Source organism: Phacochoerus africanus, chromosome 12, assembly GCF_016906955.1.
Source record: "Phacochoerus africanus isolate WHEZ1 chromosome 12, ROS_Pafr_v1, whole genome shotgun sequence".
NCBI lineage: Eukaryota > Metazoa > Chordata > Mammalia > Artiodactyla > Suidae > Phacochoerus > Phacochoerus africanus.
The window spans coordinates 22,702,227-22,824,122 of record NC_062555.1 but is presented as its reverse complement, the minus strand read 5'-3'; the positions used below and the strand labels follow the sequence as shown (position 1 = coordinate 22,824,122).

Below are 121,896 nucleotides of genomic sequence, written 5' to 3'. Positions count from 1 at the left end.
ATGAGAAGGTTTCAGGCTCTACTAGATCTCTACGTTTCCAGGACTAATGTCCTCTGCATGGCTGCCTTACTTTGGAGTTTGCCCTTTTTGATCCTGGTCCCCATCTCTGTTCTCACTTGCAGAGCTTTACTTTCCAATACTGTCTGTAATTTGTCCCAACTTCACCTCATTTGGACTTTGAAATTCCACCCTTTGCATCTTGTATACATTATCTCATTCCTTAATAGAAACAAATTAAAAAATAATTAAAAAAAATGAACACATTCAGAGACCGAAACCTGCAGATGGCAGACACCAAGTCACAGGAATACGTCGCTTGAGCCAGAGCGCTGCTTGGGAGTTGTAGTCCGACGCCCCGGCACGCACTTCCGCGCCTCTCCAGTTTGAAAAGCGGCCTTTCCCCGGCGAGGTGGGCGGGGCGTCGAGGCTGAGGCCCGCTTGAAGCCCCGCCCTCTCCCCTTTCCGCTAGCCGGGTTCGCACTGGAGGGGCGCGCCCGGTCGCGGAAGGGGCGTATCCTTTTCCTGGGGCGGTGCTGCCGCGGCCGGCGTGCGCGGGGAGGTCCTGGTGCCCCCCTCCCCGAGAGGGCCGCGGGGACGCAGGGCGGGGCGGGGCGGGGCGGGGCGGGGCGGGCCTGGCGGGAGGGTGGCGACCCGGCAGGCGGGGCAGGGGCAGGGGCGGGCTGGCTCTGGCTCCTTCTTCCTCCGCATGTGGCTGGCGGCGGCAGAGCAGTTCAGTTCGCGCACTCCCGACCGCCCGCGTCCCTTTCGGGCTCTCCTCGCGTCTCTGGAGCCATGGCGTTCGCCGAGACCAACCCGGCGGCATCCTCCTTGCCCAACGGCGACTGCGGCCGCCCCAGGGCGCGGCCTGGAGGCAACCGGGTGACGGTGGTGCTCGGCGCGCAGTGGGGCGACGAAGGCAAGGGGAAGGTGGTGGATCTGCTGGCGCAGGACGCCGACATCGTGTGCCGCTGCCAGGTGAGTCGGCCGGGCTCAGACGGGAAGCCAGCCCGGGAGCTGGGGCCCAGAACTCGAATCTACGGTCCAAACTAAGGTGTCACCTTGCCGGTCTCTCCTCATGTTATGACCTACAGCGAAGTGGAGAAATGGCGGGAGGTCAGAGACCCCTGACCAGGGGTCTTGGGTTGAGGGTTCGGGGAGGCTCTGGAGGAGAATGCAGGTTGATGCGGTGCCTTTGAGATGCGCGATGCCTGGAGAGTTGCAGTTTTCGGTCTGGGGACCAGTGCTCAAACCCGGGACTGGGTCAGGGTGGAGGCGGGATACGGTTTTGAGTTTGAGGATGTACCGCTCGAGGCCTGCCCCCGACTCGGAGCCGGAGACCCTGCGCGGCCGCAGAACCTTCCCCATCCTCACCCACCCGCCCAGGGGGACCAAGTGGGCCGAACTGCCCCGAAATCCAGACTCACCGCTCCTGCACCTGCAGGCCCCGAGCTTGAAGAGCTTTGCCGCCTCCGGTCCACTTTGTTGACGCGAGAACCCACCTCCGGGCTTAGAACTGTTTAATGGCCCCGTTTTCTTTTTTCCTCTGTACCCGGTATACTAACGGGAAATTATTTTTACTTGTTGGTCCCAGAGGAAGGAATCCTAGCTCTTTTACAGGTGAGGCAAGTAAATACACGGATGTCAAATCCAGTATTTAGAAATATTTACATTGTTACGCTCACATCTAGAACGAACCCGGGAAATGGAATAGTAATGTACTTCCTACCGGGAGACACGTGGTTTCCAGTGTAAGCTTTCTTCCTATTTGTCGTTTGCTTTGAAGCAGCCTAGAGGCTAGGCCTTTGTAAAGGCTCTTAAATAACTATTACCAATTTCAAAAATCGAAATAGTTGAGCAATAACCACTTTCAAAACAAATTCTAATGTAATATCTGAAGTTACCTGCTCTCTGTTTAGGTTGCAAGAATCTTTCTTCCCCCTGAACATACATGACACAACGTGATGACACTGTGTATGTTAACAAGTTTTTATGCCCACTTGATTGTTAGTTTTCTACCTAAAATGGAACACCATTTGAGCCTGCAGAAAAGCTAATCGTAGGTACAGCAAAAGTTAAAAATGCAAAAAAAAAAAAAAATCTTGTTTTTTTTTTTTTTGCAGGCAGAAATCCACCCTGTCCATTCCTTGGATAAGATAGCTGTTGGCACCAGTGGCCTCTTAGCACCACCACCTTCCAGTTATCCACCCCTCAGGCCACACACATACCTTGCTTAATGACACCCCTAAAGGGTTGCCTTTGAATTCCTGCCTCTCGCTGCTTTAGGAGCTGCTCCAGAAAGCTGGCCTTCACCTTCCTTTTGTCTTAAAATCAAATCTGGCTGTGCTGTGGAAAAAGTAGTATGGGGGCACCTAATTCTTTCTGGGTAGGAGGGGAGAGAGGCTGTTTATTTACTTCACTCATTTCTGACATCTTTCTTACCTGACAATAGGAGTCCTCAGGTTGAGCCACATCATGGCTTGTTAGAAGACTGGGGGAATGTTACCATTTTGCATTTATTCTAGAAGAACCTCAATTTTAATATCCCTTTGAAAAGTAGTAGAATCAGTCTGTTGATTGGAGACGGTGTTACTATGTTACTGTAAAGGTTGTCTTGAAGGAGGTCATGGACCAATCTGAACTGATGCCCTTGGAAAGGCTAGAGAGACATGGTTGAGAAGGAGCCAAGTTTGGCTTTAAAGTGTTAGCTGAAGATAAAGGCTTATTAGGCAGACTTTACTACCTATGTCAACTTTTAACTTACCTTCCTTATTTAATTTTAAAAATTTGGTATTCTTCTAGTGGCTTTTAAGAAGGGTTCTTATGTCTTATTAGTGCAGGTAAACAAGTAATGAACAGATTTCAGTATATCCCTTTTGTTTCACCTTGGTTAACTTTAGGCACTTCTAGTCGGCTGACGTCTACTTAGTGAAGTTCTCCTGGCGTAGAAAATTGAAGGTTATGGAATGTTGAAATTCTTAATGAGTATGTATAAAGAGCCGGGGAAAGTCAGCTTTAGGAAAGACATTTGGACCTTGAATTGCTTTGTTTAATGATTCAAGTTTTGTGTATTATTGAAAATAATATGTACTTTATTAGAGTTTAATCTATGTATTTTTGTCATATTCATGCCATAAACTCTAATTTTATACTGTGTTTCACCAGCAGTGGTATATATATATATAATGTATCTCTATTTCAATAATGGAATCATAAAATAAGGAATTTCTTCCAAGAAGAATACAATTTAAAAAAAAAAAGACACTGTATATATAAACTGTATATTTTAATATATAAAATGCTTTTTTGGAAAGAATAGATGCAAAACTGGTGTTGTTTCATCATTATAGCACTTAAGGGGTATATTTCAGATTCAGGATTTATAGAGCATTACTTATAACTTGTTAGATGCTCTAGGCCCTTAAATAAGTATGTAGGACTTGCATGAAAGAATGACTTAATTTTAAATCGATAGGTCTCTTAAGAAAAAGAGAAGAATGAATAATTAAGCATAGGACCAACTCCTTGCACTGTTCACTCATCCAGCAATGATATAGTGAGTATCTACAGGGGACCACTTAGCCCAGAATTAAAAGCTGAAAAGTGCAGGGCTTGTGCCCACAAGGAGCTTAGAGACTAGTGGATGACTTACCTAAATAAGTGTTGCCAGGGTAGGAATGAAGAAGGGTGCTAGGTCTTTCAAGGATTAAAGTATGGGAATAGGAAGGCCCTTTTCTATAAGGAACCCTATTAGAGTCCCCCCTATCCTCTCCAAGTAAACTATGATTCTTTATTTCCTTTATTTTGTTGAGTAGAAAGTACAAGAGCTTTTAACTTTGCAATTTATACCAGGCCTTAAGCAAGGGCTTATTTATTGTTGGGCAAAGTTAAGTTTGGTAGTCTTGGTTACATTGACAGGCATGAAGTTGCCAGTGGTCAGGCAACTTGAGCACTATTTCCCTCCTTTGTGTTTCCCCCCCAGGGTTTTAAAGTTAACATAAAGAGGAAATATTAACTAAAATTAATTATAAAGGGAAAGCATATCCTGTCACTTGCTATGTATAAAATTGGCCATCAAAGGAAACACACTGAAAAATCGTAAATTTATAGCTGGATACTGGTATATGCTGCAGGCTCTGAAACCAGTATTAGCAAGTGATAAAGACATGTAAAAGACAGGCCAGCAGCAGACTGCGACTTTCTCCTTGAAATAATCAGAAAGGTTGAAAGATAACTTAAAAGGAGTTAACATCAGTGTTGTTTAATGCCTTGACCTTGTACAGCTAAAATCTTCTAAACCATTTCTGTAATTTTGAAGATGGTGGAAAATTAGCATTTAAGGTAAGCCATTCTTGCATTTTTATAACAATTGCTGTTTCTGTGTCTCCTGACCATCAGGGTTCTTTCTGATGTGTAATAGTTCCCAAGTGAATACCAGTGTGTGGTTAAATCTTGCTTTCTTGGATTATTTTGCTTTCCTTACTAGAACATACTTTTTTCCCCCAAGAGGACGTGTTCCTTTTTTGTTTTTTCCTTAGCACCTTTGTGAGGCAGAAAGGAAGTAAATAAATACTCAACCAATATTTACTGGGGGACCTGGATCACCTTGAGAAATTTCTTCGAAATCAGTCCTCTAGCTCTTTCTTTTCAATTATTTTAACATACCTGGGACAGTGTAATTGACTGTTGGCCTAAGTTTTAACCGTTGTGGCGCAGTGGTTAACGAATCCAACTAGGACCCATGAGGTTGCAGGTTCCATCCCTGGCCCTGTTCAGTGGGTTGAGGATCTGGCGTTGCCCTGAGCTGTGGTGTAGGTTGCAAATGAGGCTCAGATCCTTCGTTGCTGTGGCTGTGGTGTAGGCAGGGGGCTACAGCTCTGTTAGACCCCTAGCCTGGGAATCTCCATATGCCATGGGAATGGCCCTAGAAAAAGCAAAAAGACCAAAAAAAAAAAAAAAGTTTTAACATGGAATCCCCAGCAACTGTGGATTAATTTTTGTTACTTAGTATTTTTAGCAAGTATTTTTTACCATTATGTTCGAAGGCTTTATTAGTTTAAAGTCTTGTATCTGTGAGAAAATTGATAACTGATATTTGTCATTTTTGTGTGTTTCCGCCTCAGATGTCAGCTGAATGCTATGTACTTCTAGTAGTTTATCTCGGCTGAGAGCAGTAGATCTCAAAGTATGATCAATAAGGATATCTCAAGTTGTTTACTGCTTAAACCTGTTGTATTAGTGTATATAATATACCATCATCTCTATTTTGAGGCATGAAGTTTTAAATTATACGAGATCATCTCAGTATCTGATCAATATTATTCTGTTTCTCTAATCTTGGTGAGAATGTGCGGGTTAGTTGGGTAGTTTCAAGTATCTAGGAAAGATTGTTGCCTCGAGCAGATCTAGAGTGAACTGGTAAATTGATATATACTTAATAACTTACTTACTGGGAAACTGGATGCAAAACTACTTATCTTTTGGGGCCTAGGTCAGATTTTGACATCAAGGATTAATGTGGATGAGTGAGTTACATACCTTTAAGTGAAGATTGGTGATGTTAGAATACTTTTGTCAGTGGGAAAAGGGGACACGAGTATTCAGTATTGTCTGGGGAAAGCAATTGAAAAGAGCAGTGAATAGATGATAGTTCCCATGGATACTTTGGCTACTCTGCAGATTCTTTAAGTTGAACCAATTTTTAATTATGTTTAATTCAATATAAAATTCCTGTTTAAAAAATAGGAGGTCCCAGGGAATTTTTTAAAGTGAGGTTTTTGTCTGTATCAAGTTTTTTTTTTTTTTTTTTGGCCATTTCTTGGGCCGCTCCCGAGGCATACGGAGGTTCCCAGGCTGGGGGTCGAATCGGAGCTGTAGCCCGCCGGCCTACACCACAGCCATAGCAACACGGGATCCAAGCCGCGTCTGCAACCTACACCACAGTTCACGGCAACGCCGGATCCTCAACCCACTGAGCAAGGCCAGGGATCGAACCCGCAACCTCATGGCTCCTAGTCGGATTTGTTAACCACTGCGCCACGACGGGAACTCCTGTCTGTATCAAGGTTTTTAAAAAACCTTTTAAAGAAAGAATTTTATGCATGAGAGAAAACTTTTTTGACTTGAAATCTGTGGTTCAATTGCAGTGTGTTTTTTTTTTTAAATATCTTTGTAAATGTAATGATTAGGTGAATTTTTATCAAGCAAAGAGCTGCATACCATTTCGGGTTTATGCATTTTTGTTGTTGTCGTTATATGTCTGATCCTCCCATCTATCCCTGGTCATCTATGCCCCTTGTTTAGTTAAGTGTGTATATTAGAATTTGGTACCTGGAGTCTAGAGTTTCCTAACTAGGAACCTGAGGTCCTCCAGGGTTTTGCCCTTTTCCATTTTCATTGTGAGAAGTTGTTTTCTGGTGGTAATTTAAGGTACAGAAATACAAGGTACCTGAGATTTTCATCATTTGTGTGACATTTGTCTGTATATGAACTGGAAGGTAACCACAATACTGTAAGGTAAAGTGGCTATCTTAAGCTTTAAAGAGGTAATTGAGCAGTGCACTTGGATACCTTTGCTAAAAAGAAATTCAGACACCCTGTATATGTTTTCTCTTCCTATCTAGTGTGTCTGGTTACTGTTGAATTGTTCAATTTGATCAACTTATGCTAGTGACTTAACTTGCTCTACTTTGAAATCATAGGCTAATTGCAATTAATTACACAAATGGTTTTATGAAAGAACAGTCATCCTTGTTTGTAATTGCTATTTATTTATTTATTTTGCTTTTTAGGTCCTCATCCATGGCATATGGAGGTTCCCAGGCTAGGGGTCTAATCGGAGCTGCAGCTGCCGGCCTGCATCACAGCCACAGCCACAGCCACATCCACGCCAGATCCGAGCTGTGTCTGCAACCTACACCACAGCTCACGGCAATGCCAGATCCTTAAACTACTGAGCGAGGCCGGGGATCGAATCTGCAACCTCATGGTTCCTAGTCAGATTCATTTCTGCTGTGCCACGATGGGAACTCCTTGTTTATTCATTTTTTTCATGTGTGGCATATGGAAGCTCCTGGGCCAGGGATTGAGTCCCAGCCACATCTGCAGCAATGCCAGATCCATCAACCCACTGCGTGGGGCCAGGGATTGAAGCTGCAGCTCTGCAGTGACCCGAATTACTGCAGTCAGGTTCTTAACCCACTGCACCACAGCAAGAACTCCTATAATTGCTTTATTGCTGTGGATCGACAGATGTTTTAGTTTCAGCAAATCTCCAAATGTTTCATTGGGAAAGGGCTGCAGGCCTTACAGTCGTTACCAAGAAACTGCACAGATTAATAAGCATCGACTCAAAAGATTGTTAAGTTTCTAAGAAGCTTGAACACTAGATAAGAAATAGGAACCCTTTTTTGGTTGCTGGCATAGTTCAAAGGCACGAGGTTCAAGGCATTGCTGCTCTCTGCTGTAATGCAGTGTTTATACTGACTTCTTGATTGATGTTCATTTTGAGCTGTGTGATTACAGTACAGTGTTGATGTATTCAGAGCACAAAGGACAAAGAGAAAATCCACAGACTATTTTAGAAGCCTAAGTGGCCTGAGAAATGCCTCTGGGCCCTGTGCATGAAATTGTTAGCCCTCAACACTGTTGCTAGAAAAGAGACATCATTGTTTCAGGTTTGTAACACTGTTAAGAGGCAGATGACTGCCTTTATTGCCTCTCTCACAGTAGGAACTCAAAATCAGGAGTGATTTTTGGGAGGAGGAAGATGGAATAGCAAACTAAGTTAAGAATCAGGAGACCGGAGTTCCCCTCATGGCTCAGAGGAAAGGAATCTGACTAGCATCCATGAGGACGCAGATTTGACCCTGGCCTTGCTCAGTAGGTTAAGGATCTGGTGGTGTTGAGAGCTGTGGTGTAGATCGCAGATCTGGCATTGCTGTGGTTGTGGTGTAGGCCAGAGGTATGACTCCAATTCAGCCCCTAGCCTGGGAACCTCAATATGCCACGGGTACAGTCCCAAAAAGACGAAAAAAAAAAAAAAAAGAATCAGGAGATATATATATTTTACCTTTTAGTATCGCAACCACGGCATTTGGCTAGGGGTCCAATCAGAGCTGAAGTTGCTGGCCTACACCACAGCCACAGCAATGCCAGATCTGAGCTGTGTCTATGACCTACACCACAGCGCACAGCAACACCAGAGCCTTGACCCACTGAGTGAGGCCAGGGATCAAACCTGCATCCTCATGTTTACTAGTCAGATTCATTTCCACTGACCCACGACAGGAACTCCCCGCTTCTAAACTTTTTAAAAAAGAAATCTCTCCTGGACCTTTGGAGCTTCAAAACTAGAAACTTCATACCTATCAACATCTCCTGATCCAAACTTTTATTCTAGAGTTGGGCTTGACAGCCTCTGGTTCTGAGAAGCCATGGAAAGAAAATTTAAAACAAGTTTCTTCTGACTTTCTTTGTTTTTTGTCTTTTTAGGGCCGCTCCTGCGGCATATGCAGGTTCCCAGGCTAGGGGTCAAATAGGAGCTACAGCTGTTGCCCACAGCCACAGGCATAGCAACGCCAGATCCAAGCTGCGTCTGTGACCTACACCACAGCTCATGGCAACGCCGGGTCCTTAACCCAGTGAGCGAGGCCAGGGATCAAACCTGCAACCTTCTGGTTCCTAGTTGGATTCGTTTTTGCTGCGCCACAACGGGAACTCCTGACTTTCTTAAGCTTAAAATCAAAATGGGAAGAAAAGTATACCTGGAAAAACTGAGAACAGTTACAAAATAACTAAATACTGTTATATCATCCCTGTATCCTGCAATACTGTGTATTTTTTTGGTACTGCGGGAAAGGTTTGTTCTTGACAGTGTAAATATTAAAATTTAGAAGTTAATCGCTTTTTAAAATTGAAGTATAGTTGCTTTATGATATTGTGTCAGTTTCAGGTATACAGAAGTTATTGTTTTTATATTCTGCTATTACTGGTGCAATATGTGAACTTAGCCAGCTGTATGCATACTATGTTCCAATGAGTTTGTTTTTTCGAGTCATTTGAATTTTTTGTTTGCAAGCCATGGCAAGAAACTGTCTTAGGCAAAAAGGGGATATGTTTGAGGGAAGAGCAGGATGACCAATCCTTAGAGTGGCCTGAGACAAAGGCAGCTCCTGGGATCCCTTGCAGCCAGAACTGGCAGCTTTTCGCCTTAGGATGCTCACTTAGGTGATAGGCATCTCCCAACTCCTAACTGCCTTCCTAGCAAAAGCAAATTCCCAAGAGAGTGGTGCTTGATTGGCCCAGGCTCGGATCAGGTTTCCTTGCCTGGATCCATTACTATGGCTGGAGGTGATGATTAGAGGATTTACAAAGTAAGGGGTGAGCGGGAGGGAGGTAGAGAGACTGAAGGTACAAAAGGCATAGCTGACCTACAGTGAATTTCATATGGGAAAATAAAGAGATGAGGAAACATTAATTCAGGGTTATTCTTATTTGTAATTGTTTTCTGATACACTGTAGACCTCTAGTGCTTTTCTAGAGGGAAGACTGGCATTAAATAGGTTTTTATTGTTTTCACTATAATTAAATTAGAGTTAGCTGTATTTTTTTAAAAAAACTAATTAAAAGTATATACAAGAAACTTTGTTCTTCATTTTTGAAAACATAGAATTTTAGTTCTGCTTTCTCCCTCTCCCCGTCATAATGTTCTCATTTATTGCAGTGAAATACACTGTTTTTCCTGGTCATTAAGAAACTTATTTAATATTTACGTTCAATATTAATGTAAGAATAATGGTCAAAGAAAATTGGTAAAATAAACTCCAAGTTAGGGGATGTTTTTGTGACTGGTGAACGCTCATTGGATGACTGCATTTTCTTTGATTTATCTATTCTGAATACTATTAATTTGGGTTTATTCTACCGGGGAGTAGAACAGCTTTATTTTCTAGATAGAGTAGGTAAATTTTGTTTTCTAAAATTAATCAGTCCATATCAAGTAAGTACTAACAATGTCATAGCACTTTATTGATCACCATGGGAGAAGCAAAGAAACTGAGTCCTTATACTTAAAGAATTTGTATCTATCATCTCACATCTATCCCTACTCAATTTTGCTTTTATTACTGTTATTTAATATAAGGAAAACATCATACAAGGCATTATAAACCTATATTTTAACTCAGAGACTTGCCCCAACATTCAACCACATTTTTGTTTTTTTGTTTCTTGGGGTTTTAGATGTTTTAATTTCAGAATTCAAAATGCTAAAAAAAATTAAAGACATCTGAGATTATTAAGAAATATATTCTGTTGATATAATCAATCTGGAAAACAACATTAATTGCTATTGCACAGCTCTTTGTCCGTAAAACTGTTAATTGAGCAGATTCTTTTTTTAGGTTAAGTAATATAAAACACACAACAATGAAGATTAAAAGTCACTGCTAAATACTACATGAGTGACTGGGGTCATAAAAAAATTATGGGAATTTAGCAAAGCAGCAGAAGGTAGTTACATATAACTATTAATATGAATATGTGATTAATATTATATCTGAGAGAATAGCTTACCACATTTACTTGGGGGCATCTCTGTCAAAAGTAGATCAAAGGATATATTTATCACCCATCATTTATCTGGCCTCCCCAGGGCTACTTAGGAAAACCCTTAAGTGTAATTAAACAAATATGTTTTTGCCACTTATCTTGGTACAGGCTCCATAGAGCTGCTGGGGTGAGAAGCAGTTCTGTCACAAATAGGAGGTCCTGCAACCTGAGAGGACATGCACATCCACAGGTTCTGCATCCAAGGATCCAACAACTGTCAATCGAAAACATGTGGAAAAAAAAATTCCAGAAAGTTCCAAAAAAGCAACCTTGAATTCGTTATGCTGACCACTATTTACCCAGCATGCACATTGTGTTTCCAATTTACATAGCATTTACATTGTATTAGGCATTGTAGGTGATCTAGAGATGATTTAAAGTGTGCTTGAGGATGTGCATAGGTTTTATGCAAATACTACACTGTTTTATACAAGGACTTAAGCATCTGTGGATTTTGGTATCTTTGGGGGTCCTGGAACCAGTCTCCTGTGGATGCAGAGGAAGGACTGGATCTGCCCTTGCAGTTTGCTGGTGGGTGGTGGTGGTGGTTGGTTGAGGTGATGGTTGGCAGTAGAGGTCCTGCTGAAACCTCTTTGATTTGCTATGTAATAACACATGATCTCTCTTCAGACCTGTGTTTGAGGACAATTTCCTGATCTCCCAAGACGAATTTTGTATATTCCGATCTATAAATATTTTAGGTAGCACCACTTAACACTTAACATTTGAAGCTTCATCTGTGTTTTTTTTTGTGAAATGACACTGCGCTAAAACTTACTTCAGGGAGTTCCCATCCTGGCTCAGTGGAAACGAACCTAACTAGCATCCATGAGGACGCGGGTTCGATCCCTGGCCTCCCTCAGCAGGTTAAGGATCCAACATCGCTGTGACCTGTGAAGTAGGTTGCAGATATGGCTCAGATCTGGTGTTGCTATGGCTGTGGCATAGGCTGGCAGCTGCAGCTCCAATTTGATCCCTAGCCTGGGGACTTCATATGCCGAAGGTGTAGCCCTAAAAAGAAAAAAAAAGAAGGGACATGTCTTCCTATCTCTGAGAAACCTGACTTCTTCCGTTTCCAGGTCCTGTCAGGTGTTACCATTCAAGTGTACCAGAAATAGTGGGGAGAGGAGAGGGAATAGCCAAACTATTGTAAAGCCTCTAAATAAGTGTTTCTGGTCAACAGTTAGGTTTTCTTAAGTTAAATTGGTATTTTAGCAGGAGATCATTAATTCACTTTGGGAGGAGATTATTACTTGCGTTTATTGTCAGGTTCATTTTTCCCATCTTGTGTTGCAGGGAGGAAATAACGCTGGCCATACAGTTGTTGTAGATTCTGTGGAATATGATTTTCATCTTTTACCCAGTGGAATAATTAATCCGAATGTTACTGCATTCATTGGTAAGTATATAACCTGAACTTAGGGATTTTTTTCCCCCAGAATGATAATAGTGTTCATTTTTCATTATCTAAACTGGTTTAATCTCTAAATCAAATGGTTCATTGATTGCTTATTAATATTGACAGTGATACCTTGGGAAATATACCTAACTTTGGCTGTTTTACAGTTTTTAGATCTTTTAGCACTAATACTTTTTGGAATGATTACTTTTCATTTATTTCTGATCACTGGCAATTTTACTTCTATAACAATGTTAGGTCATCAAGTCAGCTTTCCAAACAGTGTGAAGCATTATAAGAAATATGGGAGGTCTGTGTTTCATGGGTTGATTTTGAACTTTTATAATGTAAGATGCAATCTGTCATTTTCTATTTAGTTTTTTTATTTTTAAAAATGCTAATCGCAACCCATTAAATTGATTATATGGCCACTAATAGGCCCCCAATTTGAAAGACATGCTTTGGAATCTGCTGTGATCTGATTCAGTCTGCCGAAAACTCTGTAACTAGTTTCTTTCAAAATGACAGTTTCACTTTATTTAAAAGAAATTTCTAATTATGTTGAGTGTAGTTTTAGTGTTTTATATGCTATGTTATGTTCTCTTATGTATGTATTTGTATTATACTACTGTTTAAAACCTGGGATTATTTCTGTGATAACTCCCTGATAAATTGGAATGTCCTATTGATCAAAATACCTCATTGAGATAGTTATTGTGGACGTCTTTGTTTAAATACCACCATGTGTGCCTATATTAGAAGTACAGATGTTTAAATTTGAGATTTTTATTTGTGTTGTGTGTGTGTGTGTGTGTGTGTTTTTGTTTTGTTTTGTTTTTCTATAGGAAATGGTGTGGTAATTCATCTACCTGGATTGTTTGAGGAAGCAGAGAAAAATGTTCAAAAAGGAAAAGGTATGAAAGAATGAGTCTGCTTTGGCTGGTAATGAGTTATTATAATTGTAATAAATTATTATTTTTACTGAGATTTCATTCCAGAAAAGATTTAACATTTTGGTCTCCTACTTTATTTTTTATAGTGATTTTTGTTTTTTCCATTATAGCTGATTTACAAGGTCTCCTGCTTTAAAATTACAAGTTATTGTAGGACACATTTTTGTTTAATTTTTAAAATATTTTTATTTATTTTTAAATGATTTTTTTCCCTTATAATTGGTTTCCAATATAGTGCACATATTTTAATGTCCATTATTAACTTTAATTCATTGCAATTAGTATTTTAAACAAAAGGCAGACATAACAAGGTTGTTGTGTCAGTCCTGAGTTTTTGCACATTGGTCATCTGTAAACTTTATCTACAATTACCATGTGTTGGTGGCAAAACTCTAGGAAATTCATTTTGTCATTTGTGCTCAAGTCAGCATCCCCTTTTGCCAAAGTCAGAGATTAGCTGAAGGCACATCAGGAGCTCCTGGCCTCACTGTGTACATGTTCCTCTCCTTTCCTAGAGGATCTCGACTCCCTTGGTTGCCACAACCCAGGGATAAAAGAGGGTCGTTTAGGTCCTTCCCTCCAGATGAGGGATTAGTGCTCCTTCCATCTTAAAAAAAAAAAAAAAAAAGTCTTGATTTCCCATATTTTCTCATCTTTTCTGGATTTTTGGAATTCTGTTTACAGTCAATTTGGCTGCCTTGCCAGAGTTTGAGGAGAATGTGGCAGAGCCAAAAATATTCAATTGAGGATAATCAATTGTAGTTTCTCCTTAGCTCATATTTAAAGTACTGCATTCTATTATGTTGTTAAAGTTTATTTTTCACATTTAAAGGTAGCAGTATCCCCTCAAGTGTTCCTAACAGCTAAGTCTGACTTAGAATTCGTAGAATCCTGTCTTGCTGTGATCTCTGTTGTTCTGCCTGAATTTTTACCTATGTGCCTGTCATTTATTTATTTATTTATTTATTTATTTATTTGGGCTGCACTCGCGGCATATGGAGGTTCCCCTGGCTAGGGGTCAAATTGGAGCTGCAGCTGCTGGCCTATACCACAGCCACAGCAATGCCAGATCCGAGCTGCATCCGTCACTGAGCCATGACGGGAACTCCCAAATACTCGTTTTAAAAATAGGGCTTAGGGAGTTCCCATTGTGGCGCAGTGGTTAACGAATCCAACTAGGAACCATGAGGTTGCAGGTTCGATCCCTGGCCTCGCTCAGTGGGTTAAGGATCTGGCGTTGCTGTGAGCTGTGAGCTGTTGCTGTGAGCTGTCGTGTAGGTTGCAGACGATGCTCGGATCCCGTGTTGCCGTGGCTGTGGTGTAGGCCACTGGCCACAGCTCCGATTAGACCCCTAGCCTGGGAACCTCCATATGCCTCGGGAGCGGCCCTAGAAAAGGCAAAAAGACCAAAATAAATAAATAAAAAATAAATAAAAATAAAAATAGGGCTTAGTGGCTTGTCCTTAGAATGCATACAGCCTACTATGTCTTTAAAGAAAGATATTTAGATTCATTTATCTATCCACTCAACTATTATTTTGGGGGAACATTTATTGGATGACAGGGCCCATGCTGTGAAAACGGATGACCCCTGCTCTCAGGCATTCGTACTTAAATGGGCAGATATATCTTGTTATAATTCCATATGATAAGTACAGTAATTGATAGTACTTTGGAGGAATTAGAACATTTTGTTACTTTGTTTAATCACACTTTTTATAATTGCCTTTTGGAAAAGGTACCACTCCCAAAATTAACTTTCCTCTCAAAATGGTCCCTTTCTCTGCACCTCACTCCCTCGCCCCCTGCCGCCAACAAAATGCTATGTCCTACACTTTTGTTTTGGATTCCTAGAAGTATTTTATGTGGCTGGCTGGCCTGAGTTTGGAGCTTTTCATTTTTATTTATTTTTTTTGTCTTTTGTCCTTTTGTGGCCGCACCCACGGCATATGGAGGTTCCCAGGCTAGGGGTCTAATTGGTGCTATAGCCACTGGCCTACACCACAGCCATAGCAACACCAGATCCAAGCCACGTCTTTGACCTACACCATAGCTCACGGCAGCACCGGATCCTTAACCCACTGAGCGAGGCCAGGGATGGAACCTGCAACCTCATGGTTCGTAGTCGGATTTGTAGTCGGATTCGTTTCCGCTGCGCCACAACAGGACCCAGAGTTTGGAGATTTTTAGAGGAAAACACTTAGATGGAATTTGTGAATGAGTTTGTATAATGAATGACAGGTGACAAAACTCTTGTTAAACATCTTTCCTATGCAGAAGAAAAGATACTAAAATGATTAATTCAGTGAAAAATGCTAAAAATAGTGTATTTCTTAAGAAGTTAAGATTTAAAATTATTGTACAAAATGTTCAATTAAATAAATCTTTTTTTCCCCTTCCCTCTAGGTCTGGAAGGCTGGGAAAAAAGGCTTATCATATCTGACAGAGCTCATATTGGTAAGGGGAACATAATGCATTTATTTATAACAGTCTTTTTTGTCAGAAACTTATATGAAAGCATTTAGTAGCCAATTTTGGGTTTAATTTTAGTGAAAACTAAATAGGATGGATAATACGTTTCAAATACATGAAATCTTACTAATTTTTTTTTCTGATTTTGATAAGGACTAGGTTAAAATTTACCTATGTCTGAAGAATTAGCTAATCATATGAATAATTTGAGCAGCAGTTCATGAGACAGCTCTACTTCTATTAAAAAAGAAGCCAGAGTAAACTACAAAGAGCACAATTTATTTGCACATATTAATACTCCTGTAAAAGTAGATCTACAATCTGGCAGATATTTAGAGTGATTCTTTGTACCTAAAATGTTAATGATACTGCTTTTGAAATGATGTGGATTTTATTCACACTAGCCTCTCTTCCACTGGTTAGAACAAACTGGATTTTAAAGTTACTTTCAACCCTCAGCGATATATTTGAGACTTGTTTCCCTGTTATTATCCTGCCTGTGAAGTGATAGAATTTATAGCTAGCAGTGACATGATTAAGAGGCAATAACCAGAAAAGGTAAGGAACTATAAATGTTAGAAACTTCTATAATTGATTAGAACTCTTAAATTGTATTTAAATATGGACGTCTCTTGAAGTGCTGTAGTTTGAGGATTGATCTCCATTTAACAGACAACCCCATCAAAATTTTCTTGTGTATTTATCAGGCAAGGGTCAGAACCTCCAGATGACAATTACAGATTTGAATCCTGTGCATAATTTTAGGCACCCAGTAAAATAGCTTATTTGAAGCAAACTGTACTGAATTGACATACAGCTTTTATGTGAAAACTCCCTTCTCGTCACATACTTTGCCATGGGCTTAATCTATAAAATCTGAAAAGAGCAGTTTGTGGTTACTACTGCAAAACACTTTTTTTTTTTTTTTTTTTTAATTTTAGGGCTGCACCTACAGCATATGGAAGGTCCCAGGCTAGGGGTCGAATTGGAGCTGTAGCCACCAGCCTACACCACAGCCACAGTAAGGCCAGATCTGAGCCTGTCTACGCCTTATACCACAGCTCATGGCAACACTGGATCCTTAACCCACTGAGTGAGGCCAGAGATCTAACCTGTGTCCTCATGGATGCTAGTCAGATTCGTTTCCGCAGAGCCACAACGAGAACTCCTGCAAAACACTTTTATATTTGTTCACATTGTCCTATGTGTTGTCTGTGAGTAGATTGGTATTCTCCATACTGAAAACTTGGCTAGTTTTGAGTGTGACTAGCCAAAATGTATAGAATACGTAGTTTTTATAAATACATATTTTTTATAAACCGAAACAGGCTTGTGAGTCATTTATATTTCACCCGACTGTATTTAAACCATGAGAATATTAACTATCAGTTGTGTTTAAATTGAACCTTTTCTTTGAAGAGCTCATAGTTTTTTCTTTTTTAGCAAAACTGCAATAGGTATTTTCAGAATGATTAATAGCATAAATGCATAATTATACAAAAAAAGAAAGAAAGAAGCTTTGCCATCCCAAATAATAACATGCAGTTTGGTGAGGACTCAAGGGTTTCATTTTGTTTTTATGAGGTAGGAAGTTGTTAATTTGTCCTATGTGTTGGCCATTTTAAGTCTCTTGTTAAAAAAAAAAAAAAAATCAGCGAGTTCCCCTTGTGGCTCAGTGGAAACGAATCCAACTAGTAACCGTGAAGTTGTGGGTTCGATCCCTGGCCTTGATCAGTAAGTTAAAGATCCAGCGTTGCCGTGAGCTGTGGTGTAGGTTGCAGATGCAGCTCAGATCCTGCGTTGCTGTGGCTGTGGTGTAGGCTGGTGGCTACAGCTCCGATTCGACCCCTAGCCTTGGGAACCTCCACATGCTGCAGGTGTGGCCCTAAAAAAAAAAAAAAATCATGCTCAGCCTGTCAGCTTTGTAAAGTATTTTTGGTTATTTCTTTGTCTTAGTTCTTTTAAGCTTTTACATATCATCACTGTAGTGCTATAATAGAGAAAGCAATTTAGTGTAATTTTTATTACTGACAGTCTCTTAGGTAATAATGAAAATTACATTTTTGTGCGTTACTTTTATAGTGTTTTTATATGCTCACACTCACTAATCATTAATCTTATATATGTTCTATTCTTTACCATGAGTCATCTTTAACTTCCTAGTTTTTATGTGTAGCCTCTTGATACTCATTGCCTCTGTCCTGTGGATCAAGTAAGGCGTTGTGATAGATGATGAAAGCCTCTGCTTATCTTCAGAACTTTGCAGTGGTCCTCTGTCATCTGCCGTGTGAAATTCAATATCTTAATCTGAATAGCATTTATTTAGGACTGCAAAATAGGATCATACCTACCATAGTTACCCTTTGAGTAACTTATAACCTTAATATGCCTAATCAAATTCCGGACTTCCCATGTGGCTCACAAAATAGGCAGAATCAGATACGTTCAACCATGTAGACTTAATCGATGCTGATGATATCAATCTCTTGGGAAAACATAGTATTAAAAGAGATACCTGTGTTCCTGGATTCTCCACCTGTCTTTTTTTGTCTTTTTAGGGCCATACCTGCGGCATATGGAGGTTCCCAGGCTAGGGGTTGAATCTGAGCTGTAGCTGCCGGCCATCTGCAACCTACACCACTGGTCACAGCAACACCAGATCCTTAACCTGTGTCCTCATGGGTACTAGTCAGATTGCTTTCTGCTGAGCCATGATGGGAGCTCCTCTACCTTTCTTCATTACAAACGCTTTGGGTCTGTCACTTGACAGTTTGCATCCATGGATATAGCACAGTGGTTAAGAAAGTTTCTTAACTACTTTAGCGGACAAAAACTCAATAAAGAAGTGAGGCAGAAGGAGCCAAAGGGACCAGAGTAATAAGAAAGTAATGTGCTTTAAATCATAATAAATATGAATCAGTTTTATAATTTTTAAATAATTTCGCTGTGTTTCTTTAATAATGATGTTTCCTTTTCAGTATATGTGTGTTCTTAAAGGAAAGCATTTCTGATAGAGGAGAACTGAGCCCCTAGGGGATAACTCAGACAAAAGTTTAGATGTTACTAGTAATGTGTGTAATAATATCTGTATTCTTTAAAACATGTTATTAAAATGTCTGTAAGCACTATGTACTTTTAGTTCAATTCCGAAATGGTGAAAAGAAGTAAATAATGTTGGAGTTCCCCTTGCACCTCAGCGTTAACAAACCCGACTGATATCCATGAGGACACAGGCTCAATGCCTGGCCTTGCTCCGTAGATTACAGATCCAGCGATGTCGTGAGCTGCGGTGTGGGTTGCAGACACGGCTCGGATCCTTCATTGCTGTGGCTGTGGCATAACATAGGCTGGCAGCTGCAGCTCTGATTCGACTCCTAGCCTGGGAACTTCCACAAGTTGCACATGTGGCCTTAAAAGCAAAAAAAAAAAAAAAAAGTGAACAGCTTTATCAGAAAAATTAGCTAACTAACTGGAAAATTGCTGAGGATCATTGCTATGAAACCACTTCAAATTTTCACTCCAGGGACTCTTACCATAGGCCTGAAAGGACAATTCTCTAAGCTCCATTGTAATCATGGCATTTGATTTCTCATCTCAGAACTAAGCACATGACCTAGTCTGGTACATAGATGCTTAAAAATAGTAGTTCTTTCCAAGGATTTTAAAATTTTTTCATAAATCATGAGATTGTTAGTACAAACTAGGATGTGTACTAGAGCTTTCTTAAGATTAGTATTTACATGGTGTCTTTTTCTATCCTCTAATAATCTTTAGCCCATCTATGTCTTTATATCTCCTTTATTGTTGACAAAATATATGTGGGTCTTGCTTTTCATTCATTGTGACAATGTACCTTTTAATTGAAGAACTGAGACTATTTACATTTAGTATATTATATTAGCAATTGGGTTGAATTTGTATCTGCTTTTTGTTTTTTTTGGTTGTTCTTTGTGGTTTTTTTTTTTCTTTCTTATTTCCTTGAGATTGGATATTTTAAATATTATCTCTGCTATTAGCTTATGAGCTGTACTTCTTGTTTCATGAATTTTGGTGATAGTTCTAGGATTTATGATATGTATCTTTAAATTTTCATGATCTACCTTAAAATAATATAGCATTTAGCCTTAGGTCCTTATAATAAAATGCTTGCATTTCCCTTGTCCAGTCATTTGTGTTATTATTTTCATATATTTCATATTTACATTACTATAAACCCCACAAAACACTGTTAATGTGTTAGCTTTTTTAAACAATTTTCTTTTAAAAAAATTTAAAAATGACCAAGTCATTGGCTAGTTCTTTTCATGAGCATGCTTAAGCAAGTATTCAAGGAACCATTACATTATAATTGGGCCCTGTCCCACTGAATCTCATAGCAGAATTTGTAGTATAGGGATGCTTAATGAGAAAAAGAGACTGAGAAATGGCTGAAAAAATGAAACTTGGGGGGGAGTTCCAGTTGTGGCTCAGCGGTAGCGAACCTGACTAGTATCCATGAGGGTGTGGGTTCAATCCCTGGCCTCACTCAGTGGATCCAGCATTGCTGTGAGCTGTAGTGTAGATCACAGATGTGGCTTGGATCCCTTGTTGCTGTGGCTGTGGCATAGGCCAGCAGCTGTACCTCCCTTTCAACCCCTTCACTGGGAAATTCCATATGCTGTGGATGCAGCTCTAAAAAATTAAAAAATAAAATGAAATTTTTTAAAGCATTTGAAATCCAGCTTTACTGGATGTCTGTCCTCTGATTCAGCAAGTACCTATTGGATGCCTACTTTGTGTCAGGTGGGGTTGGGCACTGAGGACTCAGAGGTAGAAAAGACAAAAACCCCTTCGTGGAGCTACTGCAGGAAAGACAGGTAATGTACCGTGGCTTACAGTGAAAGTTCTGAGGAGAAAAAGTAAATCAGAGAAAGGAGCCAGGTAGTTTCAGGCATTTGGAGGAAGTAGATGGGGGACTATAGTTTTAGATAAAGTGGCCGGGGAGGTTTCACTGAGAAGATGACATTTGAGTAATAACCTGAGGGAAATACAAGATGAATAAGGCCTAGAGATACGCCATATGCTATTGAGCCGATAGATGACCATACTGTACTCTGACTTAAAGTGGCGTATTTAACAAAAAAAAAATGGTGGAGTTTCCATCTTGGCGCAGCAGAGATGAATCTGACTAGGAACCATGAGGTTGCAGATTCGATCCCTGGCCTCGACCAGTGGGTTAAGGATCTGGCATTGCCGCAAGCTGTGGTGTAGGTCGCAGACGCAGCTCGGATCTGGTGTGGCTGTGGCTGTGGCTGTGGTGTAAGCTGGTGGCTACAGCTCCAGTTAGACCCCTAGCCTGGGAGCCTCCTTATGCTGTGAGTGCAGCCCTAAAAAGCAAAAAAAAAAAAAAAAAAACCCAAAAAACCAAAAACAAAAAAAAGTGGTGGTAGGGGAGAAAAGACCTGAGGAGATATGAGAAGCAGCAAAATGGATATTACATGTCCTGAGGCTCACACTGGACCTTTCGATACAGTAAACAATAGTTTGCTGTAATAAAACCTAACTGTAATAATTAAAAAAAATAATAAGGCAGTGTTCATAAAACTTAATTACTGAAAGTGCACAGTTACCTTTAATTTTAAAAATTAGACTGAATCCCCAAGCTGGCATTTTGTTTGTGTGTTTTCAATGGCTGCTCTGTAGAAAATGGAAACGCTATTCAAAGTAACTTCAGACAAAGGCTGTTCTTTCAAAAATGGTAATTGTGGGGGCATGCCGGGGTGAAGCTTTATAAAAGTAATTATTCTGGTTCCACCAATAGCTTCTCGGAGCCTAGAAAAACCTAAGAAGATATTAGCTCTGTGGTAAGGTACTTGGCTCACCTGCTTTCCAACAGTTATTTGTGATTTGCCAGTTGCCTTGGTAACTTTGTTGAACATAGAAAATAAAACATACTAAAATGCACATTTTTTTTTAATTCAAAAGAAACAGCCTACTCCAAGATCTCAGTATTGTCTTAACTGATTTGCAAAATCTGAGTTTAATTGAAACCGCTCTTAAGAACTATTTTGGCCTTTCAAATGTAGATGAGAAATGCTCTTGGCTGGGCATCAAAATAGGAACACGATAATGAGCTAAACCCTATAGAATGTGATACCTATTTATAGGCCAAGGTTTAGAGTCCATGTCACAGAAAAATAAGTAAACATTTTAACATACCACGTAATATAGCAAAGTGCTGCATGAAGAGTATATACATACATATTTTACTTCTATAATCAGTGTTTACCTTATTATGTAGAGCCTTCTAGTGCCTGAAAAAGGTACTCTTAACCAAGGAGGTAGGAGACCTGTATACTGAAAACTATAAGACACGGCTGAAAGAAGTTGAAGAAGACATGGGTATATGGAAATGCTCATGAACTGAAAGAATTAATATCATTAAAATATTCATACTACCCAAAGCAATCTTAGGATTCAGTGCATTCGGAATTCATGCAATTCCAATGGAGTTTTCCACAGAAATTAGAACAAACAATTGTAGAATTTGTATGGAAATGCAGAGAACCCCCAATAGTCAAAGCAATCTTGAAAAAGCAAAATAAAGTTGCAGGCATTATGCTTCCTGATTTCAAATTATATCAGAAAGCTATAGTAATGAAAACAGTGTGGTATTAGCATGAAAACAGACACATAGATCAATGATATGTAATAGGGGCTCTGAAATAAAACCACGTATGTGGTCAATTACAACAAAGCAGCCAAGAATATACAGTGGGAAAAGGACAGTCTCTTCCATAAATGGTATTGGGAGAACTGGACAGCCAAAAGAATAAAACTGGACCACTATCTTAGTAACTCAAAATGAGATTAAAGACTTGAAGAACCAAGGAACTGAAACCATAAAACTCCTAGAAGAAAACATAGATAGTAAGCTCCTTAACACTGGTCTTGGCAGTGATTTTTTTTTTTTTTTAATTTGACAATAACAGCAAAGGCAACAAAAGCAAAAATAAAAAAATAGGACTCCATCAGACTGAAAAGATTTTGTATAACAAGGGAAACCATCCACACAATAAAAAGGCAAGCTACAATAGGAGAAATAGTTGCAAATCATATATCTGATAAGGGGTTAATTCCAAAATGTATAAAGAACTCATATAATAGGGGGAAAAAAATCCCATTAATAAAAGGACATCACAGGAAAAAAATTCAGTTAACCAAAGGACAGAGGAACTGAATAGATATTTTTCCACAAAAGAAAGATACTGCAGATGACCCACAGATACAAGAAAAGTGCTCAACCTCAGTACTCATTAGGGAAGCACAAATCAAAACCACAGGGACATTTTACTTCGCACACAGAATGTCCAGCATCAAAAAGACAAGAGAGAGGCGTTCCTGGTGAGGCTCCGGGGTAATGAACCCTACTAGTGTCCATGAGGATGTGGGTTCGATCCCTGGCCTCACGCAGTGGGTTGCGTATCCGGCTTTGCAGTGGGCTGCTCAGATCCGGGGTAATGAACCCTACTAGTGTCCATGAGGATGTGGGTTCGATCCCTGGCCTCACGCAGTGGGTTGCGTATCCGGCTTTGCAGTGGGCTGCTCAGATCCCATGTGGCTGTGGCTGTGGCATAGGCTGGGAGCTGTAGCTCAGATGTGACCCCTAGCCTGGGAACCTCCATAGGCTGTGGGTGCGATCCAAAGAAAAAACGGGGGCAGGGGCAAGAGATAATAAGTGTTGAGGATGTGGAGAAAAGGGAACTCTCGTGCACTGCTGGTAGGAATGTCCATTTGTGTAGCTGCAGGGAAACCAGTACAGAGAGGGGGAGGGAAGGGGAGGAGAAGAGGGAGAGAGAAGAGAGGGTGCAGAAGCACATTCAGACAAGAGAAGTACATGCCTCGGAGCCAAGGCCTTGGAGGATGCAGGTGTGATGGGGTGGGAGGGCAGTGAGGAGGCGGAGCCTCGTGTAAGGTCAAAGGCCAGGTTGTGCAAGGAGGCCTTGTAAGACTTTTGTCTTTTAAGGACTAGAAAGACATTGGGTTTTTAAAGATGAGAGTGGTGACCTCATATTTGTGTCTTAGAGAGAAGGCTTTGGCTACGTTACAAAACAGGCATTAGAAAGTCCAAGAGTGGGCATAGGCCCACTCATGTTAGGAAGCTCCTGCTTTCATGAGAGATGATGGACGCTTGGGACCAGTGAAGGAGAGGGAGGTAATCAACATAAAATTCCGATTTCTGGAGTCCAGAACTTGACAAGGATATGGTAGTAAACTGAGCTTTGTAGAATTGTAGGGTGAGGTATTCCAAAGTTGCTCTCTTAAGGACTCATTTTTAAAATAGCAGAGATTGCAGTAAATATGAGTGAGCAGGCATGTTTTCATATTAATGTATTCAGTTAGCATTATAATCTTCACTCCTACCATTTTTTCCCCCATTTTTGGCTGCCTTGGGGCATATGGAGTTCCTGGGCCAGGGATCAGATCCAAGCCACAGTTGCAACCTAAGCCACAGCGTTGGCAAATCCAGATCCTTAACCCACTCACTGTGCTGGGCCAGGGATCAAACCTGCATCCAAAAAAGCAACAATAATGGTGGGAGTGAATGGAGTTCCCGCTGTGGCACAAAAGGGTCAGTGGCGTCTCGGGAGCGTTGGATGCAGGTTTGATCCCTGGCCCAGCACAGTGAGTGGGTTAAGGATTTAGACACTTACATCGCAACACAACAGTGGGAGGAAAAAGTATGAATACATGTAGGTGTAACTTGGTTCCCGTGCTGTACAGTGGAAAAAAAAAAAAAATATATATATATATATATAAAATATATCTGTCCAGTTTGTCATAAAGAAATTAAGTTGAAGGGATTTATAACTTCAGTAATTTAAAATGCAACATGTTTTGCTTTCCTATATTTTGTTTCAACAACTGTGATTTTGTTTTTTTCCCCTCAGTATTTGATTTTCATCAAGCAGCTGATGGTATTCAGGAACAACAGAGACAAGAACAAGCAGGAAAAAAGTATGTTTTTTGTATGTGTTCTGTGTGTGCACGTGTGCACAGTCTTTTGTGTTTAAATTCTAGGCCAGAAGCTCAAGAAAAATAAGTATTTATGGAAGTTCCTATTGTGGCTCAGTGGTAACAAGCCTGACTAGTATCCATGAGGATGTGAGTTCAATCCCTGGCCTCGCTTAGTGGGTTAAAGGATCCGGCGTTGCCGTGAGCTGCGGTGTAGATCACAGATGCGGCTCAGATCCCATGTTGCTGTGGCTATGGTGTAGGCTGGGAGCTGTAGCTCTGATTTGACCCCTAGCCTGGGAACTCCCATATGTTACAGGTGCAGCCCTAAAAAGCAAAAAAAAAAAAAAAGAAAGAAAGGGAAAGAAAAATAAGTATTAGAATATCCTATTTAAACTTGAGAGAAAATAACATTGTGAAAATAAACTTACAGGAAATAGCATAAACAGAAAAGAATCATAGTAACCTCATCCTTTGTGTTGATCTGAACATGAGAACGGCATCTTTCTTGTCTAACTCAGAGCTTGTTTTGATTTATTTTTAAGTTTGGGTACCACGAAAAAGGGCATTGGTCCAGTTTATTCTTCCAAAGCTGCTCGGAGTGGACTCAGGATGTGCGATCTCGTTTCTGACTTTGATGGCTTCTCTGAGAGGTAACCACCTTGGGTTTCAAAATGGAAAGAATGTGTGGATTTTTAAGAATTTTTAAAGCCCAGGATGCAAATTGATAAAGTCATTATTCTAGTTGAGTAGTGATGGTTGGCTTTTTTCTCTGTTTCATTTGAAATATTAAAGGTATTTTTTTATTACATGCCAGCTAGTCCTCAATGTCGGGTTAAATAATTTCATGAAAAGTAACGTGATGTTGATATCACATCAGTACCCCCAAAAAAGACAAAGCCAAAATTGTATTTAAGGATTGTACCTTGGAATGGTTTACTGAGACACCGAGAGGGGTGTGGCAGTGCTGTGGTGGGATCACCATGCCTTAGGGTCTTGATCCTTAGATTTTCAGGTCCAAAGACTCCGTTAAAGATGCCTAGGAAAGGAGTTCCCGTCGTGGCTCAGTGGTTAAGGATCTGGCATTGCCGTGAGCTGTGGTGTAGGTCTCAGACGCGGCTCGGATCCTTCTTTTCTGTGGCTCTGGCGTAGGCTGGTGGCTATGGCTCCGATTAGACCCCTAGCCTGGGAACTTCCATATGCCGCAGGAGCAGCCTAAGAAATGGTAAAAAGACCAAAAAAAAAAAAAAAAGACTCCTAGAAAGAGGGAGTTCCCATTGTGGCTTAGCAGAAATGAACCCGACTAGGATCCATGAAGATGTAGCTTCCATCCCTGGACCCACTCAGTGGGTTAAAGGATCCAGTGTTACCAGGCGCTATGGTGTAGGTCTCAGACACTGCTCAGATCTGACATTGCTGTGGCTGTGGTGTAGGTCAACAGCTGTAGCTCTGATTGGACCCCTAGCCTGGGAAACTTCCATATGCCACAGGTGCAGCCCTAAAGAGCAAAAAAAAAAAAAAAAAAAAAAAGACTTCCTAGAAAGAATTAGGGTCTCAGGTACTGGTGAACTGCTGTGTATCTAAACTCACCCTGAAAAATAGAACTGTCATATGAACACAATCTCTGTGAGAGTCCTAATCATCATTAAAAACCCCACTATGCGATGATTCAGTTATGGGGAGTTAGTTGGTTGCATCTAATAACAGGTGTCATCAAAGAGCTCTCTCCGTTTTCGGTCAGCAGTCTGCCCTGCCGGGGCACCTCCGCTGAGAGTATCAGAGGCAATTGCTAATGTCTGCCTCTGTCTCTTTTTAAAACCATCACGTAGGGTGGTCCCCTTTTTTGGTCTTGCACACAGTACGCTATAGTTAGTTCCTATTTAAGTCTTGTGGTTACAGATCTCATCCTTTCCTACTCCTCCTGCCCCTCACACACCTCACCTTAATTATATTGTTGATAATCCTATTGGTAAAAAAAAAAAAAAATAGCATGAGTGCAGCTTTTGTTCATGTGACTGATCTCCTTTATCGGATTCTCTTTTTCAGCGGGTAATTTCAGTTTGGGGATTGTTATTAAGGCCACTTATCTCCAGAAGCCCTTTGGATGGAGTATTATTCAGACTATTTTAAAACCGAGCTAATATCTTGATTTATCTGTATTTCTTAGGTTCAAAGTTCTGGCTAACCAGTACAAATCTATATACCCCACCTTGGAAATAGACATTGAAGGTGAATTACAAAAACTCAAGGTAACGCTTTCTGATCTTTATCATTTCCTTTTCGTGTTGGCCAAATTGGCCTCCAGAGCCTTCACTCGTTCTGTCTTTGTGTCAGGAACTGAAAACATAAGAAAGAAGAACATGTGCTCTTTAATTTCCTTTATGAAATTACATTGTGACCGAGAAGATCCATAAACTATTAAATAGTTCATAGAATAATAAGTGCCACACATATTTGCCTAAAGCCTTATAGGTGAGAACTGGTAAATTGAATTGTTTGTACTTTTTAAGTCTAAAGTATGATGGGCCTAAAGGGGTGTGGTATGTCTAAGTAACTTCACTTGATGTGGCTTAAACGAAATACTGAGTAGGGAGCAGGAGTAAAGTACCTGAAAATAAAGTTCGACAGGTAGGGACCAACTCACAGGCCTTAGGGTGGTCTTATATGCAGTGAGAGGGAGTTTAGCTGTTGAATAGTTTTGAGCCAAAAAAAAATAAAACTAGATTAGTTGTTACATAAAAAACACTCACAGTGGAGTTCCCATCCTGGCACAGCGGAAACAAATCCGGCTAGGAACCATGAGGTTGCGGATTCGATCCCTGGCCTTGCTCAGCGGGTCTAGGATCTGGCGTTGCTGTGAGCTGTGGTGTAGGTTGCAGACATGGCTTGGATCTGGCGTTGCTGTGGCTGTGGTGTAGGCTGGCCACTACAGCTCTGATTAGACCCCTAGCCTGGGAACCTCCATGTGCCACAGATGCAGCCCTAAAAAGTCAAAAAGACCAAAAAAAAAAAAAAAAAACCACTCATAGCAATTTGGAGGATAAATCAACAAAGGGGCAAGTAAGAAGCTAACCACCCATTTAAGACTGGTACCCATTTGACTCTTAAAAGCACTGTGCAGACCAAGGTCTGTCCACTCACTGAATTCCTCAAAAAAAAAAAAGGGATGGAGTTTCCATTGTGGCGCAGTGGAAATGATTCTGCCTGGGAACCATGAGGCTGTGGGTTTGATCCCTGGCCTCCCACAGTGGGTTAAGGATCCGGCGTTGCTGTGAGCTGTGGTGTAGGTCACAGACGTGGCTCGGAACTGGCATTGCTGTGGCTGGGGCACAAGTCAGCTGCTGCAGCTCTGATTAGACCCCTAGCCTGGGAACCTCCATATGCCACAGGTGCAGCCCTGAAAAAAAAAAAAGAAAGAAAGAAAGTGACCTCCAAGGAACATTATAAGCCTTAGGTATTTGGATTTCAGTGTATTGATCGCTGCTTGGAATAACCTGCCGTTGTGTTTTCATCTGTCATGCAACACGTATTTTACATTTATTACTAGCAACTTGGAAGTATTTACGTCCTAAAGCACAGGTATATCTTTTCAGTTCTATTTTATATATATGTTCCGTGTGAATGTAAAGTAGATGAATAATGACCTGAATCAGGCAAGAAGATTCTTGGTAAATGATAAGCACTAGTTCCCTCTCCCCATCCTTGGTTTCACTTACCCGTGGTCAACTGTGAAACAACTCCTAAGTTTTGAATCTGAGATTTTCTCAGTAATGTGATGAAATCTCTTACAGTCCTGCTCCATCCCCCCCAAGGTATCAGTCATCCCTTTGTCCAGTGTCACCTGCCCATCCTCAGATTAACTGTCGTGGCATCACAGAGCTTGTGTTCCAGCGACCCTTGCTTCGCTTCATGACGGCCCCAAAGCACAAGCGTAGCGATGCTGGCAATTGGCTACACCAAAGAGAAGCCGTGAAGTGCTTCCTTTAAGTGACAGGGTAAACGTTCTCGACCTCATCAGGAAAGAGAAAAAAAATCCTATGCTTGAGGTCGCGCTAAGGCCTACGGTACGAATGACTCTTCTATCCGTGAAATCATGAAGAACAGAAAAGAAATTTGTGCTGGTTTTGCTGTTGCACCTCATATTGCAGAAGTGTGACAACGGTACATGATAAGAGCTTAAGCAGAAAAGGCAGTAAATTTGTACAGTAAGATATTTTGATGGAGGCAGCGATAGAGACCACATGTACATAATTTTATCACAGTGTATTGTCATAATTGTTCTGTTTTATTATTGGTTATTATTGATAATCTCTTACTGCACCTCATTTATAAATTCAACATTATTATAAGTATGTATGTATAGGAAAAAACTCAGAGTAGATGTAGTTTAGTCTTGTCTGTGGTTTCAGGCATCCACTCGGGCTCTTGAAACACATCCCGTAGGATAAGGGAAGGCAACACTATATGTTGAACCAGGTCTTTGAGAAATGCGGCACATGGTCATTTCAGGCATTAAAAAAGGAACTAAAATAGGAATGCGCATAATATTGGAAACTAGAGCCAAGGGTTTTTTTTTTTTTTTTTTTCCTTTTTAGGGCCACACCCATGGCATATGAAGGTTCCCAGGCTAGGGGTCGAATCGGAGCTGCAGCTGATGGCCTACACCACAGCCACAGCAACGTGGGATCCAAGCCGTGTCTTGGATCTACACCACAGCTCATGGCAACGCCAGATCCTTAACCCAATGAGCGAGGCCAAGGATTGAACCCACATCCTCATGGATCCTAGTCGGGATCGTTGACTGCTGAATCGTGAAGGGAATTCCAGGGGGATTATTCTTTCATCAGCAGGTGTAACATACTCTGGTGAGTTACGAGTCTGTCTTCGAATTTCTCTACTAGTTTGGCTAAATTCTTTTTTTTTTTTTTTTTTCCGGTCTTTTCTAGGGTCGCTCCCACGGCATATGGAGGTTCCCAGGCTAGGGGTCTAATTGGAGCTGTAGCCACCGGCCTACACCACAGCCACTGCAACACGGGATCCGAGCCACGTCTGCGACCTACACCACAGCTCACGGCAACGCCAGATCCTTAACCCACTGAGCAAGGTCAGGGATCGAACCCGCAACCTCATGGTTCCTAGTCGGATTCGTTAACCACTGTGCCATGACAGGAACTCCCTAGTTTGGCTAAGTATTTAAACATGGTTGAAACTAGATTTTATTGCAGAAAAATAAAAACTATAGGCCTTGAGGAAACTCTTGTTTACTTTATATTTTTAATTGAATATTGAAAATTTAGCTGTATTAATATTTTAAACATGTTTTGAGAAAGTTTTATCACATTGATGTGTATAATAGTATTTGATATTACCTACTAGTAGTACTGTTAAGATATTGTATTGTCATGGAAGAAATGGCAAAAAGAGTAGAAGAACATTAGTAATTATTAATATTCGCGTGTTTGACAAGGTCACTTGCGGCCCTCACCATATTTTGAGAAAAACCCCCTGATGCATTTTATAGTTATGGGCCATAAATTGCTGCTTTTTAAATAGCTCACAGACTATAAAAGCACAATGTTAGTTCTTTTTATTTTCCTGAAAGCTGGTTTATGAAGGGTGAGTGCTGGGCTCTTTGGGAGATTGTCTTCATCATTTGTAGTGAGGTTAACATAGAACCTTTGAAATTCATTGTATCTCTACTTTTCTTGAAATAGCGTCTCTTTTCTGGTTCCGGACAATTAGCACGAGAGACCACAGCCAATCCAGACCAAAGTCTCACCGTAGCGTGAGCACAGGCACCAGCCGCTCTCTCCTCTGCGTTTTGTCAGTTTTCACTGTCAAAGTCAGGCAGCTTTCACTCATATTGGTTACGCTGTAAGTTTCCTATTATATTGTTATACACTGAGCTTGGTTTTTGTCTTTGGATGTAGGGCTATATGGAAAGGATTAAGCCAATGGTGAGAGATGGAGTTTATTTCCTATATGAGGCTTTACATGGGCCACCAAAGAAAATCTTGGTAGAAGGAGCAAATGCAGCCCTACTAGATATTGATTTTGGTAAGTGAGATGTGACTTATGGAGCTTAACTTAGCCCTCAATTGCCTAAGACATAAATAATTAATGTTATAGCATTAAGGGATTTTAAAATAAGGATTTTATCTTGTATATTGAGGCATGATGGAAGTTTGTCATTTTACACTAACCTTTTTTTTTTTTTTTTTTGTTAAAGAAAGATTGTGGAAAACACAATACCTGTGATAAGTTCTGTGGTTCATCAGAAAAATGAAATCACTGTTTGTGTCCATGAGCTTGGGTTCTATAAACTGAAGTTTTGTTTGGTTTATGGTTCAATTCCAGACCTCGTTTCCTTGGGACTGTAATGACTGCATGAATCCCATGAAAGGACCTTTAATTCAGCCTTTCCCTCAGTATCAAGAACTAATTAACGTACCCTGTTATTTAACATGAGCATTCTAAGATCTATAGAAATCTGTTTAATTAACTCCCTGGACATGAGATTCTTTTTTTTTTTCTTTCGTCTTTTTAGGGCCGCACCCATGGCCTACAGAGGTTCCCAGGCTAGGGGTTGAACCAGAACTACAGCTACCGGCCTACGCCACAGCCACAGCAACGCCAGATCCGAGCCGCATCTGTGGCCTACACCACAGCTCACGGCAACGCCAGATCCTTCACCCACTGAGCAAGGCCAGGGATTGAACCCGCGTCCTCATGGATGCCAGTCAGATTCATTTCTGCTGTGCCACGACGGGAACTCCTGGAGGTGAGATTCCGAGTGGATGGACAGTATTCCCTCCATCTTCAAACAGTTTGTGCTTATTGTCTTCAAACTACTGCCCATTAATTTGTTGACCTTTCTATCTAAGCATGATCTCTCAGGATAAGTCTGATTGTTCTCAGCTCTTATTGCCAGTTTCATTGGCTTTTGACACCAAGTAAACCAGCTAAAGACAGTGTGTTTCTCTCTAGAAGATGTGGGGGTTTTTTGGATACCATGCTATGCCTATCCAGACTGGAGGAAAGCGGTGTCTCCTTAGCATAGTGAGCTGTGTGAAGCGGAGTGTGGGGCGAGGGTTGGGAGAAGCACACCACGCTTCACTGACCCTTGTCAGGTCCAGGATTATTCCCTGAATAGAGATCAAAAGGTCAGGAAAGGCTGAATACCACAACATTCTTAGCATTCTGTTGTCACTTGCTGCTGCAACTTAAATATTCCCGTCAAGGAAGTCAAATCTATGTTAAAGTCACAGAAGAGTGTTCAAAGATATGGATTGTAAGGCTCCATAGTAGAGGAACCCCAGAGTTTGGGCCTTAAATGATTCAGCAGTCCATTCAGCGAATACATACCCAGCATTGCGTTTCTGGCTCTAACCACTTAGGTTGTTGTCTCTGTACAGACAAAAAGAGTCAGGAATAAAGCCTGGAGGCTCTGAAAGGGCGATTAGCTGTCATGTTCCAGTCTGTTAAATACCTTGCATATCCTCGAATGTAGAGTTTTCATAGTAACTCTGTTTAAAAGTCATGTTTACTCTTGGTGTGTCTTTTACTGTTTGGTTCTGTTTTTAGGAACTTATCCTTTTGTAACGTCTTCAAACTGTACAGTCGGAGGTGTTTGCACTGGCTTGGGCATGCCCCCTCAGAATGTTGGAGAAGTGTATGGAGTTGTGAAAGCTTACACAACCAGAGTCGGTATTGGTGCCTTTCCTACAGAGCAAGACAATGTAAGCCTGTTTCTCAGTAAATCTCGTTCGAAAGTTTCAAAATAAAAACTCATGCTTTTTTTTTTTTTTTTGCCCCCTCTTAACGAATTATTATCATCCAGGCATATCACTTACTGTGCAAGAGTGATCAGAGCAGCATGAAAACAAAAGAAAACGCCTTTGTTTTAGGGGCAGCAGATGGGCAACGAAAGGGGTCCTTGTCCTTGTAACTGCAGGGCTAACTGGCGGTGGGTTTGTGAAGAGGATTAAGATGATGGAGGAGAAAGAAATAACAGCTACCTTTCACCAAGAGCAGATTAGGAGCCAAGGTTGAGGAAAGTGATCTCCAGATATTGTCTAATCACAGCCAGCACTTACATGGTGGTGACCTCGGGCCAGGCGCTGTGTGTGGCTGTCCGCTTAGAGGTTTTTTGGAACCTCCCAACCTCTCTGGGAGCTGGGGGGCTGCCGCCATCCCCATTCTACACAGGAAGAAACAGAGGCTAGAGAGCCGAGGTCACTTGCCCGTGGCCACACAGATAGACAGGGCTGGGATGCAGAGCCGACAGGGCAACATTTTAATGGTAATGATGTGGGAATACCTGGGGTGACGAAGTGATGGCTTTAATCAGAAAGGTGTAAATTAAGAAACAGATCGGTCATGGGTGGGAAAATTAGGTCCTAGGGGTGCTGTAGCTTAGAACTCGGAACATTGTTTTCAACCTTAATTCTCCTCAAAAGGGCATTGTGATAACAGCTACTCTTATTAGATAAGAGGTTGCCTTACGGTTTTTTCAGGAAAACCATCAAACTACAGTTGTTCTTTGAACAAATTGGCTTCACCTGTCTATTTTAACAAATACTATTTAACCACTCAGTTCTTTTTTTTTTTTGCCTTTTCTAGGGCCACTCCCATGGCATATGGAGGTTCCCAGGCTCTAATTGGAGCTACAGCTGCCAGCCTACGACAGAGCCACAGCAATGCTGGATCCGAGCCGTGTCTGCAACCTACACCACAGCTCACTGCAACGCTGGATCCTTAACCCACTGAGCAAGGGCAGGGATCAAACCTCCAACCTCATGGTTCCTAGTCGGATTCATTAACCACTGAGCCACGACGGGAACTCCCACCGCTCAGTTCTTCATACACAGCATTTATTTTTTTACATGTTAATCTGAAGTTTAAGATGTTGTATAGATGACATAAAAATGTTAGTTTTAAAATAGTGGTAAAAAGTGAAGGCAAAAGTTTATCTATTTTGCATAAACTCTTATCATCTCTAAGGAATTTTATCTTCAACTTAGTTGTTTTCTGAGAGAGGTTTATCTCTAAGAAACTTTGACTTGTTATGTGATCTTAAGTTTAATTCTATTAGATTTAGAGCATGAGTATTCTAATCCTGAAATTTCATTTTCTGTTCCTTAGGAAATTGGAGAATTATTACAAACAAGGGGCCGAGAATTTGGTGTAACTACTGGGAGGAAAAGAAGGTGTGGCTGGCTGGACCTTGTTTTGCTCAAATACGCTCATATGATTAATGGATTTACCGCGTGAGTATTCTCAGAAACATTTATTTCACAAATGACAGTTCATAACCACAGGTTAAATTTTGTGGAGGGCAAACTTGAGGTAGTGCCCTCGTAGAAAAATTTCACTCTTTATTTTTCATTTTTGTTTTTGCTTTTTAGGGCCACACCTGCAGCACATGGAGGTTCCCAGGCCAGGGGTTGAATTAGAGCTATAGCTACTGGCCTACGCCACAGCCCAAGCCAGTGTCTCTGACCTACACCTCAGCTCACGGTAGCACCAGATCCTTAACCCACTGAGGGAGGCCAGGGATCAAACCTGCAACCGCATGGATACTAGTCAGATTGGTGTCTACTGTGCCACGAAGGGAACTCTGAAAAATTTCACTCTCTAGCCTCCAAATGAAATTGTAGTTCAAGGTAGAAGTGGATCAAGCTAGAGGGGAAGGGGGACAGGAGGAGAGAGGGACCCCGAGTTATCATCCTGGACCTTGGAGGTTGGGGAAAAGAATTGTGATATTCTTATGCATACGAGTACAGAGAGAAGTGAGGGGGCAAGGTAGGCAGGTAGATGGAGTAACGCAGAGTATAAATATATACATATATACACACTGAGGGGAGGCAATACAACAGCATTTAGTGATTGACCTCTGACCTCTGGATTCAAATCCCAGATCCATGCGTTATGCTGTATGACTGTGGGCAGTTTAATCTTTTGGTGCCTTTTTTTTTTTTACCATCTTGAAAATCTAGACAGTAGTATTACCTGCTTTAAAGGGTATTTTGAAAACTGATAGAGAGCATAGAGCCCACTGTTGAGTCACTAAACACGCTCAGTAAAAATTGTTATCAACACATATACGTAAGTAAATGTAAAAATGTCTTCATCTTTGTATTCATTAGGCTTAACTTCTAGCAAATAACAGAGTAAAGGATTTAAAAAAAAAATCTATGGTTAATGAATCTGACTAGGAACCATGAGGTTGCGGGTTCGATCCCTGGCCTTGCTCAGTGGGTTAAGGATCCGGCGTGGCTGTGGCTGTGGCTTAGGCCAGCAGCTATAGCTCCGATTCGACCCCTAGCCTGGGAACCTCCATATGCTACGGGAGCAGCCCACAAATGGCAAAAAGACAAAAAAAAAAAAAAAATCTGTGGACAAGAATCTCAAACCCAGTGTTTTGACTGGTGTAGAGAGGTTTCTCCATAAAACTCTGTTTTCTAGTCCGTTTAGCAGACGATTTTAATGTATCGTGAAGGGGGTCCTTGACGTGGTTTCCTCACTCCCCTTTGACAGTTTCTGGGGGACGTGATGGTGAGGAGAGTGGAGAAACAAGGGGCGATAGCATATGTGTAAACGGACATATGTCTTGTCCCCCACGTGGAGTGGTCTGTTTTGCTGTGTCCCACAGCCACAAAATGCATCCTTTGTTCCAGGCAGCCCTCCTACAAGTATGTGTTGATGGATCCTGAGAAACTAAGCAGGAGGATGTGGGTCTATCAATCAGTGAAAGTCTGTTATAGTTATTAGGCAAGTAACCCAGGAGGGGATCAGTTAAGTCATTTTTTTTTTAATTATCAGGAAAATACATCAGTATATTGTCCTATGGTGTGTTAATGTGTGGCATGCTTCAAAATGTAATCCCCGCCAGTTTTCAGAATTTGGAACTTTGAGCTTTGTATGAATTTGCCTTTGCTCCCATATCAAGTTACTAGTTAGGGCCTTTAAGAATTTGCTGTTTTAACACCGCTTTTTCTTCCAAAATTAGGTTGGCACTTACCAAATTGGATATTCTGGACATGTTTACCGAAATCAAAGTTGGAGTTGCATACAAGTTAGATGGTGAAATTATACCTCATTTCCCAGGTACTTTCTTTTTTTTCTTTTTGTCTTTTTTATCCTCCCGGCAGCATATGGAGCTCCCCGGCCAGGGATGAGATCTGAGCCCTAGTTGTAACCTAAGCTGCTGCCGCCATGGCAATGCCAGATCCTTAACCCACTGTGCTGGGCTGGGGATCGAACCTGCATCTCAGTGCTCCCAAGATGCCACCAATCCTGTTGTGCCACAGTGGGAACTCCCCCAGGTACTCTCTTTTAGGCTATGTATAGAGAATATTAAGTGAATGTATTAGAACAATTCATAAAGCTTGCCCATAAAATTTATGATATATAGCTATAGACTTGATTGGATAGGATACTCCTTTGTGAATAGTTCAAGTCCATTCACTTTCATGGCTGCTATGCATTTGGGTGCTGGGTTGCAGGAAGCTTGTGCTCAAACTCAAAATAGGAAAGAAGAAACATGGTCCCACTGAGCCCAGTTATGCCGCTCCCGAATCTCAGCATCCTTATTGTCAGCCGGCTGACCAAGACCGCATCTCGTTTATTTATTTATGTATTATTTATTATATTATCATCTTATTTGTTTATTTACTTATTTGCCTGCTCCCGTGGAGAAGTTCTTGGGCCAGGGGTCTAACCTGCACCACAGCAGCGATTCAAGCCACGGCGGTGACCACACCGGGTCCCTAACCCGCTGTGCCCTAGGAAGGACTCCCAAGATCCTCTTTTAGAGCCTTCTTTCTCCCGACACTCCTGGTACCAGCAGTCTTCCTTTGGGTTCCCTGGGAAGCTGACCCTGCTGTAGAGATGTCCGCTGTGTAATTTGTTTGTACGTGTGCTGAGCAACAGTATCTATAAGGGACACTGACGAGCAAAGCAGGGTCAGGCAGAGCAGGGAGTGGAGCTGCAAAGCGGTCCCATGAAAGGCCCTGAACTGATCCCATGGGGAGCTCTGGGGCTAGAATGGCCCTTCAGAGTTATCTCAGATGAAGGTGAGTAGCCAGGTCCTTTCTGTCCATCCCCGCGTCAATAGGGCATGGGGACGTGGGCTGCTCAGGGAGGCCGCTCCCTTCCGTGGAGAGCAGCTCCTGGCGAGGTTCTGAACCGAGTTCCCGGTGGGCAGTACTCCCACAGCTGGGGAATGAGCATCTGACTCCTGAAGAGGCAAATCTGGACAGTGCACCGTAGCGGCCCCCTTCCCGTCTCCAGGCAAAAACCCTTTTTACTCCAGTACATGTTCAGTTTCTATCGGGGAACACTGAGACACTGGGAGGGGGGCTAATGAAGACAGTCTCCAGCAGAGCCTTTGTAAACAGTCACAGAAACACCGGAGGGTTTCCCAGGTGAAGGCAAATACACACCTCTTCTTGCTGCCCTTATACAGATCCCCAGCCCCTAATCCATAGTGCAGAAATCTAAAAAGTTCTCAACATTGGAAGCTCGAAGTTTGGCAGCCAAACTCATTTGACAGCAAGACCTGGTTCGAACTGATGTTAGTGGAACTACTAATCTACCCACTTAGAGTAAATAATCCTGTTGTAGAAATCTGTTTGATTATAAAATATGAGCTGGTGTGCACTGTTTTACCTTCCTAAACACTGAAAAATTCTAAACTCCCCACGTATCTGGCTCCCAAGTATGAGACTGCGAACCTACAAAAGAGCAACAGGTTGTTTGACAGTGGGCAGTGCACACCGTGGGCAGCTGGACTTGTTCTTTAACTTTCAGCAAACCAGGAAGTCTTAAATAAAGTCGAAGTTCAGTATAAGACTCTCCCAGGATGGAACACAGACATATCAAACGCAAGGACTTTTAAAGAACTACCTGTTAACGCACAAAATTATGTGCGATTTATTGAAGATGAGCTTCAGATACCAGGTAAATATAAATGCTTTCTGAACAGCTATCTTTTTCTGCTTTTGACTTGACTACTTTTGAAACCGGATAAAAACCAGATTATTCCTTTGTAGCATGCTTGTGATTTGCACAAATGCCCAGGAAAGTATAATTTTATCCCTTAGCATAAATATACTCTTTCTTTAATCCTTCATATGCCTGAATACAATATATTACCTCTTGCCCTTTTTGACCCTGTTTTAATTCTCTGTTAGTCTCTTTTTTTACTCTATGACATTCATTCTCATCCTCTCTCCCTCTTAGCTGACAAATCCTTTGTGTCTTTACTGCCATGAAAAATGGTTTCTGGTTTTGGTTTTTTTTTTTTTCCATTTGGAGTTAAATTACCCTTGGGAGTTGGGAGCATTTCTTGACTAGATATTAGGAAAACAATAGGTACAGGAAATAGGAAAACCAATTTGAAAAAATATAAGAGTAAAGAACAAAACATACATTAAAAAAAAAAAATGTAAGCTGGCCAAGGAATTAGTCATAACCTACGTGTATGGCTATGACTAGTTACGTGAAATCTTTCTTTGAAAACATTGCTTTTTTCCCTTTTTTTGCATCATTGGCGATTTCAGAGACAAAAAGTGAAGTGGGTGGAATGTAGCCTCATGTCAAATCTATTTGGCCCCAAATCTGATCTTGTATTGTTCATTTATATTCGTGGCTCATCTCCAAACATGAATCTAGTTTTCCATATTGCTAGCTTGGTTTCCTAGCTCGATAGCAAATTTGGTGAGCATGATTGTGCACTGCTCTTTAGTCCATGTCTTCTGAGTCATAAACAGTGAATTGAAATGCCATAAAGGTTTACCCTTGAGGTGCAGATGAGCAAAGCTGGTACAGTAGCCTAGTCCTAAGGCTGTGCAAGTTAAAACCATATTCTCCCCCATATTTCCTTTTTTTTTTTTTTTTTTTTTTTTGAGATGTGAAAGTTCCAGTGACTCTTCAGTGTCCTCTTAGTATTGTCCATTTATCAAAGATGCTTATCTTTTCTAGTTATTAGGAACTTGGTCAAAGGTTCTTTAGGTCCCTGCTGGTTTGGGCCAATGTTTTACTCTGCTAATCATTAGGAATTGAACACTTTTAAATATTGTGCAATTAAAAACAGGAAATGGCATGATAAAACTACCTGTGCTGGATGTTGATGGCTTGTTCTGTTTAGAAATTGGCATAATCTGTTAAAAGAGCAAAAAAAGATAGCAAAGGCACAGGGAGAAGTGAAATGGTGGCGCTGAGAAGGTACGGGATCTATTCATGTCAAAGACTGAACATTATACGTGAATTAATACTATTCTTATCCTTTTTTTCCCTCTTTCAGTTAAATGGATTGGTGTGGGTAAATCCAGAGAGTCTATGATTCAGCTCTTTTAAGGATTACCAGTGATGCAAGAAACACTCCTTGGGGGGGAGGACTTTCTTAAATATTTCACTTATGATCTACAAATTCCAAGAATAAAGACATTGAAGCGAGTTTTAAGCCCTGCAGTTGTTTCCAGTCTTTTCAGAGGGCTGGCGGGTGTGGAGCTTAACTCTGGCATTTTCCAGCGTCAGTGTCCTTAGCTGGCACAATTGCCGAATCATTTGTTGCTCCTGCTGCTCATGGTGCCACGTTTTCTTTTAATGTTTAGTAATAGTGTAATCAATGTTGGTTGACATCTAAAATAGAATTACTTTCAATGTGGTTTTTCTTCATTATTGTCATTGTGTTCATAGATTTTTACCTCTATTAAATGGCAAGAACAATTAATGCAGTTTTGCACAAATATTTTTACATGCTGATCATTCAGTTCTGTCATTGTAATCTTTGTTGTTAGAAAAAAATGATAAGAGGAGTTCTGTAAACTTTTGTAATGCTATAAATTCTGTTTAAATTGTGAACTGTTTATTTTCTGCTGAGACCATTGCAAATTTGAGCTTTGGTGGTGGGGAGGGGGTTATAGTCATGGGTCCTTTACTTTGTACAGAACACAAAATGTATTTCTCTTTGTAAATTATTTAACACATGGAACATTTTAGTTAAATGTTCAAAGAGAAAAAGTGTTCCCTAAGACAACAATCTTAATGTTAAAAAAAAGTCATTAAAAGATCTGTTGTGATATTTGATGGATATTTTCCTTTAGTTTCAGACATCAATTCTGAAATGTATAGCTTTCCTTTTTTATCTTACCATTATTTCTAAGCCGAGTGGATTAATTTTTCAACACTGTGCCTGGCAACATGCCTACAGAGTCATCTGTAAGATCCAAATGAACCCAAATTGTTGGTCATAATTTTGATCATGCCTTTTTTTCTTTCTTGGGGGGGAAAAAAAAAAGAGGTGTTATTTTGACAGTTTGGCTAAATGTATTGTTATAGGTTATCCTTCAATGAACTATTTTAAATGTTTAAATTAGGTGCCCCTTAAATTTATTTTATTATACCATCAATAGCTGATTAAAAAGAACCAACTATTTCTAGTATGTTTTGTGTATTGCGTTTTTATTCTAATAAAAGAAGTAATAGTGATACTACTGTTTTACTGTATATAAGCAAGAGTTTTATACTTGTGGTCTGTGGGGATAAGGTGAGATTCGAAACAGACTTTGAGTTCTCATGGTGGCTCAGTGAGTTAAGAACCCCACATAGTGTCCCTGAGGATGCGAGTTTGATCCCAGGCCTCCTCACTCAGTGGGTTAAGCATCCAGCGTTGCCACAGGCTGCAGCGTCGGTCACAGGTGCTGCTCAGATCCCCTGTTGCTGTGGCTGTGGTGTAGGCTGGCAGCTGCTGCTCCAATTTGACCCCCAGCCTGCTAACTTCCATATGCCGAGGGTGTGGCCATAAAAAGAAAAACAAAAGAAAGAAAAACAGAGCCTTTGAAAGGATCTAAATGTCTTTTTATCTTCACTAGATGTATTTTTTATTAATAATTAGTTTTTTTTTTAATTCTAAAACAGGAGTAGCCTTTGGATTCAATAAAAAGGATCAATTCTTTTAGACGATCCTATGAGCCCACACTACTGATCAATATGACCTTATGTGAAAAAAACACTTATATTTAATATATAATAAAAAATTTTTATTTATTCTAATGGAAATTGAACAAGGTTTATTCTCCTTACTCCTTCATCTTCCTACTAGGACTTCAAATTAGATTAGCTACCCAGAGCTAAAGCTCAATTAGAAGCAAGCATTTTAAAGGCTGCATCCTTTTTTTTTTTTTTTTTTTGTCTTTTTAGGCCCACTCCTTGGGCATATGGAGGTTCCCAGGCTAGGGGTTGAATCGGAGCTACAGCTACAGAGGTCAGGGATTGAACCTGCATCCTCATGGATACTAGTCAGATTCGCTTCCCCTGCACCACACCGGGAACTCCCATGTCTTTTGATTATAGCCATTCTAGTAGATAACGAAGTGTTGTCTTGTTTTAAATTGCATTTTCCTCGTGTGATTAATAATGTTCCAACATCTTTTCATGACCATTTTGGATACAGGTTATCAGAAATACAAATTGGAAATATTTTTTCCTAGTCTGTGACTTGTCATTCCATTTTCTCAGTGGTGTTTTTTTTGAAATATAATATTTTCAAATTTTGATCAAGTCCAATTTTTCAGTTTTTTCTTTTATAGATTCTGTTTTTAGTATCATGTTTAAGAAATACTTGCCTAACTTATTATGGTCATGAAAAATTTCCCCTTTGTTTTATTCTAAATTTTTTATAGCTTTAATTCTCACATTTAGGTTCATGATCCATTTTGAGTTAGTTTTTGTGTATAGTATGAGATGTGCTAAATGAATCTTCTTGTATGTGGATATTCAATTGTTCTGGCACGATTTATTCTTTTTTTTTTTTCCCCCTTTTCTGTGGTCACACTCGTGGCATGTGGGCTGAATTGGAGCTGCATCTGCAGCTGACACCAAAGCCACAGCAACCCCAGATTCAAGCTGCATCTGCAACCTACACTGCAGCTTGTGGCAATGCTGGATCCTTAGCCCACTGAGTGAGGCCTGGGATGGAACCAGCATCCTCACAGAGACATCATTGTGTCCTCAACCTGCTGAGTCACAGTGGGAACCCCCCATTTGTTAAAAAGACTGTCCCTTCTCTGTTGAATAGCTTTGGCGACTCTATTTTAATACTCTTTTGATACTGCAGCTTTATGGTGTATTTGAAATTGGGAAGTTTAAGTCCTCTAACTTTGTTCTTTGGCAAGATTATTTTGCCTATTCCTAGTCTTTTGCATTCCACATAAATGTTAGGATGAGGAGTGATGTCAACAAAATGGCAGAACACACAGCTCCACACCTTCACAGAAACAAAAAAAGAGGAGGAACTCTTGGAACCAACTTTTTCAGAACTTGGAAAGCATGGGTGATGCCACCAGGCAAACACTGAATCAAGAAAAAGACAAATTCAACAGGAGAACTTTGCAGTGTTTCGACTTGCCTTTGTCCCATTTCCTCCCCAGCTTAGTGCCCGTCTTGAAGACAGCAACTGTGTTCCCTGTGTGGGATCCTGATCCTCAGTCCTGGAGAGAAGCAGCAGAGCAGACCTTATCTGCACCTTATTAGGTGTTTCTCCTGCCCGGGGGAACTCCCTGGTGGCCTAGTGGATGAGGATTCAGCATTGTTACCCCTGTGGCTCAGGTGCAATCCCTGGCCCAGCAACTTCCGCATGCCACAGGCGGGGCCAAAACAAAAAAGAAAAACAAACAAAAACCTGTCTGGGGCTGAAGGAAGTGCAGGGGAGAATTTCCTTGAGAAATCAGCTCATTCAAAAGTGCTTGTGTATTCCGGGAAATATAGAAAGCCACATTTATGCCCAGGACAGAAGATGTGCTCAGAAAAGACCTGTGGAGTTCCTGTCGTGGCTCAGTGGAAAGGAATCTGACTAGGAACCATGAGGTTGCAGGTTCGATCCCTGGCCTCACTCAGTGGGTTAAGGATCCAGCGTTGGTGAAGGTCGCAGACGTGGCTCGGATCCAGCCTTGCTGTGGCTGTGGTGTGGGCCAGTAGCTGTAGCTCCGATTTGACCCCTAGCCTGGGAACCTCCATATGCCATGGATGTGGCCCTTAAAAAAAAAAAAAAAAAAAAGCCACCTCAAACAAAAAACCTTATTTCTCATCAGAAAACATGAAGAGCAGAAGGTAGCGAGATCCGACAAGAGAAAGAATAAGTCATCCAAATCGGAAGAGAAGAAGTAAAACTGTCACTATTTTTAGATGACAGTAATACTATAGAAGACCCTAAGATTTCTAACAAAAAACTATTAAAACTGCTAAATAAAATCAGTAAAGTTACAGGGTATAATATTAATATATGGAAATCTGCTTTTCTATACTAATAATGAACTATCAGAAAGGAAGAAGATGATTCTAGTCAAAGTTACAGAAATAATAAGATACTTAGAAATAAACTTCACAAAGAAGGTGAAAGGCCTGTCCTCCGAAATCTACAAAATATTGATGAAGGAGATTGGAAATGATACAGAGAAATGGAAGAATTAATATTCATGGATTGGAAGAATTAATATTGTTAAAATTTCTATATTACCCAAACCAGTCTGCAGATTTAATACAATCCCTGTCAAAATACGCATGACATTTTCCACAGAATTAGAACAAATAATCCTAAAATTTGTAGTTCCTAAATTTGGAACTGTAAGAGACCCCAGAATGTCAAAGCAATCTTGAGAAAAAAGAACAAACCTAGAGATACCACACTCCCTGACTTCAGACTAAACATTTTCTCACACCATATGCAAAAATAAACTCGAAATGTATTAAAGACCTACCTGTAAGACCAAAAACCATAAAACTCCTAGAAAAGAACATAGAATTCTCTTTGACATGAATTGTAACAATATTTTTTGGTATCTTATCTCCTAAGGCAAAAGAAACAAAAGCAAAAATAAACACATAGGACCCAAATAAACTTAAAAGCTTTTTGCACAGCAAAGGAAACCATCAACAAAATGAAAAGACAATTCATGGAATGGGAGAAAACATTTGCAAATTATATGACCAATAAGAGTTTAATATCCGGAGTTCCCATCGTGGCGCAGTGGTTAACGAATCCGACTAGGAACCATGAGGTTGCGGGTTCAGTCCCTGCGCTTGCTCAGTGGGTTTACGATCCGACGTTGCCATGAGCTGTGGTGTAGGTTGCAGGCGCGGCTCGGATCCCGCGTTGCTGTGGCGCTGGTGTAGGCTGGTGGCTACAGCTCTGATTGGACCCCTAGCCTGGGAACCTCCATATGCCGCGGGAGCGGCCCAAGAAATAGCAAAAAGACAAAAAAAAAGAGTTTAATATCCAAAATACATAAACAGCTCATACAATTAAATACCAAAAAACCCAAACAACCCAATTAAAAAATGGGCAGAAGATAACATATTTCTCTAAAGAAGACATATAGATGGCCACATGAAAAGATGCTCAACATCGCTAATTATCAGGAAAATGCATATCAAAACCACAGTGAGCTATCACCTCACACCTGTCAGAATGGCTATCATCAAAAAGTCTACAAATGACAAATATTGTCAAAAATATGGAGAAAAGGGAACCCTCATATACTTGGTGGGAATGTAAATTGGTTCAGCCACTGTGGAAAACAGTACAGAGATTCCTCAGAAGACGAAGAATAGAATCACCCTATGACCTAGCAATTCCGCTCCTGGATATATATCTGAAGAAAAAGCATTAATTTAAAAAGACACATACACCCCAATATTCATAGTGGCATGACTTACAATAGCCAAGATACAGACGCAACCTAAGTGTCCATCAACAGATGAATGGATAAAGAAGATATGACATATATATAGGTCATTAAAAAAATAATGAAATTTTGCCCTTTGCAACAATGTAGATGGACCTGGAGGGTATCATGCTTAGTGAAAGAAGTTCCTCCTCCTCTTTTTTCTCAACCCCAATGGAGTTACTGAGCAGATGCGGTTATATTCTTGCCTGGTCCCACATACAACCACCGGACTAATATAGTTCATCAGCAACAAGACTGGTGGTGGGGCCAAAAACAGGTGACAAGTCTTCTTAAGGCTGACCTTGACTCCCTGCCCTAGGCTGACCAACTTAATATGAAAAAAATGTGCAACATGTAAATATTTTAGGATTGTAGCCATCTGGATACACACTTAAAAGTAGTTCTGTTACCATTATTTTAATTGAAAGGAGTTATTTAAGAAGGCCAAATGTTGGAGTTCCTGTCGTGGTTCGGTGGTTAACGAATCCGACTAGGAACCATGAGGTTGCGGGTTCGATCCCTGGCCTCGCTCAATGGGTTAAGGATCTGGCGTTGCCGTGAGCTGTAGTGTAGGTCACAGACATGGCTCAGACCCCATGTTGCTGTGGCTGTGGCATAGGCCGGCAACTACAGCTCTGATTAGACCCCTAGCCTGGGAACCTCCATATGCTGAGGGTGCAGCCCTAAAAGATAACAAACAAACAAACAAAGAAGGCCAAATATTGTTTTGTTCAAATGCCACAGTTATTTTCATTTAAGAGCCTTTCTTTCAAAGCCACTTCTCTTCACAACAGTAGTGCTCTGGCAGTGAATTAAGTGGTCTAGGGTCCGATGAAATTGTGGCTAACTTCTGGTCCCAATCTGGAATGTAAAACAAATTAATGATTTATTTTAAGACTACTAAATTTTAACACAGCGTCCTTTCAATAACAATTGTGGACAAGAACCAAATAACAGGATTTAAGACAAAGGAATATATTTAAAAGACGTGGAAAGAAGGACAGTCAAGAGGTTATTTCTGAGGAGCTCCCATCGTGGCTCAGAGGTAATGAACCCAAACAGTATCCATGAGGATGCAAATTGGTTCTCTGGCCTCGCTCAGTGGGTCAAGGATCTGACACTGCCCTGAGCTGTGGTCGAAGACACGGTGGCATCTGGTGTTGTTATGGCTGTGGTGTAGGCCGGTGACTACAACTCCAATTTGACCCTTAGCCTGGGAACTTCCATATGCTGTGGGTGTGACCCTAAAAAGCCCCCCCCCCAAAAAAAAAGTTATTTCTGTGATTCAATCTCTGATTAAGAGGCACACTATTGAATTATTCCATAATGTAAATGAAATGTAATAAAGCCCATACATCTGCATTTTGACATCCTAATTCTAGACCCACACCCCACCTCAAACCCTGCCTTATAAATAGGCTACATTGCAGTCATCTTTGTATCAAACTAGTTACCATCCCTTAATTCGAACCCATCGGAGTTCTGTCATGTTTTATAATCCCTTGCGTAGACTCACCAACACTTCTGCTTAACTAAGGAGCTGGGTTGAAGACTGAAATCATTGTGTCTACACCTAATGAACCAAAGACCAGAGTGTTTCAATGACAGCACTGTAACCAAACTTTATCAAGTACCGTGTTATATATACCCTGCATTGGGTTTTTTTACTTAAACCATAAACCCTGATATGCACAATAATCCTCAGAGACCCACTGGTATTATCCCCACCTCAAAGAGATTAACTTGCTCAAGGTTACAGCACTTGTGGGAGGAGGAACCCACATCTGAGCCTGGATCACCAGGCCACTAAAATCCCTCATCTTTTCACCATTCTTGCCCCCTTCCACAGCACTTCAACAGCGTTTAAAGAAACCAACATTTCTTGATATGAAGAATGGGCAACATTTCATTTACCCAGAGAATACGATTAGAAATGTCATCTCTGGGTGTTCCTGTTGTGGCGCAGGGGAAATGAATCCAACTAGGAACCATGAGGTTTCGGGTTCGATCCCTGGCCTTGCTCCGTGGGTTAAGGATGCGGCGTTGCCGTGAGCTGTCGTGTAGGTCGCAGACGCAGCTCAGATCTGGCATTGCTGTGGCTGTGGCATTGGCCAGCAGCTGCAGCTCCTATTTGACCCCTAGCCTGGGAACTTCTATATGCCGCGAGTGCGGCCCTAATTAGACAAAAAAAAAAAAAGAAAGAAAGAAAGAAAGAAAGAAATGTCGTCTCTGGGATTTCCCATTGTGGTGCAGTGGAAACAAATCTGGCTAGCATCGTTGAGGACTTGGGTCCAATCCCTGGCCTTGCTCAGTGGTTTTAATGATCCAGCATTGCTATGAGCTGTGGTGTAGGTCACAAATTCGGCTTGGATCTGGCGTTGCTGTGACTGTGGTGTAGGCTGGCAGCTGTAGCTCTGATTGAGCCCCTAGCCTGGGAACTTCTATATGCCCCCGGCGCAGCCCCCCCAAAAGCAAACAAAACAAAACAAAAAACCCCAAAAAACTCAGTTAAAAGTCTCAGTCTTTTGCCTGTCTGATAGTTGTTTATAAAACAATTGCCACCTAAGTGTCTTTCGAAATCCATCTAACTGTGCTGCCTTCCCTCATTGGTTGCCTAAAGCACTGGCTCCTAATTAAGCTGCACAATGTGGAGTTTTACAAATTATTGATGCCCAGGATTGCCTCCCTCCTATTGGGAGATTCTAACGTGATTGGTGATGGGTATAGGCTGGGCATCTGAATTTTTAAGCGATGCAGTAGGAGGTGAAGAACCATCAGCCTAACCATGGCAGTTGCCGCCTGACCCTCCACAGCCAATCTTTGCCCCACTGTCCTCCCCATCCTGTGTCACCAAGCTAGTGCCCTGTGGGGCTCCCGGGCACACAAGCCTTTCCGTGTCCTCCATTGCTTGTTTTTAGGGAATAAGCCTCAGCCTCCATGCCCTTCCCTGAGTTTCCAAAGGGCAGTTGCTCATCAGGGAAGGGAGGGGATGCAGAGACCTGGGAGGAGCCGTCAAGACACAATAGTGCAGCCTTGGGACAGGGTCCTGGCTCCTCCTTAAGGAAGATACAGAACAATGTCTTTGAGCCTTTCTGCAGAACTGAAGCCCCCAGCAAATGGAAGAACCATTTGATGAAGGATTTTTCATTCCAGGAAGGAGGACCACCAGAACCAGTCCTGGGGCCACTAAACACCAACTTTGAAAGACAATGCAAGCTTGCCTCTACCCAGATCCTTGTCTGCAGCCCTAGGTCCACTCCCCAAACTATAAAACTACCTCCTAACCCCTTCCAAAGGGGGCACAATCTTTAAGGTATTAGCCTGGCAAAGCTGTCTTTTTCTTCTTCACCCAAAACTCTGTCTCCGCATTTCTATTCAGCAATGGCAGACAGAGGCCAAGTTTCAGCAACACCTACCCCACTTTTTGTTGCCACAGTTAAGAGTGATCTCTTCAAAATACAATTTTACGTATGTCATCTCCACCCTCCTCAAAACTTTTCAATAGTTTCCATTAATCTCAGGCCAGAAGCTCCAAACCCCAAAATGGCCCGTAAAGCCCACCTTGTTTGGATCTTGCCATCGCTTTAGCCACATCTTGCTCCCCCAGTCTTGATTTCTGGGCTCCAACACACTCATTTTTTTAATGTCCTCAAACATGTCATGATCCTACCCCAGTGCCTTTGCACATGCACTACTCTCTGTGTATTCCTAGCCTAACCTTTGGCTCATCTTTCAGGTCTCAGCTCATCATTTCCCTATGTTCCTATAGCACCATATAAACAATGCTTCATAAAACTTATGACAGGTGAAATTTTCTACTTTTATACTTATTTCTATGCTGGTTTTCCAGATGCTCCTTAAATGTAGAAACTTTGTGTCTATTTCTGCTTCACACAATGTTGCTGAAATCTTGCACACTGACTCCTCTCAAATTAGTCACTGAAGGAATATGAATGAATGAAAATGGGCTTGACAGCAAATCCATCACCAAGTTTAATTGATGTCAGCTCCAAAATAACTCTGGAACCCATTTATTCCTTTTCATCTTCTCTGCTGGCCCAAGCCACCATTATTGCTGTCCTCAACTTGCTAAAGAGTTTCCTCACTGGTCTGCACACCCCTCCCTCTCATTCCTCTCCAGACAGTGTCTTAACAGCAGCCAGACCGATCTTTTTAAAATACAAATAATATGCTACTCCTATGTTCGGAATTCTTCCAAGTCTTTTTTTTTTTTTTTTCCCCCCCGCTCTTTTACGGCCACACCCGCAGCATATGGAGGTTCCCAAGCTAGGGGTTGAATCAGAGCTGCAGCTGCCAGCTTACACCACAGCTGCAGCAATGCCAGATCCAAGCCGCATCTGCGACCTACACCACAGCTCAGGGCAGCGCCGGATCCTTAACCCACTGAGCGAGGCCAGGGACCCAACCTGCGACCTCACGGATACTAGTCAGATTCTTAATCCACTGAGCCACAACGGAACTCCCAAGTCTTTCCATTGTTCTTAGAACAGAATCCAAACCACTTAGCACTCTCACCATACTGAGACCATGCTGCACTGGCCTCCTTTCTGTTCCTCAAACACGCCGAGCCCTTTCCAGCGTTTAGGCTTTAGCCCCTTCCTGTTTCTTTTTCCTGAAATGCTCTTGAGATGATTCATTCTTTCTTTCCAGAGCTCAGCTCAAAGTATGTGGAGGTTTCCATGGCTGCTCTATTCGAAGTCACCTCCTTTGGCGACGCTCATCACTCTGTTTACCTCCCTCTAAACTTTTCCTCCTGCACCCAGACACACACACACCCTTATCCCGGCACCGTGACTGGTCCCAGACATGCTCCCTGATAGGAAAAGCCCAGGGAAGATACTTAACCTGTGACCTGGGCAAGGACGAGCTCAGGGAGTAAGAGCTCCCAGTCTGACTTACCAGTCTTGTAAAACGTCAGAGAATAGTCTCTTTGGTAAGAAGTTTCTTTATGCCACGGTTCGGCAGGCTTCGCATGTCTTCGAGAACAAATATATTGAATGAGAGTTTGTTGGTCTAATTGAGGCCGATACTGATTTTTGCTCTTGGGCGGAATCTCCAAGTCTATCAGAGGTCTACATGAAAATAGAAATAGGGAGTTCTCATCGTGGTGCAGCGGAAACGCATCCAACGAGGAACCATGAGGTTGCGGGTTCGATCCCTGGCCGCGCTCAGTGCGTTAAGGATCCAGAGTTGCTGTGATCTAGGGTGTAGGTGGCAGGCATGGCTCAGATCTGGCATGGCTGTAGCTGCGGCTGTGGCCGGCAGCTGTAGCTCCGAAGTGACCCGTAGCCTGGGAACCTCTATATGCCGCAGGTGTGGCCCTAAAATTTAAAAGACCAAAAAAAAAAAAAAAAGAAAGAAAGAAAATAGAAATCACTTACTGAATACCCACCCGGTAGAAGAGAAGCATTCGGTTTTCTCATCAGCTGGAATCTATTCCCTAGATGTAGCCAGAAGCCTACGGAGAGAGTATGGGCAAGACTCCATACCTCCAAGGCTACAGCCTGGTGAAGCTGGCAGCTGATGGCTCAGGGATTCCAGACCCCTGGTTCCTCCCTTTAAGGTCCCTCCCCCTTCCTGATCACACGTCACAGAAGGTGTCCTCCATCGAAACTTCCCCTGGATCTGCTCCTGCACGGCCATGTCCCATCCTCCAGATCTTCCCAACGCCCTTTTGCAGTGTAATTTTTCTATGGATGTTTGATTCCCTTAGAGAACCAATACTTTATTTTAGCCAAACGAATCACTGCGGTATGCATTGGTGTTTGATGAACCTGAAATCAATTATAACCTTTTTATACCTCCACGCAAATGAGTCCTCTCTGAAAATAAACGTAAAGACTCAAAATACCATGGTGAAATATCTGCATACACCTGTGGGGGTGTACACTCACTGGTGCTACTTGTTTGGGGATACTTTGGTAATACGTATTCATACCTTTAAAATGTATATATTTTGTCCTAGAAATCCCAGAGATTAGGAAGAGCAACAAAGACTTAGCTCTAAGAATGCTTGTCAAAGTATTTTTATAATAATAAAAAGAGTGGAAACAACCGCCATGTGAAAAAAAAAATTATTTAGACAATGATATAGACATATACAAAAATACAATGCCATCATTAAAAGCAATGCTGTAAAATTATAACTTTTCACAATATGTTATTATTATTATTATTATTATGCTTTTTAGAGCCGCACCCGTGGCACGTGGAAGTTCCCAGGCTAGGCACTGAATCGTAGCTGCAGCTGCCAGCCTATGTCACAGCCACAGCAACGAAGGATCTGAGCTGCGTCTGCGACCTACACCACAGCTCACAGCAACGCCAGATCCTTACCCACGGAGCGAGGCCAAAGATCAAACCTGCATCCTCACGGATGAGATTTCTTTCCACTGAGCCGTAACAGGAACTCCTATTATTATATTTAAAGAAAGAGTCCAATTGAATTACATACTTTAAATAAATGTTGTGTTAACATAAATTACCTCAATAAAACTATTATATGGAGTTCTTTCTTGAGAAAGAAGAATGGAATTGGAGGAATCAGGGTCCCATGGACTTGGAGAACAGACTTGTGGTTGCCAAGAGGAAGGAGGAAGAGAATGGGATGGACTGGGCGTTTGGGGTTAGTAGATCTCAACTATTGTACTTGGAGTGGATAAGCAATGGGATCCTGCTGTAGAGCCCAGGGAACTCTATCTCGTCACTTGTGGTGGGACATGGTGGAGGATAATGTGAGAAAAAGAATGTATATGTATGACTGGGTCGCTCTCCTGTACAGCAGAAATTGACAGAACATTGTAAATCAGCTATAATAAGGAAAAAAAAACTTAAATAAAAAAGAACTACCAGCAATCCCACTCCAGGACATATGTTCAGACAAAGCTATAATTAAAAAAGACACATGCACCCCTATGTTCTTAGCAACACTATTTGCAATAGTGAAGACACGGAAATAAACTAAATGTCCATCAACCGATAAATGCATAAAGAAAATGTGGTCTATACACACACACACACACACACACAATAGGATATTACTTGGCCATTAAAAAAAAAAGGAAGAATGCCATTTACAGCGACATGAATGGACCTAAAGATGATCCTATTAAAGGAAGTCAGACAAAAACAAATATCATACGATGCCACTTATATGTAAAATTTAAAAAGGACACAAATGAGTTTATTTACAACATGGAGACAGATTCACAGACCTAGAAGACAAATTTATGGTTACCAAAGGGGAAAAGGGGGTAGGGCTAAATTGGGAGTTTGGGATGAACAGATACACACTACTGTATATAAACAAACAACAAGGACCTGCTGTGTAGCACAGGGAACTATATTCGATATCATAATTTATAATAGAAAAGAAGCTGAAAAAGAATATGTATGTATACCTGAATTACTTTGTTCTGTGCCTGAACCTGAACTAACACAACATTGCAAATAAACTCTACTTCCCTGTGAAAAAAAGGGTTCAGGAAGCTTTCTCTTCTCACCTTGGAGATCTCTTCACACTATAAGCAGAGTGGAGTCTTGCGAGCTGCCCAGGGTAATAGCCATGGATGTCCTTTCCTTGATGAGCAATGAATATACTAGTGGGGGAAGTAAAATAAAGAAAAAAGCAATTATTAGGACTCAATTTTTACAGAAGAATACCAGCTGTGGTGTAATAAAAAAATATATTCAGTCGTGTGTGTGTGTGTGTTTAGGGCTGAACCCATGGCACATGGAAGTTCCCAGGCTAGGGGTCGAATCAGAGCCATAGCCATCAGTCTACACCACAGCCACAGGAGGGTGGGATCCAAGCCAAGTCTGCTACCTACACCACAGCTCATGGCAACACTGGATCCTTTAACCCACTGAGCAAAGCCAGGGATCTAACCCACATCCTCATGGATCCTAGTCACGTTCATTGCCGCTGAGCCATGATGGGAACACCAATATATTCAATCTTTATCCCCAGTTCCTGGCACAAAGATCCTAAAACCCTTGGAATATTGTGATAGGAGTGTCTTTTTTCTTTTTCTTCTTTTTTTCTTTTTAGGGCCACACCTGTGGGATATGGAAATTCTCAGCTAGGGGTCAGATCGGAGCTGCAGCAGCCAGACTACATCACAGGCATAGCAATGCAGGATCCGAGCCGCATCTCTGAACTACACCACAGCTCACAGCAACGCCACTTCTCTGACCCACTGAATGAGGCCAGGGACCAAACCTGCATCCTCATGGATACTAGTCAGGCTTGTAACCCACTGAGCCACAATGGGAACTCCCAGGAATGTCTTTTATTATCCACTTTTTAGGATTTAATTTCCAGGATTCATAAAGAATTATTTGATATGTGAGGTATTAGGTTAAAAATCAGAAAAAAGAAAAAAATAGATCTGACCAGTGAGGCAGATGTCAATCGCTGTTGAAAGCTCAAAATGGGTAAAGGGGGATTTCTTATACTACCATTGTTGTTTTTGTTTTTGCTTTTTAGGGCCGCACCTGCCGGCATATGAAGTTTCCCAGGCTAGGGGTCCAATCGAAGCTACAGCTGCTGGCCTACACCACAGCCACAGCAACGCAGGATCCTTAACCCACTGAGCAAGGCCAGGGATCCAACCCACAGCCTCATGGTTCTAGTTGGATTCATTTCTGCTGCGCCACAACAGGAACTACAACCTTTGATATTTTTACAAACTTTCACAATTAAAAAAAAAAAACACCTTTGATAAGCAAGTATATCGGGGCTAAAAATGAAGAAACACTGTGAAGATCAAAGCACAGGGTGCTTCTAAGCCTGGAGGAGGGACTCTAGCCCTGCCTGGGAGGGCTGGCTTGTGACCAAGTCTTTCTGAGCAGGAGTGAATGAGGTGGAGAGTGGGGGGAAGTCTTCTGAGAAGGTGAGCTGGGTGTGTACAGCTGAGACACGGCTGTGTCCGCGTGCTGGAGAGGGCTGGTGGTGCCCAGACCTTACGGTTTGAAATACGTCTCCTTTTACAATTAATTACTTCCCTCTTAGATTGCAGATAGAGCATTATATGGATGTTTTAAAATTATATATAGTTGGATTACGTTATTTACAGATTTTATTTCAGGGGAGTAATAGAGACATGACAAAACATGTTATACACAAAAACAAACAAGGAAAAAAGGAGCTCCCGTTGTGGCTCAGCAGGTTGCAAACTGGACTAGTATCCATGAGGATGCAGGTTTGATCCCTGGCCTCACTCAGTGGGTTAAGGATCTGGCATTGCCGAGAGCTGCGTATAGGTCGCAGATGTGGCTCGGATCTGGCGTTGCTGTGGCTGTGGTGTAGGCCAGCAGCTGCATCTCTGATTCGACTACTAGCCTGGGAACTTCCATGTGCTGCGGGTGTGGCGCTAAAAAGCAAATAAATAAAATGTATCCATGTAAATGTAACTTGGTCCCCATGCTGTACAGCAGGGAAAAAAACCCAAACAAATAAATAAATAAATAAACAAAAGGAGTGTGTCATCTGAAAGGTTGAGAACCACTGATATAGGTAATAGGCGATTTTTTTTTTTTTTTTTTAAGGTCTGTATCCATAGCATATGGAAGTTCCCAGGCTAGGGGTCGAATCAGAGCTGCAGCTGCCAGCCTACACCACAGCCACAGCAACACCAGATCTGAGCCGTGTCTGCGACTGACACCACAGCTCACGGCGATGCTGGATCCTTAACCCACTGAGCAAGGCCAGGGATTGAACCCGCATCCTCATGGTTCCTAGTCGGAGTCATCACTGCCGAGCCACAACAGGAACTCCGGTAATAAGAGATCTTTGTAGCATTTTTAAAATGAGCCATGATGTAATGTAATTTTGGGGAAAGATAGGGCTGGCAGCCGTGTGGAGAGCAAATTTGAGGACAAATCTCGAAGGAGAAAAACTGCTTAGGAGGCAATCGTAGTAACGTGTGGAGGGACTTTCTGAGCTTCCTGGTGGTGATGCAGCTGGAGACTGAGAGCACTATTAGGAGATGGGGTGGGGGTGCAAGAAGGATGGTCTGAGACAAGGCTGAGGCTTGAGGTTTTGGGAAGAAAGCTGCCATTCCCCTGCCGAGAGCAGGGCACACACATCCTTCCACAGATTCTGAGCGCTCGGTAGGTGTCAGAAGAATTCAAGAGTCAGTGGAAAGTAGTACTTAATCTGGCACGAAGTCGTTCTCCAAATAAGTGCTGGATGGTGAATGGAAACTTAAACTATGCCTCCAGTCCAACCAGTGTTTTTTTTTTTTTTTTGTCTTTTTAGGGTTGCACCTGCAGCATATGGAGGTTCCCAGGCTAGGGGTCGAATTGGAGCTACAGCCGCCAGCCTACGCCACAGCCACAGCAATACCAGATCTGAACTTCATCTGTGACCTACACCACAGCTCATGGCAACACTGGATCCCTAAGCCACTGAGCGAGGCCAGGGATCGAACCCGTGTCCTCATGGATACTAGTCAGGTCCATGACCACTGAGCCACACGGGAACTCTCCAGTGTTTGTTGAATGTGCATAATGTATCCGGACATGGCTGGCTTCTGCAGATACAACGGTGTCCTCATCCTGCTCTTTAGGTGCTGAAATTGTGACCTGAGTAGGTGGGACACACAGGAGGGAGGGACGTCTAAAGTCGGGCAGGTAAATGGGAGCTGGATCCAGTTGAGGGGAATCACAAAAGCCCAGACAGGGCCTGAGCTGGGATGGGGGGCGGGGGTGGAAAGGGGCCAGAGGGGACTTTTCTGTCTAGCTCCTCGGAAAGGGAGCGCTGTAAGCAGGGCGGGTCTGTCTGGATAGGCAAACAGGACCTCAGGGAGCTCTGCTTTGCAGAAAAACCACAGGCTGTCTGGGCCTGCCCAGCAGCTTGGATAAAATGACCAAGCCTGAGTGGTAAATAACAGCAGGGGAGCTAAGTCATAAGAAGAAAGAGGAACTGGCCCAATAATAGGGACCGAATGACTTTTCTGAGTATGGGAGGGGGAGACACAGCTTGCAGAGGGGCCTGGCCGGTTTTTGAGCGTTACCTTGGGAAGATTTACCCTCTGGCCATGGTGTATGTTGTCAGGCAGCCAGCGGGATCCAAGCCGTGTCTGTGACCTATACCACAGCTCACGGCAACGCCGGATCCTTTAACCCACAGGGTGAGGCCAGGGATTGAACCCGCAACCTCATGGTTCCCAGTTGGATTCATTTCCGCCGCACCACGACGGGAACTCCTCCCTCCAGCTCTTTGGGTGGACTTTCCAAGCTCCCCCACCTGGCCTTCACCTCAAATAGGACAGAGGTCCCAGTGAAAAGATTAAATTGTCAGTTGTTTGGAAGACCATTTGCAAGGCCTAGCCTGGCGTGTATGCCCAGAGGCTGCTCAGGTCCTGGCCTCTCCAGCTGGGGGTTGGGTGTGGGATGAAACCGCGAGTAGGAGGAGAGCAGGGCTGGCCTCCGGTGGGGCCCTGGACTCTGCCCAGACCCATGTGCTGGCCTTGGCTCCCAGCGTCTTGAGTCAGCTGTACAAGGGCCTTTCCTTTCCTTTGGCTTCGAGCAGGAGTCCAGGTGTGTCTGATTCAGCGGGGCGGTGTTTACCAGTCCCTGACAGCCTGGCTCTTTGAGGTGGCAGGTTCAGTCCAGACCAGAGCAAACCTGTCCCCTGGGGCAGGATCCAGTCTCAGCTGCAGGCACAGGGGAGGTCACGAGCTTTCATCCCTCGGAAGGTGAAGAACTTGTGCACTGAAAGCTACAAGACGTTGATGAGGAGTTCCCCTTGTGGCTCAGGGGTAATGAACCTGACTAGTATCCATGAGGGCTCAGGTTCAATCCCTGGCCCTGCTCAGTGGGTTGAGGATCTGGCGTTGCCATGAGCCACGGTGTAGGCCGGAACCGGCAGCTCTGTTTCCACCTCTAGCCTGGGAACTTCCATGTGCTGTGGGTGCAGTCCTAAAAAAAAAAAAAATTAAAGAAAACAAACAAATGGAGAGAAAGTCCATGCTCACAGGTTGGAAGCGTTAGCCTGGCAAACATTTCCATGCTATCAAAGCAATCTATCGGTTCGAAGCAAATCCCTATCAACATCTCAATGGCACTTTTCACAGAATCAGAACAAATCATTCTGAAATGAGTATGGCATCACAAAAGGCTGGGATGAAGCTGCCCTGTCTGGGTTGGACCGCAGGCATTACTGCGCATCTTTTGCAGAGATGACCTTGGCTCCTCCTCGCAGTCGCCTTCCCAGGTAAGCGTTACGAGCACCCCCATTACAGAAGAGGAGACTCAGAGGCTCAGAGAGGATAAGTGGGTTTTCTAAATGGAAGTGCCGGAGGCAGGAAAGCCAGTTCTCTGAACGCCACGTCACAGCCAGAGTCATCTCTGTGTCTGTGCCCTGACTTCCTGTGGACAAGATCAGTGTTATTTTTGGGTGAACTCTGGGATGCTCCCACTTGTGGGCAGACGGGAAATCGTCGTCTGGTACCAAAGGAAGAGGAAGAGAAGCAGACGTGGCAGTGTAACCTGAGGCTGCTTTTAGTTCAATAATACAAGTGCATTGGAAGTTCTTGTTGTGGCTCAGCGGTAATGACCATATGATGAGTATCTGTGAGGCTGCGGGTTCGATCCCTGGCCTCGCTCAGTGGGTTAAGCATCCGGTGTTGCCATGAGCTGTGGTGTAGGTCACAGACGAGGCTCGGGACTGGCGTTGCTGTGGCTGCGGCATAGGCTGGTAGATCCAGCTCCGATTGGACCCCCTAGCCTGGGAACCTCCATATGCCGTGGGTGCGGCCCTAAAAAGCAAAAAGAAAAGAAAGTGTATTGTAGGCTCTGAAGTGTGTGCAGTGTGCTAGGTGCTAGGGAGGGATACAGGGATGAGAAATACCGTCTTTCCACACAAGAGTTTATAATCAGATAAGAAAAACCATCCTCAGGCAACTAATCATGTACAATGCAGAACATGCTGCTCCAGCCAGGAGACAGTGGCTCCTGGGGAATACATAGCTCCCAAAGGACATGGGCTAATAAATACAGAAGCTGGGAGGCCACCCTCCCCATGCTCTCATCTCCCAGACATTACTGGCTCCATAAGTCTCCTTAAGGAAGAGGGAAGTTCAGTTTCCTCATCAGCCAAGCGGGGGTGATGACATCTCCGTTAGTTGCATGAGAGTCCACAGGACACGCGCAAATGTCCTTGGTCACTAAAGCAGCCCATCTGCATTAAGTGTGGCTCTCATTCAAGGCACGGTGATCTGACCCCCACAGCTGCCTCTTGATCCCTCAGAAACTGTTTCAACTGATATACATTTTTAAAGTTTTTATTTATTTTGCTTATTAGGGCTGCACCTGCAGCACATGGAAGTCAGGGGTCAGGGGTCAGGTCAGGGGTCAAATGGGAGCTGCAACTGCTGCCCTACACCACAGCCACAGCAACACCAGATCTGAACCGCATCTGTGATCTATACCACAGCTCATGGCAATGCTGGATCCTTAGCCCACTGAGTGAGGCCAGGGATCGAACCTGCATCTTCATGGTTATTGGTCGGATTCGTTACCACTGAGCCACAATGGAACTCCCTCAGTTGATATTTTTAAAATCCATTTATGTCTGACACAAATTCCTTATCTTTTATCTTCCACACCACACTGAGTTTAATCCAGCTGAAATGATCTTTTCAGGAGCATTCTGGCCTCCACAAAACAAATCACACGCAGCCCTGCCCTGAGCAACAGGGGTGATATCATTTGCATCTAATGTAATTCTTTTTTCTTTTTGGGGGGGGCACACTTACAGCTGGTGGAAGTTCCCAGGCCAAGGATCAATCTAGCACCACAGCTATAAAAAGAGTCACAGCAGTGAGAATGGCTGGTCCTTAACCCACTGAGCCACCAGGGAACTCCCGGTATAATTCTTATTATGAGAATTTTGTGTGGCCACTGCTACTTGAGAACCACGAAATATTTAATGTTATTAGGTGTTCCTACTGGTTTGTAATTCAGTGTTCTCTCCGGCACCGCCCCCACCCCGGGTTTTTAGGATGGCATGTATGGATGAAGTGTAAAAGTTTAGTAGAGAGGCAGAGGGCAGGCCTTCTGCAGGAACTGTCAGTCCCTGGGAGGCCAAACCACAAGCACATGACAGAATGAGTTTTTCTCTTTGATTCATTCATTTTCCTTTTTTACACATGATGGAATGAATTTTTTTCATGGATCCATCCATTTTCATTTTTTTTTTTTTACAAGTGCTCGCAGAGGGCCCACCCTGCAGGGAGGTCTGCTCAGCAGAGTGGCCTACAGTGGTGAGCTGCGGAGAGGCAATGTCCAGAAATGTCAAGGGCACAGACATCAACACCGACCACTGGGTTCAAATCCCACCTCTGCCCGTTTACTACTGTGGGATCTTGGGACAGTCACTTAACCACTCTGCGCCTCAGGGTCCTCCCAGTCGTGGTGAAGATTAAATGAGTGACTAAGCACCTAGCACAGCGATCGTCAGTGTTAACAGTAAGAGCTGCATACGTGTTAGCTGTTACTCCAGTGGGTGAGGCTGGACAGGAAATAAAGAAACACAGGAAATAATTGGACGTGGAGTGGGGGTGTAGCCACAAAGGAAACCAGAAAGGCTGAGAGAGAGAGGTGGAGGTGGGAGGGGAGCCTAAGACCCCCTCCAGCCCGCGTGGTCAGGCCGGTCCCATCTTCTGCTCTCTGCGCGGCTCACAGAGCTGAGACCTGCTGGGTGAGAGGGGGCCGGTTAAGCAGAGGGTGGGGAAGGCAGGGACATGGGAAGAAGGGACCATGTCCAAAAGCCGCAAGGCATCAAAGAGGGCGGCCTATGGAAGAAGCAGGAGAAAGACCACGGGGTGGGGGCTGGAGGGAGAAGGAGCTTGGAGAGACAGATGGGCAGGGCCAGTTCACGCAGGACTTTGCAGGCCCTGGCACAGGGTTTAGATTTGGGGTGAAAATGCAGTGACAAAGGGTTTTAGGCCGCAGGGGGCTTTGATCCTATTTGTTTCATGGCCTCTCCCTGGCGATGGAGGGTCGGAGGACCAGAGTGGCGGTGGTTGTGGTGAACAGAAGAGAGGCAGTGGTGGTCTGGACCCAGTGGCGGCGGTGGAGACGGAGGCACACATTCCGAGGGAAGACTGATCCTGGAGGCAGAGCTGAGGGACCTGCTGATGGACTGGGCCCACTCTTGCTGCAAGGCAGGAAAGGCACCAAGTGGACCAGGAGCTGCCCCACAGGGAGGACTCAGGTGGTGGGTGGGGGCCCCCGGATGCCTCCTCGGGGGCGCCGATGGATGCGCTTAGGAGGACTGAGCCCAGCTGGCCTGCCCACATCAACTGGGGCTCCTGTGGGCTGGCTTAGGCCAGGCGCAGGGACTCTGACTTGGTTCCATTCAGCATCCAGTAGTGGCTGTGAGGGGAGGTTTGTTTCCATTGCCCCCAGGAGATGAGAACACAGTTAAACAGGCATTTAGAAATTCCCAGGCTAGGGGTCGAATGGGAGCTACAGGCCAGCAGCTGCAGCTCCCATTTGACCCCTAGCCTGCGAACTTCCATATGTGGCAGATGTGGCCCTAAAAAGAAAAAAATTAAAAAAAGAAAAACCATGATGCATTGTCCCAACGCTGCCTGCCAGTAGAACAAGCCAAAGCAGCAGGAAACTGCCTCTGTCTCATTTTCACCTAACAACTCACTCAATGACACCGGACTGGAGGGTCCTAATTCACATCCAGAGCTCTGGCTGGGAGGGAATGCGGAAGGGGCAGTGCTTAGCCTGTGCACTGGTGCAGCGGGAAGGCGCCCTTAGATGGGTGACAAAGAAGACTCTATGCCTAACTTGCACAGCACTTTTTACTTTTTAAATTTTACCTTTTATTTTATTTTATTTTACTGTGTTTTATTTTATTTTATTTTATTTTATTTGCCATTTCTAGGGCCACTCCCGTGGCATATGGAGGTTCCCAGGCTAGAGGTCTAATCAGAGCTGTAGCCATCTGCCTAGGCCAGAGCCACAGCAGCATCGGATCTGAGCCATGCCTTCGAGCTACACCACAGCTCACGGCAACGCAGGATCCCTAACCCACTGAGCAAGGCCAGGGATCAAACCCGCGTCCTCATGGTTCCTAGTCGGATTCGTTACCACCGAGCCACGACGGGAACTCCACTTTTTTAATTTTTAAAATTACTTTTTATTTATTTGCTTTCTAGGGCCACACGCCGGGCATATGGAAGTCCCCAGGCTAGGGATCCAATCGGAGCTGTAGCTGCCAGCCTACACCACAGCCACAGCCACGCCAGACCCGAGCCTCATCTGTGACCTGTACCACACAGTGCATGGTAACACCAGATCCTTAACCCACTGAGCGGGGCCTGGAATCGAACCTTCGTCCTCATGGATACTAGTCAGGTTTGTTTCCACCGAGCCACAAGGGAACTCCGGATTTTTTTTTTTTTTTTTTGCAACTTTCTCTAAACCCAAAGAAGCTCCACTAGGAGCTCTGGCAGCAGTGATATCTCACTCAGGAACAACAGGGAGAGGCACTTCCAGTTCCCCAGGGGTTGGTCTGTCTGCCTTGCCACAGCTCTGGAGGCACCTGTCTCTGGAAGAACATTACCTGGGTGGGATCCCTGGGCGGCGGTCAATAAATTCTCGTAGGCGGATGGCAGTCATGATGGATAAAACTCTGAGAAAAAGAAAAAAATTAGAGTGAGGTTTCATATGCGAGCTTACACACATTTCCAAGCATGAACTATCTAGGACCACACAGTCTGTCTTGAAAGTGGAAGGACCATCCACAGCTTCTGCTAGACTATTTAGGGGAGGAAATAGATGCTTAAAGAAGCCAAAAGAAATGGAAAGCATGAGTCAATACAGATACACGTAAAAAGTGCTGGGCGTTGCCATGAGCTGGGGTGCAGGTCGCAGACGAGGCTTGGATCCCGAGTTGCTGTGGCTGTGGTGTAGGCTGGCAGCTGCTGCTCTGATGCGACCCCTAGCCTGGGAACCTCCATATGCCATGGGTGAGACCCTAAAAAGCAGAAAAAGCAAAAAAAAAAAAAAAAATCCCAATGAGGGCAGAGAGCTTGTCGGTTGCATTCACGGCTATAACTCCAGGGCCAAGGAAAATACCTAGCATGCAGTGGACATTAAACACATATTTATTTGATAACTAAATGTGCTATAACTTATATGAAACCTAGTCCCCTAATGTTGGACATTTTGTCATGCTGAACTGCTATGTGAATAGTTTTGATTCCACTGAATTTATTTCTTAAGATTCATTCCTAGAAGGCAGTCAAAGTTAGGGCATCTTTATGGCGCTTCCTTAGCAGGATTTTAGCCACTTCCAGCAATTAATGTTGGCCCCTAAATCACTACAGTTAGACTCCTAGGCACAGAAATTAAACTTTCCTTTTTTTAAAAAATTTTTAAAAAATGATAGTTGGTTTACACTGTTCTGTCAATTTCTGCTGTACAGCAAAGGGACCCGGGTTTGCATATACATACATTCTTTTTTCTCACATTGTCCTCCGTCATGTTCCATCACAAGTGATTAGATATCGTTCCCTGTGCTCTGCAGCAGGATCTAAACTTTCCTAATAGAATTTTTTACTATGCTGATGTTCAGAAAGTAAATTAAGGTTTAAATGAATACAAGATACACATTCCATAAACTTCCTCAAGGTTCATATTCAACACGCTGACTTCAGGAGCAAATATATAATATTGCTGACTTTCTCAGCAACTGTTGTTATTATAGACTATATCATGGATCAAATCAAAGTTTTATAAAATACAGTAACATCGTCAAAACCCTGATAAATTCCGCCCATTTATGGCAATATTTCTTAGCAAGTCATGAAGGAACTTTCTCAGCTAGAAAAGGACCATTCATAAAAACCTACTCCTAAAATCATATTTATGTATTTATTATTATTATTATTTGTCTTTTTAGGGCCACACCCGTGGCATATGGAGGCTCCCAGGCTAGGGGTCAAATTGGAGCTACTACAGCTGCTGGCCTATACCACAGCTCATGGCAATGCCGGATTCTTAACCCACTGAGTGAGGCCAGGGATCAAACCTGAATCCTCACAGATACAAATTTGGGTTCCATACCGCTGAGCTACAACGGGAACTCCCTACATTTTATTTGATTCAGTTCTTGTAAGAGTCCTGAGAGTTGTTTGTTATTATCCTGAATTTATAGAAGATGTCAAATTACATATTTAAGGTCCTACAGCCAGTAAACAAACAAACAAACAAATCCAGATCTGGAGGTCCCGGGTGTCTCAGCAGATTCAGGATGCAGTGTTGTCTCTGCTGTGTTGTAGGATTGATCCCGGGCCTGGGAACTTCTGCATGCCGTGGGTGCAGCCAGAAAAAAAAAAAAAAAGAAAGAAAGAAAAGAAAAGAAAAATCCAGATCTGCCTGACTCCAAAGCCCATTCTCCTTCTCCTCTAGGGCTACTGATTCATTGATTCACTCAGTACACACTTATTGATCAACTGCTTTGCTTGTCACTATACCAGGTACTAGGGAAGAAGCATTGAGCAAAAGGTTCTGTTCTCATGTTATTTATGTGACAGAGGAGAGGACATCGGATATTAATATTAATCACAGAGTCTCTCCAGTCAGTGTAAACTTTTTTTTTTTTTGTCTTTTTGCCTTTTCTAGGGCCGCTTCCGAGGCATATGGAGGTTCCCAGGCTAGGGGTCAAATCGGAGCGGTAGCCAGCGGCCTACGCCAGAGCCACAGCAACATGGGATCTGAGCCGCGTCTGCAACCTACACCACCGCTCACGGCAACACCGGATCCTTAACTCACTGAGCAAGGCCAGGGATTGAACCCACTGAACCTCATGGTTCCTAGTCGGATTCTTTAACCACTGTGCCACAAGGGGAACTCCTCCAGTCAGTGTAAACTTAAAGCTCAATAACTGCTAAAACAGAAACCTTTGACAAGTTAGCTTTCAGGCAGTTGAGGGGCTTTGTCCCTTCTCTTATCAGAATTCTAAAGGAAAAGATTCTAAGAACAGACAAAACCACACTGGCTTCAGAAACCCTGGACACATTCCCTGATAAGAAATTTGTCAGATGCTCTTTGCTTGGAGAAGGGCTTTTGGATCTTTAGAAAACATTTTATTTTATTTTTTATTTTATTTTGCTTTTTAGGGCTGTACCTGTGGCATATGGAGTTTCCCAGGCTAGGGGTTGAATTGGAACTGTAGCCACTGGCCTATACCCCAGCCACAGAAATGCTGGATCCGAGCCACATCTGTGACCTGTACCACAGCTCACGGCATCGCCAGATCCTTCACCCACTGAGTGAGTCTGGGGATCGAACCTGTGTCTTCATGGATGCTAGTCAGATTTGTTTCTGCTGAGCCACGACGGGAACACATAGAAAACAGTTTTAAAAATTGGCATCCAAGAGTTCCCACTGTGGATATTATCCATAAGGTTGTGGATTTGATCCCTGGCCTTGCTCAGAGGGTTAAAGATCTGGCTTTGCGGTGAGCTGTGGTGTAGGTCACAGAAGCAGTTCAGATCTGGTGTTACTGTGGCTGTGGTGTAGGCTGGCAGCTGCAGCTTCGATTAGACCCCTAGCCTGGGAACCTCCATAGGCCACAGGGGCAGCCCTAAAAAAAAAAGACCGAAAAAAAAAAAAAAGTTGGCGTCTACTCTTAAGGTAGAAAAGAGTTAAAAATACTATTTGTGAAATCAAAGGTTGAGCCCTTCCAGTACAAATGTCAAGTGGAAACAGCAGCGATTCCCTGGAAACTGTAATCAGCCTGTGAACCTCAATTAAATAACCAGCAAGTGAATATTAATTAATCTGCCCCAAGAAGGGGCAGGGATGGGATCCTGGAGTCACTTATCTAGTAATTTTGTATTATGGTATCCAGTAATTGTATCTTGTCATGTTATTTATCTAGTAATTTTTGGAAGAGTTAGACGAATCGTCAGGGAGTGGCCTTTACACCGGTGTGTGAATGGCAGCATCATTTTCTAGATGAACCTGACAGCACCAGAATCTCGGGTGTCCCCTTTCCTTGGACGTCTGGCCTCTGTCCTCCTGGCCCTGGGGAAAGCCACACCCTAGTAATCTGACAGTGCACAGAAGGTGTGGGGTGATGGCTTTCTTAGAGTTCCTTGAACCCGCCCTGGCTAGGAGGATGACAGCAGCCTTGCTGGCCGCAGGCTGGCTCTTGTGGCTGGGGCGGTTGCTCCCAGCTGCCTTTGAGCAGGTGTGTCGTAAGAGGATTTTAGAAAATGCTTTTCGTAACCGAATTACTTTGACGGTCCCCTATGGCTTCTGTGTGCTCAGGAAGCCAGCCTCCCCGGGTCAGGCAGGTTGGTTACCTGCTGGCTCCCTTCCCCTTCCGCACCCCTGCACCCACCCAGCCCCCCAATAATTCCATGAATCCTGCTGTTTAAATGCGTTCCCTTTCCTCCTTCTCTAGGCTAAATTCTACCCGTTTCTCATGGCCTCAGTCAAATCCTTTACCATCTCCTACAAGGACTGAGTTCCATAGGGTCTGCTCTTTGTCCCCAAATTCCCAGAGCCCTTGATTATTTCTTTCTTTTTTTTTTTCTTTTAGGGCTGCACCTGCAGCATATGGAAGTTCCCGGGCTAGGGGTCTAATCGGAGCCGTAGCCACCGGCCTACACCCCAGCCACAGCAATGCCAGATCTGAGCTGCGTCTGTGACCTACACCACAGCTTACAGCAACGCTGGATCCTTAACCCACTGAGTGAGGCCAGGGATCCAATCCTCAACCTCATGATTCCTTTGGATTCCTTCCCGCTGCGCCACGATGAGAACTCCTTCAGGCTATGTTCTTGTATCATAAAGAGCCAGACACCTTAACATAGGTACATCTTATTTCTAAGAAAAAATCTTGAGCTAAAACTATTTAAATAACTCAAAGCTGGGGTTCCTGTCGTGGCGCAGTGGTTAATGAATCCGACTAGGAACCATGAGGTTGCAGGTTTGATCCCTGGCCTCGCTCAGTGGGTTAACGATCCGGCGTTGCCGTGAGCTGTGGTGTAGGTTGCAGACGCGGCTCGGATCCGGCGTTGCTGTGGCTCTGGCGTAGGCCGGTGGCTGCATCTCTGATTGGACCCCTGGCCTGGGAACCTCTGTGTGCCGTGGGAAGCGGCCCTAGAAAAGACAAAAAAAAATAAAAAAAGAAATAAATAAATAACCCAAAGTTGAGAGGTCTGAATATTCCCATTCCCAAAGAATTTGTGGCTTTACAAAATGGTTTGCCGCAAAATGTCTGTGCGGTCCTGCCTCTAGAGGGTTTGCTGCAAAATGTCTGTAAGTTATGAGGTCCTATCTCTGGAACACCCCGAAATGCAAGCAGCTATTTAGTGATGCAGTCCCTAAGCGAGAGAAGAGAAAGAGGTGGCGGAAGCCAGGTGGGAGGGGTACAGCGGGTAGCCAGCGTTACCTGCTTGGGCTGCTGTGGGTAGAGACGTCTTTGTTCTTAGAAGCAGCCCTCTGAGGACAACGGTGAGGTGAGCTGCCTGCTGGTGTAGGAACTAAGTGCAGAGGCTCCCTGCAGAGTTAGAGCCCTGGGTCCTTTACATCATCCAGAGGGTATTGTGATGCACTGGGGTTAGAAAGTTTTGCTGGCTAGTGCCTTTCGGGTCTTGGGCTTGTAAAAAAGCAGAGATCCTTGGTCTCCGTGAGAGCCCAGCTGTGCATGAAAAAAGCGATAAAGGAATTCCCCTTGTGGTGCAGCAGAAACAAATCCAACTGGGAACAATGAGGTTCCATCCCTGGCCTCGGTCAGTGGGGTAAGGATCTGGCGTTGCTGTGAGCTGTGGTGGAGGCTGCAGACATGGCTCGGATCCAGGGTTGCTGTGGCTGTGGTGTAGGCTGGCAGCTGTAGCTGCAATTCGACCCCTAGCCGAGGAACCTCCACATGCCACGAGTGTGGCCCTAAAAAGCAAGCAAGCAAACAAACAAACAAACGAAAAAACCCATAGGACATAGCTATTGGGAAACAGAATAAGGCAGCCATTCTAACTGCCTCCTTCTTTCCTTCCTTTTTTGGGGGTGGGGGTGGTGGCGCATGGCAACACCAGATCCTTAACCCACAGAGTGAGGCCAGGGATTGAACCTGCAACCTCATGGACTCTATATCGGGTTCTTAACCTGCTGAATCACAATGGGAACTCCTCCACTGCTTTCTATTTACATGATGAAGACATTTTACTGTTATATGAGGCTTCTGTAAAAATGCTTTTACCAGCTGTATTTGTTTGATTGTCACAACAAACCAAGCAATGGGAAAGTCTGTGAAGGATCCTCAAGTAATAGACTGTCACCTGAGTCATAAAATCATATGCTTGTTATGGACTGAATATGTCATCTCAAAATGTGTATGTTCGAACCTTATTCCTCAAGGTGATGGAATTTAGAGCTGGGGCCTTTGGGAGGTAATTAGGGTTAGATTAGGTCATGAGGGTGGGGGCCCTGTGATGGGTAAAATATCCCTGTAAGGAAACAAAGAGAAGAGCTCCTGTCCTGGCTCAGTGGGTTAAGAACCTGACTAGTATCCATGAGGATGAGGGTTTGATCCCTGGCCTTGCTCAGTGGGTTAAGGATCTGGTGTTGCCTTGAGCTGTGGTGTAGGTTGCAGATGTGGCTCAGATCCCGAGTTGCTGTGGCTGTGGGGTAGGCTGGCAGCTGCAGCTCCGATTTGACCTCTAGCCTGGGAACCTCCATATGCCGCAGGTGCTGCCCTAAAAAACAAAAAAGGCAAAAACCAAAAGAGACACATTAGCCAGCACCTTGATCTTGGACTGTTCACCTTCCAGAACCATGAGAAATACATTTTTGCTGTTTACGCCGCCCTGTCTGTGGGAGTCTATCATGACAGCCCGAGCTGACTAAGACAATCCATCCTGTTCTCCTGCCTTCCAGCCATAACCCTCTGCTTCCTGATTAATTTAGTCCTCGACAGCCCGTCACCAAGTCATAAATCTGAGCATCACTTAATCCTGCTCTCTGCTCCATCGCTAGTATCTTGCTCACGGAGTTCAGTTCTTTCTCTCACTGGTCTTATTGCTGCTCTCACCTCCCCCTTGACTGGGGTGCGAAGCCTCCCCAGTGCCCAGCCCCCCTCCTCCTTGGCTAATGCAACCCCAGTGTGGTTAGGGTTGCCAGAGGCCCAGCTCAGGGCATGATTCATGACTTGACTGCAGGCGATGGTGACTTTTCTGTCCTTCCTCACAGCTTGGAGTGGCCTTGGGATGTGGTCCTGCCAGTGGGACAAAACAGAGTCTGCTGGGGGTGGGGTTTGCTGAGCAGTTTTTCCTTACTGAGCAGGGAGGTGTCTTTTCCCACCCAGCCCTTCCCTGAACACATGTTTGGAGCCACTTCGAGGTTGACGAAGGCCAGGCAATCTCATGTGGTTCCTCCTGGATCTAGAATGCTTCTCCCGCTTGGTCTGCCTGGCTAACTTCTATTCATTCTTTTTTTTTTTTTTTCTTTAACCACTGCACCCGAGGCATGTGGACATTCCCAGGCTAGGGATCCAATAGGAGCTACAGCTGCTGGCCTACACCACAGCCACAGCAACCCCAGATCTGAGCTGCATCTTCAACCTACACTGCAGCTCGTGGCAATGCCAGATCTTTAGCCCACTGAGCAAGGTCAGGGATCGAACCTGCATCCTTATGGATACCTGTTGGGTTCATTACTGCTGTGGCATGACAGAACTTCTTCCCCAGTGCTTTTTTTAATGGACTGCAGTTTGCAGGAGTTAAGGAAGTAAATGCTTTGCTGATGTCTTGGGCTCAAGCGTGCTGCTGTTCCTGGCTGTGTAGTGACAGGTGCATATGCTCGGTGGCATCAGGTGGACCCAGACGTCACTTGGCCATCTGGCCACTTGGACTCTGGATAAGATTGCTTCAAGCACATAATACCATGATATGAGGAAGTCCAAAGCCCTGTCAAGATTTCTGTGAATTTGGACCTAGAGACATAGCAGGGGAGGGTTATGTTCTTATGCCATTTTTCACTTTAAATTTCAGTTTCTTCACAGCTTAACATCCTCAGGGAACACTATTTCCATCTAGAATTCCATACCCAAACTGTCATTCAAGCGTGAGAGTAGAATGACGATCATCTTCTGCTAAGCATGGTCTTAAGCCTTTGACTTCTTGTGCATCGTCTCTTAAGGAAATTTCTAGAGTACAAACTCTCCCCAAATCCAGACTATATCAAGAAAGAAGAAGCCAGAGAATCCAGAAATGGAGTTGAAGAGAGGAGGGAGACAAAAGCAGGTCTCAGGATCACGGTGAAAGGTGATTCCGAGGCAACATCCCAGCAGCATGACTGGAGAGCAACCAGCAGAGCTGAGAGGAGGTGGGAGCTCAGGGTGGGGCGGGGGGAGGTGAGCAGGGCGAGGGAGGGGGGAGTTGAAAGCGGCAGCAACACAGCAAAGCTCAGCAGAGATGACTGGGTGGTCTGAGTACATGAAGGGGAGACTGTTCTTCCAAAAGCGACTGGAGACAACTAGTGAGCAAATGGCAACTGTAGCAATGACCAGCCCAAGGAAGGATGCTGAGACCTAGGTTGTCATAGCAACATAGGCAGTGAGTACTGGCTGACTAGGGAAGGGGACCACACTGGGCTCCTGTGCTGAGGAGGAGAACAGATGGGGAACCGATAGATGATAGAGCTGGACAAACAGACTTTGACTTTGTGTATAGGGGGAGGGGTGAGGAACTCAATCATCTAAAACTGAAAAAATGAAAAAAAAATAGTAGAATAAGAATGATATTTAGAAACATAATACACAACAAAGTCTACTGTAATAAGGTATAAGGTAAAAGAATATGGAAAGACATATAGTATAACTGAATCACTTTACTGTACACCAGAAACTAAAACAACATCGTCAATCAACCATACTTCAATAAAAAATAAAAAGTACTAAAAAGAATTCCAGTGTCTTCAATTTATGGGTGTGATTGGAGACGGCTCTTTGTCCCCCAATATCCACTGTATTCTTCCTCTTTAGTAATAGAATCCTCAAGTTTTAGCCCAAGTCAAGATTAACTCAACCAAAAGCCATATAATTTCTCAGCCTTCTTTTTCATTTATTCAAGAAAAGTTATGCCTAGACTAAGAGGGGAGTTCCCGTTGCGGCTCAGTGGTAATGAACCCGGCCAGGATCCATGAGAATGTGGGTTCGATCCCTGGCCTCGCTCAGTGGGTAAAGATCTGGCGTTGCTGTGAGCTGTGAGTCACAGACGAGACTCAGATCCCGAGTTGCTGTGGCTGTGGCTGTGGCCTGTAGCCGCAGCTCCGATTCGACCCCCTTGCCTGGGAAACTCCATATGCCGTGGGTGTGGCCATTAAAAAAAAAGACTAAGAGACAGCTGGAGTTCTCCTGTGGTGCAGTGGGTTAAGGACCTGGAATTATCACTGCAGTGGCTTGGGTCGTTGCTATGGCGCGGGTTCAAGCCCTGGCCTGGAATTTCCGCACACCATGGGTGCTGCCAAACAAATAAACAAAAAGACTAAGAGTTTACAGATGGAGCCCAGCGTGGAAAAGTTGTTCTTTCTAGCAAGGAACCCAATCCAGCACAGATCTGAGGCTCTGGGGATTGAGTTTGGGGGAGGAGAAATGTCGCTGAATTTTTAAAATCAAAAGAGCCAGCAGCTTCCTCTCATATTAGAAAATCCGTGTCTGGGGCTGCTGATTAGTGACATTGAGGTTTGTGGGTTAGGTAATGACTGAGCTGGCTGAAAGCTGTGATGTCTATGCAGGCCCCCTGCCTGGGGATCTCGGTCTCCAGCGGCCTCTGCTTGCGTGAGGATCTTGGGGGCCAGTGAGGTCTGTACCAGCATCAGAAGGCTGCATGGCCAGGTCAGCATTGGTGTGTTTGCTATGGGTCTAACTCTGGCCAAGTCAACGCCAGTGGAGGGGCTTTATGATGTCTCTGGAAAATATCTTTAATTTTTTTCAGTCTTTTTTGTCTTTTTAGGGCCATACCCATGGCATATGGAGGTTCCCAGGCTAGGGGTCTAATTGGAGCCTTAGCTGCTGGCCTACACCCCAGCCACAGCAATGCAGGATTCAAGCCTCGTCTGTGACGTACACCACAGCTCATGGCAATGCCGGATCCTTAACCCACTGAGCAAGGCCAGGGATCGAACCTGCAACCTCATGGTTCCTAGTCGGATTCGTTAACCACTGAGCCACGACAGGAACTCCCTGGAAAATATCTTTAAAGAAAGAGGCATGGCCTCCTCTTTTCTATGGCATGAAAGTGGACATAAGATGCTGGAATTTGAGCAGCCCTGGGACCCTGTGATGGAGGCCATGCATCCAGGATGGTGGAATAGTCAGTTTGAAGACCCTGTGATTGTGGAACCACCTAGACAACCCTTGACCACGGGCCTTTTGACATTGTTTAGGTGACAGCCCATCTGTGCACCACCAAACCCACATATGTGCTCAGCAGGACAAGATCCACTTTCCTTTAAGGCAATCTGGTTTTCAAATAGGACTTTTCCACTTGCATCCATTCATTCTCCTCCATTCATGCTCCCTTCCTTCCTTCCTATTCTCTCATGCATTCGTTCTCTCATCCTTCATTCATTCTTTGAAAAACAGTAAGTATTATATACTAATTCTTCTTTCACTTTGTACTTAGGCAAGGACAGGAATTTGAGCACAAAAACAGTGGCATTGGGAAAAAGTCAGATGTTATCGTGACTAACATCCTTTTTTAGTTCCCAAGCCTCGTGTGGCCTGTAGGGAGCAAGGATTGACTAATAACATGGTTGTCACAACACAATCAGAGTTTACAGTCTTGTTTTTGGAGCTAATAATAACCATGGTAGGATCTGAGTATTTGTATTGTTTTATTGTGGCAACTGGTTTCTCTCCTCTTTTTGCAGCTCTACAGAGCATGGCAGATGAGAGTACATATTTCTCCTTGCCTCCTAGGAAGCTTTGACTACTAGGTCTGGTATTGCTTTTCTTTCAGCTTTTTAGGGCCACACCCACAGCGTATGGAAGTTCCCGGGCAAGGGGTCAGCTTGGAGCTGTAGCTGCCGGCCCACATCACAGCCACAGCCACGCTAGATCTGAGCCAAATCTGCAAACTACACCACAGCTTGTGGCAACTCTAGGTCCTTAAGTGACTGAGCAAGGCCAGGGATCGAACCTGTATCCTCACAGAGACAACATTAGATCCTTAACCCACTGAGCCACAACAGGAGCTCTGGTATTTCTAACACTGATCACTTGGACATTGCCTCCTTGTTACCATGTCATTGGAAAGTTGCAAGACCCTAGAGGGAAAGGCTGCAGATACGAACCTGGAACGCGGACCACAGTCAAAAAGAAAGAAATGCAAAAATACTTCTTTCTCGAGTTCCCTAGTGGCTCAGCAGGTTAAAGATCTGGTGCCTTCACTTCTGTGGCTCTGGTTGCTGCTGTGGCTCAGGTTTGATCCCTGGCCTGGGAACTTCCACATGCTGCAGGTTCAGCCCAACCTCACCCCAACAACAACAACAACAAAATTTGTTTCTCTAAGTTTTGAAATAAGAGTCATACTTGCTCTGTAAGTTCTATTTGTGCAGCACTTACCACAAGCCTAACCTGTTGTAAAGTACTTGATAAGAATGTATTTCTTGGAGTTCCCATCATGGCACAGTGGTTAGCGAATCCAACTAGGAACCATGAGGTTCCCTGGCCTTGCTCAGTGGGTTAAGGATCTGGCGTTGCCATGAGCTGTGGTGTAGGTTGCAGACGCAGCTCGGATCTGGCATTGCTGTGGCTGTGGTGTAAGCCGGCGGCTACAGCTCTGATTGGACCCCTAGCCTGGGAATCTCCATATGCCGTGGGAAGCAGCCCTAGAAAAAGGCAAAAAGACAAAAAAAAAAAAAAAAGAACGTATTTCTCAACTCTCACAATGACACATGGCGGGGGGTGGGGGGTAGTGCAAAACTCATTTTGCAATAGAAGCAAATGAGGCCAGGAAATATTTAATAATTCATCCATAGTTACCCAAGCAGCAAAGATAAAGGCAGGCTCTGAACCCAGGTCTGCATGACCCCAGCCAGGTCTTGCTGTGAACCATCACTTTTCCCTGCCTCCCTCGGGCATCCTTTGAGTATAGTGGGAAGACGGGGGTCAGAAGACGTGGCTGGCACTCAGGGGCCCTCTGACTTTGTCTACATGCTCTGGGCTCTGTTTCCTCAAGGACAGCATCCTGTCCTCCTGTGCAGAGGCCATCATCTCCCCATGACCCAGTCATCCTGCTTCTGTGGCTCGCATCTCTTGGTCTCAAGATGACTGATTAAAGTGGAGAAAACTCCTGGGAGGATTTTATGGGGCGACAGAATAGGTGGGGTCCTGGGGCTCTCGCAGGAAGAGAAGGAGCTGCAGGTAAGAGGGAGCTGCAGGTAAACCATGGTTCCTCTTCCGTCCCAGCCACCTCCCACCGCAGCCCTCGGCCCAGAACTGGGTGACTCAGCACTTGTGATGGGCGACAAGGCTCAAGTTGCCAGAGGAAACCAAACAATTCTTATTTACCAAACTGTCAAAATCCTATCATTGCAATTAAGGAGATAGGCAATTAACTGTGTCTTAATTACAGCAGCTGCCACTTCATCTGAATGCTGTAATTTGCACAGAGAATGGGAGGAGACTTTAAATTAATGTGTGTCTTTAAACAACGAAAAACATTGATGGAGCCTAAAGAAAATTGTCAGCAGTGGTCCCCGAGGCCCCTCCTGACAAGAGGCATTGTTACAAGAGAGCTTGCACGACGCCACAATTTTCCTCTGCCTTTGCTGCCTAACGGCTGCATTCTTAATAAATGCCAGAATGATGTTATTATATCTTCTTTTGTATACGAGGCAATTTGGTGATTTCAATAGCAATATCATCTGTGAAAACGGCAAGTGGCGTCTTCGTTTCTTTTCTTTGTAAACTCAGCTTGGAAACCAAGATTTTCACACAATGGGTTGTTTAAAAATGGACAGAGACACAAGCGATTCACTTTCAGGTTTTCAAGGGTAGTCGCTGCCTTTTATCATCACACGTTGCCTACGAGGAAGCTGAGGCTCAGAGCAGCTGAGAAACTTGCTCAGGCTCCCAGAGCAAGCCCTGAAGTGGCCCAGGCCCAGAGGTGACTCTGGAGCTCGCTTTTCCCCCAAAGGCTGGTGGACAGCCCAAGGTCAAGGTACACAGAGAGGGACCCTGTACGGGGAGAGGACAGAACTGTAACAAGTCTAAGGGGAGCAGCACTTAGAGGTCATGGGGCGTCAGGTCTGGCCAGACTCAGCCGTGAGGCAGGATACGCATGCAGGTGGTCAGTGTAGGCGTTTGGGCTTCGATGCATTCTTTGATACGGCTATTGATGAATATTTGTGGCTTAAGGGCTCCAGGGAGTGACATCCCCACAGGCCTTGTTTACTGTAGGGAGTGTGTCTACCCCCAGATGGACATGAATCCCTAGCCCCCTGAGACTCAGTTTATGGGAAGAAAAGGGCAAAGAAACCATGAGACTTATGGGGCATTTCCACCGCTAAGACCCCTATTGGACAAGGACTGATACAGGAAACTGGGCAAGGCCAATGGGAGAAAGCTGCATCTTTCTGGATCCTACGTTGGTACCCCCGCATCTTTAAGGGATAAAAACCCCTATAGAACAATAGAGAGAAGGGGCTCTTCTCCCTCCACCCAGCAGCCCTGGGGGCTATTTGCTTTCCTGTAATAAAGACTTTGCTTGCTTGCTACCCGTGTGTTCACAGAGTTCATTCTTCGACTGCTGTGAACAAGAACCCTGATTCCGGTATCATCTTTCCAGTATCAACTATGTTTATGCATGTATGCACATATTTTTTTATTTTGCTTTTTAGGGCCCCAACTGAGGCATATGGAAGTTCCCAGGCGAGGGGTCAAATTGGTGTGCAATGCCAGATCCAAGACGGGTCTGCGACCTACACCACTGCTCACAGCGACGCTGGATCCTTAACCCACTGAGTGAGGCCAGGGATCAAACCCGCAGCCTCATGGATCCTAGTCAGGTTCATTACTGCTGAGCCACAACGGCAACTCCCAAGACTGCTGTGTCTAGCGCTGTGCTTCCTTCCCCAGGAGACCCCAGTTGTAAGAACGTAAAGCTTTCAGGCCACACTGACCATACGTCACCCTCTTCGAGGTAGGCAAGCTTGGAAAATGTCCTTCTCGAGTCTGAGTTTCAGTGGCTTCCCTGCGCTTCATCTGTATTTGGGGACTAAATCAGCCTGGCACCCCTGCCGTGAGGATGAGAAGGGATACTGTGTATCAAGGTGGCTGGCCCACCGAAGCCACCCAGCAAACGTCAGCCCATCCCTCCTCCTCCGCACAAGGGGACCTGGCTCAGATCCAGGATGTGTGGGAGGTGGGCAGTTGTTCTGGGCGGTTGCCAGAAAAATAAAAAAAATCCAGGGGCCAGTGATAAGCACTTGACCATGTGTTGGGGTTGGGGGGGAGACAGTCGAGGAGCAAAGTGATGCCCATTTAGCATCTCTAGGGACCAGACCAAGACAGATGACAGAGTACCGCAGACTTGGTGTGGAGTCTGGGATTTGAGTTCGAGGCCCTCCTGCTTCAGGTCAGTGTGATTCCTAGGATTTGTGTGTGGCGCTAAATGGCTGAAGTGGGGGACTGGGCAGCCTGAGAGGGCGAAGTGAAGTCAGGGCTCTGTGCCTGCCAGCCACCTCGCCTTGGCCGGCTGGGTTGGGACAATCCCTTCTCTTGTCGGATTGAACTCTGATCTCTCCCCCAGAAAGACAGAATTTTCGGTGCACAATAATGATTGAGAGAGAACATTACATAATAATAGAGTCGATACCATAAGTACCTTGATGACAGCGTTGAGGATTACAGACAGGAGCTTCCTTGAACTTGCTGACCACGGCCGTGCCCCCGACAGACAGCCTTGGCTTACCTCCTCCCTGCAACTCCCACCAAGGTCAGCATCCAGGGAGGAAGCTACTGTTTATCCTCCGGATCCTGATGTAATCTTGAGGTCTGGCCTGTCTCTCGGAAGAAGGAGCCCCTGAGCTTCTCCATTTGTAACCCACGTAATTACAGAGGCATCACTCATCCAAACACCAGCAGGAGTGCTTCACCCGGGCACTGTGATGCGGCCTCAGAGAGCTGCTAGAAGCTCCCCAGAAAGGAGGGCGGAAGATGAAAGAGCCAATGATGGGGGTGCCAGCGGGGTGCACGACAAAGGAAGGGCCAGAGGGGTCACCCCAGTGAAGCTCTCTTTCTTCTTCTTCTTCTTCTTCTTCTTTTTTTGTTTCGTTTTGTTTTGTGTTTGTCTTTTTAGGGCCACACCCGTGGCATATGGAGGGTCCCAGGCTAGGGGTCCAATCGGATCTGTAGCCCCCGGCCTACACCACAGCAACGCCGGATCTTTAACCCACTGAGTGAGGCCGGGGTTGGAACCTGCGTCCTCATGGTTCCTAGTTGGATTTGTTTCTGCTGTGCCACGATGGAAACTCCCAAAGAAGCTTTTAAAGTGAGAGAATTCTTTCTATAGTGAGAGAACTATTGGTATATCTTTTTTTTTTGGCCACACTGACAGTATGCAAAAATTTTTTTGGCTGCACTGACAGCATGTGGAAATTCCTGTGCCAAAGATCGAACCCACACCACAGCAGTGACCCAAGACATTGCAGTGACAATGCTAGACCCTTAACCTGCTGTGCCACCTGAGGGAACTCTGAGAACTACTGCATATCTTAATACTGGTGGTGGTTATAGGCTTTTGTATCGTTACCAAAGCTGATCAAACTGCACACTTAAGGTGGATGAATGCTTCTGTATGTAATACTCTAATTTAGAAATTTTTTTTAGGACCGCACCTGCAGCATATGGAAGTTCCCAGACGAGGAACTTACGCCACAGCCACAGCAATGCCAGATCCAAGCCACATCTGCACCACCACCTACACCACCGCTCATGGCAATGCTGGATCCTTAACCCACTGAGCAAGGCCTGGATGGAAGCTGCATCCTCATGGATACTAGTTGGGTTCGTTACCCCAGAGCCACAACAAGAACTCCAAAGGTATTTTTTTTTTAAGTGGCTGGGCAAGAGCTTGGGCACAACAAATCTGGTTTCACTCCTTAGCTCTGGGCCGTGGGAAAGCTATTTACTCTATCAAAGCTTAGTTTCCAATTCTATAAAATGGAGATAAGAGTATCTTAGAGTTGTGATGGTGCATAAATGGGATAATTAGTGTACCTGACGCCAGGTTGATGCTCACTACGAGCAGGCAGTCCTCACGATGACATGGAGGCTGGTAGGAGAAGGGAGAAAGCATATTTCAGACAGAGCAAGCAGCTGGTGCCGAGGCATAGAGATGCGGGAGCAGGACAGCAAGTAGTTCCGTCTGGGGGAGTGGAGACAGAAGGGACCTTGGGAACAGAGGATAAGCAGCAGCCAGGAGGCAGGCCTTGGAAGGCCTCTGTCTGCCACCTTACTGAGTTAGGATGTGCTTTGGAGCGCTATCCACGTTGGTAAATGTAGTGCTTCACTGAGTCTGGGAGTCAGACTGGACTTGGACTTGAATCCTGGCTTTGGCACTTACTAGCTGTGAAACGGGAAAAGTTCCTTACGTTTTCAGTAGCTTCTTCACCTGCATAAAGGAAACAGTAAGGGTCCACTTATACGTTGGATTAGTATGAGTTGCCGTGGTTTCCACAGTCCCTGGCATGTCATAAGCCCTCCATCAATGTGATGAAACTTGGATTTTTCTGGTGTGGAAAGTGGTCTGCAGACCACCAGCAGCCGTGAGATCCATGAGAGCGAATGGAAGGTGCTTTGAGCTGGGGAGAGGAAAGAGAGACGGGCTGGAGGTTTCCCCACAAGGGAGCATCCACACAACTCTGGGACTTAAATCAGAAGGTCACGAGAGTGAGACAGGAGTCAAGGGCAATGTTCCCTGAGGTTTCTGGCCTGAGGGGAGGTGCCATCTGTCCAGATCTGGGAGATAGGAGGCCTCCAGTTCCTGTATCAACTCTTCCCTGAAAGGGATGATCCTACTTGCTCAGGAGGCAAACACATTCCCCACTCCATCTCCAATGTACCCCCAACAAATGCCTATTCCACTGGATTGTTGATCAGCAGGATTAAGAGGGGGTATCAGGTAGCCTGGAGTGAGCAGTGGTGACTCTTGGATACTGAAAAGAGGAAAAGATCCCATTTAAGACATAAAGTGAAAGGACTGAGTATTCTCATCACCTTTGTCAGAGATGAATTAACCATATGTACATGGGTTCATTTTTGGGCTTTCTGTCCTGTTCCTTTGATGTACATGTCTGTTTTTGTGGCAGTATCAGACTGTTTTGATGACTGTAGCTTTGTAGTATAGTCTGAAGTCAGGGAGTCTGATTCCTCCAGCTCTGTTTTTCATTCTCAGGATTGCTTTGGCTATTTGGGGCCTTCTGTGTTTCCACACGGATTTAACAGTTTTTTTTGTTCTTGGAATTCCCACTGTGGTGCAGTGGATTAAGGATCTGATGTTGTCCCTGCAGTGGCTTGGGTTGCTTCAGTGGTGTGGGTTCAGTCCCTGGCCCAGAAACTTCCACATGCCTCAGGAGTTGGCCAAAAAGTTGAAAAAAAATATTTTGTTCTAGTTCTGTGAAAAATGCCATGGGTAATTTGACAGGGATGGCAATGAATCTGTAGATTGCCTTGGATAGTATAGTTATTTTGACAGTACGGATTCTTCCAATCCAAGAGCGTGGTATATCTTTCCCTTTGTTTATATCTTTTTTTTTTTTCATCAGCATCTTATCATTTTCAGAATGTGGGTCTTTTGTTCCCTTAGGGAGACTTATTCCTAGGCGTTTTATTCTTTTCAATGCAATGGTAAATGAGATTATTTTCTGAATTTCTCTTTCTGACCGTTCATTGCTAGTGTATAGAAATGCAAGACATGTCTGTGTATTAGTTTTGCACCCTGCAACATTACTGAATTCAGTGATGAGCTTTAGTAGTTTTCGGGTCGCATTTTTAGGATTTTCTAGGTATAGGATCATGTCATCTGCAAACAGTGACAGTTTTACTTCTTTTCCAATTTGGATTCCTTCCTTTTATTTCTTCTGTACAGTACGGGAAATTACACTCGATATTTTATAATAACCTAAAATGGAAAAGAATGTAAAAAATATGTATATGTATGTATGTATATATAACTTAATCACTTTAACATACACTTGGAACTAATACAATATTGTAAATCAACTATTTTTTAATATATATAGATATGTTTTGGTCTTTCCTCTTTTTAGGGCCACACCTGTGGCATATGGAGGTTCCCAGGCTAGGGGTCAAATCGGAGCCGTAGCCAGCTGCCTACGCCAGAGCCACAGCAACACGGGATCTGAGCCGTGTCTGCAACCTACATCACCGCTCATGGCAATGCTGGATCCTTAATTCACTGAGCGAGGCCAGGAATTGAACGCACAACCTCATGGTTCCTCGTCGGATTTGTTTCTGCTGTGCCCTGACGGGAACTCCCAATAAATTGTTTTTTAAATGAAAGGATTGGCTTCATCATGAAAGGGAATTTATACCATCTCCCTGTATCTCTTCTCTACAGAAGAGATAGAGTCAAAGAAATACTGAAACACAAATTAGATGAAAAATACCCATAGGAAAAAGGGAGGGAATCCCACTTAAATACAAAATGAAACCCATAAGTCTGTTTCTTACTTGGAAAACAAGAAAATAATAGGGAAGTGTCACAGCAAACACATGACATTCAAATGCCCCATGGCTTCCCGTGGAGAAATTGACTCATGTACCATATAAATGTATACTATATACCATTACATAATATGTATATTACATTATGTTTGTTGCTTATTTGGCTAGGTTTACTGAAATGTTTACTTTTCCTTCATGTACTCACTACCCGTAAATAATTCAGAAGATTGGTTTTCTAAATATATGTCCTTGATGGAATTTCTGTTGTGACTCAGTGGTGACGAACCCGACTAGGATCCATGAGGACTAGGGTTCGATCCCTGGCCTTGCTCAGTGGGTTAAGGATCTGGCGTTGCCGTGAGCTATAGTGTAGGTCACAGATTCATCTCAGATCCCACGTTGCTGTGGCTGTGGTGTAGGCTGGCAGCTGTAGCTCTGATTCAACCCCTAGCCTGGGAACTTTCATATGCTGAAGGTGCGGCCCTTAAAAAAAAAAAAGGACAAAAAAAAGTATATATGTCTTTGAAAACTGGGTTGTTACTTAAATCTGTATAATATATACGGCAAAAAATATAATCTATTCTATTGAGATAGATAATTTAACCCAGAACAACCAGGATGCAGGTTTTATAGTGTGGCTGATGTGCAAGTTAGAGTGGAAGGCAGAAGGAAGGGAGGCCAGACAGACTGGGGCAAGATTACCAGTAAAATAATAATAATAATAATAATAATAATAATAATAGGAAACATTGGTTGAATAGTTGTTTGGTCCCAGGTGCTTCACCTATATTAGAATATTTATTTTTACAGGTGTGGAAATGGATGCACAGAGAGCATACTTTGCTCAACTTTGAAACTTTCCCCAAATTTCTCTGAAATGGATTTATTTAATGAAAAGGAAATCAGAAAAAGAAATGATGAAGAAAAGTCACATTTTCTGTGGTTCAGGGAGGCTGCTTTATCAGGTTTCTGGAAGCTGGCTCTGTGTGATGCCTGGTTTACCAGCCTGGATTGTTTTTCCTCTCCTGTAAATCCACTGGTCAGGGGAGCTTTGAGTCAGGGTTGAGTCACAGCTGTGGTATGTTCTCCAACCAGAAAACAAACTGTTTTTTTCAGCCACCGAGGAAATGTTTGAATAAACTAAACATACCTCTGTAGTTATATGGCGTCTCTGAGTCATGATTTTTGAATGGTTCACTTGGAAATGATTGTTTTGTTTCTAAGAGGGTAGGGACCCTGGAGATTCTTGACACTTAAATTGGTCTTGTACTGTCTTTCCCAGTCTATCCTGACACCATTCTCCATCTACTTAAAAAACAAAGCAAAACAAAACAAAAGGTTAATAATTTCAAAACTGGGCAAACCAGTTCAATGGGCCTCGGAGCAAGAGGCAAAAGGAAGAGAATTAAGACAGAGTGTTCTTTTCTGATATGAGAGCTGTGGCTTTGTGCAAATACTACCTGTGGCCTTTTAAAATTTCTCCTAAAAACCAAAAATCCAACCAGGTCTGGGGACAGAGAAAGTGGAGAATGATCAAAACTATTCCTACTAAGGTTTTAGGCTTTTGTTTCTGTTTTCCCAGTTCCACGAACAAGACCTGAGACTGTTAATGGTAATGGCATGTTTTAAATAAAGAGATTGAGTAGCCTCGTCTAAATGTTGACTAAGCGTCAGACGGTGAAGTTTCAGTGATCAAAGGATCACAGAATCACGTGTTGGAAGCAAGCTCAGAGAGCCCCCGGTGCACCCCTGGTCCTTTAGGAGAAACCGAAGAAGCAACAGCGAGCTGTCAGGGTCATAGCGCTGAATCTGATGGCTCACCCTCAACACTCTTTTCTGTATTGAAGGTCTGTGATTAAATGTGGTAGCGGGGCAGAGATTTGCAAACAGTAAAGGCTGAGGTCCGAGATAGCTTTTTTAAACATTACACTTTATAGGCGCTCGCGTTGTGGCTCAGCCTGGTTAAGACTCCGACTAGCATCCATGAGGATGTGGGTTTGCTGCCTGGCCCTGCTCAGTGGTTTAAGGGTCTGGCGTTGGGGTGAGCTGCGTTGTAGGTTGCTCGGCTCTGGCGGAGGCTGGCACCTGCCGCTTTGTTTCCACCCCTCGTCTGGCAACTCCCCTATACGGTGGTTGTGGCTGCTAAAAACAATTAAAATAAAATAAAATGACACTTTACATATCATTTTCTCACTAGAAATTTGTCAGAGCTGGGAACCCCATTGTGCCTTTGAGGAATTTAGAAATCAGGGAAACCCATGATATATTTCAATATACAATGGTTATATCCTGGATTAGGAAGGCAAGGTGAATGCCTGAGGGTTTGTAGGTTTAAATTTCATGACTGCTTTCTTCAGGGCTGCCATTTCTACACATTTCTTTTCTGTTCTTTTCCTCATCTTCGCACTTGGCGCCGTCACTGCCCTGCTTGTGAAGCATCAAAGCCTAGAGGTGGCCTTGCCCTCAGTGAGAAGGAAATACTGGGGAGAGTGGACCCTCTAGAAATCATTTCCAGGACTTAATGCCAGTTTGGAGTATACTTTTTTTTTTTCCCTAAAGTGAAGAAATACATACTCTATTTAAAATTTAAAAATTTTTTCTTAAAGTCTAGTTGATTTATAGTGTTGTGTCCATTTCTGCTGTACCGCAGAGTGACCCAGTCAGACATAAATATACATTCTTTTTTGCATATTATCTTTTCTGAGGAGGAGAACTCCTCTGAGTTTAGAGGACTAAGTAAAACACAATTATGTTCATCCTTCTCCAGGGAATCGACTTCAATTCCTTTTCTCGAATGGGGAGACCCTTGTCCCACTGTCATAGATTGAACATCTGATGCTTTCCTTTTATCACGATTATACTGCAGAACCTGAGAGAGACTTTCCGTCCTATTTCTTCCCCCTGTCACTCCTGAAACTGTGGTACCCAGTTTTAGTTATTGAAGCTTTATGGACCAGGCCCTCTCACGAGCCGAGTGGGCAAGTAGAGATGGAATCTGTTGCGCTGAGAGACCTGTGGGCACTGGCCCCTTGGCACTGCTCCAGGGTGCACAAGGACCCCCAGAGAATCACTGGGACGTTTGCTGCTCTGATGTGACAATGACCTATGGATCTTTGTGCCAGAGCTTCTCTTGGAGAGTAAGTCATGCCCACTGGAGTCTTGCCCTGCCTTTAAAAATTCTAGGAGTTCCCATCATCGCTCTGGTAATGAACCCAACTAGGATCCATGAGGACACAGGTTGGATCCCTGGCCTCGCTCAGTGGGTTAAGGATCTGGCGTTGCCGTGGCTGTGGTGTAGGCCAGCAGCTACAGCTCCGATTGGACCCCAGCCTGGGAATTTCCGTATGCTTCAGGTGTGGCCCTAAAAAACAAAATAAAAAAAAAAATTCTAAAACCACAGGTCAACAATAACACTAATCATTTCTCACTGGAGATAAACATGGCAACGGGCATCCGGCCACCCGGACTCTGGACTGTAAACCGGGATATATTCACGGCAGCAGTTATTTGCATTTTGTCTCAGTTGTCTGCCGAGCTGGGTCTATTGGTCTAGTTTGGCACGTTGGCTCCATTTAGAATTTATTTTTATGTAATTGGACAGTCAGTGCAGTTCTGTTTGGCCAACTTAGTTTTGGTTTCCTCTGTGTCACTTACCCCTTCAGATTTTTTTTGGCGTAGGCATGTGGGGGGCTCACGACCCTTCTCGTTGTCATGGGCAGCCACGCTGTCGGTCCTACTCGCCTTGCAAGTCCCCTCGCATAATCCAATAGCTTTCACTTGAAAATATGATAAGTGTGCCAGGTAAGATACAGGATGCCATGCACTGTTTGGGACAATCTCTAAGGTGCCATGCAATATTTGGAACATACTTGTACTACAAATTATGTGTTATTTGTTTGAAATTCAAATTTCACTGGGCATCTGTGTCTTTAGTTGCTAAATCTTGCCACCTTAGGAGCTCCCGTTTTTGGCTCAGTGCTGATGGACCTGACGGGTATCCATGGGGGATGCGGGTTCCATCCCTGGCCTCGCTCAGTGGGTTGAGGTATCGGATGTTGCAGTGAGCTGTGGGTTGTGGGCTTGGCTCGGATCTGGCATTGTTGTGACATTGTTGTGGCTGTGGTGTAGGCCGGCAGCTGCAGCTCTGGCTAGATAGACCCTTGGTCTGGGAACTTCCACATGCTGCACACGAGGCCGCGAAAAGCAAAAAGTAAAAATCAATAAATCCATCTTGCCACCTTAATAACAACTACCTCTGACCCTCAGAGGTATAGTAATACGCAAACTCACGACCTGGGCTTCCTGCCATGCTTCCGTCTCCAAAATCCAATGTCCTTTCCCTGTTAAGAACATTGGTGAGTGTGTGTGTGTATGGGGGGGGGGAGTGGGGTGCAATAGGATAAACTCAAACATATTCTACTGTTACACTGTTGATATTGCTAAGGAAATGTAATCGAAAAAATTGATTTATTTTTCTTCCAACTTAAAAGGAAAATGACAAATATAAAAAAACGAACTGTGCGGGTTCCCATTGTAGCTCAGCGGTAATGAGCCCCATTAGTATCCATGAGGATGCGGGTTCGATCCCTGACCTCGCTCAGTGGGTTAAGGATCCAGTGTTGCCATGAGCTGTGGTGTAGGTCACAGATGCAGTGAGGATCTGGCATTGCTGTAGCTGTGATGTAGGCCTGCGGCTGCAGCTCTAATTCAACCCCTAGCCTGGGAACCTCCGTATGCCACGAGTGAGACCCTGAAAAAAAAAGAAAAAAAAAAAAGAACTGCTGGGCAAACTCAGGTCTCCTCTTTGGGCTCTTCCACCCACAGGCTTTAAGGGCTCAGAGCACTGGACTGTCAGCCTAGTGGCATGCCCCCAAGGTCCTGTGGACCATGAACGTGCCATGGCTACTACAGGCATGTCATTTCATATGCACACATATCATTTCATACGCAATTCATATGCACGTATGTCATTTCAGTCTAGGGAGTCCCAGTGACCCCCTGCTGACCTCCTAGTTCATGAGTTTAGGGTGAACTTGAAACAGTCCCTTTGTATTCACACTTGAGATAGCCTAGCCCTAGAGAAACGGAGCAATCCTGACACGGGGGGCTGTGGAAACGGGCCAAATTCCTTTGTGGCAAGATTTCCTGTAAAAGATACCTCCAGCGCCCAACCAATGATCCTCTTGCATTGAGAAATGTTTTTTTTTTTTTCCTATCAAGATAATGAAAAAAATATTCATTTAAAAATGTTTTCATTATAGTTGATTTACAATGTTCTGTTAATTTTTGCTGTACAGCAAAGTGACCCCTGTCATACATGTATATATACTTACGATTTTTCTCCCATTATCCTCCGTCACGATCCATCACAAGTGACTGGATATAGTTCCCCGTGCTACACACCAGGATCTCATTGCTTACCCACTCCAAATACAATCATTTGCATCTATTAATCCCAGATTCCCAGTCCTTCCCACTCCTTCCCCCTCCCCCTTGGCAACCACAAGTCTGTTCTCCAAGTCCATGAGTTTCTTTTCTGTGGAAAGGTTCATTTGTGCCGAATATTAGATTCCACATATAAGTGATATCATATGGTATGTGTCTTTCTCTTTCTAACTTGCTTCACTTAGCATGAGAGTCTCTGGTTCTATCCATGTTGCTGCAAATGGCATCATTTTGGTTTTTTTTGTGGCCGAGTAGAAGAAATGTTTTCTAATAAATGCTCTCTGCGTCGAGAAGGAACGACGTGTCCCCATAAAACTCTTTTTAAAAAACGAACCAGGGGAATTCCTATTGTGGCTCAGTGGTAATCCAGGAGGACTCAGGTTCGATCCGTGGCCTTACTCGGTGGGTTAAGGACCTGGAGTTGCTGTGGCTGTGGTGTAGGTCACAGACCCTGTTCAGATCTGGCATTGCTGGGGCTGTGGTGTAGGCCAGCAGCTGCAGCTCCAATTTGACCCCTAGCCTGGAAACTTCCATATGCTGCAAGTGCGGCCCTAAAAAGCAAAAAAAAAAAAAGACACCAAAACGCCAAAAAAAAACCCCAAACCAAAAAACTTTGACCAGAATTGAATTTGGATGCAGTGTAAGGAAATACACTAGTAGGTGAAACGTATTAGACATTTAAGAAATATGGGGGGAAAAATAAATAAAGCCTTAATACTACTATATGTAAAACACTCTGGCAAAAAAAAAAAAAAAAAAAAAGGAAGAAGAAGAAATATTGGGGGGGGAATTAGAATGACAGGAGTTTGGATGGTGTTGCAGGGGGGTTTGGAAAAGGAAAGGCTGGCGGTGATTGCATGGATTACAGGTGGGTATGAAAGGCAGAGGCCTTCTTGGCAGCCCATAAAGGAATCTACATCTCCTGTAGCCAAAGGGCAGAAAGAGCTGAGGACCAGCCCATGATTTTTTTTTTCTTTTTAGGGCCACACCTGCGGCATATGGAAGTTCCCAGGCTAGGGTTGAATCAGAGCTGCAGCTGCCGGTCTACACCACAGCCACAGCCACGCCAGATCTGAGCCTCATCTTCAACCTACACCAGAGCTCATGGCAACGTCAGATCCTTAACCCACTGAGCAAGGCCAGGGATCGAACCCGCATCCTCAGGGACATAAGTCGGATTTGTTTCTGCTGCGCCACGATGTGAACTCCCAGCCCAGCATTTAATTGTAAGCCTGGCAGAGCTCTAGAGACGGTTGAACACTCAGCCTAGGTAGGGTTGCTCCGTCCAGGTCAGGACTCTGATTAGGAAAGACTGGGATCTGGGGAGTTCCCATCGTGGCTCAGTGGTTAACGAATCTGACTAGGAACCATGGTTGCGGGTTCGATCCCTGGCCTCACTCAGCGGGTTAGGGATCCAGCATTGCTGTGGTTGTGGTGTAGGCCGGCGGCTATAGCTCTGATTGGACCCCTGGTCTGGGAACTTCCATGTGCCATGGGTGTGGCCCTAGAAAAAGACAAAAAGGCAAAAAAAAAAGAAAGAAAGACTGGGATCTGAAATAGGAAGTGGGGACATGTGGGCTGCTGTCCTGATTCTGTGACAGCTCTGAGCCTGCAGAACGGGCTCCCTCCTCCAATGAAGGACCGGCATCGACCCTGCTTTGCTTGAAGACACTGCAGAGGCCGCTCCCCTGCATGACAGCAGGCATGCTCATCAGGGTCTGCCATCCCTGCCTTCTTGGCCGTTAGACCAACAACCAGGATGAAGCGACACCATCCCCAGCCGGGGAGGTGCTGGACCTGCTAGGGGAGAAAAGGAACCACCACACAGGCGCTGCAGGGCCTGACCTGGCATCTACAGGCGGGAGGCAGCCGTGCACAGAGAGGGCCAGGTTCTGAGAGTGCTGAGCCAGAGAACAGGACAGGCTGGGACAGTGGGGGCTGTGTGGACTATATTTTCTTATTTTCTGTATTCTTTTTCTTTTCTTTCTTTTCTTTCGTCTTTCTAGGGCCGCACCTGGGTCATATGGAGGTTCCCAGGCTAGGAGTCGAATTGGAGCTGCAGCTGCCAGTCTACACCACAGCCACAGCCACACCAGATCCAAGCCACATCTTCGACCTACACCACAGCTCATGGCAACACTGGATCCTTAACCCACTGAGCGAGGCCAGGGATCGAACCTGAACATCCTCGTGGATCCTAGTCGGGTTCTTAACCCGCTGAGCCACAGCGGGAACTCCCTCCACTTTCTTTTCTCTTCCTGTCACATCTGCAGCCTGGCTCCCATTATCTTACCTGTACTCAGCTGCTCAAGTTACTTATTTGGTCCACGTAACCCATTCCAAGCTTATCACCACCTCCATGGGGACACCTCCCGCCACCCCCACCCTGGGGCAGTTCAGCCACTAGACACTGAAGCCTCTCTCTCTCTCTCGCTTTCAGAATGGAGGGAAGGGAAAGCTTGAAAGCAGCTGAAAGAAAAAGACGGAAAAGATGACTCTCCTGGAAGCCAGCTGCTGAATGTGGACTCTAGTTTCATAGCACTTATTCTGCCTTTCGTGAAAGCAGGAAGTGATGGGCAGTCCGTTATACTGTCAGAGGAAGAGAGGCCTGAATTTTCCCCGGCTCCACCGTGACAGCCACGATTAAGGAAAGTCAAATAGAAAAAGAAAGTGGGCTACCGTGAGAAGAGAGAGACGAGAAAGGAGAAGGAGGTGGGAGAAGCCCCAGCGGCGGAGAGAAGGTACTCACACTGGCTTTTCAGAAAGTCCCCATCGTGGCGCAGTGGTTAACGAATCCGACTAGGAACCATGAAGTTGCGGGTTCGATCCCTTGCCCAGTGGGTTAACGATCCGACGTTGCCGTGAGCTGTGGTGTAGGTTGCAGATGCGGTTTGGATCCCGCATTGCTGTGGCTCTGGCATAGGCTGGCAGCTACAGCTCCGATTCGACCCCTAGCCTGGGAACCTCCATACGCTGCGGGAGCAGCCCAAGAAATGGCAAACAGACAAAAAAAAAAAAAAAGAAAGTCCTGGAAGCAAAATTCCTCCCCAGGGCCTCCCCTAACCATATGACATTGGGGCCACCCCACATCTGATGGTTACCCCTCCTGGGGGCCCAGCCTTTCCTGTTCCCTAACTCCTTGCCTCCTGGCCCACCCATGTTGGGGTCCCCCTAGCCTAGCCCCTCCCCACAGGCCCTGAGACCCCTACCCATCTTCCTTTCACCCTAAGGACTCACACTGCCCTCTTTAGCCCTTTGGGGAGTCCTCTGCCTGAATCCTTATGCTGTAGAAAACAAGATGGATCTGAAGTCAGGCAACCCTTCAATTTTTTGGGGGGGGGAGGTGAAGGAGAAAAAAAATAGCTTTTATTGCTTTGCCAGGCAAAGGGGGACACAGTGGGCTAATGCTGTAAAGACTCTGCCCTCCACTGGGAATAATTGCAGGGAGTTTTACAGTGAAAAGGAGAAGAGGATTCTGGGTGAGATTCAGGGTTGAGGGCAAAAATGCCTTCTTCTTTCTTTGGGGGAATCTTCGTCATCCAGGTTGGTGTCATGAGATCTCAGTGTGATCCTGGTGGTTTTCTGGGTTATTGGATCTTGATTTTTTTCTAAAATAAAAATACCCTGTGTCTGGACTCACAGAGGTTCAGGTTCTTCATGTCTCTGAGCAGAAGGAATTCAGGGAAAGGCAAAGTGATAGGCAAGAGATAGATTTACTAGGATAGGATGCTTGTGAGGGGTGCGAGGGAGCAGGCACAGAAGCTCGGCCCCTACAGTTTAAAATCCTACTTCTCCCCACATTCTAGCTGTGCGTCCCTGGGCAAAGTATTCTCTGAGCATCTAGTTCATCATCTTTAAAATGCACATGACACGGCTGGAACTAGAGACTCTCATACTGAGTGAAATCAGTTAGAAAGAGAAAGACAAATACCATATGATGTCACTCATATCTGGAATGTAATATATGGCACAAATGAACCTTTCCACAGAAAAGAAAATCATGGACTTGGAGGATAGACTTGTGGTTGCCAAGGGGGAGAGGGAAGGGAGTGGGATGGACTGGGAATTTGGGGTTAATAGATGCAGACTATTGCCTTTGGAATGGATGAGCAATGAGATCCTGCTGTGTAGCACTGGGAACCAAGTCTAGTCACTTATAATGTGAGAAAAAAGAATGTATACATGTATGTGTAACTGGGTCACCATGCTGTAAGTAGAAAAAAAAAATGTATCGGGGAAATAAAAAAAAGTTAAAAAAAAATGCACATGACATGGGAGTTCCTGTTGTGGCTCAGGGACTTATGAACCCGACTAGGATCCATGAGGATGTGGGTTCGATCCCTGGCCTTGCTCAGTGAGTTAAGGATTTGGCGTTGCTGTGCGTTGTGATGTAGGTCGCAGACATGGCTTGGATGCCGCGTTGCTGGGGCTGTGGTGTAGGGCGGCAGCTGCAGCTCCAATTTGACCCCTAGCCCAGGAACCTCCACATGTTGCATGTGCGACCCTAAAAAGCGAAAATAAATAAATAAATAAATAAATAAATAAATAAAGGAATAAATCAAATGCACATGACAGTGTAAACTCACCAGGCTGTATTAAGTAAATTAGCTTTCCCTTTCTCCTTATACAAACCAAGATGGCTCATCATGGACTGCTTGAAAATTTCCATTCACCCGGAAGCAAAAGTCCAGCACAGTCCTGGCAAAGACTTGGAGACATGACCTTGTTCCTCCATGAGGAAGGAGATAGAGCTAAAGGCAAGAGAAACCTGAGCCATAAGAAACTTCTGTGACTCGGTGACCTGGAGAAAATGGATAAGGAGTAAGACATTGTCTTGAAAGAAAGAAGAAACAAATTACACAATGCTACAGCAATGATATACCAAAGTATGTAATTAAGTGGATTCTGGCAGAAAGAATCTGGGATTCAAAGAGCTGGGGCTTGTCCTGCTTCTCAGAGCAGCTTCCCTTCAGTCTCTTGGTACGTCCTCTTTGTTACTGACGTCCTGGGTCGTGCTGTAAATCCCAGGGCCATGAGGGAAAAGAAGTTACTGGAAAAACAGGGCTGGCTCTGGGGGCCACTCACCACGGGACAGCGTTTCTCGCATGTCTTTGACCAAGAGATCCTCTCTTTCCAGGTTGGCAAGGACTTCTGAAGAAAGCGAGATCAGACACCTGAAATGTATCACCGGAATCGGAATGAATCCCTTCCCTTCCTCTGAGCCTCGACCACCTTTTTTTTTTTTTAAAGCCAAGACGCTGATTTGCAATCTGTCCTAGGGGCCCAGGGTTGTCCCTGGAGCCCTTCCTGGGAGGTTTCAGTCCCGAAGCAGCTGAAGGGTCTCTGCTAAGTCAGCCTCTCCCAGGGGAAGGCATAGAGCCCCAGTGCCTCTAGCAGCCACCTCCTTGACGCTGCTGTCCTCTTTGGGGCCTGGTTCTGGTTTCCCCGGCAGCACTAAAGAGTCCCTCTGACTGATGGGTGATGGGTCCTGCAGTACAGTGCCAGGGAATGGTATCTCGCCTCTTGGGTAAGAACCTGAGGCAAAATGAGAAAAAAAGGGCATGGTCATGGGTGGGGTCACTTTGCTGTACAGCAGAAAGTGAAGGAACATTGTAAATCAACTATACTTTAATAAACATTAAAAAAAGATGACTTCTGAGGAGCAGGGTTGGTTTCAGAAGTCAGCTCGGTCACCTGCGTCTGTAATTGGGGCTTCTGGCCTCTAGGTGGCACCAGAGGGCCGCCATCCTGACCGCGATCTGCCCTGGAATAGAAGCCAGAATAGACACCCCGCCATCCACCCACCCCCAGTCCATTTGAAGATCTACTGGCGAGACGAAGCCTCCTAATGATGAGGTTTCTTCTCTGCTCAAAGCCCAGCCCGGGCTTCCTGTTGCCTGCTGAAGAAAGCCAGACTTGTCAGTGGTTTTCGGCTTGAGCTCAAGCTGACATGTAGGCTTGCCTGAGCAAACAGGATGATGGAAGAGGTTGGAGTGGAAGAGGTGGTTTAAGTGCAGGGAGAAGAGGTGGAAGCAACAAAAACAAGGAGCCTGCGGAGGAACCCCTGATGGCCATCTCTTTGTGTCTCGGCGGAGGGACCCAGCAGGCAGAAAACGCAGGTCCTGCTTCCACCCAGCAGTCAGGAGCCACTCTGCAGCTCATGAAATGTGACACAGAGGGAGGAGGGGTATGCCTACCTCCAGGCTTGCGGCGACAGCTGCGACAGCACCTTGTAGTCGCCCTCATGGGCCTTCATTGGCAGCAAATACTAAAGGACCCTGTGAACCTATAAAACCGCCCCCAAGGACCCCACGAACATTTAGAGGATTTTGCAAAGTCAGATGGCCTCTAATTAAGGGGGTCAGGACAGGAGCCAGTGAAATAGGGATGGGACAGTTGCTGGGATCTCTACACACTGAGAGAGGGAACGGCGGACTGAGTGTGTTGGAGCTGCTACAGCAAAAAAAAAAAAACCAAAAACAAAAACCCAAAAAACAACCCCCCCCACACACACACAAACTGGTGGCTTATAAACAACAGAACCTTCTTTCTCACGTTTCTGGAGGCCAAGCTTAAGGCACCAACATGGCTGAGTCTGGGGACAGTCTTGGTTCATAGCCAATGGGTCTCGCTGCGCCCTCACATGTAGACGGGGTGAGGGGGGCGGTCCCTGGCGCCACTGGGGGCGGGGCGCTCCATCCTCATGACCTCATCACCCCCAAAGGCCCACCTCCTAGTACCATGGCTTTGGGGCTTAGCTTTTGCAGGTGTGCATCCTGGAGGGACCTGAACATTTGGACCGCGGCCGAGTCCTTCATCATCCTGGGAGGTTTTATTACTAAAGTCATTCAAGAACCTTCTTATTGTAAGGCAGCCTTTCCTAGACACTTGCTTTTTTTTTTTTTTTTTTTTTTTTTTTTTTTTGCTTTTTAGGGCTGCACCCACGGCATATGGAAGTTTGACCTTGGCTAGGGGTCCAATGGGAGCTGCAGCTGCCAGCCTACACCACAGCCACAGCAACGCCAGATCCCAGCCACGGCTGCGACCTATATACACCACAGCTCACAGCAGCACCGGATCCTTAATCACTGAATGATGCCAGGGACCAAACCTGCATCCTCATAGACACTATGTTGGCTTCTTAACCCGCTGACCACACTGGGAACTCTGATACTTGCTATTTTATGATGAGAAAAAACCATGTTTTTTTTTTCCCTGCACGGAAACACGTTTGATTAGATATTCTTTTTCTACTCCCGGGCAATCTCTCAGGCAGGGCTCGTCACTTCCCCAGTCCCCAAAGTCTCAAGGTTTCGAGAATTGGAATAGTCTCACTTTTGCATGTGAGGTCCAAACCTTGTTTTCCAGCTCATTCAAAGCTGCAGTCTGACCAGCCGTGGCAGCAAGCAAACTCCTGTCTTTCCTCCTGCTCCAGCTCCTTTGGTCACTCTGCTTCGGAGGGTTCGCCAGTGCTGGTGGGGAAGAAGGGACAGCAAACTGCCACTTCTTTTTTTTTTTTTTTCTTTTAGGGCCGTACCCTGGAAGCTCCCAGGCTAGGGGTCTAATCAGAGCCAAAGCTGCCGGCCTGCACCATAGCCACAGCAAAGCAGGATCCGAGCCGCATCTACCACCTACCCCACAGCTCATGGCAATGCCAGATCCTTAACCCACTGAGAGGGCCGGGGATCAAACCTGTGTCCTCATGGATACTAATGGGGTTTATTACCCCTGGGCCGCAACAGGAACTCCCACCCTGCCAGTACTGCAGGTGAAAAGGTGCTGGGCACAACCATGCCGCGGCGACAGGCCGAAGCGCACACGCTCCACTGTCTGGGGTGCAAAGCCACCCTTCACGGCCTGGGTGTTGGGCCCGGCCTGCTTTTGCGGCTGTATCTGCTGTCACTCTCGCTGCTGAGAGCAACCTTCCAGGGTTTGGGCCCAGACGGACTCCCTCCCCCCACCCCTCCCCCGGGCTTCCCTGCTCCCCTGGGCGACTGTGGGAGTAACAAGGCACAGGCCAGGGTGCTGGGGACCTGGGGAGTTGCGTCCGAGCTGGCTGTCTCATCTGCTGTGTGAGTGCGGGCACGTCACCTGCCCTCACTGAGTCTGGCCTTTGTGGCCCACAGAAGGTCACAATGCCGTCTGTCCTACGCGGTTGTGCACTGAAGGGTTGTCGGTTATGCGGTGATGTGATGTGCGCATGTCACATGGCCGTTCAGATGCTAGGATTTTTTTCCTTGACTTTTTTTTTTTTTTTTGGTCTCATCTATTTTCAGAGGAAAACAGAACCGTAAAGTTAGGGTGAAGGGAGTAGGGGAAATGGTGCCAGGAGCTGTGCTTTTATTGGTCTGACCACCCCCTTCCCTCGGCTTTCAGTTCTCATGCTCCCCCAGCCCACATGGGGAGCTTTACTGTCTCTAGGATGGAAGTGTCTTGGCTTTGTCAGTTTCGTCCAGGTGTTTTTGTTTGTTTGTTTGTTTGTCTTTTTAGGGCTGTACTGGCAGCATATGGAGGCTCCCAGGCTAGGGGTCGAATCCGATGGTAGCTGCCAGCTGACACCACAGCTTCAGCAACACAAGATCCGAGCTGCACCTACGACCTACACTGCAGATCACGGCAAGGCTGGATCCTTAACCCACTGAGCAAGGCCAGGGATTGAACCTGCGTCCTCACGGATACTAGTCAGATTCATTTCCACTGAGCCATGACGGGAACTTCTGGGGGCAGTTTTAGGTTCACAGCGAAATCGAGAGGACGATGCAGAGATTTCCCATATCCTCCTGCCCCCACACAAGCATCACCTCCCCGACCATGGACACTTGCCACCAGGTGGTACCTCCTTTGTTACAATTGATGGGCCTACAGTGACACATCAGAATCATCTAGCATCCCTAGTTTCTGTTATGGGTCACTCTTGGTGTTGGGACAAATGGACAATGACATGTATCCAGCATCACAGTAACAGGCAAAGTGGTTTCATCCTAAGAATCCTTTGTGGTCCACCTGTTTGTCTTTACCGTCCTGTGAACTCCTGGCAACCACTGATCTTTACACTGTGTCCATAGTTTGGCCTTTCCCAGAATGTCATATGGATGCTTTAAATTTCTAACGTGCAGCCATTATTAATAACCAGGAGATAATCATTAAGCCCCTATTGGGCCCCATGAGGCACATGAGTGGGTTGGGAGAGCCAACCAGAGCCTCTGTCTGGAAAAGCCGGTGTCCACCAGTGCTGTGTCTGAGTCCTGACTACCAGGCGAGACGAGAGCTTGTACCTCCAGCTGGTACCCGTTCTGCAGTGAGGTTGTGCCCTGGGAGCAACCTTCCCTCCATGAAACTGTAAACTCCATGCTGGATTTATGTCCACTCTGTTCTCCTGTGCAGAGCCTAGCTGTGATTTCATGCTCAAAAATACTTGTTGAAGAAGTGATTGAGGGAGTTCCCACTGTGGCTCAGCCGGTTAAGAGCCTGACGAGTATCCACGAGGATGCCGGTTCAGTCCCTGAGTTTCAGGTCCTGCCTTTGCCCTCACCAGTTGAGTGACTTGGGTTACTCACTTCTGTTCGTGAGCCTTAGATGCATCCCACACACATCCTCAGAGGATGATGACAAGGATGAAATGAGGTCATTAGTGCGTGAAAAGCACCTAGCACAGTGCCCAGAATGGGACAAGCCTTCCGTTCATGCTGGCTAGGGGATATAACAGAAGTGTAATGGAAGAAGGTGGTGTGTGGGAGTTCCCGTCATGGCTCAGTGGTATTGAACCCGACTAGTATCCCTGAGGACACGGGTTCAATCCCTGGCCTCGTTCAGTGGGTTAAGGATCCGGCATTGCTGTGAGCTATAGTGCAGTTCGAAGACGCAGCTTGGACCTGGCGTGGCTGTGGCTGTGGCTGTGGCGTAGGCTGGCAGCTGCAGCTCTGATTAGACCCCTAGCCTGTGAACCTCCATATGCCGCAGGTGCGGCCCTAAAAAGCCGAAAAAACAAAAAAGGGGCGTGGTGGTGTGTGATTTCCTAAAATATTAATATTATCAAGAGTATTTGAGTGTGAATGTGAGTGTGAGTGTGTGTGTGTGTGTGTGTGTGTGTATGTGTGTCCTGGGAGATGTCACAGCCCAAGGAAGGGAATAATGTACTGACAGCTACATCAGTTAAGAGAGCTAAGACCTCGAGTGGGTGAGAATGACCTTGCCATCTGTCCTTCCCTCCCGGCAGACGGGACTGGCGATCTCCCGAGGGCAGTGTGGGGCCAAACCCCCTGTGGCTACAATCTCTTCCTGAGCCCAGCATTCGAGAAACATCCCTGCGTTCAGGAGGTCTCAGGTTCCGAGCAAAGTGGTGAAATTAGTGGAGAAAAGAGAGCCGGAATGGCAGAAAGACGCTCCCAGGCTGCCTTGTCCTCTGAAGGCTGTGAAGGGCAGAGACACTCTGCGTTGGACAACTGTGTCTTCAGGTTGGATCTTGCTCGAAGGGAGTTGCCGAGAACAGTTGTTTGAAGGGGAAAGGAGGTTAATTGTTTTAACTTGAGCAGAGGAAAACTTGGAAAGTGAGAAACCCTCCCTCTTCTAATAGGTCTCTGGTCCAACACCACACCTGGCCTCGCATCCTTCTAATGATAATCCCCACAGAGTTCCAGGTGTTCAGCCCAGTGACGGATGGGGAGCCCTGCCGCGTGCAGAGGGACAGGATGGAGGCTATATATAAATCCGCAAAGTTTCAAGAGGTAAAAAGACGCATGACCGATTACGAAAGCCTGCACTGCTGTGGGAGAGCGCCGGAGCTTTCATTTCTGCCTTGGCTGATCCGGCGTCTTTGTTCCCTCTTGGAAGACAAGCTAGTCTCACGGCCACGGTCCCCCACCTGCACCATGGGGTGGGATCATCCGCCCGTGGGACCCCTCTATGGGAGCATCTTGGAACCATCCCCAGGGCACAGCTGCTCAGTGGGCTCTGAGAACCTGGTGCCAGTGTTCCCAGGGGCACAGGTGCCAGCCAAGCCTCAGGTGGTGTCCGAGGGCCCTGTGTGTGTGGGGGGGGGGGGGGGGGAGCTGGTGGCAGGCCACACCTGAGAGTCGGGAGCATGGGCCCGGAGGACCTCGAGGGGGCAGCAGCCGTGGGGCTAGGACAGCGGGCAGCCCAGGCAGGAGTCAGGCAAGGCACCTCTCGGAAAGGGGCAGCCAGCTCTGTTCTTGGGCTCTGCTGCCGTCACTGAGGCACACACATTGACAGGAGGAGGCCATCCTTAATGCTGCTAGGAGGGAGGGAATGGGGAAAGTCCTGGAAGGTGAAGGCAGAGCCACTCAACAAGACAGTCTCTAGAATTAAGAAGCCTGGAGTTCCCGTTGTGGCTCAGTGGTTAATGAACCGGATTAGGAACCGTGAGGATGCATGTTCGATCCCTGGCCTCACTCAGTGGGTTTAGGATCCGATGTTGCCATGAGCTGTGGTGTAGGTCGCAGATGTGGCTCGGATCCCATGTGCTATGGCTTTGGCTGTGGTGTAGGCCGGCGGCTATAGCTCTGATTAGACCCCTAGCCTGGGAACCTCCAAATGCCGTGGGCGCGGCCCTAAAAGACAAAAGACAAAACAAAACCAAAAAAACAACAAAAAAAGAAGCGTCCTGTGGGAGCGGATGGTCTGGGACCCGTCATAAGCTTCCCGGTGGGACGAGGGTTGAGAGACCACACTTCCTAGTCCATTTTATTTTATTTTCAGTTTTTAAAAGAATTATTGAAGTATAGTGGATGTACAAGGTGGTGATAATTTCTCCTGTACAGCAAAGTGATTCAATTATACATGGACAGCATCCATTCTTTGTCAGATTCTTTTCCCATATAGATTATCACAGAATATTGAGAAATGTGCCCACTGACCACCCATTCCATATGCAATGGTGTACACTGGCCAATCCCGAACCCCCAGGCCTTCCCTCCCCTGCACCTTTCCCCTTTGGTAACTGTAAGTTTGTTTTCTATGTCTGTGCATCTCTTTCTGTTTTGTAAATAAGTTCATTTATATCACATTTTAGATTCTACATATAAATGATCTCATATGGTATTTGTCTTCCTCTGTCTGACTTACTTCACTTAGTATGAGAATCTCTAGGTCTGTCCATGTGGCTGCACCTGGCATTATTTCACTCTTTTTTAGGGCTGAGTAATATTCCACCCCCACTTTTTTTTTTCACACAGGGGTCTGGCTGAGAGTGTTGGTGACTTGCCCCAAGACTCACAGCTAAATGATCACAGGCAGCCAGGGTCACTTCCTACTCTTACTCTTTTCAGTGTAACTAGCCTCCCGCAGTGGAACAGCACATTTGAACTTTTGGGATTTGCTTTCTCCCGAATAAACAAAGCTTAAGGAGATGACATGGCCTGATGGAAAGAACAAGGCATGGAACTCTGGTCTTTTGGGTCTTCGCTCACATTCTGCTCCTAAACTGGAAGAGGGAGGGTCTTAGAAATGGCATTTAGTGCAATCATTAAAGGCTTGGCTTGGCCACAGAGTCTTTCCCAAACCCCTTGGGGTGTGGGAGGTGCACCCTGGGGTGGGGGGGTGGAACTGACCCGGAGTAGGAATGGGTGCGTGTTGGTTCTGGGACACAGTTGGGTGTGGCGAGGGCTGTGGTTCACAGAGCCTCCAGCCCAGTCTCTGGAGCTCCTGCTTCATAAGCAAAACAATGTGACTTTCCAGGGAGCCTGTGGGCTGTAGTCACACCTCTTCCAACCTCAGGGCCCCCTTGGCAGCTGCTGCCCTGCTGATGGGCATCATTAGGAGTGGTGGGGACAATCCTCGGGGCAGGAGTCGGGGTGGGTGGGTGGGGCTTGGTGTGGCTGCATCCGGGACCTGGAATGGCCACAGCGACCAAACCAGCTGGCCCCCAGCCCTCCCACAACAGCAAAGGCACCTTGTGAAGGGGAGGGTCCCTCCACTTCACTGAATTGTCCATCCATAGAGTGTGAGGGACTCCAGCTGTGGAGTCTCACCGGTGGCTCTGAATGGCTGGATGATCCTGAGTCAGTCACTTTCTGTCGGAGCTTCAGTTACTCCAAACGGCAAAATGGGTGCCGACATCGTGGAATAATTGGGCGTATGGCAAACCTTAAATGAGATAACATGACAGCCATATCTGGAATAGCCCGGAATCGCAGGAGTGGCTCAACAAATGATATTTCCTCCCCTTTCCCTCTTAGGGTTCAACGTCAATGCCAGGGTCACCCATGCCCTTGGTTGGCTTCCATTTGGGCAATTCAGCTCACACCCCACACACACACACTCTCTGTCTCTCTGTCTCTCCATTTCTCTCTGTCTCTGTCTCTCTATATCTGTCTCTCTGTCTTTCTCTCTCTGACATCAAGTCTGCAAAGAACCCCAGCTTGTCAGTGCTCCCAGGTGCCTCGGAAATGCCATAGGACAGAGCTCTCATCACGCGGGTGACATGCTACGGATCCCAAGAGGTGCTGTGGCTTGGCCAAGGGTGTGCAAACACAAGATGCATAACTTGTATTTCATGCTAAATCATGCCCCGGTCTCCAGCCGAGTTTGGGGACGGTTGTGGGGTGTAATCTCATCCTTTGGCGGCCAGTGGCAAGAAGACCCTCTTTATCTCTTTGTCCCCCAGCGTGGGGACGTGAGGCTGATGCCTTATCTAGCTGACCCGGAATGTTTGATGTAATTTCTCGCTCAACTATTTTTGAGATCATAACCTGTCGAGCCTGGCTTCACGCTACTCAACCGGGCAGCAGAGGGATTTGAAACGATTACATTTGAATCTTCTGTGTACGATGAGGGGGTTTCCTCTGTTTCGTGGGGCTGGCAGCGGTGGGGGAAGGGGTCAAAGTCCTGGAGGATGTGTCCTTGCTTATGCCAGGTAATTCATGTAGGACACGGAAGGAGGGGTGGTCTCACTCGGCACATGGAAGCACACGCATGCGCACACGTGTACGCACGTACACACACACGCTCCCTGTGGCACGACTGCAAGCACATCTATAATTCAGCTTTCACTTCTTTGACTTGGTAAAGGAGAAGAACACGCAGGAGTTCCCGTTGTGGCTCAGCGGTAATGACTCGTATCCATGAGGACACAGATTCCAACCCTGGCCCCGCTCAGTGGGTTAAGCTCTGATTCGACCCCTGACCTGGGAACTTCCATATCCTGCAGGTGTGACACTAAGAAGACAAAACTAAATCAATCAATCAATCAATCAAGACCTCGAGGTTCCCGCTGTGGCTCAGCGGTAACAAACCTGACTAGTATCCACGAGAACACCAGTTTGATCCCTGGCCTCGCGTGGGGGGTTAAGGATCTGGTGTTGCCCCGGCTGTGGTGTAGGATGTCAGCTGCAGCTCCTATTCCCCCCTAGCCTGGGAACTTCCATGTGTTGCAGGTGCAGCCCTGAAAGGACGAAACAAGTAAATAAATAAATCAAGACCTGCCATCACTGGAGGCAACACTGCTCTTGCTCATCTCTGCTGTGTCTGCCGAGTAAACCACGTAACGCAAACAAACTCCACTCCCACGCTTCAAAAGTGATGTTGATTTTTCCTGATTGTAACATGATTTGGCTCGTTCTGGAGAATTTGAAAACCATGTAGAAGTAAAACAAAGATAGGTCACGTATAATCCCACAAACTCTGGAACAAGCTGTGTTAAAATGTCAGTCTTTTTTCTTCAAAGATCACTTATTCAAACAAAACACACACTTGATCTAATACCAACAATGACCTTTTGAATTTTCTTCTTTTCTGACATTAGAGCAGACTTTGAAAACACACACACACACATATATAAATAATAATTATTATTATTTTTGCTTTTTAGGGCCGGACCAGAGGCATATGGAAGTTCCCAGGCTAGGGGTCGAATGGGAGCCTACACCACAGCCACAGCCATGCCAGATCTGAGCTGCATCTGCAACCTACACCACAGCTCACAGCAATGCCGGATCCTTAACCCACTGAGCGAAGCCAGGGATCGAACCTGCGTCCTCATGTATGCTAGTCAGATTTGTTAACTGCTGAGCCACAATGGGAACTCCTGAAAACATAATTTTTAATGCCTGCAAATTGTTTTCTCATTTAGCACTCCCTCCCTCCTTCCCTTCCTCCCTCTTTCTTTCCTTTCTTTTTTCTTTTTCTTTCTCTTTCTTTCTTTCTTTCTTTCTTCTTTCTTTCTTTCTTTCTTTCTTTCTTTCTTTCTTTCTTTCTTTCTTCCTTTCCTTCCTTCCTTCCTTCCTTCCTTCCTTCCTTCCTTCCTTCCCTTCCTTCCTTCCTTCCTTCCTTCTTTCTTTCTCTTTCTTTTCTCTTCTTTCTTTCTTATAATGACTGTACCCACGGCAGTGTTCCTGGGCCAGCGGCTGAATCTGAGGCACAGGCACAGCTAAGACCATGATGGAAACTTTTTAAAAAGAATGTACACACACACACACACACACACACACACACACACACACACAGGACTGATTCGTCTTGCTGGACAGCAGAAACTGGCACACCATCGTAATCAACTATACATAAATAAATAAGCTACAAGGATACATTGCACAACACAGGGAATACTGCCCACAGTTTATAATAACTGTAAGTGAAATAGAACCTTTAAAAATGGTGAATTACTAGGTTGTATACCTGACACTTATATAATATTGTATATCAACAGTACCTCAATTAAAAATGACTGAAAAATAAAAATAAAAAAGAGCTCTGTTTTCAAAAAAAATGCAAATAATAGCACAAGTATTTGTTTATGTCGTCAGACTCTAGCGTAACCATTTTAATGTGAAGAGTTGACGTAGCCCAAGGACCTAAGCCTGGAAGTTCCATTTGCCTATAAACAATCTGAAAATCAGTCATTAGACTGGGGTATGAAGTCCCACTAGATTCTGCTTTTAAGATTTTTTTGCTTTTTAGGGCCACACCTGCAGCCCATGGAAGTTCCCAGGCTAGGGGTTGAATCAAAGCTGCAGCCGGCCTACGCCAGAGCCACAGAAACGCCAGGTTTCTGATCCGGGTCTGTGACCTACACCACAACTCACCGCTAGGCGGGATCCTTAACCCACTGAACCGGGCCAGGGATTTCACCTGTGTCCTCATGGATACTAGTCAGGTTCATTACCACTGAGCCACAAGGGGAACTCCCCACTAAGTTCTTCTATGGGCCTATATTGTGGGTGAAAATAAGCTAATGAGAGTTCATGTAGGAGGGATTTGAGTATAAGGGCGAAGAGAGACAGACAGAGGGACAGGAGCGATCCTCCCAGACACTCCGAAGCTCGGGACACAAGTGACACTTAGTGGAGGACAGGTGGGAATGGGGCTGACTTGGGGGGGAATCAGGTGAGGCATGATCCGATCCACTCCCCATGCTGGGCCGCGGTCAGGGACCCCTCTGTTGCGTGACTAACTCACGTATTCACCCCTAGGCGTTACTGGACACCGCCTGCATAGCGCGGGAGGCGAATGCAAGTAAACACGGTACCAGGGTCCCTTGTAACTCCCCCGGGGTTCTCCACAGTTCCCTCCGCAGCGGGAGGGTTCCCAGGCCTGTACTTGGGACCAGCCGGCTACAAACTGGGGGGTTCCTACCAGAACTTCAGCTTCCACAATTTGCTAGCGGGACGCACAGCCTTCAGGGAAGTGCCATCTGCACGATGCAGTTTATGGTAGAGGAATCGCATCAGGACCAGCCAGGGCGAAGCGGGGAGGGGCCTGCTGTGCACTTCCGGTGTCCTTAGGACGGATATGCCACGTGTCCGCGCGAATGACTGCCACCGCGGGAGTTTGCCCAGGCTGGGGGCGGGGCGGGGCGGGGCGGGGCGGTGGGGGCGGGCAGAGCGATGATCCCTGAATCATTGGCCCTGGCGATGGCACCGCATCCCGCCTGCCCCGAGGCTGCACTTGACCTCACGTGGCTCAAGGGGCCCACTCTCTAATCCTAACACTGCACTGGTCTTTCCGGCTCCATCAGCCCCCCCATCCTGAAGCTACCTAGGAGCCCCCCAGGAGTCACCTCCTTAGCGTGAACTCAGGGGTGTTCTGAGGGGCCCACGGGGCATAATGAGGTTCCTTTGACTCCAGAAATTCCAAGGGTTTAGAGGCCTCCTACCAGCAAGCAGGGAGAAGACGAGTCGAAATCTTTATCATGTAACAAGCCCACACTCCCCCTACTTCTTCTCCTGAAACTTTTGTGAGATCTGACATAATGGACAGATATTTTAACTACAGGGTTATATTAATAAGTGTATCCTAAATTCATCTAAAAGAAAGCTGAAAAATGAGTGGACTTACCCACGTACATGCAGTATTGGTTCATGTTAAAATCGGTTCGTGGTTAAAGCTGGCGATGCCCTGGTTTCTGCTGTGGGCGATCCCGCTTGAACACATGGGCCTGAGGCACCCCGTCCTACAGCCCACTCTGACCCCCTCACCCCAACCTTCTGCAGCCTCTTGCACATGGCTGGTGCTCAAAGCCACACGCGTGCATCTCCAAGGTCCACCTCACACTAAACCAACAATTTTGTCAGCAGCCTCATAGTCACTTGGCTTCATCGGTTCATATGAACCTCGGCTTAGAAAGTTTGTCCCCGAACCTTGGATTCCAACGCACCATTGGCTGGAGTGAGTCATTTAGAAGGTATGAAAAAGCTCTTCTTCCTCCGAGGGAAGAAGACCCTGATGGCTCCCCGTCTCCCAGTGGCAGCAGGGGGAAAAACCACTTATTTTCAGAAGTGGCCCGAGGGAGTTCCTGTTGTGGTTCAGTGCATTAAGAATCCAACTAGTGGGGGAGGTCCCGTCGTGGCTCAGTGGTTAACGAATCCGACTAGGAACCATGAGGTTGCAGGTTCCATCCCTGACCTTGCTCAGTGGGTTAAGGATCCGGCGTTGCCGTGAGCTGTGGTGTAGGTCGCAGACACGGCTCGGATACCAAGTTGCTATGGCTGTGGTGTAGGCCGGCAGCTACAACTCTAATTAGACCCCTCGCCTGGGAACCTCCATATGCCACAGGAGTGGCCCTAGAAAAGGCAAAAAAAAAAAAAAGAATCCAACTAGTATCCATGAGGATGCGGGTTTGATCCTTGGCCATGAGCTGTGGTGTAGGTCACAGACACAGCTCAATTCTGGTAAGGCTGTGGCTGTGGCTGTGGAGTAGGCTGGCAGCTGCAGCTCCGATTTGACCCCTAGCCTAGGAACCTCCATAAGCTGTGGGTGCAGCCATAAAAAGACAAAAAGACCTAAAAAAAAAAAAACCAACTAGTATCCATGAGGATGCGGGTTTGATCCCTGGCCTTGCTCAGTGGGTTAAGGATCCAGCGTGGCCGTGAGCTGTGGTGTAGCTTGGATCCTGAATTGCTGTGGCTGTGGTGCAGGCCGGCAGCTGCAGCTCCACTTCGACCCCTAGCCTGGGAACTTCCATATGCTGTAAGTGTGACCATAAAAAAAAAGAAAAAACCAAAAAAGCTGTAGGTTCCATCCACAAGGTGGTCTCTGTAGAGCTTCTGGGCAGCCCAGTAAGAGCTGGGTGGGGGGAATGAGAGGGCGCCTTGACCATGGCGTTCCGGCTATCACCGTACAGCCTTGGGAAGGAGGCTCTCATTCTGCAGGGTAGAGGCTTGACCTTTTCCTTCCGCCCCCACCCCCAGGCCACCACAGCACCCCCCGAAGACACGGCCTGCCTCCTTCCTCTGTCACCTGCTGACACACAGGTTGGCTGGTGATATTCAGAGAGTCAAAGATGGCTTCCTGAGGACAGACCTAGATGAACAAATCCTGGAAACAGGTGGAAGCGGAGCCCAGCCTGGGGGCTGGGGGGAGGGGGTAAGGAGGGGGGCAGATGGCCTGGAAATCTGAGTCATAGCTCCTCACCACTCCCCCGAGGATTTGATGTCCCTTTGGCCAGCATGCCATTTTCTCTCTGCAAAACTATTGATCCTGCTGCCAAATGTCCCCTAAGCCTGCCTCCCGCATCAGTGGGGCGGGAGTGATAAACTGTAACCAGAGAACACAGAAGCGCTGGCCTGTGGATGGCCTTGGACGTTTTTATCAGTAGACCCGGTGCTGGCTGGGCCGCCGACCAGGCAGGACTGACACTGAGCATGAGGAGGGGACTGCAGCGTTTGGGTTTGCTCACCAAGTCCAGAGCAAGGCACCAGAAATTCTTGGCTTCCTCCAAACAGCTGCACAGAAGCCTCGGCCGCCAAACCCATCTTGAGTTTGATGAGTCATCTGACGTCAGCCCTGAGCCCACAGCGTCTGGCTCCGGCTTTTTCCGGAAGATGAGGAAGCGCCCGCCCTAAGGGCCTCTGGGCGATTCCAGGTAAGCAGAGTTTAACTTCCATCGGCTCATCTAGGTTCCTGCTTCCTCATTATTATCCTTTGGCTGGTCCTCTGAAGAAAGGCCAAAGAAACTGGTTTCCCTTAAATCAGGAAAGTGAAAGCTAAGGAACCAGACAGCCTTGTGCCTTTAGGAAAGTATAGGATGGGGGATCCTTCTCCCTCCTCATTCTAAGGCTCAGGCTTTATGCTATAGGAGGGTCAGGCAGTGAAACCGGCTTTGAGTCTTGGAAAAAGTTTTACCAGGTTATGAGAGAATCCACTTCTTTAGAGATCTTTAATATATCTTAAAATTTTTAAATATTTATTTGCAATAAATAAATATTACTATTTATGTACATAAATATAGCTTAATATATTTAGAGATATTTAACATATTTATATCATGGGGATGTTCCTGGACCAGGGATCGAACCTGCACCACAGCAGTGACCTGAGCCACGGCAGTGACAACACCCGCTCATCCTGATCCTGCTGAGCCATAGGAGAGCTCCACAAGTCACTTCTCACGTGCAGCCTCATTTAAGCTTCACAAAACTCTAAGCATAAAACATTTATTATGCCCTTCATTTTACAGGTGAGGAAACAGATTCAGAAAATGAAACGATTTGCTCAAGTGTGCTGCCATGCATGGCTGATTGGCACAGAGATACGGAACTGCATTCTGACTCCAAATCCAATCTCTGTTTTCCACGAACAATCCAGTCTATCTTCTCGGGATGTTTTAAATGAAAGCCTGTCTAAATATTTTGAAGATTCCTTCACACGACCTGGGTTTTATGAGGCCTGAAATGGATTTTATCTAAACTTGCACTTTCCGCAGATGGCCACGAGATGGCAGGGTAATCCCGACGATGGGGGCACTGGCGCCCTTCCCTGCACCAGTAGAGGGCAGTAGTTCCCCGTTTGAAAAAAGTGAGAAATGCAAAAAGAAAAACAAAACAATAAAACTTCAGGGGCTACCCTGATGGCATGGGATGATGGGAGGCTTGTTTTTATTTCGTCCTTTTTCTTTTTTAAGTTAGGCAGTGAGAGTTCAAACAAACACGTCTCCGTGTTCACTGCCGTGTTTGCTTTTGGAGGCATGAGGTCAGGGCTTGGGCCAGCCGCCTGGTCTGCATTATTCATCTGTCCAGCTCCAGCCCTGGAACAAATGTGAAGAAATGAAGTAGCCTCAATGGAGGGGAAACAGTGTTGTTATTGTTGCTGGTGACAGTTCTATTTGCCAACAAACAGAATAACATACTTTGGAACCCGGAATGGGCTTGTCAGAGGCAACTTTTGTTCCATGTTTGGGCTGGGACGCTTCCAGATAGAAATCAGCCTGGCATTTGAACTTCAGGAGGCAGGGGCAGAGCTGTGGCACAGCAGCCACTGACCTGAAAGGCCGGGCCATCAGCTGCAGTTTTCATCTGGGTGTTTGACTGCCGTCCACGTGTCTCCGTGCTGCCAACTGGGTTCACTGCACTGCGGGGGACGGGGGCAGCATGCGGTCCAGGATGAGGGGCTCTCCACCAAGCAGATAAACAGACTGTTCTGAGCTTTTGGAAGGTGTCCTCACTTTGGGGCTTTGGGAGGGGGAAAGTGGTCCTGATTCTACAGGATTTATTTGCTGTCAAGTCCCAATTATCCTAACGCTGTTGGCAGCATCCTTCAGATCCTTCTGCTACATGGTCTAGTTCCTCCAGGGAGAAAGCCATCCTTGAGGTGTCTGCTGGTGCTAGGGTGGGGTAGGCAAACTCAGGCTGATACCGGTCTAGACGGCATAATTCTGAGGGCCAATCTGCATGTCCCTGCTCCTGCCACATAATTCAAGGTCAAGGGCCTGTCCACAGTGGTCCAGGACCCGCCTCTCTCTCCATAGATGCACTGGACTTAGACTAACTGGTTGTCTATTTGCAAAGAGGTGAGCGCCAATTGCCGCCAGGGTGAACGTCCTTGAGACCGGGTGGAACTGGAACCACCGCGGGCACGTCAACTCAATACTTTCCCCAAGGCCATGGCGTCACAAGGTCAAGTCTCACTTTATGGGAAGCTTTGATGCTGGAAAGGCATTGTTGAGATGACAAGGTCCCAAATGTCCAGGTCTGTGACGATGAGTGTGCCCCCACCCTGCTCGTGCCCCCCAGCCCCACCTCGGCACCCCCCCACCCCCGCACCCCGGCAGTAATTCAAAGACGGTTGATGAACAGATGAGCCCGTTATTCCCTTACTTTACAGGAGGGGCAGCGATTGCTCTAGTCACGCACTTAATTGATGGCCAGCCAGGGACTGGAACACAGCTATGCCACCAACTCTCAGGTTAGTGCTGCTTCCTCTGCTCCATCATTTAGTGTTTTGTTTGTTTTTTTTCATTGGATTGAAGGCTAGTTGATTTACGGTGCTGCATTGATTTCTGCTGTACAGCAAAGTGACCCAGTTGTACATATCCATCCATCCCTTCTCTCTCAGATTCTTTTCCCACAGAGATCATCACAGAATCCTGGGTAGAGTTCTCTGTGCTACACAGCAGGCCCTTGCCTCTCCTCCATCCAGCTTCGCTGCATCTTAAAACCTCCTGAGTTCTTTTATTTATTGATTGATTCTTTTGTCTTTTCTGGGGCTACACCTGTGGCATATGGAGGTTCCCAGGCTAGAGGTCCATTCAGAGCTGTAGCCGCCAGCCTATACCACAGCCACAGCCATGCCGGATCCTTAACCCACTGAGCGAGGCCAGGGATCGAACCTGCAACCTCAAGGTTCCTAGTCGGATTTGCTAACCACTGAGCCATGATGGGAACTCCCCCCCTCAGTTCTTTTAAATCCTTATTTTAATCCATGACTTGCTTCAGGGCTACAGGGCAACAAGCCAGATGCAACGGAAGCCTCCAACCTTCAGATTCACCTGAGTCTCAATTCCAATTGCTGAAACCTCAACTGAGTCCAGTGCTAAGAAGTTTAATTTCTAGTATTCAGCCTCAGATTTATGAATAACTGTGATGGGAGCATAGAAGGGACTCAGAGCAGAGGCTGACAATTATTTTTTTTTCTGTAAACATTTTAGGCTTTCTGGGCTGTCCTCTCGCTGTCACAATGACTCAGTTTTGCAGGGCTGGCCTGAAAGCAGCCATAGAGAATTTGTAGATGACTGAGCCATATAATTTTGCTTACAAACATGGGCGGGGTTAAGTTGGGGCACATTTGGCTCTGGGGTCAGTTTTTGGACCTTCTGGAAGAGAAGGCTTGGTCTTTGATTTACTCTTCTGCAGCACATTCTAGATCAAAGCAAAAGTTGCTTTTTTGTTGCTTTGTTTTGTTTGTTTGTTTGTTTGCTCTTTAGGGCCGCACCCGCAGCATATGGGAGTGCCCAGGCTAGGGGTCCAGTTGGAGCTGTAGCCGCCAGCCTACACCCTAGCCACAGCCACGCCAGATCCGAGCCATGTCTGTGACCTATACCACAGCTCACAGCAACGCTGGATCCTTAACCCGCTGAGCGAGGCCAGGGATGGAACCTGTGTCCTCATGGATACCACGTGGATTCGTTTCTGCTGTGCCACAGCGGGAACTCCCCAAAGCGAAGGGATTTAATTCACCGTTGCAGAGCATACCGACATTCAGTTGTCTCCACTCGCTTCAATACATTGAATTAATTTTTTCCATCAGAGACTTGATAGTCCTAATAAGGCAATTTATTTGTGTGGGACTTTTGTGCTGATCTGAGCCTGTGAGGGAGGTGGTTCAAACCAGCAAGACAATAAATCTTTTTTTATTTATTTTTTTGTCTTTTTTGCTTTTCTTGGGTTGCTCCCGCAGCATATGGAGGTTCCCAGGCTAGGGGTCTAATTAGAGCTGTAGCTGCTGGCCTACACCACAACCACAGCAACTTGGGATCCGAGCCGTGTCTGCGACCTACACCATAGCTCACGGCAACGCCGGATCCTTAACCCACTGAGTGAGGCCAGGGATCAAACCCGCAACCTCATGGTTCCTAGTTGGATTTGTTAACCACTGAGCCACGACCGGAACTCCAGCAAGACAATAAATCTTACAGAGGAGGAAACAGGGGGAGGTGCAGGGAGTGGTAGCTAAGCCCTTCTTTGATTGTCTAAGGTGTGCCTGGGGCCGTGTTATGCCAGGCACTTCCCTGTGTCATCTCATTTAATCCCCCCAAGATCCCAGGGGATCTTTATTATTGTGCCAATTTGATCGATCCATCCTCAGAAAGATTAAATAATGAGCTCAGGTCTTATTCTGGTAAGTAGCAGAGTTTCTCCTGCACTACACCAAATGTTGAATTCTCAGGAATAATCTGCCTTTGTCCCAGGGCGAAGAGGGTATAGTCATCATTTGTACATGCTTAACTCTTGTTTTCTGTTTTTTTTTTTTTTTGGTCCCCCCCTACCACCCCTCGCCCCGCCCCACCCACCAGCATGCAGAAGTTCCCAGGTCAGGGAAGGAAGCCAAGCCATCACAGCAGTAACCAGAGCCACAGCAGTGACAACTCGGGATCCTTAACCAGGGAACTCCTGCACATGTTTAATTCTTGCACATTGACGAGTGCTCAATAAATGTCTGTTGAATGTTAAATGAATTTTTGATGGGATGCAAGATCTTTTCATCATATAGTTTTTTTTTTTTTTTTTGGGCCACACCTGTGGCATTTGGAAGTTCCCAGGCTAGGGGTCCAATTGGAGCTGCAGCTGCCGGCCTGCAGCACAGCCACAGTAATGCCCATCCGAGCCACATCTGCGACCTACACCACAGCTCAGGGCAACCCAGGATCCTTAACCCACTGAGGGCCAGGGATGGAACACGTGTCCCCACGGATACTAGCGGGTAACTCGCTGAGCCACAAAGAGGAAGTAAATGTTTGTCTAATGTTCTTTTTGAAGTAACTGTCTGCAGGAGCAGACCCACAGCCGGTTTGACCCCAGCTGGGAGCTGTTAGGTGCCAGGTTTCCCCTTTCCTGCGAACAGGGGGGTGGGGGGGCGTGTACATCCACCCCAGCGGAGTGTGGGCTGTGGGAGGAGGTGTCTGCAGGCAGGGTTCCTAGTTCCTCCCCAGCAAGCTCCCACTTTCTTCTCTTCTGAGTGGGCGGTGGAAAGACACACACCGAAACACAAAGTGCCATCCAGAACCTCAAGGATGAATTCTTTCTCGGAATTCATGGCACGTTGAGCCATGGGCTGATAAACTTAGGGGTTTTCAGGTCAAGGCTGTTGTGGGCGCACAGCACCGCGCCCCTGCCACGTGCTTCTGGAGACATGGGCTCACTCCTGGCAGTCTCAGTTTTTGCCCGGGGCTGGTGCAGGCGACCCCCGCATCCTGCTGGGGGGAGAGGGCAGCTGGGGAGCCGCTGCGTGCTCTCTGTGCGAGGGGGCGAGGAGTGGTGACAGCGTTTCGGGGAGAAGGATGCTCACGGCGTGTCAGTGTCTGCAGTGAGGAAGGGGCGTGATGACCGCTGGTCCAGGGCTGCCCGGTATGGCAGACTCCCAGGACCGCTCCATCTGGGGACCAGACCTCAGTTCATCCTCAAGGCGGAATGTGAAATGGGTGGGTGGGGGAACTTTGGGTCAAGATTTGGGGACGACAGACTGTTTTAGGGTTTCCTGGGTTGGGGCTGGGGGGAAGGAGTGATGGAGGAGGTGAGTGGTAATTTCCTGAAACTTCAGGGAACTGCCCACTTCAACCTCCACTGTCAGGAGGTCACGCTGCGACAGGAGACACTGCCGGAGGGGAGGGACTGGGACCACCCCTCCTCCAACAGGCCTGCTGTCTTGGTATCAGGTTTCTAATGGTAAAATAAGGACACGGGATGATAATTTCAAAAAAAGCCCTTGGCTGAGACTCACCCGGACTTGGAGGGCAGACCTGTGGTTCCCAAAGGGGAGGGACTGGGAGTTTGGGGTTAGTAGATGCAAACTATTACGTTTAGAATGGAAAAGCAGGAGTTCTCGCCGTGGTTCAGCTGAAACGAATCCGACTAGGAACCATGAGGTTTCGGGTTTGATCCCTGGCCTCGCTCGGTGGGTTGAGGATCCTGCGTTGCTGTGGCTGTGGTGTAGGACGCGCAGCTGTAGCTCCGATGAAACCCCTCGCCTGGGAACCTCCACATGCTGAGGTGCCGCCCTAAAAGACACACACACACACACACACACACAAAAGGATGGAAAAGCAATGAGGTCCTGCTGTACAGCACAGGGAACTACATCCAATCATTGTGATGGAACATGATGGAGGATAATATGAGAAAAAGAGTGTATATACATGTGTGTGTGTGACCGGGTCCCTTTGCTCTACAGCAGAAATTGACAGAACATTGTAAATGAACTCTAAGAAATTTTGTTTTTTAAAAAGAGAAAAAATATTTGTTTCTAGATTAAATAGTAATGACCAAAAAATAAATAAATAAAGAGGGGGTCTGGGGCTGAATGCCTAGAAAGTCAGGGCTTTACTGGGGGGGGTGGGGTGGTAATTTTATTTTTAATTTAATCTCTTTTGACTACTTTAAAATAGAAATGATGACTAACTTCGTCATATTTGGTGCTAAATTATTATCCAGTTTTTATTTACCTTTTAATTTTTTAGACAAAAGGGACAATTAATGTAGTTAATTGCAGAAATAGTTTCTTTTAGGATTGTTTACATTGCTTTCAAAATTTTTTTTCTTCTTCATACAGAGACCAAGAATTCACGTATTATTTTTGATGATTTTATTCTTTACATTTAAGTTTTACCATATTATTTTTCGTCTTTAAAATTTGAAACTAACATGCACCCATTAAAAATTCAACGAGCATATATGTATATTTATATAAATTTTTCATGAGACATTAAAATGCCACATCTACACTCAATCCCATTACCTTCTCCAGAGGCAATTACTGTTAACCATCGTGTGAATTCCTCAGACGTTCTTTAAATTTGCGGCATATGTGTGTGTGCTTGCACACGCGTGAGCACGCACTCCAACGCGAGAGTTTGTGGCATTTATTTTTACGTAAGTAAAATGCACACACACACACATATGTATACATAGCACTCTACAGCTTGGTTTTCTTCACACAGCGCTAGCTCTTGGAGATCTTTCCACGCCAGCACACGTAGCCGCACCTTCTTCTTTTTAATTGCATGATATTACATATTCTGCATGTACTGTAATTTACACTTGACTTTTAAACTCATCTACATTCCTCGTCAGTGTATTCAGTGAGATGAGGATCCACATGGATTTCTCTCCCCCAAACATCCGATTTTCCCAACCACTTCCCATGTGTTAGGGCGGGGGGATGTTTTCGTTTACAGGCTGCTTCCTAGGTCGGCATGATGAACAGTACTTTATAAGGAAAGCGAAAAGCGTATGCTCCATTACACTTAGAAAGTCCATCCCTGGGAGTTCCCGTTGTGGCTCAGTGGAAATGATTCCGACTGGGACCCATGAGGACTTGGGTTTGATCCCTGGCCTCGATCAGTGGGCTAGGGATTCAGCGTTGCTGTGAGCTTCGGTGTCGGTCACAGACGGGGTTTGGATCTGGCGTTGCTGTGGCTGTGGTGCAGGCTGGCAGCTGCAGCTCCGATTAGACCCCCTAGGCTGGGAACTTCCATATGCCATGAGTGCGGCCCTAAAAAGACAAAAAAAAAAAAAAGAAAAGAAAAAAAGAAAGAAAGTGCATCCCCATATGGAATCCCATTTGAATCTTATGGTGACCCTATGACATGGGAAGTATTTTTAAAATTCTATACCAAGCTGGTGAGGTGTAAGGGGTGAGATCAAGGGGCCGCCCAAGTTCACACAACTAAGTGTGAACTGGGGCTTGAATTCAGGTCTGCTGGTGTCCGACTCCAGGTTTCCCGGCGGAGGCCAGGACCTCCAGGCATTTCAGCAGCTCAAAGTCATGAAGAGAAGAATCATCTATTCCTTCCTTTCTCCCAGTTACCTGCTCATCTTCCTTCTCTCAAGAATTATTTATTGAGCGTCTACGGTGGGAGAGGCGCTGTGCTAGGGTTTGCCATACAGAAGTTGAGAACCTTCAGAAGCTGTGTATTCTCTCTCTCTTTTTTTTTTTTTTTTTTTTTGCTTATTAGGGCTGCACCTGCAGCATATGGACGTTCCCAGGCTAGGGGTCCAATTGGAGCTGCAGCTGCCAGCCTGCACCACAGCCACAGCAACGTGGGATCCAAGCCAGATCTGCAACCTACGTCACAGCTCGTGGCAACCCCAGAATCTTAACCCACTGAGCAAGGCCAGGGATTGAATCCATTTCCTCATGGATATAATCTGGTTCTTAACTCTCTGAGCCACAATGGGAACTCCAGAAGCTACTTATTCTCAACTTGAGCTTCTTCAGTGGTATAACGATCTATGAGGTATGTTTAAATCCCACGATTCTCTAAAAAAGGTTCTTCCAATGAATCAGGAAACTAAATTCAGCAAAATGTCAATTTCCTAGAGCATTGTGTTGAAAACCAAGCATTTACTGTATTATTTTGAGAACTTGTCTGCATCCCACCACTGGAAGGGATTCTATGCAGTAGTTAGTTGCTCCGTCTGGCCTCTTATAGGTGATTGATAAATGTTGCTTAGTCTTTCTGCTCCTTTTTTTTTTTTAAAAAAAACCGTTTAACATCACATTCATGCATTCTTTCACACTCTCTGTAGGGGCAGGAATCTGTGTAGGACTTACCGGGTTTCTCTGGCCCAGAGTCTCATCAGGCTGATTCAAGTCTTGCCTGGGGGGTGGAGGGGACCCACTTCCGGTTCACTCACTGGCTGTGAGCTGGCCTTGTGGGCAGGATTCTGTTTCCCACTGGCCGATGGCTGGAAGCATTCATTCCTTGCCCTGAGGGCCTTTTTGCAGGGCAGTTCCCAACCCAGAACTAACTTTATAATTTAATTTAATTTTATTAAAAAATTTTTTTATTATAGTTGGTTTACAATGTTCTGTCAATTTCTGCTGTACAAGTGACCCAGTCATACGTGTGTGTGTGTTTATACACATTCTTTTTCTCATATTTTCCATCATGTTCCAACACTAGTGATTGGGTATAGTTCCCTGTGCTATGTAACAGGACCGCACTGCTTTAGAGCAAGCGGGCAAGTGCCCCAGGCCTTTTGCACCTCCCCTCGGAAGGGAGATCCCATGCCATCTCCACGGCACAGGAGGCACTGGGGGCCGACTCAGAGGCCTCGGACCCTCGAATCACTGCTCTCAGCTGAGGCCTAGAGAGGTGAAAAAGTGGCCATGGAGTTGGGAGACAGCCAGGTAGTCTGCTGCTTCGCTTTCCTGTCTCGCAGTTAGAAGGCGCAGGCAGGGTGGACTGACTCGTGTGCTTTGGGGACAGGGTCCGGGTCGGAGTGGGGGTGGGGGGTGGGGCAGGCATGGAGGTGGGGGGGGGGCGGGGAGGTCCGACTCTTAACCTTTCCTTGGGAATCTGATTAGAGGAAACCACTAGCATTTGCGTAGTAGTCATAGGCTATGTGCCTTTCCTTTGTCTTAAAATTGAAATACATGCAAAGAATAAGGATTTTCCCAAAAAAGAGTGCAAGAGAATATGGAGCAAAGCACACCTCCCACACATCCCGAGCCCCGGTACTTCATGTTCCCTCACAGCCCTGGTTCCACTTTCTCGTGTGTCCTCTGCTTGTGCAAGCTGGTGAGACCAGCTCTTCTTCTCCTCCTTTTAAAATACACACCTCAGAGCCAAAAGGCAACACACAGAGCGGGAGCTTGGTGAGGACTCACCCGGCATGTACTAAAAACAAACAGGAGCTCCTGTTGTGGCTCAGCAGTAACGAACCAGAGTAGTATCCATGAGGATGTGGGTTCAATCCCTGGCCTCGCTCAGTGGGTTAAGGATTGGCATTGCCGTGGCAGTGGTGTAAGCCTGTAGCTACAGCTCAGATTCCACCCCTAGCCTGGGAAGTTCCCTAAGCGGCGGGTGCAGCCCCCAAAAGACAAACAAAAGAACAAAACAAAACAAAACTCCTGCAAATCAAGGAGAGACAAGTGACCAACAAGCTACCCCTACAAGAAAATGGACTAAAGACATTTTACAAAAGGGGGAGGTGGAATGGCCACTAGACACATGAAGCAATACCAGACATCATCAGGGAAATGCACAAAGCAAGGAGACCCAAGCACATTCCAGGTGACAGCGACAGTTGAGGGTGGAGAGCACGGAGGGCTGGCACTCACGCTGTGGGCGCCTCAGGTCCCTCGTGGCTTCACTGGCGCATAGGGTCGTCACTGTGTCTTGGTTTAGTCCCTCGAACAGGGGGCCATTCTGGGCTGTTCCCTTAAAAGGATGTTCCTGCCCAAGGCTTTTTTTTTTCTTCTTCAATTGTTATTTCCCCAACACAATTTTTTTTCTACTGTACAGCATGGTGACCCAGTTACGCATACATGTATACATTCTTTTTTCTTACATTATAAGTGACTAGACATGGTTCCCAATGCTACACAGCAGGATCTCATTGCTCATCCATTCCAAAGGCAATAGTCTGCATCTATTAACCCCAAATTCCCAGTCCACCCCACTCCCTCCCCCTTCCCGTTGGCAACCACAAGTCTCTTCTCCAAGTCCATGAGTTTCTTCTCTGTGGAAAGGTTCGTTTGTGCTCAGAGATAACCACTTATTTTGATTTTGTTGTTTATAATTTACACAAATATTTTAATGATATTTCTATCCATAGTAACATATAATACTGATTTTCATGTTTAAACTTTATCTACATGTCATCACTCTGTACATGTTTTCAGGCAGCATATTTCTCTTTTTTAAAAAAAAAGTTCAACAAAATGTCTATGAGGTGTCTCTGTGTTAGTATACATAGCTCTAGTTTTTTTTTTTTTTTTTTTTCCATTTTAGGGCATGTGGAGGTTTCCAGGCTACGGGTCGAATCAGAGCTACAGCTGCAGGCCTACCCCACAGCCACAGCAACTAGGAATCTGAGCCACATCTGCGACCTATACCACAGCTCACAGCAACACCGGATCCTTAACCCACTGAGCGAGGCCAGGGTTGGAACCCACATCCTCATGGGTGCTAGCCGGGTTTGTTTCCACTGAGTCACTATGGAAACTCCAATTGTTGGCTTTCTTCTTTTTGCCAAACTGCTTGGGGGAAATGGTATTCCCATGGTGATTCGATTGGCAATTTCCTGACTACCAGTTTGGTTAAGCACCTGGTCATGTGTCCATTGGACACTGGGGGTCCTCTTGGGAAAGGCACAGCCACCTCTTTTGTTCATTTTTTCAATTAGATTGCTTTTCTTGCTGACTTGTCAGAGTTCTTTGTATATGCTAGACTTTCATTCTTTCTCACTTATACATGTCACAAATATCTTCCTCCGTCTGCATAGTCTGCACTTTGTCTTTTAACTTTGCTTAAGATGTCTTTTTTGGATTAGAAGTTATTAATAACAATGTAGTCAACATTATCAATCTTTTTCTTTATGATTTGTTTCTTTTGTACCTGGTTAAAAATCCCTCCCTACTCAAAGTGTAAAACCCTTCCCTTTTATTTTCTTCTAAAAGTCTTGAAGTTTTGATATATTTTTCATTCAAGTATTGAATCCATAGGAGTAGCTTTTTGTTTTTTTGCTTTTTAGAGTCGCGCCTGTGGCTAGGGGTCGAATCGGAGCTGCAGCTGCCGGCCTACACCACAGCCACAGCAACGCCAGATCCGAGCCGTGTCTGCAAGTTGCGCTGCAGCTCATGGCAACGCTGGCTCCTTAATCCACTGAGCGGGTCTAGGGGTCAAACCCGCATCCTCATGGAGACTAGTAGGGTTCATAAACCGCTGAGCCACAATGGGAACTCCAATATGTAGTTATTTTAAGGACTTTCATTTTGTTTTTCCAAATGAAATAACCTATCGGACCAGTACCATTTAGTTAGTTTATTTATTTTCTTTTTAGGGCTGCACCTTCGGCATATGGAAGTTCTCAGGCTAGGAACTGAATTGGAGCCGCAGCTGCTGGCCTACACCACAGCCATGGCAACCCCAAATCCTGAACCCACTGAGCAGAGCCAGGGATTGAACCTGCATCCTTGTGGATACTAGTTAGTTTCTTAACCCGATGAGCCACAGCAGGAACTCCCCAGTACCATTTATTCAATAGTTTGCGTTTTTCCTCACGGATTCAACATGCCATTTGTGTCATATTTCAGGCTGACAGATATGCCTGGGTCTGTTTCGAAACCTCTGTCTTTTCCTTCTCTGTTTCGTTTTGGTTTTTGCCCCTGTGCTGATACCACATTCTAAGCATGGCAGGTTAATAAACATTTTTAATATTTGATCAGCTTGTTGCCTCTCCTTGTTCTTTGTTTTTCAAAATTGACTGTAGCTATCCTTGGCCTTTTGTTCTTCCATGTGCACTTTTTAATCAGTGTGTCAAGTTTGATCTAAACCCACTAGATACAGAGAACTGTGGAGAATCTGCGCATCATTTACGTATTTATGAACTGTAGTCACCTCATCTATGACTAGTCTACTTCTCTATTTATTCAGGGCTTTTGATAACATGCTGTAACTTTCTTCAAAGGGGCTTGAGCATTGTTAGAGGGAAACATGTCCTTTGATCTTGATTTCTGGGAGGAAGAATTTTTCCCAACCACACGGTGGTTCCTTCACCGACTTCACCTGGGGAAGGTCATGTCCCTTATTCGGTGTCAGATTTGCAAAGACGGACTCAGTTTAGCTCCATCCGTTTTCTTTTAAGGAAGGAGAAGCCTGTACCGCGCAGGCAATTTTCTTGTTCCTTAAAGTAGGCTGTTTTTTGCTGAAAGTTCTGTTGGATATGAGTTGTGACAGTAGCATCCTTCTCTTGCTGCTGCTAAGAAATTTCAACATTTTTTCCATTAGTATGTTTCTCATAGATTTTTTTTTTGGTAGATACATTTTATTAGTCCTTCTATTTCTAGGTCCTAAGACGTGATTTTTTTTTTATCATGAATGGATGCTGAATATTATAAAAATTTTCTACACGTATTAATACAATCATATGCTTTTTCTCCTTTATTCGGTCTACCAGTGAATTAAATTGATTTTTTAGTTGTGACTTTTAATTTTGGTCTGACTTAAAACCTACGTAAAATTAATTTGTGGGAGTTCCTGTTGTGGCTCAGCTGTAATGAACCCAACTAGGATCCATGAGGATGTGGGTTTGATCCCTGGCCTCACTCAGCGGGTTATGATCTGGCATTGCTGTGAGCTGTGGTGTAGGTCGCAGACGTGATTGGATCTGGCACTGCTGTGTCTGTGGTGTAGGCTGGCAGCTGTAGCTCTGATTTGACCCCTAGCCTGGGAACCTCCATATGCCATGGTTGTGGCTCTAAAGAGCAAAAAAAAAACCCCCAAAAAACAAAACAAACAAACAAACAAAAACCCTCACAAAACGAATAAAATTGATTTGTTCAAGGAACTCTCATAACTCTTTACCGTATTTACCTGTTTATATTTTGCCTCATTTGTTTTATCATTCTCTCTCTCTATATATATATCTATATATACACATACATATGTTATATATTTTTAAGTTTTTTCCTGAATCATTTTAGACTAGATTAGAGATATTATAAACCTTTACCCCCTAAATACCTCAGCTTATTTTTACTAAGAGCAAAGGCATTCTCTTACATAATTGGAGTTCAGTATTCAAGTCAGGAAATTAAACACTGATCCATGACTCTTCCTATGTGTGACTATTAAACCAACCTTGCCTTCTTAGAATAAACCACTATGACATGACATTTTATCCTCATTAGATGTCATTAAATTTTATTGGCTTTTTAAAAAAATATATGTGTTTATAAAAGAACTTGGCCCTATAATTTTCTTCCTTGCTCAGTTTTTAAAAGTTAGGAAGTATTTTATTTATTTTTTTCTTTCTCCATTTATTGGAAGAATTGTAAACAATGGGTACTCTTTCTTCATTAAATGCTATAAAGACTTTACTCCTGAAGGAGAGAGAAGGTTTTAAATCTGGGATTCAGCTCAATAGACACACGACTAGATTTTCTCTCTTTTTGGGTCCATTTAGTAGATTTTTTAAACTGTCATTTAATCTAATGTTTTAGTTTGTTATCATAAAGTTGCTCATAATATTACCCTCTTTTCTTTTCAGCACCATGCTCCGATGGACTGTGCTACCTTAAAACCTGTTATCTTTAATATATGAAGATACGTGGTCATGTCCCCTTTTTCATTCCTGATATTATTTGTATCTCCTTTTTTCCTCTTGATTAGTCGTTTGATGGATTTATTAATGTTATTACTTTTTAGATAATCAGCTTTTAGTCTTGCTGTTCCTCTTTCATCATATTTGCTTTCCATTTTATTAACTCCTGTTTTGTTTGGTTTCTTTCTTTGGATTTCATTTGCCACTCTTTTTCTTTTTTAACTTCTTAAGATAGCTGCTAAGGACACTGACTTTCAGCTCTTCTTCTTTTCTAATATATACTTTTAAGGCTAGAAATTTTCCTTTAAGCACACCCTTAGCCCCTTTCCATCAGTTTTGATATACAGCATTCGTCATAATTTCAAGATTCTAATTTCTATTATGATTTCTCCTTTGACTCTTAAATAACATAGCTGTTTATTACTTAAATTCTAAATCTATGTAGGGATTTTCTCGTTTTATGCAACTGATCTAGTTTAATTTTACTGTAGTGAGAGAATATGCTTTATATGATTTCTGTGCTTTCACATTTTTGGAGACTTGCTTTATGGTCAGTATTAATAAAGGGTGCCGGTGTACATGCAAAAAATGTGTACTTCAGTTTTTAGATGCAATGTTCTAAATATGCCAATTTGTACACTTTTGTTAGTCATATTGTTCAGTTTTTTTCTGGTTTTACCTTTTTTTTTTTGATCTTTTTAATCTACCAGCTAACAAGAGAGATATGTTAGTGTCTTTCTGTGACTTTGGATTTGACTGTTTCTTCTTTAGTTATGTCAGTTTTTGCTTTATATCTTTTTGGTCTATGTTATAAGCTATATGTAAATTTAAGGTGGTTTTACCTTCCTAATGAATTAACCTTTTATATATGGCTGAACATTTCCAATCTAATAATCTTTTTTGGGGGGGGTTTGTTGAGTGTAATCAGATTTCATTTTTGTGATGTATTGTGACTTATGTTTTCCAATCTTTTTCTTTATGTTTTTTGCATTCCCCCCCCCCTTCCTATTGGGAAGTTGGTTGCCCCAGCTTTGTTCTTCTTGCTGGTTTGGAATTTCTCACATATCTGTTGATCACAATCCCACCTACCTCCCTTTTTTTTTGGGGGGGTACAATTTAAACAACTTGAGCTTTATTTTTTAATAAAAAATTTATTTTATTTTTAGTGTTATACTCTCCACCGTATAATCAGTATCTACCCATTTCCATGCACACTCTTTTTTTTTTTCCCTGCTTGCAATACCATAGTGTAATTTTAAGTTGAGTTTTTTTTCCTTCTTTCTTGCTAAAGAACATCTTGCAGGGAGACTTTGTGGGGGTGTAACCAGTGAATCTTTGTCGATCTGAAAACCATCTGTATTTCAATTTCATTGTTAAATGGCAGTGGAGCTCAGTATAAATTTTCAAGGTGATGCTTGTGTAGTTTTCCTTGCACTTTGAAGATCTTACCCCATTGTCTTCTGACCTCTGTTGGGGCCAATACGAAATTTACAGAGTATCTAATTGTTCTTTCTTGGCAAAGAATTTTTTCTTTTTTTCTTGTGACTTTTAAGAGCTTCTTTGTGTTCTGTAGTTTCACTATGAAGAGTCTGGGTGTGCTTTTATTTTAAAGAGTTGGCGGACTCTCTCTCTCCAAATATAATATTATTACATTATAATTATATATAATTAACATATTATAGAAATATATTAGTATGTATGATTATAACAAGGTATACTATATATAATATGTGTATTTCTGTGTGTGTTCTGAGTGCATTCTTCACTATTACCTTCTAATTAGCATATTTTTCTATAGTGTACAGTTTAGAATTAATCTTATATGTTGAGTTTTTTAAAAAAAATTAATCTCTTTCTGTACCCTGGCCTTCCTCGTTAACTCTTTTTTCATATACATCAGTTCTTTTTCTTCCCTCCTCACATTTTATTGGTCTCTTAAAATGAACGTTATTATTTCATTTATGTCTTTTTACATTGTCAACATACTTTTTTAAATTAAAAAGAGTCTTTTCTAGGCTCTTCCGTAAAGTCAATTCCATCAGAAATGAATCCGCATTTAGATCCTTGATTTCATTTTCATTGGATTTCCTTTCTGGTTTGGGATTTGAGTTTGTAGACTTACAATGAGTGGGAAATTTTTGTTTCTGTTATCTATCTGTCTATCATCTATCTAGCTCTCCACCCGACTCTTCCCCATATTTTTCTCTCCCTCTGGTTATTTTATAGTAATTCAGAGCCTTTGTGGTCCAGGCCTCTAATCCTTAGCCATTTCTACTATTTCAGGGCTTTCTTTCTTTCTTTCTTTCTTTCTTTCTTTCCTTCCTTCCTTCCTGCTTGCTTGCTTGCTTGCTTGCTTTTTAGGGCCACACCTGCAGCATATGGAAGTTCCCAGAGTAGGGATAGAATTGAAGCTATAGCTGCTGGCTTATGCCAGCTAGATCTAAGACTCGTCTGCAACCTACACCACAGCTCACAGCAACACCAGATCCTTAACCCACTGATGGAGGGGCCAGGGATCGAACCAGCATCCTCCTGGATCCTAGTCTGGTTCGTTAACCACTGAGCCGCCCAGGGACCTCCCTTTCAGGGCTTTCTTTTCATTGTAATGTTGTCAATGTCATAGTCACAGTCTCTTTCTTGTCACAGAGTTTTTCCTGGTATTCCTGTCTCCTTAGATTATAAAGCCAAAGCCCCAGACACTATCTTGTCAGCAGCTTCATTTTTCAGATTTCTGTCATCCTAGCTCTTGCCTTTCCCAACGAGAAAGGTTCTAGCCCCCCTCTCACATGGAGCACCAGTCATCCCCTCGTTCTGCAGCACTTGAAATTCTAGATCGTTGCTACCTGAAGGCCTGGGGTTTCGGCCGCCGCTCACCCCTTTTGGTTTCTATTACAGGGGTAATTATTTTGAAGCTGGTTATTTTGCTTTCGTTTTTTCTCTTACCCGCCATTGCTCTGTCTTTGCCGCACAGGGGTGTGAGACGCAGCGTGAACTCATTCATTGGCTTGGTCAGGGTTCTATCCCATTCTCAAAGATCTCATCCTTCTAGTCAATGCCACCTTTGCCAGTCAGGTCGTTCTGGATATGGCCTTGACACTGGGCTTAGGTGCTAATGGAAGACGCCTTCTTCTGCTCTCAGCTCCCAGGGCATCTCCGGTATTATCTCAGGGGTCTTTGCCTGGGAAAGGAGCCATCAGCTGCAAAGGCCAAGAGCCTTCACTGTAAGGGCGGCTCTGGAGGAGAGGGGGGCTTGAGGATAAAGAGGGCTTCTTCTCCGCCCTGCTCTGCTCCACGGGAATTTCCAGAGAGAAGCAAATGTTTAACTACCCGAAATGTTGAAACTACCATGGAAATGTTGAAAGAACAAGAAATGAGTTCCCTAAATTTGGTTATATCTTTATATATACGTGTGTGTGTGTGTGTGTGTGTTTGTGTATATTTGGGTACACCCATGGTATGTCAAAGTTCCTGGGCCAGGGATCGAACCTATGCCACTGCAGTGACAATGCCAGATCCAGAACTCACTGCACCAGAAGAGAACTTCCCTTCTTTATATTTCTTACAACATTGCAAATAATCTTAAAAACTCCCAACTGGAAAATAAAAATAAAGAAATCTGATGAACATGTTGGATGTAATGGACTACAATACGAAGCAGGATGGGAATTTAAAATTTCTGCTGTTGTTATTTTATATTACATGTTCCTGAGGGATTTCCCTTAGAGAACATTTGAAAAGAGCTGCCTTTTAAAATAATCTAATTCCTGTATTAAGCGGTTCATGATATTTCTTAAATGAAAAATTTCCAGCAAGTCTGAGTTATAACCAAATCAGTACCTTGTGCAGAACTCTTTAACTGGAACCAATCTATTATTTATTTACTTAATTAGTTAGTTAGATTTTTAGGACCGCATCCACAGCATATGGAAGTTCCCAGGCTAGGGATTGAATCAGAACTGCAGCTGCCGGCCTACACCACAGCCACAGTAAAGCCAGATCCAAGCCGCGTCTGTGACCTACACCACAGCTCACAGCAATGCCAGAATCCCCG

The 121,896-nt window shown here is 44.8% G+C and overlaps 2 protein-coding genes across 2 annotated transcripts; one reads left to right on the top strand and one right to left on the bottom strand.

Moving 5' to 3' along the window:
• The first annotated feature begins 662 nt into the window (after positions 1-662).
• On the top strand, positions 663-39,875 carry ADSS2 (adenylosuccinate synthase 2). Its single transcript, XM_047754833.1, has 13 exons — positions 663-975; positions 11,905-12,007; positions 12,853-12,921; positions 15,367-15,417; positions 24,363-24,429; positions 24,972-25,079; positions 26,594-26,675; positions 30,357-30,483; positions 32,011-32,165; positions 33,571-33,695; positions 35,438-35,535; positions 37,240-37,389; positions 38,735-39,875. Exons 1-13 carry the CDS (start codon positions 793-795, stop codon positions 38,785-38,787), a joined length of 1,371 nt encoding a protein of 456 aa, XP_047610789.1. The 5' UTR covers positions 663-792; the 3' UTR covers positions 38,788-39,875.
• Positions 39,876-44,881: 5,006 nt separating this feature from the next.
• On the bottom strand, positions 44,882-65,679 carry C12H1orf100 (chromosome 12 C1orf100 homolog). The gene is made up of 5 exons (XM_047755470.1): positions 65,611-65,679; positions 60,766-60,834; positions 51,680-51,775; positions 49,077-49,249; positions 44,882-45,017 (listed from the first exon to the last, which is right to left on the bottom strand). Exons 2-5 carry the CDS (start codon positions 60,819-60,821, stop codon positions 44,926-44,928), a joined length of 417 nt encoding a protein of 138 aa, XP_047611426.1. The 5' UTR covers positions 60,822-60,834; positions 65,611-65,679; the 3' UTR covers positions 44,882-44,925.
• Between the last annotated feature and the right edge of the window lie 56,217 nt (positions 65,680-121,896).

Excerpts from the sequence above, each read along its gene's own strand:
- ADSS2 (XM_047754833.1), top strand. The coding sequence starts at position 793 with ATGGCGTTCGCCGAGACCAACCCGGCGGCATCCTCCTTGCCCAACGGC. Across the intron at positions 32,166-33,570 it reads TTCCTACAGAGCAAGACAAT|GAAATTGGAGAATTATTACA; the intron begins GTAAGCCTGTTT and ends TCTGTTCCTTAG. Across the intron at positions 33,696-35,437 it reads ATGATTAATGGATTTACCGC|GTTGGCACTTACCAAATTGG; the intron begins GTGAGTATTCTC and ends TTCCAAAATTAG.
- C12H1orf100 (XM_047755470.1), bottom strand. The coding sequence starts at position 60,821 with ATGACTGCCATCCGCCTACGAGAATTTATTGACCGCCGCCCAGGGATC. Across the intron at positions 51,776-60,765 it reads CGCCCAGGGATCCCACCCAG|TATATTCATTGCTCATCAAG; the intron begins GTAATGTTCTTC and ends TTCCCCCACTAG. Across the intron at positions 45,018-49,076 it reads TCTGACGTTTTACAAGACTG|ATTGGGACCAGAAGTTAGCC; the intron begins GTAAGTCAGACT and ends TTTACATTCCAG.